We start from the raw sequence: 129,516 nt of genomic DNA, 5'->3' as shown, positions 1-129,516 counted from the left end.
TCAACACTGTTAAGGGTCTGTATGACTTGTAGCTTCTCCTAAAAGGAAGAAGCAACCATTGATTATTAAAAGCCTTGGAACTTCAGGCTACAAAAAGCAATCATTGTTTTGCTTATTAAGATAATGATCAAACAAATGTTACACAAACAAAAAATCATGCACTATCTCTGGGAAGAATGAGAGCTACGAAGAGGTTCTGATTGGGGGAATGGGTACCGGTCATAAGAGACTGAGAAATAGATGCCTGGAGTATTACAAAACAAGTTTCAAAACAGTTTCACTCAAAAAGTGACTGACAGGCACTGTGGAACCAAATGCACTCATTTATTTATCCTCAAGGTATCATTTGTTTTGATAGAACAGGGCAGCTTGGCTATCTAAAAGCTGCAGTGTATTTCACACACCTAAAATGAATGAAAAATCTAAAGTAGAATCCAGTCTATAGGATCCAAAGATGAAAGGTTTAATCCTAAATAAGTTAACACCGACTTTCAAAGTGATTTTAAGTAAACCTTTTCTTACTGCAGAGAAATAGGCAGTATGTACTTATCTTTAGAATCTAATCTATTAAATTGAATTTATCACATGTAAATGGTTGAAATTATCAATCACTTCTGTAGTAACACCCGTTGCCCTATGTATACATATTATTCTCACATCTAAATATTATTTTTAGAAAAGTGATTTAAGATGCACTGCCAATCAAACAAATCAGTTTTTAAGATAGGGAATTATAGGACACAGATACATTCATAGCTTTTAGGGGGAAGTATTTTTTTCCAAACACTGAAAAACATCTGAAGTGATCTTCTTAAAGCTCTTCATATTGGCATTCCCTTTTAGTGAATTTTCAAGAATTCTCAAAGATATTGAGGCAGGTTGGATATCATTGGTATACTGGCTAGTTAGCAATTAAATATCTATCTAAACATATTAACTTAAATGAGTATTAAACTATATTTGTTCTTTAGGGTAAGTGAATTACACCTGTAATATGTTTAATTTTTTATTAAAAAGCTAGGATTTATATACAAACATAATTATTTACCTCAGACATAGGTGTCCCCGAGAAGTCATTCTGAAATAAAGTTTTTAAAGGCGTAGATGGATGCAGATCTTTGATATCTAGAATTGCTGAAACATCATCGAAAACAAACCCACAGAGACAGACTGTTCCAGTAGCAGGCAACAACCACACCAACTATGATAGTCAAAAAAAACTTCTTTGAAATTAATGTCAGCCATCTTTCCTTCAGGCATTGATAAGCAAAACTGGAAAACAAGCAAGATGGGAATGAAATAAACAAAATTTCCTCCAAATAATTGCAATTTTAGTGTCGAATATATTTAGAATAAATAGTGCACATCAATGCTACCGGAGATCAGCTTAAATACCATCTACTTATAAAGAAGCACTCACGCTTAACTCCATAATTTTAAAGGAAGACTTCTTTCTTTCTCATATCTTAACCTTTTTTAGACTTCTGTCTCTAGCTAGGTAGACACTGAAGTCCCCATCTACTGTCATTGGCCAGCTCGCTGAGAGAAGCAGACACAGATTGCATCTTGTGGAAAACCTACACAATGAGCATCAGATTTCCACAACTAATGGAGCTTCTATTTCAAAGTGTATGTGTTTAAAAATTAATCTAAATCAGAGCTTCTGTAGCTTTGTTGAGACTACAGCCTGTAAAAGTATTTGAGTCCTTTCATTCTGGTGTATACTAGCAATTACACAATCTTATCTTATTTATGGGACTTTGTCTTTTGGATATATGAATTTATGACCTGTATGTAAATCATTTTTCTTTGCCCACTGCACTACAGGCTTTCAGCTTAGAATTTAAGAGCCACTGCTTTGGGAAATACTGAGTTAGGGGAATGGTGCAGAGAAGAAAGGGCTCTATAACTGGAAAATACAGAAAATCAGTCAAAGTGAAAAATGATTTAAAAACTATGCGCTTGGCCATTTTCTGAGTAGTGTCACTAGACAACTGAGTATTACATTATCACTGGTGAAAATGCAGGATTACTAGTTCCTAAAAAATGTTTTTTTTTTTTTTAAAAAAAAGGCAAATCTGTTGCTACTTAAAATACCAAATCTGGTGAGTAAGGTACTTAGACAGCAATTGCCTTTTAAAGCGTATGAAGATCTTTTCAGAGGAATCACCTAGAATAGGCCCCATACAACCACAAAAAGCTCCGAAAGAGAAGGGACACCTGAAGGGTGTGATCTCTGCTGGGAACCGTAAACCAATAACTGGTAGCAGTCCCCACTAAGTCGCAAAGGGGGGGGAGAAGGATTCCTTTTTAGAGCTTTAAAAACAACCATTGACACTTTGGTTTTTTATCTGGCTAGAATAATTTTGTACTTTTGATTTTTGAATTGTTAGCAAAATAAATATGAACTATATTTGTAGCACACTGTAGTAATGATGGACATTAATGTACTATTCACAGAGTCAGAAGGTTTGAGATCTTACATTATCTGCAGGAGTTCTGACCATATCAGAAACGGAATGAGAACAAAGTACATACACAGAAAAGGAGAACGGAGAAGTTTCAATTTCTCACTCTCTAGCTACAGAATATTCCTTTACCCTGGTGAATATATGTCACTGTGATTGGTTTAATAAAGGGAGCTGACTGGCCAAAAGCCGAACAGGGTAAGGTTAGGCGAGAAAGCCAAACTGAGAATTCTGGGAAGAAAGGGCAAACTCTGGAGTGAATCTTGCGAGAGAAGCAGGATGGGCATGAGAAAAGGTGCCAAGCCAGTGGCAAAGCACAGGGGAGACAATTTAAATGTAAATGTTAGCTAGTTACAAGCCTGAGCTACTGGCTGAGCATTTATAATTAAGACACCTTGTTGGTTACTTGGGAGCAGCTTGCAGGACCAGAAGCTTCCACCTACATCAGCCAATTGGGACAACACTAACTAAATAGTGTAACTAGTAAACAACAGATAGGGAAAGTAGGAGAACAGAACCCAGTTGTGGCAGTCAAACATCCAATGGAACAATTTCAAGGAGAAGGATGCATTTTAGCTCATGGCTAAATGAATGGACACCTGGTTCACTGCTCTGGCCCTGTGGCATGGGAGAACAGCATGGAAGGAAGGTGTCAGGGAAGTAAGCTGCTAAGCCAAAGGCAGGGAAAGAACAGGGAAGAGAGACACAGAATGGACCGAAGGGGCAAGTCAATCCCTTAAGTGAATGCAGACCCACATCCTCTACCAGGCTCCACCCACCAATTTTTACTACTCACCCCCACTCCAACCCCCCTACCCTCCCACCCCCGCCACCCACTCTGTTGAGACAGGGCTTCTCTGTGTAAGCCAGAGTGCACTCTGAAGTTCTGAACAGATTGCTTGTATTACAGAACTCATGATGCTCCTCTGTAAGCTGTACTTGGGGCGGCAAGTACTCAACCCCACATCCTGGAGACATTTCCTATGTTGGTTAACGATTTTCTATATGAATGAACTATAACATTGTGGAAGTTGCCATTTTGAGTTTAATTTACTAGCTTTAACAAAGTTAGTGGAGTTGTCATGCATACACAGCACTATGATCAACAAAACACATGCTGAATGGTAGGCTGCTGGGATGAAACTGCCCAGGTGAGTAAGATTTTTATAGCTGGTGTAGTACACTCCAGAATGATCACACAATGACACCGGTTTAATGATACACACTTAAGAATACTTTCCCACCATTTAATGACATCTAATTACACTGTCAAAGTTTGGCTTAAATCAGGCATCTCATTTAAGTCCTAATTAAAGATGAATAGATTCAAATTATAAATTTGGTTTTGAATTAAAACTATTTAACCCGGTCTTTCCTTTTATGGGTGCTTTTTTTAATTTTGTCGTCTTCCAATCGCATGTATATAATATTACTCTGACCTCCATCTCCCTTTGTCCTACCCCCTTCCCTACAGATCCAATTCCCACATCATGTCTTTTCTTTAAAGGATAGCAAATAGAGATTTATTCAGGCAAAGGGTGAAGCAAATACTAAGAGCAAGGAAGGCTCCAAGGAAAACTATCCCTACCTGTTAATGTTGTCAATTAAAAAAAAAAAGAGTTCAGTCTTTTTGAGTCTTAAATGACCTTTTATCATAAACAAAGTAAGATTTTAGGTTCTAAAGATTAAAAAAAAACAAAGCAAAACAAAAAAAGATTAAAGAATACAGAGTATAAAGTGTCAGTTTAAGAAAGTGGGATAGATCCATGGCATCTATATAGTTAGGTATGATTATGGCACTTTGCCAGGCGGTGATGGCCTATGCTTGTAATTCCAGCACTCTGGAAGCAGAGACAGGTGGATCTCTGTGAGTTAGAGGCCAGCCTGATCTACAACGCAAGTTTCTAGGACAGCCAGAGCTGTTACACAGAGAAACCCAATCTTGGATGTGTGTTAGGGGGAATATGGCACTTTTAAGCTACAGAAGTTCCATTTAGTAATCATAATGTTCAGTTCTAATGTAAGCACCAAAACTCTGGAACTTAACTCTGAGAACTGTCCTCTCACCCTCCAAGCTTAGGGTCCCTATAAATGAGATATAATCTGTATGTTGATATGGTACTTCATATATTTGTTACACACACACTGAATATGATCTGCACTCCCCTCATGTAGATATGGTAATTCATATTCTTGTTACACACACACTAATTTTAAGGTAGAATAAAGAGACAAGGAGAACAAAAAGCTGCTTACTTGACCTCTATATTCAGACTCTCATGTGGGTGTCTGAGGGTTTTCTGAAGACCAAAACCCCATATAAGGGCAGGGAATGTAGTTCAGTAGTAGAGTGCTTTGTTAGCATATACTATGTTTTGTTTGTGTGCGCATGTCTGTGTAGCTTAAAAGCTCTTATTATGTAACCCAGTCTATTCAACTCTTCTGCTTCAGCTTCTTGTCTGGGATTACCATTATGTCTATCTTTGTTGCTACTTAAAAGAAAAATTATTATTTTTCATCAAGTGAGATCTCTAATAAATTCAGGGTAATTACAAAGGGACTAGAACATGGGTTTTAAAGACTTCCCAGAGGTGTGTGCCAAGAAAGGGAAAAATTAGTCCTAGTATAGGTCCTGAGTGCAGCTGTGGCTTTGTTCAGGTTTTCTGCAGGATAGAGCTGATGAGGAAGTGCTTACATAGTACTCCTTACTAGACAAGATTCATTGTGGCTATTAGCATATATACACATGCATGCAGCAGTAAGCACCTAACTTGTGTGCTTACAAAAAAATTATCAGCATACCTGCATGTAAAATCCAACTGTAATTAAAGGTCACCCATGAGCTATATTTAAATTCAATTCCTTCAACAAAATTACAAAAGTTCTTCTTGGGGTAATAATCTAATGATATATCTGGGGAAAAAGACAACGCTATAGGGCACACCTAATTCCTTCCAGTTGTTTCTTGGGAAATCAACAAAACCATTCAGACCTTCTCTATGGCCTCCTCTATTACCATCTTGAAGTCTACGAAGTGTGTATGCAAAGTGTGTGTTCACACTGAATCATACTTATCCTTCTGGCTACCGTTTGCTGAAGAGAGACAAGTGTCTGCTTGTTATAATACATTCCTTTACCTGAACATGAAGTTCCTTCTGGAAAATAAAAATCCTGAAAAACACCTTCACCATAAAAGGCATTAGTTAATAAATTCTGTATGGTCATGTATTATTTTACAAACTAAAGTAGTAAGTGAGCAATAGAAAGGACACAAATTTAAGTCCACTGGTACAGAAGACAGAGGTAACAATTACAGAGGGCAAGGCTTTCTCACAAAGTGATTTTGCTTAGATAAAACTGTTGATACAAGCCCAGGTTAGACAGAACACAGGTCGAGGCAAGCCCCTCCTGCAACAAGGCTATTTACAAAACTCTCCCACAAAACTAGCTCTGGAAAAATAAAGAAATACTGATGGGAAAAGTATGTTAGCTATTTAAAACTTACTCTGTCAAGCTGCAAGCTTCAGACCTTCAGTAAACGACCTGACTCACAGTTATGTACAATATATAAAGACCTAGATCACAAACTAATTTGTTTCCTGCTATACTCTTAAGTCAAGCACAGTGTATTAGCTCAAAATACTGTTGAGATAAATAGACAATGGAATTTAAGAAAACATACTTCAGTTATGATTGTCACTGAGATCAACAATCTTAGCCTCGTGCCAGTTACTAATTAACTACTTCTATGACCTTATTCTCACTTCTGAAGAGAATAAAATTTATCAATCGACTATGAACCTTTGAAGATATGACAAATATGAACAAGAAAAGAGGGAAACAGGGGCAGAAAGACCAATACAAACAACCCAAAACTAGTAATGGAAAATAAAGTATGTATTAAAAATCAGAGAAAATATCAAGGTGTTGTGATCAAAAACAAATTATTAATATATTAGTTTATGTGCTCAATAAATACTGTTTGCATCTCAATATTTTTGACAAAAAAAAACTGAACATGAAAATACTCCATACTCTTTGGAGTAAACAAAGCTATAAAATTAAAGTGTGCAAAACACAATTCAAATTTAACATTAAAGTTTAAAACAGTAAGACTGCAGTGCAACTATTTCACCTATTTCACAAACACCAGCTTCTACAGTGGCTGAGTGACGTGTCTACATTAAATGAGGAAACTTTTCCAAGTGCCAATCTCTTAGATGGAGAAGGAGGACAAGGTGTGGCACTCATTCTGCTGTGCCTCTATCAAGAATAAGCCAGAAATCGAACAGTATTTGGGGGAAAAGCAGACATGGTAATCAGTCCTACAAATCCGACGTGTTTAATATTTATTCCAAATAACAACCCCCCCAGCTTTTCCTTGTTTTCCTCAACCGCACAGAATTTTTTTTCCCCCCAAAAGTAAAAATGTATTTGTCTACAGTTTTTCTTCTAATTACTCTGTGTGTGCGCCCGTGTAAATGAGACACACTGTTTCAAATAGCCTGGAGCTTCCTAAGTTACCTGCTGGAGTGTAGCAGCTATGAAGTGGGCAAAAGATGCCCGGGTAAGATGGCACACACCCAAGAAGGCGCCTTCACCTACGACTCCACCCCCCCAGTGGTACCCAGCAAAGGACAGCGGAATGCCTGAAGTTGGCGCGGGCCCCCCACTCTCCGCTCCGCAGGGCTCCCGTTCTCCGGCCTTCACTCCCACACTTTTCACAACCGAATACGCTAAATCCTGCAATGCTGCAGGGGGCAGGCGGGCGGGCCGATCACCCCCACCCAGTGAACTCGGGGTGGGTGTGGGGAAGCAAGCGGGGGCAGCTCCACTTCCCCCCAAAGCTCAGGTGAGATCCCAGGGAAGCAGGAAACTTTCTGTTTCCACTTCCTCCCTCGGAAGCCAGTGAGAGGGGAGGGAGGCACCCCCCGGGCAGCAGCGGGAGCCCTGCCCTCCTCTGCAGCCCCCGGCGGCCCCGCCTGCAGCCCCGGCGGCCCCGCCTGCAGCCCCCGGCCGGGTCGTCCCGGGAGCGCTGACCCCGACCTCACCTGAAGGCGGGTCCGCCGGGCGGTGGTTCAGGGACGCCTCCGGGGGACTCCCGCGGAGGAGCACTGTCATAGTGGGCCGCGCCAGCGCCCCGGGGTGGCCGCACCTCCTCCTCCTCCGCCGCCGCCGCCGCTCCTTCCCCAGCCCCGCCGCCGCGGCCGCAGCTGCCCGCACGGCACGCCGGGAACTCGCCGCTCTCCTCTCTCCCCCGCCCCACCAAAACTTCTAGTCCCAGAATGCACAGCCCCACGGCCGAACTGCACTCCGGGATGTAGAGTCCTCCGCCCTGACTCCTCCCCCTCCTGATCCCGTCATCCGCAAGAAGGCCCCGGCGGGCGGGGAAGTGCAGCCGTAAAGCGCTTCCCGTCGTCGTGAAATGTAGTCGCCCGCGGTATCCGGGGACCCTACTTCCGGCCTCGGCTGGGCGGGGCAGCGGCGTCGCCCTAGCAGCGGCCGCCGCTTCGGCGTGGGGCCCGGGAGGCAGAAGCGGGTGGCGGGGAGCGGGAGAGCGCGAGGACATCTCTGGGAAGGGGCGTCCCAGCGACGGCCCGAGCCGGGGCGGTGCTGCCCGCTGACGAGCGGCTGCCGCGGGTGTCAAGGCTCGGGTTAGGTCGGGTTAGGTGGGTGCACTCCCGGCGAGCCTGGAGCCGGCCAGCCTGGAGCAGCTTAGTGGCTTCCATTCCACAGCACAGGTGCCTAATCCCGTGTGTGTGTGTGTGTGTGCGTGTGTGTGTGCGTGTGCGTGTGTGTGTAGTTTGCTGTGTGCGTGCGTGTGTGTGCAGTCTGCTGTGTGTGTGCGTGTGTGTGTGCGTGTGTGTGTGTAGTTTGCTGTGGCGTGCGTGTGTGTGCAGTCTGCCGTGTGTGTGCGTGGGTGTACAGTCAGCTGTGAGTGCGCGTGTGTGTGCAGTCTGCTGTGTGTGTGTGTGTGTGTGTGTGTGTGTGTGGACTCGGGATCTTGGGACTTCGTTTTAGCATAGAAGTAATAATGCAGTGTGTACATTATCGGATAATCTGCTGCCGGGTGGATTAAGTCTCAACGAGGCTTCATTGCCCGAGCAGCTGTTTTGCTGTCCAGGAGCACATAGCTCTTTGCCAGCACAGAGAGTTAGAATGATAATGTAAACACTGTAATGCCATTTTCCTTGAAAATGCTAAAAAAAATAAAATAAAATCCATCTGTCTCGTTATATTATTATAGGAGCTGAAAACCAGTGAAAGAATTCAAGATGCCACCTAGCATAAACTGGAAAGAATTAATCAAAATTGATCCAGATGACCTACCACGCCAAGAAGAGCTGGCAGATAATTTATTGGTTTCCTTATCCAAGGTGCTTTAATAAGTAATTTGTAGCACAGACACAATATAACAAAGTGAAATTGCTTCCCTAATGTCACAAGTGGAAGAGTGCTTGTATTTAAGCACAGGGTGTGAACTAGTCCATTTTGTGTCTCCTTAGGTAGAAGTCAATGAACTAAAAGATGAACATCAGGAAAATGTGATACATCTGTTCAGAATTACTCAGTCACTAATGAAGGTTTGTAGTGCAGGAGATATTTAGCAGTACAGGAAATGTAAGAATGTATCCCTGTGTAAACTAACCTTTATGGAAATGTTTGGCATGCCGGTATCACCCCTTAAAAATGTGTTAAGTGTAGATTTAAAAGCTGGGGTTGTAGTATGCATAGCAAATATAGTTCCTATTCTAAAAGTTCTTAAAGAGTGTATGGGGGGAAGGGTGCCTTTTTAAAACATAACATAGATGTAACCCGACATTCAAGCAAAAAAATGCACATAGAAGCTAATGGTGAAATGGAAAGAGGATTCTAGAGTCTTCATAAATGAATACTGAGGAAGGATATGTACTTTTTACATTAGGATGAATTCATGTAGCAAATATTTTGCATGCTGTAGATATTCCAATATTGGGTTAGTAGATATACTACTATCTGGGGCTTTGAGGCTGAATTTTTGGTTATTAGCAGTTTAGGATCAAATAAAGGTTTTTGAATCATAATTGAAGTTCCAATTATAACAAGGACTTAATAAATAAAATTATGTACCAGAAAAATAACAATTGTAATGGGAAAACAATAATGAAAAATATTTAAAATATTGGATATAAAATTTAAAGGAAAAAATCAGGGGATGATTTTCAAAGTCTTGTTATTCCAGAATTTATAGGTTAAGCATTCAGCAAATATTTACTGAGTGTCTCTGCGTGCGAACTGTTGCACACACGAGAGACTGAAATAGCAAATGAAGTAGAATTTGCATTTTCACTGTTTGTATTATAAGGTAAGCAACACAGATTTTTCTCACTCATCTTCATATTTAGATGAAAGCCCAGGAAGTAGAGCTGGCGTTGGAAGAAGTAGAAAAGGCTGGAGAAGAACAAGCAAAATTTGGTATGTGTCCTAGAAAAAAAAAAAAAAACTGTCCTGATTCTATTATTTATTAATTGGTACAAAATTAATTTCATATGCTATGAAATACATATTCAATTCAGATTTAAAGATGCTGCATCCTCGCACAGTTTCAGGGGCTGACCTGACTGATGTGACAAGAGGGTGAGGAAAAACAGCACAAAGACAAGTTGGGTTGGGGTGGACGAGACTCTCCGATGGAGAATCTGCAGCACCCAGAGGCTGTGTCTTTGTTATATACACTTGAAGAGAGGCAGGGTTGTTGCGTGTAGCCACACGTGAAGTCAGATAAAAAGGGAGGCAGGGTTCTGGTACACAGTTGAACAAGGAGGCAGATTGAGCTAATCTCCATAGGAGTAGACTCTGCTGGGGAGTCATGAGTGTCGGGAAGAAAGCTATGGTGGACGTTTTCTGCGCACTCTCAACAACCACACTCAGGCGTGGGAAGGCTCTGTCATCTCCCATAGTTCTGAGGCTTGGGAGTTCCTGCCCACTGACTCAAGACTTCCACTCACTCAGGTCAAGACATTTCTAGAATGCCTGTTTCCTGGATTTGATATATTGTACTATTTTATTGATGTTCACTTAGAATCTGATTACTGGAAATTTAACCAATTGAAACATTTTTTTTTTTTTTTAAATAGAAAATCAATTAAAGACCAAAGTAATGAAACTGGAAAATGAACTGGAGGTATGTCCTTCTGTATTTCCTTGCGTGTGACTGTTATTACTTGCATCATCTTATATTATTTTCAGATGTTTCTATTACAGGATTGGAAAAGACAGGGAAAATTTTGTGCTCGAGAGTTTGCCCATTGTACACCATGTGTTTTTATAAAAAATGACCAATGAGGTTATTATGCCCACCGCCCAGCTCCCAAGCAAATCACAATTTAGTAATGAATGCCAGGCCTTCACTTGGCTTGTTTCTAGCCGGCTTTTCCTAACTTATTCCATCTAGCTTTTCCGCTGGGCTGTTATCTTTAGTTTTTCTGTGTATCTTACTTCCCTTCCCTAACTAACCCATGGCTGGCTGGGTGGCTGACGCCTGAAGGTCTCCTCTTCTTGTTCTCTCCTTCCTTCTCCTTCATCTCCCCTTTCTTGTTTCTATTTATCCTCTCCACCTGCCAGCCCCGCCTAGCCTTGCTCCTGCCTGGCAGTTGACCGTTCAGCTCTTTATTAGGACCACCGGGTGTTTTAGAGGGAAAGAATCACAGCATCACAGAGTTAAACATGTGCAGCATAAACAGAAGTCACACGCCTGAAAATAATATTCTACCACACACAGAGTCTATCTTGGTTTTCTTATGATGTACTAACTAGTCACAGTTCTTTACATTTGAATGTGTTAAAGTTCAGTTCTTTAGTTGCACTTGGCACAATCCAATTGTACTCTTAGGTTCTGAACTAGGCAGGGATGGACACTACAGAGAGTATTTCTGCTATGCTACAAAGTACCATCGGTTCTAAGTAGTTTGTGGTACCAGGGCAAGGGAAAATAAGAGCACCAAGGTGGTTTCTAAGACTCAGGTGCAGTCTTAATAATTCACAGCCCTTAGTCTCTAAGCCTTTAGTCTGTACCTCTGCCTGCATGACTGTAACAGAGCCTGCAGCCAGTTTTTCATGATTCTTTTGGTGGCTTAGGAAAGCGCAAGGATGTTTGACTTATAATTTTAAAGCCCAAATAAATTCAGGTTTGTTTGTTTTGTATTATATTTTTTATTATGTAAAACTTTCAAATTTAAATGTATTTTTATTTTATTCTTCCCCTCCCCCAAGGCCTTCCAAATCATTTTTACCTTGTAAAAAAGGAGGTTTCTCTTCCACCTTCCAGTTTCCAAGTAAACATTCAGAGGCTTAATATTAGCTATAATTTGTTTGGCCAATCAATGGCTCGGGCATATTACTGAGTAACTCGCACAATTAAATTAACCCATTTTTACTAATCTATGTATCACCACATGGCCATGGGTTACCTGTAATGTTCTGGCATCGAACTCCTTCAGTGGCTACCTGCTCTCTCCCCGACTCTGCCTTCTCTCCATATCTTGTTTTGGCTTCCCGCCTGGCTCTATTCTGCCTGGCCATCGACCAAAACAGCTGTATTCATTAAATGATAAAAGCAACACATACAGAAGGACATCCCACTTCACCACCGCCTCCACCCACCCAACTTTAAGTTCTTTCTAAATGGTGTTTACATGTTTATGATTTTAAATACCCTGACATTGAAGCTCAATAAAAATTTAAAGTCTAGTTCTTGTTTGTTGATTCATTTGAACCTTCATCTAAAAAAAGGAATTGCTTATGTTTGGAAGAATTAATCCTTGGCTTATGACTTTCAGATGGCTCAACAGTCTGCAGGCGGCCGTGATACTCGGTTTTTACGTGATGAGATTCGCCAGCTTGAAAAGCAATTGGAACAAAAAGATAGAGAATTAGAGGATATGGAAAAAGAGTTGGATAAAGAAAAGAAAGTTAATGAGCAAGTAAGACATATTTATCTCAGTGAATCGTAATTGCTTAAGATAATCCTACATGGCTAATCTTTTTATAACTACCTTTGATATCGATTCTTGATTTTATGTTATAGTTGAGAAATAATGTACACTTAGCTAATTGTTGTAGCAGTGTTCATTTTGTCATCACATTTTAAAAATATAATGGAATGGTTCAACTTGGAAAGTAATTCTTTAATTTTGTGGCATGATTTTCTGAGGATATTAGAATAATAACAAAGTTACCTTTGGTCTTGAACTTTGGTGTGCAGCAGTGTATTTCATGTTCTTAAATAAGCAAGTGGTTTTTCTTACTGTCAGTTTCTTTGATGAGCTTTATACAAATTAATGAATTTGATGTGGTAAAATTGGAAACCATGAATGCATGGTCTCTATACTTCTTCAGCTGCTAGGGTATAAATTCCTTTTTTCACCTTTAACCTATGGTAATTACAGTACAACCAAAATTTGCTGTATAGTATGAATTTCTGATTCTAAGATACTCACAATTTATAATAGGAATAACGTAGGAAATTATCATACTTTATGGGTGCATCAGGATGGAAGATTATTTTGAGATATGCTGTGGAGGGCTATTTAAACCATTCTGGGTGTTCAGCATTTGATACATAAACTGAGTCTGGAAGTAGAGCTGAGTATGGCAACAGAAACTAAAATGAATATAGTGTCAGAGAAGAGAGCACTCTGGATAGAAGGCACATCATTTCCTAAGACCAGAAGTAAGAAATATTCAAGAACTGCAATTGCTCATTCGACTGAAATGTACAATAAGATGAGTCTTTGTCATTTGTCAGGTACTTTGTATGTATTGACTCATCATTTCTTATTTGATACTTATCGTATGTGAGATAGGAATCATTTCTGATACATGAAGAAATGAAGGGATACAGAAAGAATAAACAAGTGCCCATGCTCGAGCTATTGAATGATGAGTGAGGATTTGAGTGCCAGTCCCAGTTGAGAATGTGTTGATGACCATCCTCCCATGCCACAGTCTCAGCTCTAATACCTCTGGGAAAGGCCAGGTCCCACGCTCTTCTAAAATGTTAGAAGAGAATGTTTGAACACAGGGTAGGTCAGACCAATGCTTGTGAAGCTTACTCTGCTCTATGGAGAGTGGATTGAAGACGACATTTGTATTAATTCTGACGGGTTCTAATGGTGGCCTCATTGAGGGAATAACTGATGGGATTAAGAGGCAAAGGGTTACTTAAGAGAAAGAGATGTAATTGGATGTGGAGAATGATCAGTGATAGAGAGGAATGGATAGTCTGCCTATTTATTTTTGTTGTTGTTTTGTTTTATTTATTTATTTATTTTTGGTATGGGCATGGATAAATATCATGGTACTGTTTGCGATACAAAGTAGTTTAGGGTCTGAGACTATTATTTCTGTTTTATACACTTGAATTTAAGGTTCTTGCAGACATAGTCAAAGAAGAAATATTTGAATCTCATATTCAAAGTAGACACTGAACAGATGTGAGAATGTATTGGGTTTTAGTACAGATATTAGTGAAGCCAGAACAGTGATTGTAAGATGTATCTCTGGCAAATATTTAATAAAATGATGAAGTAGGTACTCCGAAACTCTGAAAAAAAAGCCTTCAAAAGTGTGGAGTTTGAGAAGCCAAAGGAAAACAATAGAGTAACACTGAATGTTGAGCATTAAATTCCTAACTTTCTAATTCAGATTAGAAAATTAGTCTAGATAGTATTATTAGTCATCATTTAATTGGCATCAAACTTTTAAAATTTGCATCATGCCTTGCATGTTACTATAAGCTTTCTTTAAATATTTTATTTTGGAAAATATATTTTCATAAAAGTTGTTAGAAAAACAATAAATATTTATATTTTCATGTATATGCATGAGTTCAGATTTCTGTCATATCTTTGTATACATCTTCATCTCTCACGCACTCATTTTTCTTTTATTGAGCTATTTGAAACTTAATTTTAGACCTAAAATTTAAGTGTAGACCTCTACACTTAAATATGTGTCCAAAGTGAGTATTGTCTTACACAACCCAATATATAGTCTTGATGCTGAGGAAATGTAATACTGATTCAGTAGTCTTACCTAATCCATAATTAGAGTCCCTGCTAACCGAATGGAATATTTTGTTTCCTACCTGCTGCCCCCTAGCGTCATCATGTGCCTCCTTATGGTTTTCTTTTGCCTCTGGATAGTATTTTAATGGGCAAACTGGTTGCATGCTATTGTGAATGGATCTTTTTGCTTGAGGAAGGCAGAAAACAGAAAAGTAAAAGGCCATCAAAAGAATATTTTATGGAGACTAGGTATTAGAAAGCCATCATATTGGATATATATATATATATATATATATATATATATATATATATTTATATTTTCTGTCCAGAATAAAAAAGAAACTGCCACAAATAAACAGTCTTGGGTGAAGAAAAGATTTGACATTTTCTGCTGTTCTGTTCACTGAATATGGTGTTAAGGACTTCACGTACATCATATTTCTCGTGTCAACAGAGGGATGAAATGAATTTAAGAGATAGCAAATGGCCTGTCAAACTTAAGTAGGATTGATAATCAAAGGCTGTAAACCCAGACCAGTATGATTTCAGATTGCTTCCATTAACAAGTATTCTGCACTGTCATTTTCTAGGTATTTGAGAGTTTCTAAAGAGCAAAGAGTGTTTTTTCTTTGGCATAAAGAAAAAGGAGAATGATCTTAAACATGTAAAAAGAATGGGCTGTATAACTTTAAGATGTTTCTCTTTTTTAGTCTTTCATTTGGTTTTGGTACTTACAGTTTTTATTGCTATCATAATTAATCTTTAAAATTGAGCCATTCTGTGTACCTTTTAAAATCCTTAGTTTAAAATTCTGTCTTATTTGTGTCCTAGTGTGATACGAAGTCCATAGTAGTCCTTAGTAGTTCAATGTTCTCTTCTTTATTAGAAAGGGTTTAGAATTTAAATCAGCAAGCAATTATGGGATGCAGATTGAATTAGTTTGGAGTTTTATCTTATTTTTCTTTTTTACTGTTTTAGTTGGCTCTTCGAAATGAGGAGGCAGAAAACGAAAACAGCAAACTAAGAAGAGAGGTTAGTAGAAAATTTCAGTCTATGTGGTGGGTCAAAAAAGACTTAGACCTGTTTAAAATGTTCACTTAAAATTTGTGTTTTAACCTGAATGTAATCTGTGTAACCGATAATGATACTAGCTGATTTTTAGGATGCCTTTGTCTCAGGGAAGTACAAGGTCAACCAAAATAGGAGGCCGTTAGGTAGTTTATCCCCTTTCTTGGGTCTCTGTGGGTCCGTCTTGTTTTCTGGTACATAGCATGCTTCCTAATCAACTAATTGAACATTTGACTCAATTTCTCTTCTTATGACTCTTTGCCTAGCACTCTCATAATTTTGTTTTTCATGAAATCTTGTAAGTAGTATTGTTATTTTTGTATATGTGCTAAATAATTTTCTGTCTTGTAACAAATATTTTAATTAAAGTGTGACCACATCATTTTACGCATCTCTTCTTCCTCCAACCCCCATCTACCATGCCCTCTTCTTTTAATTGCTTTATCTAAAATTTCCTTTTAACCTAGTCCAAATGTTCTTTCTTTTGACTCATACTTAATATTTTAATTTCTTTGGCTATTTAAAATAATTTATTCTATTGTCCAAAAAGCCCTTTATTCCTGTTTTCATTTTAATTATGTGTTGCCTTTCTCATTTCTGATTCTCCTCTTCCTGTCCTCCTACTGAAGAACAAACGTCTAAAGAAAAAGGTGAGGCTGCAGGGTAGTGACACCTTGGGAACTTAGAGATGTGCTCCGGGGAGCATTAGTTAAAAGAGATTTTTGTCATTGCCAGTAGTATTGTCCTGTGGTTTTCTTTTGCCTCTGGATCGTATTTTAATGGGCAATCGCTGTGTTTGCTCTAACGTCAGAACGAACAGCTTCGTCAGGACATTGTTGACTACCAGAAGCAAATAGACTCACAAAAAGAATCACTTCTGTCAAGGAGAGGAGAAGACAGCGACTACCGATCACAGTTGTCTAAAAAGAACTATGAACTTGTTCAATATCTGGATGAAATTCAGGTAAAATGAGTCAGTCAGTTCAGAGCAATGGTTTTACAAACTTGAGTGTCAGGGTGGTGAAAATCTAGTACCTACTTCTCTTGGTGACTTTTGATAGAGTGCTTCCTGCTGAAATGCTTTGGTGTGTGTGTGCACAGTGCTGTCTGTCCGTCCGTCTGTGTGTGAGTGGGTGCCTTCACATTGTGGAGCTCAGGGGATAGCCTCGGCTATCTGTTCTAGCATCCGCCCCGTTTGGGTAGGGTCTCTTTGTTCACTACCCAGTATTCCAGGCTGTCTCCGTCAGCAAATTCAGGACTCAGTTGTTTTCCCCCTCCCACCTCACAGTAGGAACTCTGGGAATAAAAACAAATAGTATTGCATTTCGCTTTATGTGCATTCCAGTGACTCAAGCTGAGTTTCGCATGTTTACACGCAAGTCTTTTACCCCGGCGCATCTCTGCCTATACTATGTACTTTTAAAGCAGGAGGTAAATTGTGTCTCTGAATTTGCAGTTACTTATTTACTCCTTACATTAGTCTGTATTAGACACCAAGAACAATCCTCTAGACATTTAATCTGACTTAATTGGCTGGTGCCACAGTAATCCCAATAGTCTATGAAGAAACATTTTTTTTTTTTTTTTTTTTTTCTCTAGAGGGCCCTATGGCTCTATTTAATTTATCTTACAATCAATTTCAGTTTCTTATAAAACTGTTTTAAAGTAATAGTATAGTTAACATTTTTAGACTTTCAGTTTCTTGTAAAAACTCTTTTAAAGTAATAGTATATTTAACATTTTTAGACCTTAACAGAAGCTAATGAGAAAATTGAAGTTCAGAACCAAGAAATGAGAAAAAATCTAGAAGAGTCTGTACAGGAAATGGAGAAGATGACTGATGAATATAACAGGATGAAGGCTGTTGTGCATCAGACAGATACTGTTATGGACCAGATAAAAAAGAGAATGAGCATTATCGACTTCAAGTAAGAGTTCCTGTTTGAACCCAGGCTTATTCGCATATGCGTCATATGGAGTCATTGCTGATTATTTGAAACTAGAAATACTTTAATTTTCTAACGTGGGTTTTGTTTTGTTTTGTTTTGTTTTAAATATAGTAACATGTTGTCATCCTGATAATTTTGTCCCAAAGGGTTCTATAGTCCTCTTATGCCCTGTAATTCTTGACATTTAAGGAATGTAGACGATGCCTGCATGAGCTAGAAATAATTGTGGGGAATGAAGACTAGCTGCTAAAGACTTAAAAATCCAGTAGCTGTAACATTTAATTTTATGTCTTAAAACCAGTGAAAATACATTAAAGATCAATACATTGTTTATTATTTATATGGGATAAACTTATTTAAAAAGTTAAAGAATGTTTAAAAAATATGATTCTCTAGTATTGAAATAAGTACTCAACAGTATGCTGAGTATAATTTATCCGAAATGCTGGGATCAGAAATTTTCCTGATTGTGAATTTATGTACATGAGCTATCTTAAGGTTTAAACACTAAATTCATGTGTGCTTCATATGTATACCATGAATACAGCGTTCATATACTTTTCTTCTGACTAAAACGGAGCACATGAAATGTGATATGTATTTTCCAGTTGTACCATAAAGAGTATCCAATTTGGGGGGCATTTCAGATGTGAGTTTTTTCCAGTATTCTACAGCCATTAAATGTCACCTTTAACTATAGGACTATGCCACTAATAAACAGCATGTGAAATATAAGGCATCTGCACGCACATGCTTGCGCATTATAAGTATGCAAGTATGATAACATTGAATTGCACTGATTTGCACATTTCTTGACCTGACCACTACTCTTAGGTACGAGAGCTCACAGATCTTCTGAAAGCAAAAGATGAAGAGGATGACCCAGTCATGATGGCTGTCAGTGCAAAAGTGGAAGAATGGAAGGTGCTTCTCGATCGATAACAACTTTTCCTCGTTTTACTTGAAATCTGATTTTTAAGGACTCAGACCAGAGAATGGCATTTATGTTGCTTTTTAAAAAGCTTATTCTGTGTTCTGGCTAGAAAAGCTTCTATATGAAGTGCTTGGACTCATTTATGTATCAGATAAGTGCTTTAAGGGCAAGATTAATCAGGAAGGGGAATAGGGAAAGGATTTATCAGAATCATTCAGGAAGCCTTTTCAGAGTACCCCCTTGTGTGCCTGATTTCTACTTTCCAGTCACACCTAATCCCAGAGCTCTACCCCTATCAAGAAGCTAGGACTATGATGCTTGCTATTTGTGAGCAATCTGAGATGACTGAATTTGTAACTCTTATTGTAAAAGCTGCCACACTTCCATTGCCTCTGTTTCCAGCCATGCTTACATAAACAGTATTGGCAATTAGGAATTGTTGGTTATCTGGGTAGCTGAGATAATCTATAGTCTAATAAACAAATGCAGTTGCAGTGGGGGTGAAGTTGAATGAATTGCAGAGCGCTCAGTTAATTTGGGAAGCACTAGAAAGTAAATGTCTTAGCTATTCAGTTCTGTTGTAACCCCTCAGCTGCCCTTTGAACACGAACACAGCAACGGCCCGATGATCCTTAAGTGAATAAGCATGGCTGTTTTCCAGAGTTTTTCAACTGTTGAATCTAATTTTCCAACCTTTGGAAAGAAACAGTTGTTTGAATCACATTTAGTCATTTAATTTTTGTGTATGTAATGAATTAGTCCCCTAGTATGACATCTAGGAGGCTTCCAGTTCTTCTTTTGAAAGTATTGTTTTAATGAGAGGTAGGTAGGTAGGTAGGTAGGTAGATAGATAGATAGATAGATAGATAGATAGATAGATAGATAGATAAAAGCAGTTGCTGTAAATGTGATTGTTACTTAAATTGCAACCATGTCTACTTATCTCTGGCTCTCATGATTTTTGATGTGAAGTACTTGTTTTTTAATATTATATAATTAAATTTAGCATATGTTAATGCTTTTTGACCACTCATTATAATTAAATACTCTTAATATTGCTGGGCCAGAGGGTATATGTCTAACTCAGAAGGTTGAGGGTTCTGGATTGAAGACTGGCCTGGACTCCTGAATAATGAGACTTTACCACCATATAAATAGATAAATGAATGAATGTTTATATTGGCTAATATGCTTTACAAAAGGAAAAAAAATTCTCCTCTTATTCCTAGTATCTTCTGGTCTTATACTTTATAAAGCATGTATATTTATTTTTTTAAAGTGTAATGGTGCCCCTGAATGACTTCTATTGAAGTAATATTTCTTGAATAGTTCATAAATCACATACTGAAATATCATCCTCTGTTTATTACATAAAAAGTTGTGTTGAATTTGAGTATTTTGTACCCCCTTTTACTCATTTGAGCCATTTTCTAGCCCCATACACTTTTCTTCTACATACACTTTTAATTGTTGCATGTCTGAAAACTTGTTCTTATTTTGGTTTTGATTTTTAGACTCTTATGAATAATTTTTTGATTTTCATGAACATCTTTATGATGATTTTGTTCCCTGTAACTAAGAACACAAAATACTCTTCTATCCATTCAAGGTATTTTGTCCTTTCTTTTCTGTGACATTTTAATGTTTACTTAATGTACAAAACATTTTGCGGTTATATAACTTTTCTTTTAGAAGTGAGGTCTGAGACCCAGAGAGTTTTCTTTAAGGGTTGAATTGCAAGTTTCAAACTGTATGTATAGTAGTTGTAGTTACTGACATTGTTCTTATTAAATGAATTTTACCCTGGGTTGGGGAGATGACAAAATTAATACAGTTTCTGCTGTGGTGGTCTCAGAACAGAAGTTTGGATCCCTGGTCCCTTGTGGGAACACGCTGGGGAGGCAGAGACAGGCAGATTCATCTGCCAGTGAGTTTCGTTAACCTGCAAGGTCTGAGCTTAGTGGAAGACTCCTTTTCAAGAGAGTGGTACCCCATGTCAACCCCTGATCAGACAGACAGACACATTATACGCCACACCTGAAAAAATTTTAAAAAGAATTTCATTTTTTGTATTGTTTTAAATGTACTAAATGTACTTAAGTTTTCTTGTTTTGTTTATAGTTAATTTTGTCTTCTAAAGATGATGAAATCATTGAATATCAGCAAATGTTACATGATCTGAGAGAGAAACTTAAAAATGTGCAACTTGATGCTGATAAAAGTAACATTATGGCTCTGAAACAGGTAAAACCATCTCAGATTCTCAGTATCAGCAAGTTATGTTAATGTCGAACCTATCCTGTCTGTTGATCACTGTGCCTAATTGGTGGCTTCCATTACTGTGTGTGTGAACAAACTGAAATTTCTCGTACAATCCTGAATAGGGGGTGGTGAAGCTAGAATTAAGTTTAGAGTGAGAGCTATACTTCAGAATAGAATTATTTTGCTTTCTTATATTACTGTATATTATCAGTCAGGAATTACTTACTAAGAATCTACTAAAAACCTACAGATTTTAAAATACCTTACCATGTTCTTACTAGCATTTATTATCATATATTTCATGTCTGTACCGAGTAAAGTAAGTGTGGTTATATTGTTAGTGTGCTACCCAAAGGTTTTGTTTTTAGCAAAACAAACTCATTCAGAAAAACAACCAAAACAAGAAACAACAAAAACAAACAAACAAAATATATCCTTTCCCTCCTCTTATGCATGTTCTTTCCAGTTAAAGTCTAAAGGCAGACTAGAATTTAAGATGTATTTGATGACTGAGGATAATGATGAGGAAGTTGTTTCTAAATGGAGTGCAAAAGGCATGAAAGCTAAATTGGATGAAAATCACAGAGTACACAAACATATGAAGTGGTAAAGATAAGTAAGAGTCAATGGATGATGAGGAAAATATGTAAGAAGTTATAAAAGTCACAAATATTAGGGAGTTCTGAAATACATTTTTCCTTCCTTATAGCATGACAACAGTTGGGTAGAATTATACGTTGGGTGGAATAGATAAGAAACATACTTTTCTGGGCCTGGTGCTACTTACCAAGGTGGCACAGAGGGTAAAGACAGTTGGTGTATTGCCTGACAACCTCAGTTTAGTTCCTGGCATGGATGTCAAGAGAAAAAAGAGAAATGACTCTTAAAAGTTGTCACCTGACCTCCACACTCCTGCCTACGTCCTTACACACGCAAAATAAATAAATGTAATTAAAAAAAATAATTGTTTAAATGAAACATAGTTTGGCCACAAGCAAATATATTTTCTCATTTCTTGAAAAAAAATGTGTGTTCATAACAATGAAGGTTTATTTGATACTTCAAAATATTTCCTAGGGCATCCAGGAACGAGATAGTCAAATTAAGATGCTTACTGAACAAGTAGAACAGTACACGAAAGAAATGGAAAAAAACACTTTTATTATTGAAGATTTGAAAAATGAGCTCAAGAAAGACAAAGGTAATTTAATATTTTATACGTATATGACTTTCATATGTCATTGTATCTCAAAAGTCTGCTTTTATCAAAATAGAATTGTGTTATTCCACTAAAGGATTTTAAAAATAAAATTATGAATATTATGAAAAATATTAATTATAGCACATATTCCTAGTGTTTAAACTCAAAATTCATGCTTTTCTCCCATCTTTCTCGTGAGGAAAATTATTTAGCCATTAAAATTAGATTGCATAAGAAGTTAAAATGGTAATGTAAATTGTCTTTATTTTATATCTTTTATAATTAATGAAGATGCTTTGGTGGATGTGTTACCTGTAGTCAGTTATTTTCAGAAGTAATTTTGTATGTTGACAGTTGAAATAATTCTACAGAAAATCTCTCATCTCATTCTTTGACTGTTATACTGTTTTGCCTATCACATCAAATTATATGAATTTAAACCCTTGAAATAGCAGTATTTCTATAAAACTACATCTTGTAAATATACTGAAGTATGGTACTTCCAATGGATTCACAGTTCATTCACAGGCATACTTATAATTGCTGAAGGTAAAAACAGGGATGATGTATACATTGTAATTAAGGCAGTGAAGCAAAAGTCTCTCTGGACATGATAGAAAAAAGTCTTAAAGGCGGTGAAGGAGTAAGCAGACTGTGTGACTGAAACACTAAGAAACAACGAGTCAATGGTTTGTAAATGTTGGTAGTTGAGAGTGAACAATGAAAAATAGCAGAAAAATAAAAAGTCAAAGATGATCCTAAAGGCCCTGTTATTAAATCTTTAGTTTATTGTAAAGGCTTTGATTTTTATTTTTGGTAAAAGTGATGGGAATGATTTAACCTCACCTAGACTGTGTCTGCAGTAGACTGTAGCTATTGTAAGGCAGGGCACAGGGAGAGGGAAAGGTGTGACCAGGGGATAACATCATAGACTGAGAGGGGCAGGTTTAGAGATGATGAGGTACTGATTTGAGCATGTTAAATTTGAGGTGTTTATTAGGCATCCAGCTGAAGGTGTTAAGTAGATATTTGTATATGGCTTCTAAAGTTCTTAAGCACAGTTTAGGCTGAAGATAAAAGTTTGGCATCCATCTCCATAAAGACTCAGTTTGAAGTTAAGAGAGTAGGTCATTAGGGCAAGAAGTATAGGTTATGGAAAAAAAAAAAATCTCAAAATGAATCTCTGGGAACACTTCTAATTTGGAGGCTAATGAGATGAAATGAAATAACCAACAAAGACTAAAAAAGCAGTGTGTAGAGAGATGGAACACCATAAGATCCCTTCAAGATAAGCACTGAAAAGGATCATGCTTGAATACAAGAAAAACAGAAAAGAAGAGAAAAAAATGTAGGAAATCTTTTCAGGCTATGTATTTATTTATTTGGTAAAAGGATAAGAAAGAAGGTATAGCCTGAGGAGAAAGGAACATTGAAAAAGTTTTTAAGTTTAGAAGAAATAACTAATTTTGTAGATTAATGGAAAGACTTTATTGATGAAGAGGAAGAGAAAGAGGAATTCTAGAGCTTGAGGTTGGCCATTTGTCCAGCTCACAAACCTATTCTGCTGTTAACGGTGGTCAAAAGAATCTTGATTACCATTTAACATCTTTTGTCATAGTAATACAATTTTTACAACCGTTCTTATAATCCACATCGTTCTACTTCGAGCAATTGTGCTCAATTCTACTTTTTACTTGGTCTCATTAATAAAATCCAAACAGTACCTGGGTCCTTGGTTATACAAATATAAATTGGAACATGTAAGAAGCTTTTGTGCTGTACAGCTTCTGCCCCTGTTTGGGAACACCTGATTCGTAGGAAGGAATCCTCAGCTGAGTTCATTTCATGATTTCTGTTTTCGCATGGTAGGTTCTACAGACTTTCATCACCAGACTCATTATATGAAAATTCACTCCAAAGTACAACTTTTAGAAGAGAAAACAAAAGAGGCCGAGAGGACAGCTGAACTGGCCGAGGCCGATGCCAGGGAGAAGGATAAAGAGCTGGTAGAGGCCCTGAAGAGATTAAAAGATTATGAGTCTGTAAGTACTTTTATCTTGTCAGCCCAAGAGCTTGAGATTGCTCTCCACACCAAGGCTGCTCTGTGGCTTGTATTGTGTTCCAAATGGAAAGCATGCTACATCTCCATTGGTTTTAAACTTCAAACTTTAGGACATTTGCTTTATGTCGAGAGAATTGTTTCCAAACATTTTCTTTTTTAAAGTGTATTTTTATTATTCTTTTCTTTTATGTTTGAGATTATAGTTAGATCATTTCTCCTCATTCCTCCCCTCCAAAACCCCTCCACATATCCCTCCTTATTCTCACTGCTTCTTCTTTCATTAATTGTTGTTACACATGCACACACACACACACACACACACACACATGCACATGCACACACACCTGTGTACATATACATAAATATATATGAATGTATAAATTCCTAAATATAACTTGATCAGCCTGTATAATTAATGGTATGTGTGTATTTGGTATTAGATAACCAAGTGTTGTGCTTTTCGCTGGAGAAGACTATTTTTCCTGCTCAGCACTTGTTTAATTGCTGGTAGTTCTTTGTGTAGGGTTGAGGCCTGGTGGACCTCCCTCATCTACTCTGGCATATCTCTTGTCTGTTTGGGCAGGTATGTTGATGAGACTTCATGGCTCAGCTTCTAACATTTATTAGGGTATACTATCTCATAGCAATCCTTAAAATCATGATTATGTCACTCTTAATATTATGCCCTCTTTTCTGCAATGAGCCCTGAGCCTGACTGGCCTTCCCTCCTCTGCATTTTGATTGGCTGTGGTTTTCGGTAATGGTCTCCTTCTGCAAAGAGATTGTTGTTTTGTAAAGTGGTGGTTCTGGGTTCTCCACAGAACACATGATGTTATTAGCACTGAGTAGTTCCCGTTAGGGTTACTGTGCCTTGCTGGTCGTTGTGGCTCATAAGCAGCAGAGCTGGGTAGGTCTGTTAGTTGCTTCCCACTTTTCAAGCTCGCATGGTGCCCTTTGGTATCGTGAAAGCTAGTCCTTAGGGAAGAGGCTAAAAAAATGAGTTCCAGGTAGGGGTCTCTAGCCTGTTCCTGAAATGCATGGTGTCTTCAGTAATTGGGACATAACTTCTACCTCTGGGGGACAACCAAGGGCAATAGCAACAGGCTGTACATTTTGAGAGTCTCTTAGACAACCTTGACCAACAACTCAAAAGAAGGTATCTATCTCCTGTCTGTTGTCAGGGTTTTTGTTAGGTCATCTTTGGCTCTTCGAGAGAGTGCTATCAGCACTGATGAGAAAAACTCATTTAAACATATATGTATATTTATATACAGAATTACATTTGTTGTAGAGTTGTCTGTTTTTGTTTTTAGATAAACAGTTGATAGTATGATTCCGTGTGTGTGTGTGTGTGTGTGTGTGTGTGTGTGTGTGTGTGTGTGTGTGTGTGTTTCCAGACATCCTTATTGGTATTTTGCCCTCCCTCATCCTCCTGTATTTACCTTCCTTCCAGATTTTTTGATGAAGTGCTGTGTTTAGATAAGCAGCTCTGGTGAGGTAGCAGGATTAGATCCCTTGTTACCTGTGTCCCTTGTCCATCTTGGAGGCATGGCACTGACTAGCTTGATGAACTTGGAATGGGATGGCTTTGGTGGCTTCTGTATCAACTGAATACTTGCACTGTTCATGTTTTTAAACTTGATTTGTTATATAATTAATTATATACTCTGATTGGCATGCCTAATTTTATCTTTATGTTATTATCTGTACCTTTATATGTATTTCTATTACTCAGGGTTTCATATGTAATATTCTGAGGCAAATTGCCTAAGTGTGAGATGTTCATATTCTGCCCTCACTACCAGATTTGGTTTATAGAAGCATGGTAAAAGACCTCATTAATGTGTACTATTTTTACTTTCATGTATCAATTATAAAATATCTGCTATATAAAATACAGGTATAGGTAAGTTTACCTATCCACTTAATAGAAAAAGTAAATTCATACATTTGATTTATTTGCTCAAATAAATTAATGCTATTTTTAAGTTAGATGGGGTATTTTTCAGGGTGTGTATGGCTTAGAAGATGCCGTTATTGAAATAAAGAATTGTAAAGCCCAAATTAAAATAAGAGACGGAGAGATTGAAGTATTGACCAAAGAAATCAATAAACTTGAGATGAAGATCAATGATGTTCTTGATGAAAATGAAGCCCTTAGAGAGCGTGCTGGTAAGCTAATTTGTAAGACATTCCTTTCTCCTATACCCTACTTTTCACCTATTCCTTGTTTATCTTTGCCTTCTTGACATTTTTGTAGGAGAAATGGCCCTGTTCACCAAACCAAAGCCCTCACATTCCACACATGTTCCCCCCCTCCCCCCCGCCCCTGTGCTTTGCCTCTAGCCTTTACTTTAGGTTTGTTTGCTTATTTCTCAGTAGTTGAAGGGATATTTACCCAAATAAATATTTCTGTAGAAACACTTAAACAAAAGTGGATTTGGAGGTAGCCTCACTGTGTTGGGATGGTTGACAAGGGACAAGGCTTTCGTTGGTCTGGTATGTCTTCAGTAATAACTGCTTATGGAAAGGGTTAGCGCATATATTACACTGCATACAAGAAGTCAACTGTGGCTTTGCAAATAAGAAACATCTGTGTGAAATGTTAGCTTACGAACTGATTTTATTTCAGATGAGGCCATTTAAAAGTACTTTGTAAATCTTTTAAGGATGCAGAAATAGAATTTAAATTGCTTATATTTTACTTGAGTATTTTAAAAGTCCCATTTAGTCTGTGATGTAATTTTCAAGTAGAACTTGGGAATTTATATACTTTTTAAAATAAGTGGTGAATTAGTTAGTATTGCTGATTTATATTGTAAGTTATAAATAAAGTGCACAATCTAAGTTGCTTTTTTAAAATTAATAAATATGATTTAAGTATGATTTCATTATACTTGCTGAACATCAATTGGTGCTTTCTTAGTGTTAAACTGACATTCTACAAAACATTTGTATAGAAGAAAAATTAATACTTTATATGGATTACTTATTTGTCGTGCATATCTAACTAGAATTTAGGACTGTATTAGATATGCAAGTTAGATTTCCAACTAACTTGACCAGTCAGGTCATAGCTAGGAATCTAGAAGGATGTGTGACTAACTTGTGGCCTATCTAGAGCACTGTCACAGAAGCCATGTTGTCTGTCTTTAGGACTTTAGCTTTTTCTTTTCTCCCAAAGACAGGGTTTCTCTGTGTAACCCTGGCTGTCCTGGAACTTGTGCTGCAGACCAGGCTAGCCTTGAACTCACAGATCTACCTGCTTCTGCCATCTTAGTACTGGATTTAAAGGTGTGTGCCCGCATTGCCCAGCCAGGGGTTTAGCAAGTCTGGTTTACAGTTATTTCATACTGTCACTGGATGTTAGGGGCACATGTCTTTAATCCCAGTTCTTGGGAGGCAGAGGCAGGAGGATCTCCGTGAGTTTGAGGTCAGGCTCGTCTACAGGATGAGTTCCAGGATAGCCATGGCAGTTACACAGAAAAACCCTGCCTTGCAAAAATTTTTTTAAAAAATGGGCGGGGGGAATTATTTTACACTGTCTTGATACCTGATTTTCACGTTAGTAATGGAGGCAAATTAAGAGAGGTTAGCAGAAAAGAATAAACCAATAATGACATCATAAATATTAATAATGACTGCTACCTTCCAAGCACTGCTCTAAGCATTATGTTTAGCCTAATCATATTATACTCTGGGCAGATTAAAATAATAAGTAATGTCATCTCTGTATCTAAGCTATGAATTTAAAGTGGGAATTGAACCAAATTTACCTGTGGACGGGTCCCTTCATTAATGAATTGTAGCACCTTTGCAACCACCCCCATATGTGTTTGTCAGCATTTGCACAACGAGTTAATATTTAACATTCTTTGTGCAAGAAATTTCCCTGTTTCAGATGATGCTGGCTGGCGAATAATCCTAGCTACTTGATGTTCTATGAAGAATTTGTCATTCATTTGCAGGGTTTTAAGTTGTAATTATATTGCTGTCTGTTTCAGGCCTTGAACCAAAGACAATGATTGATTTAAGTGAATTTAGAAGCAGTAAACGCTTAAAACAGCAGCAGTACAGAGCTGAAAACCAGATTCTTCTGAAAGAGGCAAGTGAAGCTCAATTGATGGTTTTCATGTCTGAACCAAGGACAACCACTAATAATTCATACTTTGCAGATCGAAACCCCTGGAGGAAGAACGACTTGATTTGAAAAGAAAAATTCGTCAAATGGCTCAAGAAAGAGGAAAAGAAATGCGGCTTCAGGTATTCCCCATCGTCATCGTGTACCTGTAAAAGCAGCACCATTCAGGACGGACTTACTTGCATCTGGGGTGTTCTTTGTTAAACAGATGATTTTACTCTATTGCGCTCTGTTGCCCTGCATCTGGTCCAAGTAATAGGATAAAATTACTAGGTGTAATTGGTGTGATCTACCCTGAAATAGTTAAATGAAGAAACAACCAAGTTTGGGAATGGTACACCGCACACTTTTGAAAACTTCAGGTCAGGGTACAGTCTGTTGGCTTTTAGACAGCTCCACTTTGTTGTGTTAAGCTTAAAACTAATTTTTATACTACTGCATGTCACTCTTAGAATGGTACTTTGTCTTAAAAGCTGTACATTGGAAGGGTTTATTATTATTATTTACTTAATGTTTTCATTAAACTTAATTTAACATGTATTTGCTTGTTTACCTTACTTTTAGAAACCTTACTTTGTAACAGCCATTGCATTTCATTTTTTTTTAAGACCATATAAACAGTGTTTCTTTGGTGCCTTGGGTTAAAGGAGAGTTATTTTTTGTTCATTTGTTTCTTACTTGTTAATTCCTTCACATTGTAGGATTAACGGTTGAGGACTTGAACCTAACTGAAAACTTTTCTCAGGAAAATAAAATGGGAGAAAGATACCTAAATTTTATGAGCCTCAAAAGTATGAATGAAACACAATCAAAGGTAAACAGTAACGCTTTGACAAAAAGAATAAAGGAAAATGCTAGCAGTACATTTTTTTCCTCACTTAATCTCATTTAGCATCTCTGCTCTTTTAGGTTATTAAATAAATACTAATTCTTGCTTGCTTAAATAACTTGGTGATCTCAAGGTGGATTAATGAGATATTATGTACTTTGAATACAGATTAAGAGTCCAGCTAAAATAGAGCTGCTTCATAGGAAACCATCATTCAGTATTCTGCAATCAGATCAGAATGAGACAGAGGAAAATATGAGTGTACGATCATTATCAAGAACGCTGTCTGGAATTCATCATAGTGTAGAAACTGCAGTGGATCCTGTTTTCTCTCTAACTAGATGGTCCTCATTTATGCAAGTAAAAGATGATGAAACAACTCCAGGAACCATTACAATAAGGGGAGATTTTTAAAGCACCATGTCTACAATCTTTGAAAGATCAAGAATCGTTAGTCAGTACCTTCCGTAAGGGGAGCAATGAAGAAATGAGTGATATGCTATGCTCTCTTTCTGATGAGTGTGTGAAGAAAGTGTCAGGGAGCCATCAAGCTCTAGAGAAAACCAGATTCTTACAGAAAAGCAGTTCATCAGTTCAAGCATCACCAACAGCTTCAGAACTAATGCAGATCTTATCACGTAGGCAAAAGTCTGCAGTATTTTGTCAACAACCGTATGACCACGATATTGATAAAGTAACATCAGCAGATGAACAGGTCCATTCTCAAATAAAGTGTGCTGATAAAAGACAGAGTGAGTCACCCTCACAAACTGAGATGTTGAGAAGTGTGATCGAAGCCAATCTTCCAGATCCTGTGCCTGTAACTGCACAGTCCAAATTATCTCAGATAGATCCCCTTGAAAATCTTACAGAACAGCTACAGAGAGAGATAGTATTCCTTAGATCGCAGGTGAGCTTTCTTCAAACATACTCGTGCAATCTGTCTTATTTTTATGTACTCATTAAAACTTATAACAAATCTGTACTTAAAAAAAAATCTAAAATTGCAATATATTTCAAAAACGTGTTTACTTGCCTAATATATTAAATGTTTCTTTAGCACGAAAACATAGCACAGGATTTATCGATCCAAGAAGAGCAGAGTAGACATGCAGAAATAAAGCTTGACCGTCAGAGAAGCCAGGCAGAACAGGTAGTGTAAAGACAGACCACCGAGTCTGCTGAGCGTCTCTGCCTCCTGCCTGCCGTAGGGAGTAGTAGGCAGATGCTCAGCTGGGTTTTGTTCTCGGGACGTTGTTGTATAACGTCTCTGTCTCTATAACCTCTTTTCTGTTGTGCCAAGCTTGAATGTATAAAGCATTGTTTTAACTTGAAACCTATTTTTTTTACGGTGATATTTTACGAAACATTTTTATTCTCTTTACTCAGAATGAATTTCTTTCAAGAGAACTAATTGAAAAGGAAAGAGATTTAGAAAGAAGCAGGGCAGTGATTGCTAAATTTCAGAGTAAATGTAAGTCACCATCATCTCTTCCTTTTTTATATACCCATTTTCCCTAACTAAAATTTAAACCTATAGGATTATAGTACATTAGTTATTTTTCATCTTTATAGTCAGTAGCTCAGTCCCCGATATATATTTGTGGTTTACATTGCTATTTTTATTGTTACAGAACATTAAGTCCAGTTTTTCATGAAAATTCATCACATATTTCATATGCTTAAGTGAAAATAAAGTTATAAAAATTTAAAGATTTTAGTATGACAGAGCTATGCCGTGTGTGTGTGTGTGTGTGTGTGTGTGTGTGTGTGTGTGTGTGCGCGCGCGCGCATGACTAAAACAGGTGTGTTTAATTCAGCTGTTCTTGTTTCATCTATAGTTGAATTTTTTATTTACATTTTTATTCTCCAATTTTTTTCTATGTGAAATATCTGTCACGTATATAGAAAATGTAAGTTGATCTGTTTATTCACTGTGAAACAAACTATAATTACAGTAAAAGAATTAGTTGAAGAAAATAAGCAACTTGAAGAAGGTATGAAGGAAATTTTGCAAGCTATTAAGGACATGCAGACAGATCCTGATGTGAAAGGAAATGAAACATCTCTCATTATCCCGAGTCTTGAAAGACTGGTTAACGTAAGTTACGCTTGTGTGTTAATGTCTGCCTGCAGCCTGCCCTTCCTGCTTTAGGGTTTCTTTTTTTGATGCTTGATAAAATGTTCCGATAAAAAAAAACAACTTAAGAAATAGGATGAATTACACGTCTCAGGCAGGAAGGTGTAAAGCATGAGGCAGCAGCAACAGCTCATCACACTGCATCCACAGCCTGGCAGAAGTAACACTTCTCCTGTGTAGATGCTGACGTGAGCGAGGATGTAAGGAACCTAAGTTACTTGCCCAGCTAACAAGAAACTGGCTCATATATGAATGCTGATTATCTTTTTACTGTTTCCTAGTTTACTAATTTCTTAATATTTACTCAATGTTATTTATCTTAGTGAAGTAGTCATCATGTATAGTAATGTAAGCCAACCTTAAATTTTATAAATATTTATAAATTTATAAAAATTTATAAAAATTGTTTCATAAATAAAAAATTTAAATAGCATCTTTATTAGCCATGCCAGTGAGTACAGAAAGATGATTAAATTACTTAAAGGCACTTTTTTCTTGTCTATGATTTTACTGTTTTCCATTGTATTTGTAATATCTAATATAAATATACTAGGCGATAGAATCGAAGAATGCAGAAGGAATCTTTGATGCCAGTTTGCATTTGAAAGCCCAAGTTGACCAACTTACGGGAAGGAATGAAGAATTAAGGCAAGAACTCAGGGAATCTCGGAAAGAGGCTATAAATTATTCACAGCAGTTGGTAAAAGCAAACTTAAAGGTGAGAATTTTATTAAATACAAGAAAATATTAAGCCTATGACTGTATGTTCATTGGGAAACTTTAGTTTTTCTTTGTTTGCCTGAGACAGTTTCTTTATATAACAGCTCTGGCTCTGGCTGTCCTGGAACTCGCTCTGTAGACCAGGCTGGCCTTGAACTCACAGAGATAAGCCTGCTTCTGAGATATGCACCATCACCACCTGGCTAGGAAACTTTTTAAAAGACTGCTTTATTAGAAGGAAATGTCCTTTGAGTTATTTCAATGCTAAAATCAGTTTGGAGACGTGAAAAACACTTTCATTTATTCTTTCGTAATTTCTTACATTTTGATCATATCCTACCCTCACACGCTCTGTTTAGATCCTCCCTAGCAACCATACTTTGTCTTCTTTCTCCCTCTTAAACGAAAAAAGAAACAAAACCATGGAGTCTGATCTGTGATAGTCAGCTAGCGACTCCTGAGCACGGAGATTCCGCTGAAGTACACTTGACACACTGTAGCTCTATGAGGAAATGGATTTCTGCCTCCCTGGGCAGTTATTACAAATGGCTTCGTGGCTAGGGGGAGGATTCTGTGAGCACTTCCTTTCCTCTGTGCTGGGATTTTGTCAGGCTCGATCTTGTGCAGGTACAGTGGGTGTTCTCCCAACAGTCTCCCTATGGGCATTTGCCCTGCTGGGGCTGAAGAATGAAATTTCCTCAGAGTGATCCCCAAGCTCCGATCTTGACCATCTATCTGCCCATCTTCCACAAATACCCTGGAACCCGATTTAGGCTGAACAATCCAAAGCCTCCAGTCCTGTGCACATTGTTGTTTTATAGATTCTTTACGAAGTTATGTAGAAAATAAGTTCCTATAAAAGAGAAGAGCCCTAAATCTTGTATAAGGCATTTCTAAGTAAAAAGTAAAGTTCAGTTTAACTAATTCTTGTCAAGTTGTTCCATCCATTTAAAAAGATAGAAAGCATGAAGTATAACTTGATGCTTTGTGGTTTTCCTAAATGTGCATATCTTTCCTGGGTTGTTTCCAGATTGATCATCTTGAGAAAGAAACTCATCTCCTACGTCAGTCTGCAGGGTCCAGTGTAGTTTACAAAGGTGTAGACTTGCCTGACGGAATAGCGCCATCTAGTGCCCACATCATCAATTCCCAGAATGAATATTTAATACATCTTTTGCAGGTACCGGTAATTTATATGTTAATGACAGACATTTTTGATAGTATGCTTCTTAATTTAGTCTATGAATTCCTTTGAGTTCTCAGAATAAACAAGTGTGCTATTAGTAGATTGTGAGTCAGCTGAGGTAATATAACTACAGGAAATTTATTCCATTTACCTACATGTAAAGCATGTTCAAGCGTGTTCATCTGTGTTCCTCATTTGAAATTTATAAGGACATTAAGAATTATAAGCAGATACTATCAAGTAGCATTGTATTGTGTCTATTGTTGGTTATAAAAGTAAGCGGATGGGATGCCAAAGCTTCTCAATGCCATTATTAGAATTAGCTCTTTTTATGCTAATCACAGAAAGCTTGCAAACACACCCGACTCACCTATTCTTTCCAATGCAAATGGTTGATCTACTGCAAACTCGGAAGGGCACTCTATTATATTATTTGCCCGTAATTCCTTTCTGTTTGCTGTCTACATAATAGGATTAAATATAGCCTGATTAAAAATAATTTTTCAAAATTTCACTTGAAGTTTAATATCTATACCTTCACATATGCTATAATTTACATATAAAAAATCTAGTAAAAAATGGATTTCGGATTGTAGGCACCATTGCTTCCCACTGCTGGATTGCCCATTGGTGTGATATTTGAGTTATAATCATCCAATCTTGGTTTTGTATTTGAACATAACTGTACTCTTGCCTTGCTGGGCGCTGGTGGCGCACGCCTTTAATCCCAGCACTCAGGAGGCAGAGGCAAGTGGATCTCTGTGAGTTTGAGGCCAGCCTTGTCTACAGAGCGAGTTCCAGGCTCCAAAGCAATACAAGAGAAACCCTGTCTTGAAAAACCAATAAATAAATAAATAAATAAATAAATAAATAAATAAAACATTACTCTTTATTTGAATTTGTATGCTAACCAAGTCAAGTAAGGGTAACTTGACAACATATCAAAACATTTCTTTAAAATTCATCCTATATCACTACTTTTAAATTGTGGCATTATTAGTGATTTATTTTTGTGCATTAGAGGGACCCCATCAATCAATAATGGCGACATGATTTGCTTTATCTAAGATTTGTGACTTTTTTGTTTTAATGGGGGCCCATCAAGCTGACTCAGTGGGTAAAGGCACTCGGTGCTGGCCCTGATGACCAGTGTTTGTGTTCAGTCACTGGACCCCACAGGGGAAGGAGAGAACAGACTCGCCAAGTTTTCCTCCAGCCTCCACACATGCATCGTGCACTCGCATGCATGCAAATAAATGCTTTCGTTAATTAACTGACTAGTGTAAAACTCAGTTTTCCCATATTTAAAAAGAAGTAGGCTAATTTTAGTCAAGGCACAAAATTGTATACTGGCAAGAGAATATGTGGCTAAGTAATTGGAGTTTTTAACTGCTCTGATTGGTGAACATTTACGCTTGAGGTGACTACTCGATCTGATAGTCCGTGTGCTTGCCGAAGCTACCGTATTTGAAAAGGGTAATTGTGCTTGCTATGTAGGACTTTTTATGGGTACTGCCCTCATTCTTTGTACTTCATATTAAAATGCTGAGAATATGAAGTTTTAGTAATCTTTTTGGAATGTGAATCTGTACCGTTGGATTCAAAATACAGTCTACTGCTATTTAAATTCTAATTTATAAACCAAATTTCAGGAACTAGACAATAAAGAAAAGAAGTTAAAGCATGTAGAAGAGTCTCTTGAAGATTATAACAGAAAGTTTGCAGTAATTCGTCATCAACAAAGTTTATTATATAAGGAATATCTAAGGTATTTATGTTTTGAAAACTTTATAAATGTAGTTGGATATAGTGCTGTTCTGACTGTCACAAAGGGAAGTATTGATCCCCTTCACGTAATTGCTGTCAAAACCATGTTTAAATGTGTTTCTGAACTAGTTTAGTGATCTCAGCCCTCATCATGTCTGGGATTGATAGGGTTAATGAAATTCTGTGATAGTTTTTTTTTTTTTTTTTTTTTTTTTTTTTTTTTTGTAAACCCCAGTAGGGTTGTAATGCAATCTAAGTGAATTTTTTCATGAAAACGTTCAAGTTAGTGCATAGAACAGTTTGGTACACTATAGGTATTTGCTGTTGTTAGCAGTATTCATAATTGTCATCACTATACAAACATGTTCACATGGAACTAACATGCCTCCCCTTATCTCTCTCGTCTCATCAATCCAATCATTTTCTTAATGGAAACTATGCTTCATAATCAAAGGTAATTTTACACATTTATGATAGCAGCTGATTGACAGGAAACCCATAGGTAGTTCGAGGATAAATCAATTTGTATGGCTTTTTGTTACCTACTATTGTTATAAAATAATCCTAGAAGTTCATACATCAGAGATTGAAGAAGAATAACATGATATTCATATTTTGACACATCACAAAATTGTCACGTGTTAATCAAAACCATTTAATGGCAAAAAAAAGTAATGATGCCACTAAAATTGGTGTATGCCAAGCATAAATTAACAGTTGTATGTCTTTCCAATTGGCAATAATGACTTATCTACCTGTAAAAATTATTAATTGGATTTCTTTCAGTCGATAAGTAAATCTATTATTTGTTTATGCCTATAAAATGTTTTTATTTGTGTAAGTCAACCTGTTGTAATGGGCTCATTACTCACTCATTGTCTTGTGGTGAGAACATAATAATCTACCATTCAACAAATGTTCAAGCATAATATATATCCTGGGATCCCAATAGGTACAGTAGATCTCTTGAACCTACTTTTGCTTGAGTCCTTTACATACCTTCTTTTAAAACTAAAAGATTTTTTTTATTTAAAAATTCTTCTCATAAAATGTATTTTGACTTTGTTTCCCCTCTTCCAACTCCTCCAAGACACATTCTTTCTTAACTACCCAAGTTTGTGTCTGTGTTTGTTCTCTTTCTCTCTTTATAAACAACCCCAAAAATGAAGTGGGCACAGGGTTCCTGAATTTGACACCCAGTGGTAAAGAGAAAACCCATTTTTTCCAAAGCCGGTGATTTCCAATATTTGCATTCTAAATATTTGAGCATATCCATTGCTCATATTTGAGAGTTGGGCCAGAATTTTGAGATTTGATTTTTTTCAGAATTTGTTTAGTATATTAATTATATTTATATTCCTAATCCTTTTCTCTTTACAATATTTTTATAAATTCTATATTCTAATTGTGTAGTTACTCAATTGAAGTTATATATACATATGTATATATGCATATATAATAAAATACAAATATATGTTTTAAACAAAACTTAATCCATTGGGTGCTCTGTAAAGGTAGCTTTTATGCTATTTTAGTGCTAAAATGATGTTTCAAAGAATCCTTCTCAAATGAAAATTTAAAGCTTGGAGTTTTCTTTTTTTACTGACACAAAATATTGCAGACTTGACTTATGTGTTTCATGTCTAGATGATAATTGGGGTATTAAGTTGCAAATATTTTAGAGAAATAGGGCAAATAAAAACGGAAATAACCTGATATAATTGTGATACTACCTTTAATTTATTAAAAAAAAATTGAGTTAAAATTTAACTCTTTCACGGTACATGTTAGGTACAGTGTCTTTTTTTCTGAGAAAACTTAAAGCTTATATAATCAAAATCCATCCCTTTTGTGGTTAAAAACTCTGTTTACTTTATTATCCTTTTAATGGTTATTGCATGATGTTATAGTGAAAAGGAGACTTGGAAAACAGAATCTGAGACAATAAAAGAGGAGAAGAGAAAACTTGAGGATCAAGCCCAGCAGGATGCTGTGAAAGTAAAAGAGTATAATGTAAGCACAACTTTAAATGTCACTCTGCCAGGCACAAATGAGGACTGCTAGAGTCACTTAGTAACGCCAGTGGTTTGTTTGTCCAGAATTTGCTCAGTGCTCTTCAGATGGATTCAAATGAAATGAAGAAAATGCTTTCAGAAGCCAGCAGGAAAATCACTGTTTTGCAAGTGAATGAAAAGTCCCTCATAAGGCAGTATACCACCTTAGTGGAAATGGAGAGGCAGCTCAGAAAAGAAAATGGGAAGCACAAGAATGAGTTAATATCAATGGAAGCCGGGTTACTGAAAAAATCGGAAGTTTGCAAAGATTTAAGGTATTTCTGCCCTTTGGGGGTGGAGGGGGGCTCAGGAACCTTTTGGGTCTGAAGACAGTAAGACTCATGCACATCCATCCCCAGGATTTATGGTTAATGCTTATTGACATTTGCTGTATTACTCCATCCATTTTTGTAGGAAGACTTAAATTGCAGACATTTTTCCATAAATATTTTTTAACATACATCTCTACAGTAGAAAGCTGTTGTTTATATAATTTTAATAATATTATTTCCCTAATTTTCCCACTGTGCATGCTATATTAAGTCTTCTTTAGTTGCTGTAGGCTTTGATCATGAGTAATGCACTTACTGGATTTGACAGTTATGTGTCCGAATTTCTGAAGGCAGCAACCTGTTTTGCTTTGATTGATTTGATTTTATCAAGTTTAGCTCTGAGGCCTTGATTTGACTCAACTTAAACAATTTTAGCCAGAATACATCTATGTTATTTTATTCCAAAAGAAAGCATATCTGTTTAGATGTTGTTTGGTGGGGAATTACATCATTTTTAATTGATGTCTACATTTTTAAGTGGTAACTGGTAAGATTTTTACCATGATATAAATAAAGGATCCTTTGCTATTTTTCCCAGTTAACTTTAGCATTTATGATGATTACCTGCTATGGGTTTTCATGTCTGTCTCATATTATTAGTGCTGCTACATTATTTTGAAAGTAGAGAAATTTTTGTCATTGGCCAGGGTACCAAGTTCTCCTGAAGTGTATTTCCCACCGTAAAGACAGTAGGAGTGCTTTGATCTTTCCTTCTCATCACGAATTTGTGTGACTTCAGGAAAATAAATAGAGCTAAGATGTACGGTTCCCTTAGTTCATGGTGATTTTGTCACAGTGTCAAATGTTTAATTGATTTTAATCTTCTAAAATTTAAAATAGGCAAGCATCCAAAGATGACTTCTGAATGATTGCAGTCTATTAATACTTTCTGAAATTAATTGTATTTCATTTACTGTGACAGTTTGTAAAAGAACTCATTTAAATTGATAATTAAAATTTTTCAAATATAATTTCCTATGTGAAAGAATAACATGAGAAATATGTTTTTCAAATGGCTTTAAAATACGTCTGCTTTCAGCGAAATTATCTTTCTTAAAAGATGCTTTACCAGAAAAGAAAAATGCACAAATTTAACTCTGTGTATCTTTTGTTTCAGGAAATGGCTACCTTCAAAATTGCAGCTCTCCAGAAAGTTGTAGATAATAGTGTTTCTTTGTCTGAACTAGAACTAGCCAATAGACAATACAATGAACTAACTACTAAGTACAGGGACATATTACAGAAAGATAACATGCTTGTTCAAAGAACAAGTAACTTAGAACACCTAGAGGTGAGTGTGGATGATCTTTGAACCTTGTTAACTACCCACTGTACACTGAAGGTACCCTGGGGTCCATAGGAATTTTACTGATTTCAAGTGATTAAAGTTGGCTCCTATGTTTTTAATTGTAATGGAGAAATGGTAATAGGTATAATCTAATTGTGGTTTGTCCAGCATATGAATGCATATACCTGTATGTAACTTACTATCTATTTATAATTGCAAATAACTTCAAAGGTGACTTTATCTAGGTCATCCTTTTATGTATCTTTTATGATTTAGCTGAGCCAAACTTTGTTCGTGGAACACGTGTAATTAAAGGGAGAAATGCTCTTCAGCACCCATTCCTTTCTTTTCTTACCCTGATCTCAGAGCCCTAGATTTGGTGTCTTATGATGGGTTTATTTGACTGTGGATGCATTATTAATGACATTTCCTAGACATGAGCTCTCCAAATCCCCGTTCTTTTATGGTTTAGAAATACTGACAATTAGGGTGGCGATGAAGGAGGTGGTTCTGTATGTAGAATCACTTTACCTGCAAGTAATTTGGATCCGTGGGACGCATATATTTTAGTTTCTTTTCTGTTTGTGTAATAAATCACGCAACAAAAGCAAGTTTAGAAAGAAGGGTTTATCTGACTCACAGTTCATGGTAGAGTATCACGGGAGGAAAATCAGCATAGCAGGAGTGTGAGGCAATTGGTCACATGTCTACAGTCAAGGCACAGGTGAATGAATGCTTCCTGTGTCTCAGCTTGCTTTCTCCATTTTATATAGTCATCTCCCCCAGTAAGGGAAGTAATCCTGTCCACAGTCAAGATGGGCTTTCCTACATTAGTTAATACAATACCGATAGCCCCCACAGGGACCATCCCCCGCCCAGCTGATTATAGATTCTGTCAAGTTGATAACTGCAACATTATGGAGGGAAAAAAAGCCTCTATGAACCCATAACACCATCTCTCTTATAGCCAGGAGGGAGATAGAGAGATGAAAATTGTCTTGCCGGGAAGCTGGTGTCCAGGTAGTCTGAAATACACAGCGCAGAGACAGAAACAATAAGAAAATGTCTTGCCTGTTGCAAAGGAAATGGCAGTGACAGACTTCCAGAAATTGTTCTTGGTTCTCTACATGTGTCATCACACGTGTGCCTACACTCACACACATCACACAGAGACTAGAGTGGTGGGAGGTCATAAGCGCCTTTAGACTATTCGTGTACATAGTCCAGATCTTTCATTCTTCTGTCTCCTGCTCCTTCCTTTGATTTCCTTGGTGGTGGTGGTGGTGGTGGTGGTGGTGGTGGTGGTGGTGGTGGTGGTGGTGGTGTGTGTGTGTGTGTGTGTGTGTGTGTGTGTGTGTGTGTGTGTGTGTGTTGGGGTGTATGTGTTTGCATGTAAATGGAATACTGGCTTGATGTTGGAGTTCTCACTTTTTATTTAGTAAAATGGGGCCTGAAGTTTTCCAGTTCTAGCTAGTTTCCCTAGCCTGCTTGCCCTGGGGCTCCTGTCTCTGCCTCCTGAGTGCTGAGACTGTTAGGTGCTGCCGTGCTTGCCAGGCCTTTACACGGATGTTTGGAATCCCAGGTCTAGTCCTCACCCTGCACAGCTGTTACAGCCACAGAGCTGTTTCCCTGGCTCAAGAGAGTTTTAAAATTTTATGTGTATGGGTGTTTTTCTTGAATGTATATCGATGCCTGCAGAGACCAGGAAGCTTATTGGATCCTTTGGAGCTGGAGTTACTGACAATTACAGCCAGTGCTCTTTACAGCCTAGCTCTCTACATTTTTTTGTTTTGTTTTGTTTTTAAATAAGCAATTTCCAGTTTTTGACATTCTCAGAAATTGGGGTATATGTCTGCAGCCTTCTCAGTAGAAACTGAGGTATATGTCTTCAGGCTTCTCAGAAATTGATATGTCTACAGGCTTCTCAGTAGAAGTTAAGTCTTTAGGCTTAATCTCCTTTAAGATCCCTTCCCACAGCATGGAATAGGAAATATTTGGTTAGTTTACAAGCTCTTACTTGCTTAGGGGAAAACACTGAGTAAATTAGATATTGCATTTCATTATGTATTAATACTGTCTAGAAATATTCATGATCCATTTACTTTTTACTGCTTTTGCTGAAAACCAAAGATGCTTATGTTACTATTTAAAGATAATTCTGCCTGTGTAGATGTAGTAATAATTTCCTTTTTCCATTCTCCATGTCCTTGTTCTATTTCTCTAGTATTAACAAAGCTCTCAATGACAAATCTGCAGTTAGCTACCAGTGAGCTGTTTTTTTCCTTATTTCATATTGCTAAAAATCAAACACAGGCAAGAACTGAATCTCTGAACTCCATCTTCAATCTTCAATACTAACTAGTTATCTAAATTTTATTTACTATTACTATTATTATTTGTGTGTGTGTGTGTGTGTGTGTGTGTGTGTGTGTGTGTGTATCTATGTGTGTTTGGTGTTAGTTTGCATGTGTGTTTATATCAAGTAATTTGCTCTAGTCAGTTTATGGTAGGTTCTGGGATAGAACACAGATTGTCAAGCTTGCATAGCAACAACTTTTACTTGCTGAGGATATTGTTTGCCTTCAATGAATAATGTTTAGTTTAATTCTTCTGTTTTCCCAAAGAACTTTTTTTTAACCATTCCTCAAAATTAGTAAATGTATATGAGATGTGGATATACGTAGGCTAGAGTTTCAGGTGCCCTTGAGAACTTGAGTGCAGATCCCAGCATTCATGGTCAGGTATCTCACAGCTGCCTATAACTCAAGCTCCAGGGGCTACTGCTACCTCTGTCCTCGGTAGGCACCTGCACTCACATGTGTACACCACAGAATACGTGTGTGTCTGTACATTTTATTTTTAATTATATATATATATATATATATATATATATATATATATAAAGAAAATAACATTTTCTTTAAAAGTTCATATACCTTGTAATTTAATATCCGTGTTTTAACTTAAATAGTATAATGGATTCATCTCAAAATGCTTGTTAAATGCCCATGCTCCCAAATTGCAGTGTAACAAAGCTGCCTGCAAAATTTAGCGAATAAAATAATCATTTTATTCTTGCCATAGCTTCTGGATATCAGAACTCAAAGTCACCCTGCTACAGATGGTTCTGAGAGACTAAGAACGACAGCTGGGGGAGGGGAGACTGTGATCTAAATGTATTGTATGAAAACATGATTTTTAACAAGAGTCCATTGTGGGGAAGGAAGACTGACTGAACAGGAGGGTAGTGGGACAGAGGTTAATTTCCAAATCCTTTCACTCACATAACTGGCACCTAACAGGGATGGCCTAAGACCGTTGGAAAACACAGGCGCTTGTGTTATGATTCATAACAGTAGCAAAACTGCAGTTATAAAGTAGCAACAAAAATAATGTTATGGTTGGGAGTCACCACAACATGAGGAACTGTATTAAAGGGTCGCAGCATTATGGAGGTCAAGAACACTGCTTTAAAGCAAGACAAGAGTTTAAAGGTTCGGAGAAGGAAAATGGGGCTGAATTGGGAAAAGATTGGGTGTAGGAAGACCTCAGCAACAATAAGCAAAATTAAAAGCCTAGCACTGTAGATTTTGGAATTTAGGGACTGTAAGTCTCAGTGAAGGATTATCAACGGTGAGCTGGCCTATGGGCATGTCTGTGGGGGAATTGTTTTAACTATCTTTATTAATATGGGCATATACTGCTTACTGTGGTGTAACCGCTACCTGTGAGGTGGGTTCTACCTATGCAAGAGCAGAGACATCAAGCTGAGATGAGCAAGCAAGGATGCATGCACTTAACTTGTGTTCTTGACTGGAGGTTGTGACTTCCTGCCTTGCATTCTCCTTAATGATAGAAGGTACCCTGTAATTACATGACTTCAGTAAGCTCACCCCTAATTGTTTTTATGATGGGCCATTTTACCACAGCAAAAAGAAGTTAGCACAGGAGATTCTACCACACTTGCATTCACACGGACCATAAATGGAGAAGCCTGTGAAGTGTGGGATTTGTGCTTATTGCTTTTTACTGTTGACATCTAGCACCTGTTGCAGATGTGTAGGGATGTGCACTTTAGTGCTTGTATGAATGAGGCAAATGAGCAATAATTTGTGAAAGTATTCCTTATTAGTTAAAATGAGCAGGTGTATCTTTAGTGGCAAAGGTTAATACTTTGAAGTCTAGAGCCAGATGTATTATATACACGAGTTTGAATATTATTTGTGTGTGTTATGTGAGAAATTATAATTTCTAAGAAAATATTTTTGGATCTAGTTAATTTCAGTGTGTGATTTTTGATTTGCCTCTTATAATAAAGCTTAAAATTTTAAATTAAAAAAGTAGGTTGTGACTTTTAAGAATTAATACATAAAGTCATCCTCATTGCCATGTAGTTCATCTATAATGTCTATATTTTATTAAGTGTGAAAATGCATCTTTAAAAGAACAAATGGATGTTATAAGTAAAGAACTAGAGATTACAAAGGAAAAACTCCATACCATTGAACAAGCCTGGGAACAAGAAACTAAATTAGGTAAGTCTTAAGACTCAGATAATTTCAAGTGATTAGTGTCTAACAGTGATTCTTTTACTGAAAATTCCTTTTCTATTGTATAATTTGGTATAGCTTGATTTAAAAAGATGAACTGTATCCTGGAGTTTAATATACTGATGATGATTAATATCCTGGGTGCTTGGTTTATAGTTCTCACATGAGATTTTTTTTTCCCTAGTAAAATTATATATTATAAATTTGTGGTTAGACACTAGTTATTTTGAAGTATTTTAACGACAAAACCAAGTGATAATTTTGAAATATGTGTTTTCCTGAGTGCAAAATTTATGTTATAATTTGATACCTGTAAATGAAAAGATCAGCATAAATTATCAAAGAAAATTTGAGAATTTTTATTGCCTACATTTGCAGTAATATATTGTCACATTTTTCTTATGTGTGTTTTATATTTTAATACTTTAAATAATAAATACTTTGTTATATACTATATCAATTTAATAAATTTTCAAAGTATTTCTGCATCTTAATCATTTATCTTATAAAAACTCATATAGTATCCTATTATTTGAATGATTATGAGTAAAGTGTTTTGATGGTATCTTGTTTATACTCTAACAAATAAAGCTTGCCTGATGATCAAATGGCAGAGTTAGCCACTAGCTAAACATTGCACTCAGGAGATCTGTACAGATAGACAGGAAGTGAGATGGCTTGAAGGAGATAGGAATTTAGGCAGATCGAGACAGGAACTCAGTCTCTTCGGTGGGAGGATTTTGTAGAGGTAGTGGCCGGATGCTTCTCTGATCTTTCAGCTTTCATCCCCTATTATCTGACTCTGGGCTTTTTTTATTAAGACCAATTGGAACTTGTGTTACAAAGTATTAGGGGTGTTTTGTTTTGTTTTTGCCATTATTTAGAATGCTACAAAGATTACCTTCATTTATATCTGACTTGCCATATTATTATATATAAAATTATTGTATAAAAATTACAGTTTGATAGTGTTTGATATTACATGTATATAAGGTCCAAAATAATGCTCCTGGTTTGAGATTATACTTGTAAAATCTATGAGTCATATAACTTCAGACTTTACTTTTGAACTTGGTGCTTGGTAACATTAAAAATCAAGTCATTGACCCTACATGTCCAAAGTGGCACTGCTATCTATCCTGTATTGCCCCCATGTAGTTAACATCCTTTCCATAACAGGCGGTTCGATCACCACTTGTTACACCCTCCAACCAATGACAGCTCTGCTCTGCACTGACCTTCACATTGGTGTTTCAGTAATCTCATAGTTGACGTTGGACTTCCTTTTGGCTGCCAGCTCCCACATATTGACATGGATACTTCTGATTAAGTATGGAAGCTTAGCCTTAGCTTAGGCTTGTTCTACTAGCTCTTAAAACTGAATCTGTTTATATTCATCTGTGTTCTGCCATGTGTCTTGTTACCTCTCCTCAGTACCTTACACCCGACTTCCTCCGTGTTGGCTGGCAAACCTCTGGCACCTTAGATTCCTTCTCTCTCTCTCTCTCTGGAAGTCCTACCTAGCCTCTCCTGACTTTCTGTTGGCCATTCAGCTCTTCTTAAACCAATCAGGAGGTGCCTTAACAGAGACACATTTTCACAGTACATAAAAAGATTATCTGACAACATAGAGTTTCTGTTGTCATTTGTTTATTCTAGGAAGATAAATGGGTAGGCATCAGACATGTAGGAATAAATAATGAGAAGAATGCAGACATGTCTTAATACAAAAAGTTCATTCCTTGCTATAGAACTATGCTACTTTTTTTTTAATACCTTTTCTGAATTCTCTTCTGTGTAATGTATTATCACATACAGGAAACGAATCAAACATGGATAAGGCAAGGAAATCAATGACAAATAGTGACATTGTTTCTATTTCAAAAAAAATCACTGTGTTGGAGATGAAGGAATTAAATGAAAGGCAGAGGGCTGAACACTGTCAGAAAATGTATGAACACGTAAGGACTTCATTAAAACACATGGAAGAACGTAATTTTGAATTGGAAACCAAATTCACTGAGGTTTGATATAATTTTTATCATATAACTAGACAGAATTGGTGATAGTAGATATTGGAGTATTAAGAACTTTGTCTCTGAGGTAGCATATGCATAAAGCATTTGTATTTCATGTAATGGATATACAGACAAATGTTTTAAAATCTGAATTGCTTTAGATTAAACCATTTGTTTCTATAAACAAATTCTTTCTTGCCAGTGTCATGGTATTAATTTTAATGAACAGAAGGATGTTGTTTATTAAAAAGCAAATTGTCTTCCAATCCCATCTCTTTGTTTAAAAAATACTCACTGTCTTTTACACTCTAGAACTTGTTTAGGAGCAAGACTATAGTATGCGGTAAAATAGTAAAAACAAAAATCTCTGCTTTCAAAAACATTCCACGTAGAGGGATACTCTCTCAGCCTAGACACATGGGGGAGGGCCTGGGCCCTGCTCTAGATGATGTGACAGACTTTGAAGACTCCTCATGGAATGCCTCACCCTCCCTGGGCAGCAGAAAGGAGATGGGATGGGGTTTGGAGGGGGGGAGGGCGGGAGGAGAGGAGGGTGAGGGAACTGGGACTGACATGTAAAACAAGCTTGTTTCAAGTGTCCTGAGGAATATTTTGTTGTTGCTTTTCCATAGCTTACCAAAATCAACCTGGATGCCCAGAAGGTGGAGCAGATGTTGAGGGATGAGTTAGCTGACAGTGTGAACAAGGCAGTGAGTGATGCTGACAGACAGCGGATTCTAGAGTTAGAGAAGAGTGAAGTGGAGCTCAGAGTCGAAGTGTCTAAGTAAGTGCACACAAACATTTCCAACATTTGATTGTTGTTAAAAGATCAATTATGGACGTATGTAGCTATATCTATACTGGTTTTTGATAAGAGGATTAATGTCAGGGCTGGTGTTTAACCAGGTGATATAATATTGACAATGTCTCCCCTACCCCGAATGTAGGGATGCAACTGTAGAAGACATTAAAGCTGGAACAAAAACCATAGGGCCCACATCTTATTCGTTGCCTAGTTTTACTATCTTTAAAAAAGAAAGGAATTTTGCCTTTTTATAAGGTTGATGTAAACATATAATTAATTCATATTTTGATTTAATTTTCATGTCTTAGAAACTAGCTCTGTGGTAGGTTTTGTGCAAGACATTAGACATTAATTCAGGAACTCTTGCCTACTGACACTGAGGTCAAAGTTTTTTTATTTGGCCATAGGAAATATGCCCAGCCCCTTTAAATCACTAAGTGTCTACTGAGCACTCTCTATTGGAGCACTAAGTGCCTGCTGAGCACTCACTCTCTATTAGAGCACTGTGTCTGCTGAGCACTCACTCTCTATTAGAGCACTAAGCCCACGTTTTCATTGGGCTTCGCTATGGAAATCATAAGGTAAATTAACTAATTACACCTTCCATATGTAACATAACTTTCTAGTATAAAATTCTGTGTGTGAAGCACATAATGGGAAAGTTAAAATGGGAATTTTACATTGAGTTTTAAATGTGCAGTAGCAACAGGTTAGCCTAGCTAGATTGACCAACCATTCCCTAAATATAATAAAAAGTGTCTTAGGACACTAGGAGCAAGTGTTTGCTGACCACCTGCATTTGGAAAACGACATAAGCCATCTTCTCAATTTGACTTAACAGATGGCATATCTTTCAAGTGACAGACTTCCCCGAGTAGGGGATGTTGTTATAGTATAGATCACTTTCTGGTCTCTTACAGAATTAGGTTTCATGAAATAGTTGAAGAGACCCTTGAACTCTTCGAACTTGATGCAAAGAAGAGACGCTATAAACCGATTGCTTTTCTAGAATGATGTCTCAAAATTAGGGCTTTTGGTGTTTGCTGAGTTGTTCCTTAAGTATTTTATCACTCTCTAGACTGAGAGAGATTTCTGATATTGCCAAAAGACAAGTCGATTTTTTGAACTCGCAACAACAGTCCAGGGAAAAGGAAGTGGAGTCCCTCAGAAAGCAGCTGCTGGACTACCAGGTATGCACTGGGCTGCCTTCTCCCTTTGCTCTGCTGTTGGCTAAGCTCACCCCAGACACTGAAGGAAGCACGCAAGGCTAAGCAGAAGTAGTTGCAGCAATAGAAACCTGTTTCTGTTAGAAAACCTCCTCATTTATTTATTTTTGCTTTTTTGAGACAGGGTTTCCTCTGTGCAACTGTCCTGGCTGTCCTGGAACTCGCATTGTAGACCAGGCTGGCTTTGAACTCATAAAGATCTTCCTGTCGCTACCTCCCGAGTGCTGGCATTAAAGGCGTTCTCCACCACCACCAGGCACTCGAAAACCTCTTTTATTTGAAATACAGATTAATTTGGCAGCTGCCAGTCACATTTAATGTACTAAGGAGAAATAACTAATGAGCCTTTAACACAGTAAGGAGGGATAATTATGAATATTTACTGACTGTATTTTCTCTTGTACATACTTGTAACTTTTTACATAATCCCATGTTGTTTTTAGAGAATTAAAAACCAGAATTGTAATGTTAACGTTGTCTGTGAACTAAAAAGCAAAACACTACCATTCCAACTATCATTTAATTCGAATTCTAAGAATGTATCATTCTGGATATATAGTTGGTGGCTATTATGTTAAAGAAAAATTGTTTGTTTAAAAAAAAAAAACTCCTTTGCAACAGTGTTTTAAATTTTTCTTTAGTAAACTTTGAGTTTGAACCCATGATGTATTTATTGAAAAACCTGAACTTAATAAATAAATGTGTATTTTTTTTACTGTTAGGCACAATCTGATGAAAAGGCACTAATTGCCAAGCTGCACCAACATGTTGTCTCTCTTCAAATTAGTGAGGCCACTGCTCTTGGTAAGTTGGAGTCAGTTACATCTAAACTGCAGAAGATGGAGGCCTACAGTTTGCGCCTAGAGCAGAAACTGGACGAAAAAGAGCAGACTCTGTACTATGCCCGCCTGGAAGGCCGAAACAGAGCAAAGCACCTACGCCAAACTATTCAGGCTCTGCGAAGACAGTTCAGTGGCGCCTTACCCTTGGCCCAGCAGGAAAAGTTCTCCAAAACAATGATTCAGCTGCAAAACGACAAACTTAAGATTATGCAAGAAATGAAAAACTCTCAACAAGAGCACAGAAATATGGAAAACAAAACACTGGAGATGGAATTAAAATTAAAAGGCTTAGAAGAGTTGATAAGCACCTTAAAGGACGCTAGGGGGCCCAAAAGGTAAAACTTGATCTGAAACTCATCATTCCTGTGCTACGTAGTAATATCGTTCTTCACACATAGCTGTGTGAGAAATGTTCAATGTGCATTTAAAATACTAGTTGTAATTAGCTTAGATTTAATAAATCGGGAATTTGGACTTTTCCTAAGTAAGAATCTTCAGCAAAAAATACGTTTTTTGTGTGTAATAGCACAGAATAGCAGGAAAGGTCAAATAAATATTAAGTACAATAATTTAAATGACTTAATAGTCATCAGTTGATTTCTATTCTGCACAAATATTTTCTCTTTGAATTATTTGTTTTTTTTTTTGTGTGTGTGTGTTTTTATTTGTCAATCTTCCTTGTATATACTTAGGGTTTTCATAGATGTTTACATTTATTTTTTAAAGATTCATTATTACCATCATTTGGGAAGAATTAAACAGTACCTAATATCTTGACGTTAAATCCTTTTCTCTATGCTAGACTTAGATTTTCTTTTTTTTTTTTTTTTAATTTTTATTTACTGGACAGATTTCTCAAAATGTTATTCTTTGACGGTTTTATGTGCATACCACAATAGATTCTGGTCACACTTATCTTCCCACTTTATTGTACCCTCCTCTTCCTCACCCCCACCACCTCATCCCATCTAATCCTTGTCCCGTGTTTCACGTGGTTTTGTCTTCATTTTGTTGCTGACCGAGCATGCACAGCACCGCTCCTGTGGGCATGAGTGTGAAACTGTACACAGGAACATGATTGTGCCACCAGTATCTACATCGTTGTAGACAAGGGAAAGAATTCTATTTTTCAGAGCAGTACCGATGTATCAATAATAAACAAGTGACACAGCATGAAAAGCTGAAAGGAAATGTTACTGATGTCTGTGTATTTGTAAATAATTTGAAGCAGGCAGTGGTGGCTCACGCCTTATTCCAGCACTCAGGAAGCAGAGGCAGGCGGATCTCTGAGTTTGAGGCCAGGCCTGATCTTCAAGAGCTAGTTCCAGGACAGCTTCCAAAGCCACAGAGAAACCCTGTCTCAAAAAACCAAAAAAATTAATAAATAAAATAATAATTTGAAGACTTATTTTAATATTGTACAGATTTTAGAATAATCTTTGGGAATTCTAAATAACTTTGCCATATATCTTGGCTAGGGGCCAATTTCAGTAAAACCATGATATAGCATTTATGTGTATATGTCATTTAGGTAATCAACTGGCATGTGAAAATAGAAGAACTCCGCCTTCAGGAACTTAAGCTAAATCGAGAACTAGTGAAGGGTAAAGAAGAAATCAAGTACTTGAATAATATCATCTCTGAATATGAGCAAACAATCAGCAGTCTCGAGGAAGAAATTGTTCAGCAGAACAAGGTTTCCTTTTCTGTTTACTCCTGTTCTTGTGTTAAGGCTATAAACATCAGGTCATTACCCTTTAATTGTATTATTATGATGAAATGTAGCTCCCATCATATTAAGAAACAAAATAGCCTGTTTCTTGCTTCTTAAACTCCAGTTGACTCATGTGTAACATAAGTCTTAAACTTAAAAAACAATATGTCAGCAAACGTACTAAGTGAATTTTTATTTTGATAAGTTATTTGACTTCAGGCAAGTTTCTGCTTGTTGTCATTGTTGATGTAGAACGCAGCATGGGGTAGGAAAAGCATGTGCTTGAGAGCCAGATGCCACTCAGAAAACACACACTTGCCATGGAGATTGTTCCCTGTGCTTAGGTCTTCCTTCTGTATCGTAGCTATTCATGCTCACGATTTCACTCCTGATGATCTTCACTCGCATACCTTTTCATGCCTATGCAACTGCAAAGGCTCCTTGGTATTGAATGGTCTATTGTGTCAGCAAGTCCCTACATGGGGAATCCTGCTTTCATTTTTCTAAATAGTGTTGGCCATCCCCTAGTGTCTTACGTAATTGTTATTGCCTGTTCCTTACTTCCTGGGATGTAAGCTCCTTGGGGACAGAGACTAGGTTTTGTTTATTGTTATGCTTGCATTGCCCCAAATAATGCTTGAAAAAAAACATGTTATTAGACGGGTTTGGAATGGATGGATGGATGAGTAGATTCATGACTAGGGTGAAATTCTGACTTCACACCTGCCTGCCTCTGTGGTCTTAGGCAAATTGGCTTGACCTCCTAAGTTTGTATTTCTTCCCATGTAATAAGAGTGATAGTAGTAACAGTAAAAGCTGAGGGTTAAATAAGGAAATGTGTAGATGCCTGTTATATGTTCAGTATTACTGTGCATGTGCCTAACATAAATGTCTTTTTTAGTTTCACGAAGAAAGACAAATGGCTTGGGATCAAAGAGAAGTTGAGCTAGAACGCCAACTAGACATTTTTGACCGTCAGCAAAATGAAATACTCAGTGCAGCGCAAAAGGTATAAAAAACTCACTAATTGTGTTTGCTACTTCCAGAATTAGGTATATTTTTAACTGTAAGGTGTATGCTTTGGGTGAATTGTCAGGAGTTTCTTTATTTAAAGAGAAGTGAATTTTGGCTCATGATTTTTTTCATGCATTTAAAAGATATAATATTGTTTTCTCAGTACTACACTGCTGTTTTTAAAGCATGTTATTTTTCAATAGTTTGAAGAGGCTACAGGATCAATGCCAGACCCCAGCTTGCCTCTTCCAAACCAACTTGAAATTGCTCTACAAAAAATTAAGGAGAATATTCGAACAATTCTTAAAACACAAGCCACTTGCAAGTCACTAGAAGAGGTAATTGGAAGGATTTGTATTTTGATTGGTATATTATTGGGTATGTTTATGGAATTTTCTAAATAATATGTTCAAATGGCAGTAAAGTATAAAATGGTAGATTTGTTCCTAGTTCCTCTCTTTTTCTATTCTTATATACTATTTCTAATAGCTGATAATGAATAGTCCATACAGTTAATTTGAACTTACCATTCATTTGTTTACTGTATTTTGCTTTTGGGAACACTAAACATAAAAGTAAGCATCAAGGGTAAATAAAAATTTTCTGAATTACCTTCCCTTAACTGCTGTTTTCATTATTATTTTTTACTTATTTTCTAGTTTATGTTATATACCCTTTAAGTAGTTTCTTTGTTCATTTTATTTCTGAGTAGGTAAAGTTGTAGCAAAATAAGTTATTTAATCTAGGTACAGAATTTGATTAATAGGTATCAAATCATCTCATTAAATCATTTATAAAATAATATGAACTGATTATTATTTAAATTTTAGTTTATATCCAAACATTAGTAAGTGCACTTAAGAAAATTTTATTGTGTAAAATCCTGCCTATATAATCAGTTTAGGAAAGAACTTAACATTTTTGGTTTATGGGAAGTTATTACTAACTTAATAGTTTTACAATATCTGCTATGATCTTACTGAAGATTAAAAGCTCTTCTCTGCTTTGGTGTGGCCAACAGAAGTGATTCACTTGCATGTTGAGGGAAACCCCAGCCTTGTGCTCGAGTAACTCCTCTGCATTAGTTTGCTATTGCCCTGTCGTTTCTCACATCAAACCAGTGGCTTCATTGCATTTTCCTTGTCCTAGTACTGTCACTCATTTCTAGTTCTCAATCGCAAGGTATAGGTACAGTTAATTAATTATACTTTGTGTTGAACCTAACAGTTTCTAACAAGTGATATCTTATAAGCAAATTAAAATATACATGTGAATAAATATACTGTCACATAAAAATGTAATAAATAGAATTTCATTGATGAGTGACTATTACAGGTATGTGAAGAATAAAGTGAAACTGCTTGCTTGCTTGTAATTCTAACTAAAATTCATGTGAAGCATTTTAAAGGGCAAGCTGTATGGTAATAATTTATTGTGACTTTGCTATAGAAACTAAAAGAAAAAGAATCTGCATTGCGGTCGGCAGAGCAAAACGTCCTGTCAAGAGACAAAGTAATCAATGAACTGAGGCTTCGATTGCCTGCCACAGCGGATCGAGAGAAACTTCTAGCTGAGCTAGACAGAAAAGAGCTGGAACCCAAATCTCACCACACAATGAAAATCGCCCATCAAACCATTGCTAACATGCAGGCCAGGTTAAATCAAAAGGAAGAAGTACTAAAGAAATACCAGCATCTTCTGGAAAAGGCCAGAGAGGTATTTTGTCGTTCTGTTTTTTTTTTTTTTTGTTTGTTTGTTTTGTTTTGTTTTTCTCTTAAAGTGGTAGTTTGTTTTTGCTTTCAGATGATTCTATTTAGGAATTGTTGTTTTCACATGATTGGGTTACAGATGTGTTAGTAGAACTGACAGTTTGTATACATGTATCTCCCTCCTATGGGCTGAGGTAAACAAGATTACTGTTACACTAAATGAAGCTGGATGGTTTAAGGAACTATCAGGTGCATTCATGACTAAAAATTGAAACAAGAAGGTAAATCATGTTGCCAGAGGGGTGATCTGTGGAGACCTAATTTTCTAGAACAGTAGGAGAGAGACTTAGTATTTTAAAATGTTTCCAGAAACAAATTAAGGCTGGTGGATGCCTGTTATTTTAATGTTAAGAATAAATTGTAATGTAAGACTTGGGTAGTCAACATGAGCACATGCTAGCAGACATGTAATAATGACCTAATATACATACATATGCATGAAGAGATTGTATCTTTTTTACTTGGAGGCTTTAGAAGATTAAAGAATAACTGAAATATTTTAGAATATGAATCTACTTCAGTTGTAATTTATAGTACAGCTCCCACTTCTTATGAACAGGAGCAAAGAGAAATTGTTAAGAAGCATGAGGAAGACCTCCAGGCTCTTCATCACAAACTAGAACTACAGGCTGATAGCTCACTCAATAAATTCAAGCAGACAGCCCAGGTAAGGTTCTGAGAACTTTGCTCTATTCTCCATTGAGATTTGAGATAGCTTAATTTAAAATTTACCTCTTCATATCTCACAGTAGAACATAGCCCACCTGAGTGCTGACAAAATAATCTCATGACAACATCTCTGATCATAAAAACATGATCATTTTTCTTAAACTCAAATCTAGTCCTCAGTAATTGTCACTGCTTGTAGAATCATATTTATATCCCTTTACCACGAATTCAAAGCCTCTGTTATGAGTCCACTCTCTGTTTTCAGATTCCATCCATAAATGTATTTGTATTTATTGTTCAACTTTTGGATTAACCTACTTGCCCCCTTTTGGTCATTCTGTCCTTTATGTGTGAAAAGTGGCCCTTCTCTTAACCCGTAAGATAACATGCGGCTCCTCAAGGCTCCCCTCATCACTTCATCATCACAGCCCTCCCTCTGTACTTCCATACTGGCTAAATTTTGGTATACAGAATACAGCCTACGTCCTTTCTTCCCCTACCCTTCTTTTCCTCTTAAAGTCATGGTCTCAGATTACAGCTATTCTCTACTACTAATTCATTCATATTTCGTAGGACTTAATAAAACAGTCTCCTGTCCCAGTGCCTACCAACAAGCATTTCATTCGTCTGGCCGAGATGGAGCAGGCAGTGGCAGAACAAGATGACTCTCTGGCCTCACTTCTGACCACACTGAAGAAAGTATCCAGAGATTTGGAAAGACAAAAAGAAATCACTGAGTTAAAAGTCAGAGAATTTGAAAGTATCAAGTTACGGTAAATCTTAGAAATCATTTATAGCAGAGCAAATGGTAATTAAGCCCTGAAGAAGCCTGTGTGAACACTGTCAAAAGACCATGGTATCTATCGTCCCATTCTGTCCGCCTGCGATCCATTGCTTCCCATTAGGAATAAGGCCCCAGGAAAACTCAGTAACGAGACTGATGTGGGAAAAAGCAGTTTGTAAATAGTCGGCCTTACTCAAAAGCCGACTTTTCTTCTCTAGAATCTTATTTGTAATCACTCCCACTGAGCACTTCATCCTCTGTAAGTGAAAACGGCAGTGTTTACCTTGTCTTCTTCAGAGTGGGTAGATGAAGTCCCTATCATACCATGTTCAAAAGTAACCTGAAAGTGATAAATTCACATGTAAGCTGCTTTTGTTTAAATGCCTAAGGGTATGTGATAAAACAGAGGCTCAAGAAATGTTTGTTAAAGAAAACTACAAAAAAACTACAATGTTAGTGTCCATAACATTCTGTATATTAAATATTGTAATTTAGCTGTGCAGTGGTTGCACATGCCTTTAATCCCAGCACTCGGGAAGCAGGGGTAGGTGGATCTCTGTGAGTTCAAGGCCAGCCTGGTCTACAGAGTGAGTTCCAGGATAATTAGCTAGGGCTGTTACATGGAGAAAACCTGACTCAAAAGACAAACAACAACAAAAACTATTGTAATCATTAATGAGCCAGTTTTTAGAAATAGACCTTTAAACCTAAAATTGGCATAAGGTTGTTCCGTTTCTAATCATAGAACTGGACCTCAGTTTATCTGATGAAAGTGAGAATGTTGGCCCACTAGGATTCTGTTCCTTTTCTGATGGCCTGTTAGAACTTTGACTGTTTACTCTTAGACCCAAGATACCTCTCAAAGCTACCACGTTTGTGAATATATGAGTAGTAGCCACTTGAAAGTTTTTCTCTGGAAAATAATATATTTTGTGTTGCCTTTGTCTCGGTTTGTCTCATTCTATTGAATATACAGGAGGATTTTTTTTGTATATTAATTAATCTCATGCCATGTACTAGATTATAAAGTTGCATTTTTTATGATCTTCTTTCATTTCTCTGTTGAGACATGTCTCAGTCTAACCCAGTCTGGCCTCGAACTCACCGGATAGTGTAAGCTACCCTCAAGTTTGTCATAGTCTTCTGTTTCAGCTGCCTCGGTGCAGAGATCATAGGCATAAACCACCATGTTGTACTGAAATTACTTAGACTTTTGCATCTAATTCCTGAATACAAAAAAAAAAATGTAATTTCTGAAAACCTTGCATGTAGTCTTTTACTATATAAAGTACTTGTAGTCATTGGACTTATACCTTTATAAGTTGCTTTGTTTTTTGTTTTTTGTTTTTCTTTAAATCAAAATAAAATGCCCAGTCTGGCAAATACATGTGCTTGTCTCTCTCAGGCTCCAGGAAAACCATTCAGGGGAGGTAAAGAAAGTAAAGGCAGAAGTGGAGGACTTAAGGCATGCTCTCGTCCACGCACAGAAGGAGTCTCAGAGTTTGAAGTCTGAGCTCCAGGCTCAGAAAGAAGCCAACTCAAGAGCTCCGACGACCACAATGAGGAATCTGGTGGACAGGCTAAAGAGCCAACTGGCCCTGAAAGAGAAGCAGCAAAAGGTGAGTGGCAGACGGCCACTCAAGAGAAAAGACGGCCTAGAGAAGGCCTGGCATCTGCCCAGGACAGGCCAGCTCTGTCTGACACCCGTTGTAAAGGACAGTTCTTTCCCGGCAGGGCTCTGCAGTGGGAGTGCTATTTTAAAATGCAGATGAAGAACCGTTTTTTGTTTTTTGTTTTTTTTTTTTTTTTTTTTTTAATGTATGGTGATTTGTTGAGCATCTGTAAGGAAGGAAATCTTAATTTCATTATTTTCTCATTTCCCATTGGATTTCCATGTAGCTGAAACAGTTTTGAACAATTTAGGGGATTTCGGAGTGATACAGTGGTAAGGGGAAGAAGGGTTTAAGAAGGTGGCCACAATGGTGTTGAGGGCAGATTTAATCCCAGGTAGTAGTTTTGCTGTTTTTTTTTTTTTTTTTTTTTTTTTATCTGATACTTGGTAAATGGTTTAGAAGATGCTACATTTTCCCACCTTAGTTCATGGATTTCATGGCAAATATTTTAAATGATGTCCTATAACATTACTCATCTGCCTACATTCAGTAAATTTCACATGAATGGATGCACAAAGTGAGTATTTTTCTAAGTGAAGGACTCATTGCTAATATATAACCTTGGGAATTTTCAAACATAACATGCTTTGTTTTATAATATGAATTGCTTGGTATAATGCTTAGTTCTGAAAATAACTGTCAGGGTTTTGAACTATTTGTGAAAAATTGAGTAAAATTACAAAGGAAATTCATTGTGAATTATATTTAATTAAATTCTTTTTGTTAAACACTTTCATTTCTTTGTTGAGATATGTCTTACTCTCACCAGGCTGGCCTAGAACTCACTAGATACAAGCTGTCCTCAAGCTCGCCATTATCATCTGTCTTAGCCACCTTGGTGCTGATGCGATCATAGGCATGGGCTACAGTGCCATACTTAAAACCACTTAGCATTTTGCATCTAATAGAAAAGTAATAGAAAGTAGTGCTGCCTATTTTGTATTTTATTTTGCTCATATACAATGTTAAATAAAAATGCTTGTGTATTGTAATTTTTAGGCACTTAGTCGAGCTCTGTTGGAACTCCGGGCAGAAATGACAGCAGCGGCTGAAGAACGTATTATTGCGGTAACTTCTCAAAGAGAGGCAAATCTCAATGTCCAACAAGTTATTGATCGACATACCAGAGAGCTAAAGGTGAGCATCAACATGGGGTTAATGTGGCCAGATGTGTGATCAGTTCAGAGAATGCTTTTTAATTGTTCTCTAATTAGACAAATAATGCACACAGTTTTAAACAGTACGTATATTTATGTTACTCATATGTTGACTATCATCTTGAGGATTCTGAAAGACAGGCCACTATGAGTTATGCTTACTAATAGAAATCATCTCATAAGCATTTTACTTAGAAAATTTAAAGCATTTTTAGTATACCTTAAGTATTCCCAGGAATCAGATCCAACATAGGCAAACACTCCATGACTGAGCTAAACTTCTAGCCCTCAGAACTCTTTTAAGGCTGCTTTGTTGGGATGATTTCAGATCTCACAAATACACCAGGTGTATATAACTTCTTCCATAACTGCCATTCCCCAACCAGTATGGCACAGTATAAGACATTTTCTCTGTAGAGCTGCCTGGCTCTGAAGCCTTTTCTTCCAAATAAATTTTTTTTCTTCCTTTTTCTGCCAAATTAATTTTAACAACATACTTCATTGTTTTCTTATCTGGTCATTATGCTTAGTGATTTAAACTTTTTCCTAAATATATATTTCATAAAAATTCTCAATATCTCTTTTTCCCTGAAAATTTTCTTTACAGAAAATTTCATATATATTGTGACAAAATGAAAAATCTAATATTTCTTTTAGTTTTATTTACTTTTCATTTTTTTCATATATGCCTTTTACTGCCAATAAATACTTCGGGAAGTAGATTTTTCAAAATTTTTAAAAATAGCTTATACTTTTCAATCTTGTGGTCATAGTTAATAGTTAAAAAAGTCTATTACTAAATAAATGTATTAAAAGAAGAGTCCTTTACTGGAATAGTTGTAATATTTTTCTATTCATATGAAATGCTGTTTCTGAATGTTTCATTTTTTCAAATCTTTCTCCAAGATATATTTTTCTTTTAAACACATTATAATAATACTAATTAATATTACTAATAATTTATTCAATAAAACACTCATGCCAGGTAGTGGTGGCCCACATAAACAAGGGGATCTCTGTGAGTTCGAGGCCAGCCTGGTCCACAGAGAGAGTTCCAGAACAAAAAATCCAACAAAACAAAGAAACAAACCCACTTACTTAGTTGAATAAGCCATTACAGAGCCAATAATAACGTTTCTACCGCTGTCTTTGCTCAGGGCACCTAAGAACTCCTGTTTGTAGTCATGGCTGTTCTCAGGCTGAACCCATGTTTTCTCATCACAAAGTGCTTGAAGTCAGAGGTGTATGTTATGCTAATCTTATGTTTTAGGATCTTTAAAGCATTGCTGTATATTTGGAAGTCACTGGGTTTTTATTATTTTACCGATAACGAAATATTTTTTAAAAAATAAGTTTTGTCTTGGCTACTTGTTGAAAATGATTGCTTGATGCTTGAATTTTTTTTTTTTTTTTTTTTTTTTTTGTTAGTAAGTTGTTTTATTTGACATGAAGGGGAAATTATCTGCAGTTTCTAGTTTTCCCTTCTGTGCTATATTTAAAAATTTATATTGGAATTACATTTCTAATGTTTATTAATAGTATAACTTCAGTTTCCTCTTGCTTTCTCATTAATACTCGAAGATTTGTGAATAACACCTTTATCTCTTATTAGTCACAAATTGAAGATTTAAATGAAAATCTTTTAAAATTGAAAGAAGCTCTTAAAACAAGTAAAAACAAAGAAAATTCTCTAGCTGATGACTTAAATGATTTAAATAATCAACTGCAAAAAAAGCAAAAAGCTTATAATAAAATCCTTAGAGAGAAAGATGGGATTGATCAAGAAAATGAAGAACTGAGAAGACAGATTAAAAGACTGTCCAGTGGACTACAGGTAATATTGCATTTAATTCAGATAATATGTTTGATCTGTATATACAAGGCATGATTCTTACTCATTTATTGTGTGTGCTAAAACTGCCTTTCAGTTTCTTATTTCATGAGATGTCTACTCTTTTTATTAATTTTTTTTCATTTTACATATTAACCCCAGTTCCTGCTCCCTCCCCTTCTCCTGCTCACTCCCCTTCCCATCTCCCATCTTCTCTTCACACTGGGTAAGGCCTTCCTTGGGGAGTCAACAAAGTCTGGTGTACCAAGTTGAAGCAGGACCAAGCCCCCCCTCCCCCTATCAAGTCTGAGCAAGGTATCCCATCATAGGGATTGGGCTCCAAAAAGCCAGTTTATACACCTGGAATTGATCCTGGTCCCACTGTGAGTCAATCCCCCAACAAAGTCCAAGTCACATAACTGTCACCCACATTCAGAACCCACATTCGGCAGGCTCCCCAGCTGTCAGTCCAAAGTCTGTGAGCTCCCACGAGCTTGGGTCAGCTGTCTCTGTGGTTTTCCCCATCATGCTCTTGACCTCCCTTGTTCATATGATCCCTCCTCCCTCTCTTTAACTGAACTCCAGGATCTCTCAGCCTAGTGACTGGCTGTTGGTCACTGCATCTTCCATCAGGTACTGGATGTAGGTTCTATGATGACAATTAGAGTAGTCACTGTTTGATTAAAGGGGAAGGTCCATTCGGATACCCTCTCCACTATTGTTAGGAGTCTTAACAGAAGTCATTCTTGTAGATTCCTGAGAATTTTTCTAGCACCAGATTTCTCCCCTAACACCATAATGGCTCCCTCTGTCAAGATATCTGTCATTGTTCTCTCTCTTCATCCCTTCCCCCAACTCATTCTTCATGATCTCTCGTTTCCCCCTTCCTCCACCCCCTTCCAGTTTACCTAGTAGATCTTAACTATTTTCTCTTCCTGGGGCCCTCCATGTGTGTCCCCCTTAGGGTCCTCCTTTTTGCCTCGCTTCTCTGGGGGCTGTGGATTGTAGCCTGGTTATCCTTTGCTTTACGCCTAATATCCACTTATGAGTGGGTACATAGCATGTTTGTCTTTCTGTCTGGGTTACCTCACTATGTTTGTTTGTTTTGTTTTTCTAGTTTCATCCATTTGCCTGCAAATTTCAAAGTGTCATTGTTTGTTTGTTTCTTTTTGGTTTTTCAAAATAGGGTTTCCCTATGCAGACCTGGCTGTTTGAAATTCACTTTGTAGACCAGGCTGTCCTTGAACTTGAAGATCCATCCACCTGCCTCTGCCTCTTATGTTCTGGGATTAAAGGCGTGTGTCGCCACCTCCCAACTCTTTGATTAGTTCCTTGAGTGACCTCTGCTATAGTTCTTGTCTACAGTGGTAGCTTCCTTATTATACTGATAATCAGAATCATGTAGAAAACATGATTAATATTAGGCTCCCCAAAATTTCTATAATTGAAATAGTTACTATGCCCTTTGATGTGTATTTGTCATGTAACATATCTTAATGTTTTCAGAACAAACCTCTGCTAGATAATAAGCAAAGTTTAATTGATGAACTTCAAAAGAAAGTTAAAAAACTTGAAAGCCAACTGGAAAGAAAGGTGGACGACATAGACATAAAACCTGTGAAGGAAAAGGTATGTGAAATGTCCTCATTAATAGTTTTAAACTAAATGAAACATGTTGATAGAGAATTTCCTCTAATAGTCTAAGGGCTTCAGGCACATTGTTTATGGCCCTAAATAAAGTCGACATGTCTAAGGCCGGTTTCTGACCTGTAGGCAGTTCACTCCACTTGAGGACACACCCGCAGTGCACCTTGGTGGCATTTCCCAATATTAGATATTATCTATCTCTTCACACACTTTGTAACCCATGAGTTTACCATTCCTCCCCATCCTCTCATCTCCTTGCTCAGTCCCGATGAAGGGTTCCATTTATGCTGCAGAATTATTTATGTACCTCATACTTCATTCTCCCACATAGTATTTATATTTCTGGAGGTCAGAGTATTGTTTGATCAGGGAAGATTTTGTAGTTTTAAAAGGATACATATTAGCTGATTTAAATAAATAAGGCTATAAACTAATTTGGAGGAAGCATATTGAAGGGTCTCTAGTATTGGATACTAGTCTATAGTATTGGAGGAGATTGTTTGAATTTGACTTCAAACCACAACTCCCGGCCTTTTTAGACAAGACATCCCATTTATAGTAAACATAATGTTTCATAATATTTCCTGTAGTATTCTAAATTAAATTTAAAGTCAATGTAAGCCTCTATAATTTTAATGTTGTAAATGTACTAAATGTAATTAGTAGAAGTATAAAAATAATTTATGAAAGAATGAACACGATAATACATTATTCATATGTCAACATGTATATGATCTACACTAGAAAAATAAGGTAACCATGTATTTGTACCTTATGCAATATCAATGTGAATTTTGAGCTCCAAATATACTCTGATGTATACCTTGTAAAATGTGTTCTAATGGCAGTGCATATTGCTGCTTGTAATTTGATTTCCAACATGATAAGTAGTTGTTGCTAGTATTGTCAGTAAAATAATATCTAGCCTTTATTTTTAAAAGGCAATTGTATTCTTAATAAATTCAATGCATAGGGAGAACATAAAAATACTTGGTGTTAATATGGTGAAATGGAATTAAATTCTTAGTTCATACAGTTGTGAGAACAGCTTTAACTATATAAGCATCCAGCAGGACTTGTTCAGAACACGGGACTATTGTGTATCACACAACTTTGTTTTGTACCTTTTATTGTAATACTAGCGACGTAACACTACCATCACTGTTACCAGATAGTGTGCTCCTGTAAGACCCGATATCCATCTTTTCCATTACTTAATAGCAATTATCACAAGTTAACTTACTCAGTATATTTATATCATTTGCTTGTGTATATTGGCACCACTCAAGTTTGTTCACAAATAAAAAGTGTCAGATTTGCAAGCGTCTACTCTTTTTTCTGGTTTACACATGCTTTCTGCTCTCCGTTTCTAGAGGAGAGGCAACACTAAATAAATACAGGTGGGATGGTAACATACTGTTCATATAGACCAGAGTGAGTTACAGTATTGGGAAGTTGTCATGCTATAACAGGACTGCAGTGGTCAGTCACACAGAATTATTTTTTAGAAGCTTAAGTAAATCATGTATCTTTCACTTAATTTCTGAAGGATATTGGCATTAGTCAGAATCTTCTCTGAGACTTATCTGTTGAGGAATGCATAAAGCCTACTTAAATTGAAGGTCTTTTTTCCTAATAGTGTGCCATACCTAAAGATTCTAGAACTTATTTAACAGAATGAACTATTTAGTATTATCTTGGAAGTATAGCTTAAAATGTGGATCGGTATTTGAAATGAGATTACAAATATTGCTGATAGTTTTAGAATCCCTCTGTTACTGTTTACAGAGTGCTAGAGAAGAATTAATTAGGTGGGAAGAAGGGAAAAAGTGGCAAACCAAAGTAGAGGGAATGCGGAGCAAATTAAAAGAGAAAGAAGCGGAAGTCCACAGTCTGACGAAGCAACTGAATACTTTAAAGGAGCTTTTTGCCAAGTGAGTTAAATTTCATTATAAAACTAATACTATGTAAAGTTTTATCCTGAAATCATGTAGTTTATTTTACTTGATATGTGAAAAATTTGCTAGTTTATTTATGGTTCATATTGTATTGTGTTTGAAACATGGCATGATGTAACTTTAATTATGAATGGAATATCCGTGACTCTCAAATAAATTCGTACCAAGTACACTTACTGTATATGGGCATGACAACGACTGAACTGAGATTTAACAAACCAAACAGGAATTGTAAAAGATAGGTTTTTATCATTCCTTTTTAAACCCTACAGAGCTGATAAAGAGAAACTTACATTGCAGAAGAAACTGAAAACAACCGGCATGACTGTGGATCAGGTGTTAGGGGTGCGAGCTTTGGAGTCAGAGAAAGAGTTGGAAGAGTTAAAAAAGCGGAATCTGGACTTAGAAAATGACATACTATACATGAGGTAATCTGCTGCGTGGAATTAGTGTCTGAGTTGATAGAGAATGGCTGATTTGTCCACCTGGAAATAGATGTTGCTTAACCTATGGATTTTATTGGTTGTCTTTTTCATGCATATGCAGCTCATGAGTGAGCCTAGGTCATAAGGGACTCCTTGTCATTCCTACCTGGAACTTCCCATGCCAATTTTGTGATGCTTCCATCGTATCTCAACGTGGTTATTTGGATAGGACTGGGCTTTAGTTCACTTTGATGTTGAGTCCTTTAGCCACTGAACATGTGTACCTAAGCGGGCAAGAGGCAGGCAGAAAGAAGAAGTAAAGGGAATTATGCCATCCTCCAAAGTCGAGCAGTCTGAACATCTGAATTGTATTAATCAAATGCATATATTAAAGAGAGGATGGATGCGATATAGATAAATTCTTAGTAAAGATATAGAGATAAGAGTGGATTTTATTGTCTTTCCATTAAGTGTTTATTTGTTAAATGGAGAGAAATCCTAGACAATAAGGTTTCATAGATTTGTTTGTGCCAAAGTAAGGTGGGTCTTGTAGACAGGCAGTTAAGTTTTGGACTTGCTATCACAACATTTACTGAAAACAGTAGAACCTTGGGTCCTGAAGCTGTTTGGGAATGAAATAGATGGTATGCAATTACTATGTAATGTTTTTAAAAGAGTGGGCATTTTAGCTATTCTACATAGTTCTATAAATAAATAAAGGCACTTTAAAGGTGTTAATGTGTTCCTATCAGGATACACTTTCGCTGATGGTATAAAGAAGTCTTTGGTGGATCCCTCATAGGAAAGAATTATTTTTAATATAAATTATGCCCTAATTTATTTGTCAACTTTGGAAATTTAAAATTTTTAAGTTATAGTGTTGATCACATATATATTTTTTCTTTTCTGTATTACAATATAATACATTTGAGAACAAGTACGGTTTGTATAATAGTCTGATTGCTGTTCATAGGACCCACCAAGCTCTTCCAAGAGATTCTGTTGTGGAAGACTTACATTTACAAAATAGATACCTTCAAGAGAAACTTCGTACTTTAGAAAAACAACTTTCAAAGGATGCCTATTCCCAGTCTTTGGTAAATATACATCTTTCCTTTTTTCCCCTCAGTGTTAAAGGCATAAAGGATAATACAATTTTTCCATTATCTGGACAAAAACATTACATCCTCCTAATTGATATTGACACAGCACTTATATTAAATCCTATCTGATATGGCGGTGGCTAACTTTAAATACTTAACACTTTGTCTAAACCTTCATTGCAAAGATTCCTAGCACTTCCAGCTCAAGTTAGGGATGCTGCTGTGCATCATATTTTGCTACATCCTTGTTTCCTCTCTGATGTGGTTCATCTGGTTTCCATCATTGGTGTTAATGTTCACAGATATAGAAACAATGTTTTTCATAAAAATTCAACAGCAAAAAAATACCAGCAAAACTAAGATATGAACAGACAAAATGCCACATAAAACTACTCTCAGAACCAAAACAGAAACAACAAATGTCACTGATTTACAACACTGGCTATCTACAAATACTCTGCGGTATTATAGAAATGTTATAGATCCCACAGAATTAAGTATGAAACAATACCAAATAGTAAGTCAAAAAAAATTATCTCAGCTTTATGGATTTCTTTAACTTGATATATGAAAATACATCAGTTCCTAAAAGTAAGAAAATTAATAATTTTGTGAAAATGAAAATATGAAACATAAAAAGGAGAACAAGAATAGGGCGAGTAAGGATGGGAAAATAAAAGGACATGTAGACAAAAATGTCAGTCATGTAACATTGGTCCAGGTGGACCTACAGAGGATGACGATACTGCCACCATGCTGATCAGTACACAATCTACCAGAGATAGACAAACTTCAGGAAGAGAAAATGGTTTAGAAACAGAATCAAAGATTTCCATGTTTAATGGAGACCTTAAAATCATCCAAAGTGCGAACATTGTCAGCTTTGTGAATGACACGAATTGTTTTGTCGTTGACCAATGGTAGGAGAGCCTGAATACATGCTTATGCCCATCACCAAAGACGCTATCTTTTTTCTTGCCATTGCATTTATGCATATATATCCTGTGAATAAAAAAATTGGAACAGTGCTGCCTTCCTGCCAATGTTCTGTTAACTGTCTCATGAGATTCCTAGGTCTATCCAGAATGCTTTTGCCTCCTTTTTTATTTTTTAATATTTGGTCTGAGAAAATGTATGTTTATTTCAAATAAATATGTATCAGAAGTACAGAATAATGTTAATAATTTGAAGTATATTATAAAGGAAGGTATAAAGGTATTATTTTAAGCAAAATACCTGGGAGCTACTGTCTTGAAGTATATTATAAAGGAAGGTATAAAGGTATTATTTTAAGCAAAATACCTGGATGCTACTGTCTTCATAGCCCATTGTGTGGAGTAATGGTGAGAAACAGCCCAAAACACGATGATGACCTCCACGCATTTCACACTTCGCACACAACAGTCCTCAAATGTAGATGAGAGTCTAATTTTCTAGCCTACTTAGGATCATTTTCGAGATTCTTCTTTCAAAAATCATAAAATTTAGTAAAAAATAAGCATAACAACCCAGGATATCTTCATATGGGGAAAAAAATTAAATTCGGTGTTTAGTGTATTTCAGAAGACAAAACTGATAACTTTATTTCAAGAAATGAATGAGTATCTTCTGGAGAAAGAAATTGCAGTGGTTATAGACATATGCATTTTTAAGCCATACTTGACTTTGCTTTCTGTTTTAATTTTTAAAAATCACCTTTTCTGGAGGCTTTGTAAACCATCTTACTTGGTTTTGGTTGTATGTAAAATATGCTATTTTCCCCCCAACATTCCTTTTTAAAAATTCATTTTTGGCAATGTTTCCTGGCGTATGTCTCTGTGGCTTTTGTTAAATGTTGAATATACTCTAAATTTCATTTTCCAGACTTCAGAAATAGAGTCAGATGATCATTGTCAAAAAGAAGGAGAACTTCAAAGGGAAAACTTGAAGCTGTCATCTGAAAATATTGAGCTGAAATTTCAACTTGAACAAGCAAATAAAGATTTGCCAAGACTAAAGGTAAATTTAATTTCATTATGATGCCTAAGTTCACCACACACTTAAATTTACTTATGTCATTTTCTGATATGAATATTCAGATATTATTCAGAATATTCAGATATAAGATATCTTTGTGATGTTATGTTATATACATTTCCTCATTTAAGAGGCATTTGAGTCCCTACTTATAGCAGACATGCATTTAGTTAGCAGTCATTAAAAATGCAAGCATCAATAAAACGTCTTCTGATGAGGAAGATGCCAATCAACAAACAAACAAATTAGTGTGTAAAGAGCTGATGTGAGGGATCACTAAGGGAAATAGGGATCATGATTAGTAGAGAGGGGTTAGATAACGAGAGAGCTTGCATAGCAGGGCTGGTGGAGAAGTGAGGAACTGGGTCATACAGACACTAAGAATTCTACACGATAGAAGTTGTACTGATAATACGGAGCCCAGACAAATTGTGTATAAATGTTTGTTTTCATTTAATTGGACTGTTATATAAAATTAAATAAAATTAAAAAAAAAAAGAGAATTAACTGGAAAAAAAAGAAAAAAAAAAGAAGCCCAGACAATAGAAGTGTCAAGTTCATGTGATCCAAGGTAAGAAATATAAGAAATTTCTTATATCTCATTAATAATTGTAATAACTTAAATGTAATTGTTTCTTAGAAGTGTTACTTCTAAATTAGTGCTAATGTTAATCTCTGGTTTCCTACATTTTCCCCTATTATGGTGATAGCTTTTTTCTTGGCTAGCAAACTGACTTATTTTCTAATCAAGAACATTAGCATTCTGTCATTCCCAATAGCAGTGATGCTATTACACTTCATGCTTCTCGTTCTGATTTATACTCTGAGAAGAGCAGTGGGGTGGCCTCAGTCCTTTTCCTGGGGAAGTATCTGTGTGTGTGCATTATGGGACAACAACTCAGAGTTTTTAAATGATTATATGCTGTCTAGTATTTAATTTATTGAACATGTACTCACATCACAGTCCCTCAAGGGAGATCAGGGCAGGAACCTGGAAGCAGCAGCTGAGGCCAAGGAGGAGAGCTGCTTCCTGCTTGCTCCTTAGAGCTTTCTCAGCCTGCTTTCTTGTAACCCTCCAGGACCACCTGCCAAGACTGACATCACCCACAGTGAGCTGGAGTCTTCCACACCCATCTTTAATCAAGAAAACACACCACAGGCCTGTAGCCTTCCTGGTGGCATTTTCTCAGTTGGGGTTCCTTCCGCTCACGTGACTCCAGCTTGTGACCAGCTGGCAAAAACTAGCCAGTACATGTCTTACATCAAAAGTTCTTTTGAGGCACAACTGTTGAGTTTGGTCCTATAGTTGAGGTTTTTTTTTTTTTTTTTTTTTTTTTTTTTTTAATTCAGATAATTTTCTTCCTCTTTTTTTCAAGGGCTATTGTATTGTCATGACAAATTGCTGTTGTTTTCTTTTATCTTTTAGAATCAAGTAAGAGATTTGAAGGAAATGTGTGAATTTCTTAAGAAAGGAAAAATGGAAGTTGAACGGAAACTTGGTCAGGTCAGAGGGGTAAGTTTCCGTTTTTAGGAAGCCAGAGCCAAGGGTTTAAGCTGCTGTTGCTCTTGTAGAGTGGTAAACACTGAAGCACTCGTGATACAAAAGTTCATTTGGGTAATAATATTAGGACACACATGATGCATTCTGTGTGAATACTGAGAATATTAATTGACAGTCAACATTTGTTTTAAAGTGAACATGTGTAATCTTGTATGTACAATAAATATGTATGTAATTTTGTCATCTTTAAGGAGTATAAAAATTATAAAGAAAGAATATTTGACATTTTAAAAGTATATATTAAAGTTTTATATAAATGTTTTAGGATTTTTCTTTGCATATCATGAATGCCAACTAAAATTTTAGTACTTTTATTAATTCTTAGAAAATTTGGTACAATTTATTTGGATCATATTAACCTCCAACTCCTTTCCTTTACCTTCTCCCAGCCCACCCCTCTTTTCTCTGACCCTCCAACTTTGTATCCTTCTTTTTTTAAGTTAATAACCCACAGACTCCAATTTATGCTGTCCATATACTTCTAGGTGTGTGGTCATCCAATAAAGCATGGTCAACCTACCCAGAGCCATACCTTTAATGCAAAACAGACTCTCCCTTTGTAGAACTCATCAGTTATTTATAGCTCCTAAGTTTAGGGGTGCAGGTTTACTAACCTCTTCCCTACCCATGCTAGAATGTCAGTTGCCTTTATCTGCTGGTTTTGCATAGGCAACCACAGCTGTTGTGAGTTCATGACTGTAGCAGGCCTGTCCTGCCTAGAACCCAGTTCAGCGTATCCATTTACTCAGCTGTTGAAAATTAACTAAATAGTGAAATACCTTTGTCAATGTCTTCATTAGGTCATTTATTAACAAATTAAATTTTTATGTTAACAGAAATTGAATTTCTGTTAATATATGACCTATTAGAGAAAATCACCACTATAATGATTACTTATGAGCTACTTAAACTCATCATTTCACTTTTGTCATTTTATTCTGTGAAAAGACACTTTTTATGTGCCAGGTTAGTGGTTCTCATCCTTCCTGATGCTGTGACCCTTTAATACAGTTCCTCATGCTGTGGTGACCACAACTATAAAATTATTTTTGTTGCTGCTTCATGATTGCAATTTTGCAACTTTTATTTATTGTAATGTAAATATCTATGTTTTGTGATGGTCATTGGAAGCCCTGGTCAAAGTTCAACCCCCAAAAGTTATGACCCATAGGTTGAGAACCACCGTACTAGGAAGAACGCTAGCCAAAAGCTATTTACTTACTTGGATCACACATCAGATAGCATGCTTAAGCTGTTACTAACTATATGATTTAAGAAGTGGGATTTAAGTGATTGAAGGAAGATTTAAATATATTTAAGCCCTGGTTTTCTTTTATATGGAGTGAGTTTATAATTCCTATATCACTTATTTTAGAAAGCACTGAATTAGCACAATCTTTAGAATCAGAGATAAGTTGTTTTTATTCTTTGCTCTTTGGGGGCCTGCCAGTCATCTCCCAAATAAATACATGGAGATTTATTATTAATTATGAATGCCTGGCCTTAGCTTGACTTGTTTCTACCCATCTTTTCTTAAATTATCCTGTCTACTTTTTGCCTCTGGGCTTTTATATTTTTCTAATTTTGTATATCTTTTCTTTCCTTACTCTGTGGCTGGCTGTGTTGCTGGATGGCTGGGCCCTGTCATTCTACTCTCTCTTCTCCATCCTCTTCATGTATTTCTCCTTCTACTTATTCTCTGCCTGCCAGCCTTGCCTATTTCTCTCTTCTGTCTAGCTATTGACCACTCAGCTCTTAATTGGACCAATAAAGTGTTTTAGACAGGCAAAGTAACACAGCTTCACAGAGATTTTCTAGGTAAACTGGGGGTAGGAGGGTGGTAAACTCGATGAGAACATGAGGAAACAGGAAGGTTTTAGTTGGGGGAGGAATAGGGTTGGAGAGCAAGGAAAGAGATATCTCAATAGAGGGAGTCATTGTGGAGTTAGGAGAAACCTGATTCTAGGGAAATTCCCAGGAATCCATAGGATGACCCCAGCTACAACCCCTAGCATTAGTGGAGAGGATTCCTGAGCTGGCTTTCCCCTGTAATCAGATTGGTGACTACAGTAACTGTCATCATAGAACCTTCATCAAGTAACTGATAGAAGCAAAGGCAGAGATCCATAGCCAAGCACCGGGCTGAGCTAGCTACAGGAGTCCAGTCAAGGAGGGGAAGAGAAGGAATATATGAGCAAGGGGTGTCAAGATCACGACAGGGGAAACTCATACAGACAGTTGACCTGAACTGGGAGCTCATGGATTCTAGACCAACAGCTGGAGAGTTTGCAGGGGACCAAACCAGGCCTTGTGTATGTGGAGAACAGTTTTGTAGCCTGGTCTGTGTGTGGGACCCCTGGCAGTGGGACCAGCATCTACCCCCTAGTGCATGAACTGGCTTTTTGAAGGCCATTCCATATGGTGGGATGCCTTGCTCAGCCCTGATTTGGGGGTGGGGGAGCTTGGTTCTGCCTCAACTGAATGTGACAGGTTGTTGACTCCCCATGGGAGGCCTTATCCTTTCTAAAGAGTAAATGGGGGTGGGTGGGGGAAGGACAGGGGGAGAAGAGGGAGGGGAGGGAGGGGAAACTATGGTTGGTATGTAAAATGAATAAAAAAATAAAATAAGAAAAATGTAACATGAAAGGATGTAACACATCTTTGCATCATTAAACAAATATTTATAGCATTAAACAAATATTCTACAATTAAAGATATAACACAAATTTAACTAATATTCCACAACACATTAATAGATCTTTTTGACATTAGTATATTATAGTCTATAAGATACAAAGTTTGAAAAATTTGTATATTCTCTTATAGTCCGGTAGAAGTGGAAAGACAATCCCAGAGCTAGAAAAAACTATTGGGTTAATGAAGAAAGTAGTTGAAAAAGTCCAAAGAGAAAATGAACAATTGAAAAAAGTATCAGGAATACTCACTAGTGAGAAAATGGCAAATATTGAAGAAGAAAATGAAAAATTAAAGGTAATTTTTATTTGATTTTATATGAATGTTTTACTATTTTAGTTTACATTGTTTTTTAAGGGAAATGTTAAATATACAGTACACCAAATGTCATTAATGAATGCAGTTGTATTTTGAAGTCAGAACAGATTTATCGGCAAGAAATCTAAAGCTAGCTAGAGTAGCCCCCTTTAGTCTTCTTTACTATTTCTGGACCAATTGTTCTTTTCTGGTGGTAGAGTAATTATGTGTATTCATTTAGATTTGTAAAGAGGGGGACTCTGTGCGGTTCCTTGTATTTCCTTTACATCTTAACCTCATTTTAATGTACAGGCAAGGCTGGATAGGAACATTGTTATAGGCAAGTTCATTTGTGAAAAGGCTTTAATTGTAATCACATCAAGTACAATATCTAAAACTACTTACCTTGAATTAAGTTTTAGGAGTTTAAGTAACAATCTTTATTTTTTACACTTAAAAGAATTAAAATATAATTGCTTCTTGTTTCCCTACCCATTTCCTTCCCCGTCACTTCCCATTCTCCCTCCATTACTTTTCTCAAATTCATGGCCTCTTTTTTCTTATTGTTACATATAATGTGAATAAATCATAAATAAACTTGCAAAGTCCATTTAATGTTGCTTGTATGATTTCATCTAAATATTCATTTTATTGATTTTTGTTTCATTATATGTTGCTTTATCAATTACCAGACTGAATTAGAAAAGCTTAAAGCTCACTTTGGACGTCAGTTGAGTATACAATATGAATCCAAGAACAGAGGCACAGAGAGAATTATTGCTGAAAATGAACGGCTTCGGAAAGAACTTAAGAAAGTAAGACACTAATGATAGGTTACATTTATTTTCATTAAGTGACATACCTTGGCAAAATTAAAATTGATAGGTCCGTGATGCAATGTCTGTTCATAGTGCATCTTAAGAATTATAGAACTGCTACATTTATATGACAATTTAGAGCTAAGGTGGTTGTCAGGAAGAAACTGCTCAGTCTAGTTTCTGTTCCTAGTTCTGTTACTTATTGTTCCCAGCTGAATAATGTCTCTTTGTTCCTCATATATGGAGTTGGGAGTAGTAAATATACCTATATTTTAGCTGGGCATGGCATACGGCATTGAATGCCTATTTATTCCCATACTTAGGCAGTACAAGAAAGAGAGTCCAGCCTGGACTACATTGGGAACTCAGCTCAAAAGAAACATACACATAACACAGATGTCACAGGGCTGTTGAGAAGTTTAAATGAGTGTATATATGTGTGTGTGTGTGTGTGTGTGTGTGTGTGTGTGTGTGTGTGTGTGTTTGTGTGTGTGTGTGTATCTTAGAGCAATGTCCAACTTATAGAGCAAAGAACATAACTGTTTTATTAAGAATCCTTTCCATTTAAATGCTTTTTATCTTTTTTATTTTAAAATAATCTTTTCTCATTTTATGTACCAATCCAAGTTCCCGTTCCTTCCCTTCCTCCTGCTCTTCCCCCTTCCCCCCACCCCAATCTACTCCTCAAACAGGGTAAGGCTTCCCATGGGGAGTCACTTTGAGGCAGGACCAAGGCCCTCCCTCCTAGATCTAGGTTGAGCAAGGTATCCCTACAAAGAAAATGGGCTCCAAAAAGCCAGCAAGCAGTATATCTAGGTTGAGCAAGGTATCCCTACAAAGAAAATGGGCTCCAAAAAGCCAGCAAGCAGTAGGAATAAATCCTGGTCCCACTGCCAGTGGCCCAGGGACTGCCCAAGCTACACAACCATCACAAATATATCCCTTACTCCTGACAAATGGGTATTATTTTCAACAGACATTATCTAGTGAATGAGTTGGGATTATAATCCTAAAGACTTTTAAAACAGTAACTCATTGTATTGTAAAGCCAGAGCCGTGCCATCTTGAATCTTCATGTTCATTAGTGGAAATAACCTGTCACTTACACACTGTTTGTGTTAATAGCCAGGACTCTTTAAGTCAATAGAGTCAAAACAAGCATCTTTTAAGGTGTAGCAAGGTTAACTATCTCATTGTTCTGAACATTTTCCTGAGAAACAAATGACAAATTTAAAGTATCTACTAGATTCCTTAGGTAATATGTACTTGTAAATACATTTCACTGCCTTCATTTACTTGATCTTTTGTATTAAGTACTATGACTATATTGCTATTTTACAGGAATAAGAACATTTTTACAGCCCTAAAACAATATAGCTGCAGCTAATTTTATATTTCCCAGCTTATAGTGACAAATTTAAATACCCAATATCTATGAGAACAGTTCTGTTTCTTTATAATGTACTAATAAGCCTTCACTGATAGGAAATGGAAGCTTCAGAGAATCTGAGGATAGCTAAGAACAACTTAGAGCTGGTCAATGACAAGATGGCGCTTCAACTAGAAGAGACTGCAAAGAAATTGCAGTTTGCAGAAAGTAGAGGGCCACAGCTGGAAGGTGCAGACAGCGAGAGCTGGAAGTCAATTGTGGTTACAAGGTAGGATCAGAGAGTTTCAAACTTGTTCGAAGTGTAATCAACTGTAACTCTAGCATCATTGGCTTAAAAAAATATGCTCAATAACCCAGTTATTTCCTGATGAACAGTTTGGTTGTTTATCCGTGCCTCTTCATTCTGTCTTAGAATGACCAAAACTGTTTCTTCCTTAAGTGTTTAGCTAGCTTTATTGGCAGGCTACAGAACAAAGCACAGCTGAAATGGGGCTAATTTCCTGGAGCTAGGTGTGCATCATGAAGCTGCTGTCAGCCATGGCGTAGGGATGCTGCCCAGCCTTCTCCTGGACAATGCGTTTCTGCAGCTGTAGCTTCAGCTTCTTGATTTTGTTCATTTATTTCTACCACAAATATTACTACACACCTGGGCTGTTTTATCCCAATCTGTGCTGCTCTGGATCTGGAATGAGCTGCATTGCTTTAAGTTAGTTGTGTAATGGTCAATTTTCTTTACAGAGAGCTCAACAGATGAACATAGCAGTATTGTTAGTGTCTTACTGGCCTCCACTTTCTTGTCATTTTGTCCCTTCCTGGGAACACTTCTATCAGGATACTGAATGTATGCCTATGGTACTAACTGTTCTGAAAGCCAACTCTATTTTACCGTATCTGCCCAGTTACTTGCATTTATACATTCCCTGTGATGTTCTCAGAGGCCACATGTGCCCTATCTGTAATGACTTGACAGGAAACATGACACACATCGTCACTCCAACTAAAAAGAGAGCTGAAGCAATGTGAGATATCTTGTTCTCTAGGGGGCCTTATATTGCATGTACTTCTGTCAGCCAATTTTAAGGAAAACAGAAAAGGCTAAGTAGGGCATATTGGAGAGCACTCAGATAGATGGCTGTAATCCTGGAGAAGAGTGCTTTTTCCTACCCTAGACTACTAAAGTAGTCAGAGTTCAGAGTTCCCTTACAGTTCTCACTTTCCTGTCTGCAGACTGGGAACAAGAGCTCTGTGTGAATGTGAACACCCAAAAGTGTGATGGTGTGAAGGGGAGAAAAGCCCCATTGTCTTGGACCCTGTGGCCTTGGGCCAGTAGCTGTCAGTTGACTTTTAAGAGCCACTATTTTCTTATGTTGTCACATATGCTGAGTTGCTCTGAGATTTACTTCTTCCACTAATAGTCACTCAGCATCTGGTCCTGTCACATTGTGTACGTCAGGTTATTTCTAAAAAGCCCAACTCACTTAGGTGCCTTACAGAAACAGCCTCTGTAAGGAAAGTCCGGCTTTTCACGGTGACATTTCATAAATTATATCCCTTCTGTGGCTCAAGATGTTTTTAACTGTGGAGATAATAGACCCTACCCTTATTTCTCTATGGCGCTATGAGGTAACAAAAATGCTTGCTTTATTGGCATAACAAATGATTTACAGTGTTAAGACAGTTGTGGGTTGATGGCACTATTTAACCATAATTGAAGGTGATTTTACATGTAAAACATTTGTGAGTTCCTATTCTGAGAACTGCATGTAGGGAAATCTTCAGTAAACCTAAGTCCAACTTGTTTTTGAAATGCTGTTTATCCAAGCTGAGCTCAAATTCTATCTTGGTCTTCCAAGGGCTGAGTGTTCCAGTACTGAATGATGCTAGGAGGAACCGGGGACTTGTACGGGCTATTTAGATGGGGCAGTCTGATCAAGAAGGTCTTTATTCTTGGGTGGTTTTCATAGTCATTCACTGTTCTATTGCTGTGAAAAGATGCCATGACCAAGACACTTCTTATAAAACAGCATTTTACTGGGGGCTCACTTACAGTTTCAGAGGTTTAGTAGTCTATTATAATCATGGCAGGAGCATGATGGCACACAGGCAGCCATGTGTAGGGCCAGAGCAGTGTATGCTGCCATATGCTGCATTATATGCTGATCTGTAGGCAGCAGGCAGAGCAAACACTGGGCCTGGTGAGGGGCTTTTGATACCTCAAAGTCCATCCCCAGTAACATACTTCCTCCAACAAGGCCATGGCTCCTAATCCTTTCTTAGTTCTACTCTCTGGTGACTAAGCATTCAAATATATAAACTTACTTGGGGGGGGGGGGCGTGGAAGGTCATTTTCATTCAGACCACCATAGTAATGGCTTTTGAACAGAGAAGGCTTTTGAACAGAGAAATGGATGAAGGAGGAATGAACTTCAGTTACCATTGACCTTTGATATGTCTTTCGTAGTTAGGATCTGCCAAGTAAGCGTACCCTTCTAATCTGTTCGTAAGGTCTGTCCAAAATTACTTGACAGGACTTAGGTAATCATAACTGCCCTTCCTTGTGTTGTCCTTGTCAGATAATTTTTCTGAACCAGTACCATCCTTTGTTAATTTATCTATAAGACATGATACATTATTTTCCTCTGGAAAAGTTTGAATACCATAAGCACTATCTTCCTCTAAGTATATGCCTGTAAAACTACTGGGATCAATTTTTTAAAGATTTTGCTACTGGATCTCTTTAAGGCTGTTTGTCATTTCCCTACTCGTTATAAATATGTGTAGATTTATCCATCCCAGTGTGCAGTGTCCCTCACTCCTGATTTTTTCCTCCATCCCACAGTGTGCAGAGTTTCCCTCACTCCTGCTTTCTTCCTCCATCCCACAGTGTGCAGAGTCCCTCACTCCTGCTTTCTTCCTCCATCCCACAGTGTGCAGAGTTTCCCTCACTCCTGCTTTCTTCCTCCATCCCACAGTGTGCAGTGTCCCTCACTCCTGCTTTTGAACAACTTGTTCTTGCTGTAGTGCCCCTTGGGAATGTTCTACCTTAACACCTCCAGGGGTAAGGGAGGGGACTGGATATGGGGTAATATATGATAGTCTAATGAATTAGATACTTTCCTATGCCTGAAATAAGGTATCAACCTAAGAGTTTTACAGTTGCCAAAGTCAATTTCCACCTCAGATCTTAAACTCTTTACGATCATTTTAATTTTCTATTTTAATTAGCACATGTTAATTGGGATGCTTATTCATCAACACCACTTTTTTTTTTTACTGCTAAATATGCAGCCAAAGGTTTGACTAGAGTAGTATAATGTAGTCTTGAATATTTTATTGTGACTTAGGCTGAATGATGAATTAGTGAAATTACATATTAATGCCCATAGTAATTTTTCTTTATATTTTTAGAATGTATGAGACCAAGATAAAAGAGTTTGAAAGTGATATTGCCAAAAAGAATCAAAGCATTATTGACCTTAAACAGCTTGTTCGAGAAGCAACACAGAGAGAACAAAAAGCTAAGAAACACACAGAAGATCTTGAACAACAGGCATGTACATGTAATAGTCTCTAAATGATAAAACAATGTAACTTTTCTCAAGACAATCCCTGAATTGCCGAAGGTGAATCCCTGACCTCCTGACTAGTGTCTCTCCTAGGAGACTCAGCTCGTGAACAGTACTTAACTCATCCACATATGTAAACCACAAAGTGGATCGTCACAACTTGATTCTCTTACTCTTCACATCCAGTGCTCAGTGTGGAAGCCACTGCTTATAGCTTAGTTACTGTAGTCATTTCCTAACTGGTCCCTGGGCTTCCCCTTGCATCATTTCACCTGTTCTATACTACTGGTCTGTTCTCTACAGCTGTTAAATAATCCTGTAACACACAGAGCAGATTATAGTAGTGTTATTCTGAGACTCTTGTAGTAGTTCCCCATCACCCTGGAATGAAACTTGCTAACAGTTCTTTTTATAGCCTGTATCTATGAACAAGGTCTGACACTTTGCATCTTCTACCAGGTGTCCCAACATTAACCCTTTCAAGCTTTTGAACAACTGAAACTCATTTAGGCTTCAGGTCTTTATACCCACTTGGTGTCTAGAACACTCGTCACTATTCCCAATATTTCTATAACCGACTCCTGAACTTCTATCTGTGCTTAAATGGAGGCCTTCAGAGACAAGACCAGCAGTCTGTTACCCTGTTCTCCCTAGATTCTGTCCGTGGACAGCCCATGCTCCCCATCCTGCCCTGTCACATCCCATCTCATATGACAGTATTGTTTTTTTACTCTTTTTTGGGGGGCCCACCACCCAAATAAATCACACGTGGAGACTTATTCTTAGTTATGAATGCCCGGCCTTAGCTTGGCTGGTTTCTTGCCAGCTTTACTTAAATTATTCCATGTAACTTTTGCCTCTGGGCTTTTCCCTTTTCTTACTTCTGTGTGTCTTACTTCATGCTGGCTGGGTGGCTGACCCCTGATGTTCTCCTCTCCTTGTTCTCATATTCCTCCTCTTCCTTATTTCTCCTTGAATTTATCCTTTCTGCCTGCCAGCCCTGCCTGTCCTTGCTCCTCCCTCGCTATCAGCTATTCAGCTCTTTATTAGGACCCCCAGGTGTTTTAGACAGGCACAGTAATACAGCTTCGCACAGTTAAACAAACACAGCATAAACAAAAGCCACACACCTGAAGCTAGTATTCCTCCCTCAGTAAAAGTCAAAGGCCTCTCTCTGTAAGAGATCCCAGCTATTCTGTATGCTGTGTCCTCACTACCTTGGGCAGCAGTGTGCTGCTCAAGCGTTGATGGCCTGACTGCATAGACCGGAACACAGAACTGTGGCTTCATGCTTCCAAAGACCCAAATGTTATACTTTATTAAAAGTTAGTCTTTTTATAATCTCTTACTTCCGTGCCAAACTTCTATCTTCTAACTAATGGTTCTTTGTGCTCAAAGATTGAGATCCTCAAAACCCTTCCTGAAGGTGTGGAGACAGATCAAGGGCTTATCCAGGAACTCCAGCTCCTTAGGTATGGGTTAATGTGTTTAGTTAACTACTTAAGTATTTTTAACATGTTTTCTCTTTTCCTTTTGTGTGTGAGTGCATGTGCATGTGTACACATATACATGCTCGGGGTGGGATTTGGTATGTGCAAGCCATCTGTGAAGGAAGGTCAGTGGACAACTTGCAAGAGTTGGTTCTTTCCTTCCAAGAACTGAAATCAGGCCATAATCCTCACCATGCACCCTTACCCACAACCAAATTTGCCACACTTAAAGACTAGAGCTTTTCAAAGTTGATTATTATTCCATGCTTCTAATATAGTCTGGACACAGGAAAGAGGGGGAGCTCAAATCTAATATTTCCAGAATGTAACTTAAATTTTTCTAGCAGCATGGAATTAAACTGTGGTATTGCAGAAGCAAATCCTAATGAAAGAGAAACAAGTAATTCTATGCTTCTAGGAGTTTCTGCAGCCTCCTCTCATTGTAAGAGAAGCACTCTTGAAAATAACATTATGACTAAGATTAGGAAAAACTGAGAATTTGTGTTTTTGGGAATGAATCCATGAACCCTACCTAGAGAGTAAATGTTTACCTTGATGACCCTGCTGCCATCTCTCCCAGAATTAGCTGTGCCCTTGGCAAAAGACTATGTTTTGAGTACTGTATATGGCTTTATAGGAAATGCCCACATAACTTACAGACTGAACCCACTGTTTATTTTTCTAACATGCTATCATTGTGTTGTAGATTAGCCAACAGTAAGCTGGATAAAGAAAAGGCAGAACTAATCCATCAGGTAGAAGTTAACAAGGACCAAACTGGGGTTGAAAGCAGCGCACCTGGTAATGTATTTTGTCAAACGTGTTGGCTATCCCAAGTTTCTGATTTAGGGCTTGTCTTTTGTGTTTCTATAGTATCAAATCCCTGATAAGAGTATTTAGAGCTGTTCGCTCTCAGGCTGTGAAAATATTCCCATTTAACACCTTGATTGCTTGATTGCTTATACTAAGTTTTTCTCTTTGTGATCCATCTAGATGTTAGTCTTAATCATAGTATATTACCAGGCACTGGATGCTGTCGTCTGCTTCCACTTTCCAAGTGTAGCTCTTTCATTCCCTATGAATGCTTTCTTCTGAATGTTACTAATTGTTGTCATTATTCTAAAACTACCATACTATTTTTCCTATTGCAAATAAAAAGGTTCCTTTTATTCTTTTCAACCCCATTCCGATATTAGCAGTCATTTCCCTGTATAACACAGTTACTTACAAAACGTGTATTTGTGTGTACAAATAAGAGTACAGTTGATCATTTTTTGCAGATCTGTATTTGCAAATGTAACTGTTCACCACCATATGCTTACAATGTCCCAAATCAACTCAATGCTTTTGCCAACAGGCACAATGACAAATTTAAAGTCCCCCATCATCCCATCCCGGAGCCAACAAGGTAGTGCTTGGCCTTCTTGTTCCAGTTTTCCTACAGAGGTGATCTAGGATGGAGTACTAGGTACCACTGTAGCCTGATAATGGGGTTTCAATTGTAACCCTGACACTTTCAGTGGGACCGCCTCAGAAAAGTGGCTGAACACTCCCTGAGCATTTTCTTTTGAAACTCAATAAAATGTAACAGATCAGGGTGAATTGTTTGTAGGATCTAAGAGGAGAACTTGAGTATGTATGTTTATGCATGCATTTGCATTTCTCCTAGGAACTGTGGTTTGATATTCGCTAATTGTACCAAGTTCACAGGATAAAACTTTAACAATAGACCTTAATGTATATCGAGTTTTGTGCATTTTTTCCCTGAATTCACACTATACATTTCTAGCTTCTCTTACTGCTTTTATCTTAGTACAGAGATCTTTTAATACCTGTACATCATTATATTTTTTAATATGCTATTGAATGGATAGTGAGCAGTTTACCCCAGGATGGAATTTTAGTATAGTTCCAAAGCTTCTGGCATAATTACCCTGTATCTGCTAACCTGATCATGTCATTATCTGATAGTTTGATAGAAGTATCATGTTCTGCCATACAGGATTATACCAATTTATATCTGAATAATTCTAAACTATTTCATAGAGCTACTGTAGAGTCCTGATGCTACTTTGTATTAATGTGTGTATGATTTGTACAGGGCACTATGCTAAGGACATTACAACATTTTTTATTTTATTCTTATAATGTATTGTTTTTTCATTTTATTTTTTTTTAATAATAATAACCTATCCTCAAGATCACAACAAGTAGGAAGTGGCAATGGATGGTAAAACATGAATTCTATGCAAGTTTAGAACGCCTTGCCGTGCCAGGATCTTAACCACTGCGCTGCTGTGCTCTCTGATAACTAAAAATGGCATCTGTCCAGCTGGAATAGATGTGTGACTACTAGGGGACATCTTGGTGTCCTCGTAACACACAGTAGCAAAGACCTGTTAATTCTGCTGGCATTAGGCAAGTTCTCTAACTTGTCTACACCCAAGCCCTTATATTGTTTATGTCTTAAGAGAAGGGAGGAAAGCTACCAGCCACATTTCAGAGAGTACCTGCTTCAAAATTAACCTGTTTGGACATTCCTAAATCAACATTTAAAGATGGGGACATTTAAAAACCTTTGGAAGACGTTGACCATATTTTCTGGCTTCACTGGTTCACTGCCAGTCTGTATATAATGTAAAGGGACTCACTGACCATAAACTAACAGATACGTGCATACTCATGCTACTGGGACACAACTCACAGGTAGGTTAAAGGGTCAGCCTATAGGGTCAACATATATAGGATCTCGATTTATGTGTATGTGACATGAAAATAGAAGGGGACTTGCCTTCTAAGATGTAATTGGTTTTTTTTGTTTTGTTTTGTTCTGGTTTTTTTATGATTTGAGATCTCCATTATGCTTGCCCTTTGTCTTTGAGTTATAGGGGACCACCCCAGAGCACTACAATACACTTCTTGTCCTTACCATGAAACTTTGTTTTCATTTTATCCTCAAACGTTAACATTAAAACAAATGCTTTACCTTTCAATGATTGCATAGTGTAACATGGCATTTTGTATTTTAACCCTTGTGCTGCATTCCATGTGTGCCACACACCTTGCCTTGGAAGTTTACACAGTGCAAAAAGACCCACATGGAAATAGTCAAAGCTATTTGAGGTAGAAGGCATAAATGGCCCGCTTAGTTCTTTACCTGTATGTTTTGTACCCAACAAATTTTGCTGGTATTAGGATTTCTCTCTCAAAAATGGGAATTTCTCTCCTATAAAGGAATAACCTACTTTTCCAATACCTAGCAGCTACCCCTCTGTTTGCTTGCTGTGGAACGACCTCACTTACTAGTGGTAGCATGCAGATATCCCTGAGAAGTGTTCCCACCTTCCAGTGCCAGATGATCAGACTGTAGGCTTCATAAATACCCTGTTTATCCCGAAATAAACCCTCTATCTTTAACTCATTCACAGTAAAGAAAAATGTGAGTCTAATTTTCATGTCTATTTTTGGCAGATTCTGATCAACTAAAGGAAAAGGTAAATGACCTGGAGGCAGAACTCAGAAAGTCAGACCTAGACAAGGAACAGTTGAAGGTAATTCCTACTTATATCTGACTTCAGCATGGTCAGGGCTTTGTGTAAACAGCTGTGGGAAACAATGATTATGAATGTGCTGAATTCATGGATTTGATTCACACTTAATAGTACTAGGTATATAATTTGACTCATGACAACTTTTTATTAAATAGTAGTTAGCAATAACAAAAAAATCAGACAAATAGAAAGGATTAGCGAATATTTTTAAATTATAACAAATATACCTCTCAATAGTTTTTTCTCTTTTTTTTAATATTTTCTTAATTTGTGGGTCATGTTGGCAACAGTATTTTCTCAGTGCCTTTTGAAATTATGTTCAGGGATCTTTCCCTTAGAACACTTCTGTGCTCTACTTAAAGCAAGAAGCACAAGAGTGTGTACAGGAGCCCTGGCTCACCCCTGGGTTGTGTAAACACCATTGGCACTCACACCCCTCACCGGGTGCTTAACTTTTACACGCCCCAGGGTTTTCGTGATCACAAATACTATTATAAAAGTAAAAACAACCTTAAAGAAAATACTGACAACTCTTAAGACCTCAATGCAGTGAAGGGCAGAGTCCCTTTTGCTCACCTAACATCATATCTGACGCAGTTCAGAGAAAGACTCGATCTCATTATAATGTAAGCATGCATAATTTATTCATATGGTACAATGGAACCTTAGTTAAATATTTTTCTTTATATTTTACTGTTCAGGTTATGTGGGTTTTCATGTCTGTAATCAAATCTTCTAAAATTCCTGTACGTGACTTTTAGGAGGAAATTAAAAAGCTGAAGAAAGAACTGGAAAATTTTGATCCTTCATTTTTTGAAGAAATTGAAGACCTGAAGTATAATTATAAGGAAGAAGTGAAAAAAAATATTCTATTAGAAGAGAAGTTAAAAAAACTTTCTGAACAATTTGGATTTGAATTATCTAGCCCTGTTGCTGCTTCTGAAGAGCTGGAAGATGGAGAAAGTCCTAATAATTTCCCTATTTATTAAAGACCCATTTAACTGTAGTTTAAAATTATTTTGCAAGTTAAAAAACTTTCAGCTACCTGGAAATCAAGCAGTCTCTGAACTACAGAATTCACATGTCAAAATACTGTATTTTTGCTTAAAAATAAAAAATCATATTTAGTTTTAACTTGGTAGAAAAGTATATTTTTGAAGATGTGAATACTTTATGACTATACAGTACACAATGAGCTATGATAGATATTACTATTTTCATGTCTTAAATTTTCTAAAAGCATAAAGGTAAGCTTATAACAATTTACCATTTAAAATTGAAGTTTCAGGTGTAATTATAATTATTTTTGTGTTAAGATATTCAAATCCTGTGATTTTGATACAGATACATAAATACTTAGAAGTTAGTTGTAACATATTTCACCAAATAGCTAGCAAAATTAAATAGAATCTTTAGTTATTTTCACCTCTGTAAACATAGTAGACTCTTCAATATTAGAAAACTGCCATTTTATACATCAAGCACTATATCTTTAAGCCTGTCAAATTTCTGTTTATCTATTTTCAAGAACTGATTAAACAAACACTCATTATCAAAAGCACAGTCATATTTGCTGAGGTTCATGTTAACGACAACTGGTTTGGAATTCATGTAAGTATCTGGGAGTGGCCAGCATAGACCAAGATGATGGCGATGGACCTGTAAGGAGGAAAGAGTGGCATTAGCTTTAGTGTGCAAACATGAGTTTCCCTGAAGGCAGAGAATTTGTTAACTCTGTTAGTACCTGAAAAATGCCAGGCCCATAATCAAGGGCTTCTCCAAATTTGATGACTATGTAGTCTGTTGGTGAATACAGGAAAGAAAGGAAAAGGTGAGCCAGACTCTAGTGTTAGAGTTACCAAAGGGTGTAGAATGGCATAGAATGGTGGGGTGGGCGGGACCACAGTTGGCTGCCACACAGCTGTGAGGCTGTTTCCTCCACATGAAAACATCCCCTCTAGAGAGAGGCTCTGGACTCAGGAAGTAAGCAAACCTTGCCAAGTCTCAGGACAGTCCTGAAGCTATTAAGACCCCCCAAGACTCTCTGCGAGGGTACAGGAGCACTGACAATTGGAGAGAAGGCTCTCCTTCCACCAGAGAAGCTGCCAACTCTCTGCAAGATGGGCAGGGAGTCCCCAGGGTGCTGCTTTGTGAGCCTTAACTCAAGCTGAGGAGGGCTTCTTCCTGACCCTGCTGCCTCTGGGTCCTCCATGCTCACTAAGTCCCACTTGGATGGAACCCTTTCTTTCTCTGTCCTCAGCATGTTATCTGTGCCAAGTGAAAGTTTTTCATATCTCCCCAGGACTATACAGTCACACGACAGACACAGACAATCCCGTTTTCATGGATGGTAAGGAAAAGCTGTGACGGGAGTTAAGAAGGGGCCATACCATGCAAAGGCAGCCCTATACAGGAAGTAATAATGCCATCCATTCGGGAAGAATGAGCACAATGGGAGTAGAAATGAAAGAAGGATGTTTTAGGGAGGACAATCTAGTAGCAAGTCAAGCAAGACTCTTGACCTAAATTACAATTAACACCTAGCTGAGTGTAAAAAACACAGATTGCACAGATTAGACTTTTCATGAAGTCATGGGAAGAGGGCTGAAAAACAATGAATCCAGGTTTCTCATTGCAGTAAATAATGTGAGCTGGGAGTGGTAAGAACAGAATCAGTTTTGAACATTATGAATTTCGTAGACCAGTGAGAAATCAGAGAAGTTCAGGGGGAAGGTCACAAAGTATAAGCTGCTACCTGGCACTATCACTCAACAAGCTCTGTACCTAGTAAGTTAGTATAGGAGTGCTGACTTAAAGTAGGCACAGACTGCCTCAGACAACAGAGTGCCACATGAATGCCCGGGAGGGGATGTGTTATCATGCCAGTGCCAAGCCCAATACCACCATCTGTATATAGTGCTGTCTGACACTTCCCTTAAACTCAATTCCGTGTTAGCCTATAAGAACTATAGGGGATTACACTACCTGCATGCCAGAACTAATAAAGTCTATACAGAAAGTGTGAGTATCACATCTTTAGGAACAAAACCCAACATAAGCTGTTTCTGTCCTTACCTTAATTAAGCAGCCATCACCACAATGCCATACGATTCCTTCAATTTTACCCTCTCTGCAGTCTTCAAACCAGGACAGCAAGTCGTTGTGTTTCAGTGGAGGCAGATTTCTTACTTGGAATGCTCCATGAGGTATCAGAAAGTGCAATGGATATTTCTTGCTTCCTATCCCTAAATGGTAAAATTTGCCATTAACCATTTTCAGTCATATTCTTTTCAGAAAATGTACCTCCCCAAATGTATAAGTATCTAAGCATTTAGGAGTAATGTTAACAAAAAGTTTATTTGATTTTCTGTAGAGAATAATCCAAAGTGCATTACATCCTGTTCTTACTCCACTGGGAGTTGGCACACTCTGACTGTGGACCGACAGATACCTATTGTAAGGAGTTTCAATGGGATGCAGCCTTATCCATTCATATAAGTACTATGATAGCCCATCTCAAAGGTACAATTGAAAGGTTAACAAAGCTTAAGCTTGAAAATATTTATTTTAAAATATTCGTTACCAAACATTTTTACAGAAAAAAAATTGCTAGCATGTGCTATATCATCAGCTATATTCTGCTATTATTCAGTGTTTCCCTAACATCAGCTTTGATCATGCATATAAGCTGAACAACCATCAATCAACCTACTTCAATTTGTATGTGTATGTATGTTCACATCTATGTTGTGTGCATGTTTGTGCAACTACATAGTGGAAACAGGAGGTCAACATTGAGTACATTGTTCAATTGTTTCCCACCTTATATTTTGAAAAAGGGTGTGTCTCACTGTACCTGAAGCTCAGTGATTAGGCTACACTGTCTGTCCTGCAAGGCCCAGATAGCCTCTTATCTATGCCTCTCTGGCTCTGGGACTGGCATGCACCACTACTGCCCAGCTTTCAACATGGGCATTGGGGACCTGAACTTTATAGACCTCCCTACACCTTCAATCTGCTTTTGATCTCTCTAGAAATACTGGTGCTGTAGAGTCCTTATGATTCTCCTTTCGATTCTGTACCCCAGAAAGCCACTGACTTACTCAGTTCATTGTGGTATACATTCTTTACACAGTACATGCTGCCAACTCTTACTTGTACCTGTGTTTATTGATGCTATAGTAATAATGACCTAACTCACCTAAAACTTATAAAGCTATGAAGAGCTACATCTCAGTAATTGCTTTTCATGCACAGTTGTTAGAGCTGGCAAGGGAAGTTATAGGATGAAGCCAGCCTTTCGCATTAATAAATCAAAATGATTACCCATACATAAATCTTCTCTTGAACATCAGAGCTGCAAAAAAGGATGTGTTCCTAGGAAACAGATGCAAATGCATGAGTCGCTGCTTCTGTATGTTTCTCAAGTTGACCACAGGACGTTCTCTTTGTAAAACATCTTCACTTACTGTATGGATTTCCATTGATATTCGTTCCTATCAGCTCCAGGGTTTGCTCTAAAAGCTCCGACAGAGGCACGGCACTAATTTCCAAAAGTCCAGGCTCATCAGGATCGTGCCTTAGTACCAGGGCAATTCCAAACTCATAATTCACGACGGAGGAATGCCAACAATACTGCCTGCTGTTCTTTTCCACTGGTACCCAACCTGTTATTTCAATAAATGTTACTTCTGTCACACTGTTCTATTAAAAGACACAGACTTTGTCATAGATATTCCTATCTTTTACATTCCCTCTCATACAGACACTTAAAATCAGTGGGAAAGTTAAGAATCTCACTATTTTTCTTAACAGTCATAAAGGATTCATTTGCTTATTCAGTTGGGGTATTACCATGAATTAAACATATTCTTCAAAAAAAAAATTATCTTGGTTCAGGAGCAACTTAGCAATATACTGAGATAGCATTAAAACTTTTGTTTCTTAGTATTTTTTTTTAAACTGCCTACCCTCCCTCCTGCCATTTTTTTTTTTTTTTTCATTTAATAAAGCAAGTCATGTCGCATCTTTCCAGTTTCAAAGATGACAAATACGTGCAACAGGCACTCCACAGTTTACATCGTCGTTCTAATCATGCTGAACAATATCAGTTCCTTATTTGTTTTTACTTTTATTGCCAGAATAAGCTCCCTCAATAAGGAAAACTTGCTGCAAATGAGAAACACACAAGCCACTCTGACCAAACCTGAAAGGCCATTCCTTCCTATGTCTTGGATATAAACTGCTAAGAGTTTTCAATAATCTTAATTCAGAAATTTTATACTATAAATAAAATAAAAAGCTAGATTAAAACAGATTACTGATTGGACCTTTTTTTGTTTGTTTCTTATACTAAGCACAAAATGATGATGCGTTACCAGGGATGTGTCCGTTTTCATCAGGTACTGGCTTCCCATTCTGCTGTTCTATTGCCTTTGCTGGTACCCAGCACTCTGGGACAGGCTTGAAATCTTCCTCCGTGTTCCAAAGAAATGCTACAAAGAGTCAGTTCGTCTTTATGCTGTTACTTTAAGACATCAGATAGAGAACAGATGCGAAGTAGAAGTAGGAAATACAACATTGCTGTTGGATGGGAAAGGCACTCAGTTATCACTGGCACCTGCTACATCCCAGTTTAGGGTACCAACACTGTAAAACTGTCAACTCTCAGTACACTGCCACGTATGCACATTACAGGCTAAAGCAGCCAACATTCTCTGAGGGCTTATAAGTTTTTAATGTTTTTATTTTTGGGGGTGTTTCTAGAGAGGGTTTCTCTGTGTAATATTCTTTGCTATCCTGGAACTCACTCTGTAGACCAGGCTGGCCTCAAACTCTGAGATCCACCTGCCTCTGCCTCCTGAATGAGACTGTAAGTTTTCATGTATATATACATATACATATACATATGTTACATATACAAGTATAATATATATATAACAGTTATTAATGTAATAATAACTTTTTGATATTTATACTATAGCTTAGAAAATTATTTTCTTCATACAAACCAAATGAAAATGTATCTCTTATTACAATACTGTTTAATCAGAATAGATTGGTTCTAGAATGAAGTTACAGGACGACTGGGGAAATGTTTTTCATATTTTTGTGTGCATGTGCACAAGCATGCTGTGTGTGTGTGTGTATTATTTTCCCCAAGATTGATATATATATATATATATATAAAATCACAGCAATAAACCACAAATTTCAACTCTTTAAAACTGAAAAGTCTGAGGAAAAATCCACTCACCTTTTGAGCTTTCTTTTGAATGTAGAAATTTTTTAAATCTTTTGTCGGCTTGCTTGTTAGGTTTTCTGTCTAGTCGAGCCCAAAGGTATGGCTGACCTAAAAACATAATAAAAGGGGAAAATAAAATTCACCTTGCAAGACATTTGGGGGGGGGGAATCAATAAACAGTGGTCTGCTCTGTAAGAAAGCACCTAAAAGACAAATGGAACTCACAGTGCTCAGCACTGAGCTATCATCCCAGTGTGTGAGGATGTAAACTGTTAAATGAAGAGGGTGAGAAAATGCATGGTCCTTTTTATCAGAGAGTAGTCCTTTCCCAAATCCTCCAAGTGGGATCACAACCAGGGAGACTGTTCACACATCCCTTGAACCACACTGCACAGTGGGTTTAATTCCGGCACATAAGGAATGGAGCTGACCTGTCTGGCATGGCCTAGTCATTAGATCCACTGTTGATGAGGGCCACTTGTAACCCTGGGTGTGAGTGGTCTTGGGGCACTGTGCCAATATTCTGTATTGATAAAAGTGTGACTTCTGACTCAACTCTGATTGCTTTGAGACTCCTGCTTAGCTTGCTGTTGCCACTGCTTACTTGGCAGGAAGATTCCTACAGGACGAGCAAAAGCAGGAAGTTCCGCAACCAAGACTCCATCTGGAGTCCCTAATTCTGAGGTATTACCTGAACACTTCAGTGGTCCCTACCCTGAGGAAATTCATCCTGCTGTAACTATAAGCAGGACAAGGTACAGATCTCCCCTGGCGTCTCCTACCTATTGCTCTGTGAGAGTCTCACTTCTGAAATCCTTATTTTGTTAGTATGTATCCCTTTGTCATCGTTGGTCCTGTGAGCAATCTTGTGCAGCAAAGCTCCAACCCTCTAATTGCTCCCATCATGCACATCACACATAATGACTATCAGTTTTTACTATAAAGTCTGGTAAATCATACTCAAATATATAAATCAGAGGCTCAAAAATTGTCAATTATAATACCATTATATACTAGGTATCCCTAGTGATTTTTTTTTTTTTTTTGGTTTTTCAAGACAGGGTTTCTCTATGGTAGCCCTGGCTGTCCTGGCCCTGGCACTCACTCTGTAGCCCAGGCTGGACTCGAACTCACAGAGATCCACCAGGCTCTGCCTCCCGAGATAGCCTGGCTGCTATCCATACTTTTAACTAAATTAAAATTATACTGTTTCTGATTGTGGACTTTTTGTTCTTTATACTGGTAAACATACAACATAGATTCCTCTCTCACCCATTAAGATGGATATTGAACAAAAGTAATATTCCAAGTGGGGATATGGAAAACCTGGAACATCTAGAAGCTAAAACTTCTGTGTGATCATATGTATAATGGGTACTCAAATTTTCTCAATCAGAATTAACATATGATCCAGTAATCCCACGTACAGGTTCAAAACCCCCACAGAACTGGAGGCTAATTTAGCACTATTAATTGCATTATCTACGGTAACTGTAAAGGTCAGAACAACCAAAATGCCCATAAGTGAACAGATGAACAAAATGTGCTATGTGCAATATTGAGCAACTTAAAACAATTGTGTGCAATCAGATGTAATACAGCATGGTAAAACACTGAACTAAAAGCAAACCAGCCACAATGAGACAGTTATATGACTTACCTATAGTCAGAAAGCAGAATGGACTAAGAGGCCTGTGGGATGGGCTCTGTGGGGGTGGACGGGTGGGGGGTGGTTCCCAACAAGCAGTTTTAGTTCTAGAAGGTGACACTCTGGATAAGAATGGTGGTGACGCCTCCACCATGTGAATGCCCTGAATGCCACTTCACACACCATTTTTTAAAGTACAATCATGATGGCAAGTTTTACCTTTTCACCGTTGAAAGATTTTAAAGTGCATTTCAGGACATTGCTAGCTCATGTCCCTATTTTTGTTACTGGAACTGAAAGTCCCTTTTTCAGTGTACCTTTTCCCCCTTAATACCATCAATGCGAACTTCTCTTATAAGCATCTGCAGCTGATGGGAGACCTGGCCAGTGGTAATGAAAGCACAAGCTCCAGGATGCTGTAATGAGGATGAGTTTCAGGGCTGAACCACCCCAGGTTCTGGTACTGTCCGGCCATTCATTAACTGAATGGTCTTAAGACAAATTACTGAACCTGATCGAGACTCAGTTTCCTCATCAGTGATGTGGAAAGGCTTATGAAAATGAGAACATGCCAGACCTGCTTCTAGCCTTTCGCTGGAATCCCAGTGAATGTTAGTCACATGTCTTTCTTTCCCCAAGGGAAGTAAATAGAACCACTGTGATTTTTTTTTTTTTTTTTTTTTTTTTAACTTGACTGCTACAGTTAGGTCTTTAAGAGTTCACAGGTGTCCAGGATTTATACACTAATTAAGATAATACTTTTAGTAAACATGATAGTTGTAGTTTACCTTTGTAGTTAGTAACATAACAACACGTTCCATCCACTTTTTCTGTTGCAATTGCATTGTATACATCTGCATCTAATGCCTTTTCGCTTAGAGTTGCAGTTGCCAAAACTTTGAATGGCTTAAAAGAAAGAGAGAAAAAAAAAACTGGTATAAGATACATAGCCTCAGTCAGGTGGTGTAATCCCAGCACTTGGGAGGCAGAGGCAGGAGGATCTCTGTGAGTTTGAAACAGCCTGGTCTACAAAGTGTAGAGAAACGCTGTCCCAACCCCCCCCCCCAAAAAAATAATAACCTCTGCCTTCACGCACAGGCTCAGCTGCACCGTGCCTAATTTCTTTAGTTCCAAACAGCTGTCTCCACTCGCTCTGCCCAAGCTGGCCTTGAACCCAGGACCCTCTTTTGACGTAGCCTCTACTTCCAAGGTAGCTGTCCTACCACAACAGCTCTCCCACTCGCTGTAAGGCGATCACAGAAAATTTGATTTTCCATGCAGACTGTTATTTACGTGTTCTCATCCACCACAATGAAACCAGGGGCCGTGCTCTGTGCCGTGTTGCATCCTCAGCACAGGCCCAATTTGCACAATCCTAAAGTGTGTGACTACACACTAACCACGGTAGGCACTGTCCCTGACACTGGGAAGGCGGAGAGGCACCCACCTTTATTTAGTGAAACTTACACTTTGGAGGGCTATGACAAATAAAATGCTAACTGTATTACACTAATGAGTACTAAGGAGGGAAACAAGGCGGAATGGCATGGAGAAGGTACTCTGAGGAGGCAATGTCTGAGCAGATTTGACATGTGAGGGAAGGCCCACCGTCAGGACATTCTGTGTCTAAAGAAGGCAAGTCAGCCCCTGTGTTTGGAACGGAGTACCGGTAAAACTAGATCACAGATCACATGCTTACTTCACTCCAGAGTGTCCCTGCTGGTTCAGCACATGGCTTCACCAACCACAATTCTCCTTGCTCTTCAATGAGATCTTTACAAACTTTCTTTTTCAAATCACACTTGCTTCTTAGTCATAGGGAGAGTCTAGTGATGCCCTCTGTCTCGGGCCACATTTTCAGAAAACAAGAAGATGAGGATGGCTCCTAGCTTTACTCTTTAAAGGGCTCTCTTGCAAAGCTGAAATCCACATGCCTGCTTTAGATGTCCTCTAAAAGTCTCTGCGGCTCCCCGCTCAGCTATGCTTGTGAATCTTCTTTATAAAATGCATTTTCCTAGCATGTAGGCCAGCTTTCAAAGACCAAGGCCCACTGCCCTTGCCTCCTGGCTGAAACTTCCAGTAACTACTATGTAAGCCTAACCCAGGCGATCAAGAGTGGCCCGCCATCTCTCCTAAGACAGAAACACCCAGCTCTCTTCCCGGCAGAATTCATACTCAACATCTGAGGTCTATTTTGGTTTCTATGTCTACTCCTCCCAAGTTCCACTGTTTAAAAACGACCAATTACCACTTGCCTACTGTTTCCCTACCGGTTTGCTGGCTTTGCCCTCCGTCCTTACCAACAATGAGCTGTTTTCAAGTTTCATTTGATTTTGCTACTATCAGGAAGAAAAGGAAGCATCGGGGATGGAGGAAAGACTGCTTTTGAGATTCTTACACCTTCTTAGCTATAATTTTGATTCCTGCGAAAGATTACTACTTTATAGTCTAAATCTGAACATTCACTTTACAAAAGAATAAAAGAACACAAAACAAAGGGGCAATGGTAAGTCAGGCAAAATTAGGTACTAGGAAACTATACTCATTTCATTACTGATTTACTACTTTTGTGTGAGGTACATGCATGTATGTGTATGTGAACACGTACGTGTGTGTGTGTGTGTGTGTGTGTGTGTGTGTCTGAGTGAACACATGCCCGGACACGTGCATGTGAAAGCCAGAGAAAACTGGGTGTCAGACTCTCTCACTGAGCTTAGATTCAGGCAGGTAAGCTCTAGGGCTCTCTTGCATCCCCCTCTACAACTCTGAGATTACACACATGAGGGTGCTGGGTATCTGAGCTCAGGTCCTCAGGCCTGTGTAGCAGCCATCTCCCAGGTCTATGACTGATTTGTCATCCATATGTGTATGACACTGGTACCAAGAGGTATCATTCTAAGGCAAATACTAGCCTAACAGCAGAGGCGCGCGCGCGCGTGTGTGTGTGTGTGTGTGTGTGTGTGTGTGCATTTTTAAATTTATAAAATTTCGAGGAGGATTACTAAGCCCATGGAGTTGTTCCTGAGTGTGAGGTGTTCCCTCCACAGGGAGGGAACATTCTCTACTACCATTTGCTATGTACTCCCTTCACCTGTGACCAAACATTCCACTAGTGCAGAAGCAAGAACATTTGTGTATTCAAACAGGCCATGAGGATGGATAGGGTGGGGTGCCACTTCCGGACAGGCTTGACTAAGCCTGTCAAGTTCTATTAAGATCTACTGAAAAACACTGAAGGTGATTCAGGCAGAGTGGAAAGCCTGAGAAAAAGTTTAATGCACAGGGGTGTGTTGATATGATGATGAAAGACGTTGCTAGAACAAGAACTCCATATTGAGATTTTAAAACAGACTGAGCCTAATTAAAAAGAGATTTTGGGTAATTATTTGGACACTGTACTGTAAACACTACTGCAAGATATATTTTTTGTTTTGTTTTGCTTTTGCTAGTACATAGTGCTTTTAAAATTATGCTCCACTCCCAATACTCAAAGCTGAGAAACACAAAATGAACCATCAAGGTGGAAAATGTGTTGCAGTACTTGGATTTGCCATGATTTTCATTCTAAATAGACAACAATACAGACACTGAGTACAAATCTTAGGGCTTCACTAGAAAATATAGGGATACTCAGTCTGGGTAGCAGATACAACCTATTATGTAGTATTGCAATGGGAAGCAAGATGAAAAAGATCGGATGTTAAAAGGTAAGAAAACATCAAGTTGATGGAAAACTGGCACGAAGACTCGGAGTCCCCTGAATCAAAATTCGACAAATATCAATTCAGGTGCCAGTTCCTAGCAACAGGGACAAAAAAACAACAGGGCATCTTGTGTTAAAGGTCATTTAATCTAAAAGGCAAGAAAAGGGGCCCCCAAAGCGGAAAACAGAGGCACTAAAAGACTGCGAGTAATGAAGCACAAAAATGAAAGAGGTAATTGTGTGTGTGTGTGGGGGGGGGGATGCAAACTGGAGGCTTGAGGGAGGAAGACTGTTGACTGCTGAGGTCGAGAGGGAACAACACAAATTTTGTATGGAAATGCCACAGGGAAAACTTACTGTGTACTCTAATTTAAAAAAACAAAACCAGTATAGCGTTGAGGGTGCACCCTTTAATCCCAGCACTCGGGAGGCAGAGGCAGGTGGATCTCTGTGAGTTCGAGGCCAGCGTGGGACAAGAGCTAGTTCCAGGACAGGCTCCAAAGCTACACAGAGAAGCCCTGTCACGAAAAGATACAAACAAACAAAAGAAACAACAACAACAAAAAGTGGTAATGTTTAAAAAAGTGGAACTGAATTCAAATGCACACACTGACTCTGTCTGTGTTGAGGGGTTAAGAACTTTTTGCTCCACATCGAAGAACCACACGCATGCAAACTATATTAATTCACCTATGTTCCCGCAAGGCTCGGTATGTGTAAAGTGCATAACAAGATGGCTAGAAACCCTTGGGACCGGAACTCAGAGTTAGAATTAAGCAAGAAATCACACATGAGGTCTGACTTTAGGCTGTCAACACTGTCATGAGGTCCTAGGACCGGACAGGTAAGCCAAGCCTTCTCATCAGACTGACTCCAAGTACCGTGCTACCTCACTGCTCAGGCGCTGTCGTGGGAGGAAAGCCCTGAATTGCTGCATCTCCAAACCTGCCTGAGCAAGTGTGCATCACCTGCTCTGGGAGGGGGAACTTTTTACATACATACATACATACATACATACATACATACATACATACATACATAAAGGAATCCTTCCCATACAGCTAAGGAGGTGGAAGAAGCTAGAGCTCGGGGCGCACGGCACAAGCGAACTTCCCCCCAGACCTCCCGGAGGAACCTGCAGGACTCCCGGGCCGCAGCGCAGCGCTGGCCGAGCCCTCGCCCCGCAGCCCACGCCGCCGGCCGGGTACCTGATGCTCCCGCTTGGCCGAGGGCTCGGCTTTCACCTCCGTCACAAACACACACGGCATCTTCCGCTGCACGGAGCCCAGGCGGCTCATGGTGCCCACGTCCAGCGAGTGAGGAAAGCCTCAAACCCAGACAGACAGAGGCCAGAGCGCTCGCTGCCTGCAGCACCGTGATGCAAACGCCGCCTCCAAGGCCCACCCCGACGAGGGGCGGGGACATACTTCCGGAAACGAGCGCCTACTCGCGGCGCATCCTGGGAGTTGTAGTGCGGCTGTGAGGCTACATACAGAGCCGGCGTGTCTGCCCTGTATGAATCCCCTATGTTTTTTGATGACCAATTTAAGAAAGGAAAAAAAAAAAAAAAAAGGTCCGCTACCCCGATGTTGTGTTTCTTGGCCACAACTTTGTAACGATAATTTTTCTTTCTTTCTTTTTTTTTTCTTTTTCATTTTTGGAAGTTAACATCCAGTTGTAAGTGATGAATCACTTTGGGAAGCAATTTAGCACTTTTCTCTCTCTTGAAACTCACTTGTTCCCCCCCCCTTTTTTTTTAAGAAATTAAATAGATTATAAACCCGTAGAAGTTTTGAATGAACTTCCAGACATTTCCTAATGTGCAGACAGAAATCCTAGTTTTCCAGGAAGAGCAATAGAAAAACTCTACAATGAACACAACTTTTAACTTCTGTTTGAATTAACCATCATAAGGTGTATAATTTGGTTCTTGGTGTCCTTTCCAAGGAGTGTAATTTAGACAAATCCAAAACCATGGAAATATCAACAAACAGCACTGTTGGATTTCCTGGGAATCCAACAAAGGACTTGAGTTGTAGTCAATCAACTACAGAGCTGAATACTTAAGCTTGCTTTACTTACTGTCCAAAATGACATTGCATAGTAAATAATAAAACTGATGCTTATATAAGGAATAAGTAACCCTGTGTTATAGTAGTAGATCTGTCTCACTGAAGCCTAAGACTATACAGGAGAATTTTGACCTTACCATCTTAGGTAATTGGAAAAGCCAACTTTTATTTCCATAATTGTTTTTATCACTCCAATTCATATTTCTATAACTGCTTTATCAGCATGTATCCAACTGTCCAGCGTTTTACTTAAGCTTATGGAAAAAAATTAAATAACCCTTTCTCTCGGAAGTTTCTAGATATCAAGGGACTCTCAAAGAATAAAGTATTCCTGCATTCACAATGGAGGAAGAGAGTGAGGAAGAAGTTTGCCATTTCACAATCTTTCTTTTCTTGATTGATATATATATATATATATATATATATATATATATATATATATCATAGGCAAGCACACCCAATTTTATACAAAACAAAAGAAACTAGGGGATTGGGGTGGAGAGAGACTACCCACATCATCTCATGGTTCTGGCTCTGTGGTGTTGAAATCAGAAATTTCTTAGCCTTTTAAAGTCAAGTTTAATAACTTCTTTGAGTCTTCAGATGAATCCTAAGCAACAGCTTGTCTCTTGGGTCTCAGACAATCAAATGACCTTTCCAACTCTTAACTGTCACTTCCCAAACTGCCACAGAATATTCTAGATCCAACATTCTGCCATTTCTTAGAAAAGATGATCTTCCAAAACATTCTACTTGCTTTAAGCCTCTCTCTGGAAGGACCAACAGCAATATTTCGGTTCCTTCAATGCCTAGAGCAAGGCTTACCTACAGAAACAGAAGAAGCCTTACCAGGAGAACGTCCAACGGGACCAGTTTACAGGTGTAAACTGTGTCCTTACTCTGAAGGATGGCAGCCATTGGCTTCCCCTAGTTCAGATACCGGCCAGGTAGTGGGACCCCTGGCCACTGACCTTGAAGTGATACGACAGGATAATCAGAAGATTTTTCTTTGATGTGTTAGTAACCAGGAACATGCCAAAAAGAAACTCCACCTGTCTGTCTTGGCCTGCACAAGCTAGGGTTTCTGGGTCTGTTCTTGAAGACAAATTTCCTATTGCTTTTTATTATAGGGAGAATCATAGGTTTCTGTAAAAGACTAAAATGAAATCCACAACAGGAAGGAAATGAGGTGAAAGTGAAAAGTAAAACTAAGGGATAAGAAGAGAAAAGAACTATGAAAGGGAATTGGAGGGTTCTGAGCATCCCAAAGACTAACAAGACACCCACTGTGTGTTACACAATGAAAGGGATTTTTGTTTTGTTTTGTTAATCCCTTTATGATTTTGAGCTGATTTTGCTATGTGAGCCACTCAGCAGCTGTGGAGGTATAAGCAGTTTTCAGTCCTTTGTGTGAAATCACTTAATTCAGCTTTGATAGTGTTCTATACAGCATTTTATAGCTCCTAATGAAACTTCATACTCAGTCCTGAACTCATCTGGGGGGAGATGAATGCTTGAAGACACTTTAGAGGTGTGTCTCCAACTTGCCAAAAGGCAAGGCTTATGTTTATCAATAATTTGCCAAATCTTTATCTATTCTTTTACCTATAACATTGCCTCATTACTTTTATTTTAGAGTAAAAAGCAAACTAACCTTTGCCAAATTTAGTTTATTACTCTAGACCACTGGATTCAAAAAGTTCATGGCAATTTTCCCTGTTGCACTTAAAGTGGAATTCCATGTTTGTCTTGTCTGAGATTTCAGTTAAAGGTTTGTAATAATTTAAAAACATACTTTGATCCAGTGTGCTCAGTCATCTCCAGCCAACTTCTCAGTGACCGATGATGCGTTCTCTTCATTTCTGCTAGCTTCTGATTCTGCTAGAAAGGATGCTTGGATGGAGGTTTTAAAAACTGATGATTGAAATGTCTTCCTCTGGGAATCAGAGAGCTGCACTTGGTTTTCAAAAAGTTCTACAAGTTTTCAAGCATGCTGGGACCCCCTTGCTATCAGATGAAGCTTATACTCCTCTTATGATGGATGAAAATGGAATAAAATCACTGGATAAATAGGTACTGCTTATTTTCCTGTACATTTATTGCTGTTACAATCCGGTGATGATTTTTCCTAAGTTGATATATATAGAGCACCAGGCATATATTTAAATAATTGTATCTATTTTCCTGGAATATAGATAGCATATTTATGTTAGTTTCATTTCCAAACCACATATAGAAATAGCTACTTCCCCATGAAATACTTACCAATTTTAATTTTGAAAATATGAATTTGTGGTTTTTCTTTAACCATAGCACTGAAAGGTAAAATACAGTGTTAAATTTACAGATAATCTTTTTTCATTCTTTTTATATATATATATATATGAAAATATTCCCTTAGGTTGAGTAGCCTACAGTTGCATATGAGGTCATTTATGATGAGCAAACAATGGATTGTGTAACAATGGGGAAAATTCTGGAAGTCTGAGTTTGTGTGATTACTAGTAACCACTTTCAACATTTCTGCAAAGCTAGAGAAGGTATCTTCTAATTTCAATTTATTTAAGAATTATCTATTGTGTAATATACTGTCAACAGGAGGTCAGTTTTAAAGGAATACTACTGATAGCCTGAAAGACTGTGGAAAAGAACAATTTTCCCCCTTACACACTGATAGTTCTTATATTTGCGTTCCTGCAATTTATACATATTTATTAAAAAAAAACAATCATTGGATTAGCAGCGAGAGAGTGAAAATGGCAGAAGTTGGGAATGACTGCTATTTCTTTGTTAATTCCACATGCATGAAGGTAAATATTGTACAACTTACAGTACACATGCTTAAGCTTTTTAGTAGAATGAAGGAAGAAGCAGCAATAAAAACGATACCTTGATTCTGAAGTAAAAGCCTGTGTATTTTTGATATCCTGAATTTATGTGAGGAAATCTGGGTTAATTTGAAGTTATTATATATTGAAAAATATATATGAAATTATGTATATGAAAAACATAGCATAGCATATTATTTTGGTGAATTATTAAACATTTGAATTCAGATTACTATCAATGTTGTGGTATATGTTTCCTTATTTGAAACTCATTAAAACAGTGATTGCATTTTTCCTGCCAGAAGTCTGAATAACAGCAAATATTTAAATACCATGTAAAGGGAAATAGAATGTAGCATAAACAAATCATCCACAGTTAAAATGTTAAGTGGAAAAATTGAATTGGGATTAATTGGTATTAAAAATGAATAAATGTAGAAACTCATTTGCTGCTCATGCCCCAAATGAACCTAAAATGGTAGATGTCCTGTCTGGTCAATCACCTTTTAGCTCTGCTAGAAACCTGGACTCAAATTCTTTGGCCACGAGAATTCAACCCACTTTTCTTGTGTTACCTTTCAAAGAGTTCTTGGATGACGGACTTTTTGTTCCAGATTATCAGATTTTTGTCTCTTCCATTTTACCCACAAGTGATTGATGAATAGAACCTTGTAAGGAGATGATTAGACAGAATTTAGAAATCACTATACCTTACATCATATCATTTCTCAGATATGCTATGAGAGGTTTTCTTATGAGTGAAAACAAAGAAAATGAGAGTTCATTGTGAACACTGTGGTGGTAAAGCTGTGGTGTTTAATACCAGTGTGCCTGAATGAAAACTCATTATCCTGGTCTTTGAAAGTCCAAACTCAGTCTCTGAAAGGAAAAGAAAGTGAATGGAGAAATAGAAAGAAGATGTAGACTGTATGTCAAAGAGAAAGGAATACAGCGGAATGTTGTCGTCGCCATTTCCCCTGTCTATGAAAAAATGCCCTATAGTTTTGCCAACTGTGAATATGTGCATAAAAGAATATTAATATAGTGTTCAAAAGTAAAGCAATAGCAGGTCATTGACATAACCACATCTACTTTGGTTGCTATATAAAATACCTGTGTAAATATATTTAGTCAACTGTTTCTCTTTGTAGATCAAAGACATAAAACATGTATGTTGTGTGTGATGTGGAAATCCCTTCAGATTTCCTAATATCACATGGTTGAGGGGCCACTTAACTTTCTCGACATCAACACAGTTTGCAGCATCCCCACAGACTGCTACTCTTAGTGGTTGGTAGTGGTTGGTAGAACCTGTCTTCACATTCAGGACGTGGCAAGTGCCTTGGAGATACTTGCCAAGCTTTCTTCAGAAAGAGAAATAAAGTCTCCCTGTCGCTATATTGTAATCAAGGGAGTGTCTTCTCACAGCTTTCCTCTGGTGGATTCTGTGGGCTCCCTTGATTCAAAGGGCAGGATTTTGAGAGTAACTTGTGGTGAGTGGTATTGCTTGATCATGACCTTTTTTTTTTTAATATCACTTTCTCACTAAAAAGAGACCGAGATGTGACAGTTTAGTCGACCATTACAAGCCTGTATTGACAGCGTATGTTTTCATGCTTCAATTTTGACAGACTCCTTTGTTTTAATTGGTTAACATTTTGTTATCAAACAGTAACATTAATATAGTGTGTCTTCTGCTCTGTCGATCTCTTAGGGTTCCCAGTGCCGATTCCGACACTGTGAAGGAGCCCTTGGCAGTGACACTGTGTGCTCATTATGGCGAGAGAGAAAATGTTTAGATCCACTTTGCAGATTTAGACACATGGAAATGCAGGTAAAAGTGACCATTTTCACTAAAAGAACCTTCCTTCCTTCCTTCCTCGTTGCATTAAACTTTTATAACCAAATAGGGAAGAAACCGTTCTTCCCCCAAAACTTGTGTTTCTCACTTTGCTCAAACTGAACTGGTAGAAAAATAAAAGAACATTTTATCTCTTAAACAGAAAAGTGCTTAGAGGTGGCAAAATGTAGGGAACAGATGATTCTCTGTCAGCAGTTTAAGCTATTCTTGTCACATTGCATGTGTTCTAACAGCCTGCGTGTATTGTGAGTACCTAAACGTCCTATTTCCCCCCCCCACTTCCTTTTTGTAGCAAAACTGCAGCATTTCATGCTTCTGGGAAACCCAACCTCTTGGTTGTGTGAAGATCAGTTGTATCTTTTACCACAGCAAACCCCGAAATATCAATGGATTATTTTTGCCACCAAGTAGCAGTGAGTATATCTGTAATAATTGCATGTCCAGTATCATCATCTGGGGCTTGGTGTCGAAGCTTAGGGAGGCACAATTGCATACAACGAGGTGAAAAGTGCAGCAATCTCATAGGCGCAGAGAGCAAAGGCATGCTCTGGGGTACATGTCACTCTTCTGTCACAGCAACTGTTTGCAGTGACAAGAAAATGACCCTTTGTGGTGAGACTTGACATAGATTCTTCCCAGAACACGGAGGACCTAGTACTTAAGGGAACCCTGTTTGAAAAATTGCAGGTTTTAAGGTCTCCCGAATGCTGTAGCAACCTTATTCTGCTACAGTCACCATTTGTGTCTGGTGGAATAATGCTAGTCATGAGCAGAATGTGATATTAGTCCTTTAGGAATTAAAATATTAGTTCCATATAATCCCAGTAAGTGGGTAGCTAAAACTTCAGCCCTTTTTATTACGTACTTTGACCTCATAAAGCACATCTCATACGCAATGCTTTTATTACTGTTTCTCTTCCTCAGTAGACTGAAATGGAGACTGGGAAACATAATTCCTTTGCCAATGCTTTGTAATATCTAGACCATAAAGAAAATAATTATGGTAAACTGGTTGCTTAGACAAATGGGTGGGGTGTGAAGAGTTGAAAACTTACAGGGATAAAAGTACTATAGCTATATAACAGATTAACTTGGCTTTGTTAGTTTACAACAATATGGTTTTTATCCAGTGAAAAACAATCCCATGACATTATTTTTTTTTTATCTGGCAGCTTAATCCCAGGGATTTCGCTAGCTCTTTTAAGACCAGCGGGAAACAAAGACTGCTTCCTCTCAGAGCAGAGCTGCATGGGATGCCTGTGTAAATGACAATCGTTCGTCTTCCCACTGTTGAAATAAGCTCTGGGCTAGGTGCTATAGTGCTATTGGGTGGGTTGTAACTTATGTAACTCGAGCTATTAGAAGAAGTGGACACATCTCTTTCCCCCTTTCATATAATTCCTTAGCAGTTTGCAAACCTCAATACCGCCTTCATTCTGTGTCCGGTATGACTTGCCCTTGCCTCATGAATAACATCCAAGAATGTTGTTGATCCTTTTCTTCTGTCTCCTCTCTTGTAATATCATCCACTCTTTGTTTCTATTTTTAATGTTTTTTTTATCACATGTCAATTATGCATAACCATGGGTTTGTTTATATTGTCACACTTGTACATAATGGTTCTTGATCATAGTCACACCTCTTCACGATTCCGTCACCCCTCGCCACCTTTGTCCCCTGTCCTTTTCCTCACTGATAATTCTTTTAGGTTTATTTTATGTTTATTTGTGCCCTGCCCATGTCTTTGTGAATGTATATACATGTGTGTGTTCAAGTGCACTCACCTGAGTACACATGGAGCCCTGGAGAGAATGTCAGAAACCATAGAATTGGAGTTATAGGCCATCACAGAACTCTAGCTTGTCACATGGGTGCTAGGATTTGAACTCCAGTCCTCATGGCTGTATGGACATGATCTTAGCCTCTGAGCTGTCTTTCCCGCCTCAACTTTGTGGTTTCAATGATTCATACATCATTGACTCTGTTTATATACCATTCCAAACTGAGTCCTCTCCCCCCCAACCCCCGCCAACACACACCATTAGATGTCTGAACTCAGCTTCTTTATCTCTTGACTTATATGACTAATGAACATTTCACACTTTACATGTTTAAGATCGGCATCATTATTTTATTAATATTCTCTTCTTCACCATCCATTGCTTTCTGACTCATTTTGATTGCAGGCCCAGCCTTGCAGTTGCTTAAGTCATCTGACTTGTCCCCCAAATTTTTGCCATATCCCACATCTAGCCCATACAGAGACATAATTCCACCATCCAGCTATATCAGAGTCAGACTTCATCATCATCTGTGTAATCTCCACATGGATCAAGCCACCATTATTGCCTCATAACTGTATTGTTACACCAGCTCCTGGCTGCTTTCTCTATGTCTATTCAAAGGACAGTACCTGCAGTCTTATGATCAAGCAGGTTTTAATCCTCTACTCAAAATCCTCCAGTGCCTTTTCATCTAATTCAGAGAGGTCAGAGTCCTAACGAGAGCTTGAATTCGGAAAGTCATTTGATCAAGTGCTCTGCTAGCTCCCCTCCAAACTCAGATACTTCCCATTCTGCTCCAACTGTTCCCCCTGTTTGCCTTTCCTGGAGCATGTTAGTTTACGGGGCTTTGCAGGAAGTGCCCTTTCATTAATATCTTTGTGGAGAGCTACTTTATTTCTTCAAAACTTTGCTTAAATGTTGCCTATGATGAGGTGGAGGCTTGGCGCCATAATCAAAATGTAGGCTGCTGTCCCACCTCCACAATATACATTGCCAATTCTCCTCGCCCTCTCTACTTCATGTTTGCCACCCCCATTCATTTGTCAGATGCAGTATAATTTGTTTGCTCTGTGCACTGCTTATTGTCTAATGCTTCCTTGTAGAATAAAAACTCCATGAAACCAAAAATCTTCTACTTCATTTACCAATACCACACACTTAACAGAGGAGCATTGTATTACCTCTTACAATTCTACCCTGGGAAATCTTAGATATTAGTTAATCATGTTAAGCTGGAAATTCATTTATATTAAGTTTTCCTAGAGGGAAATCTCCAGAGATCCACAAGGATGACCCCCCAACTAAGAACCTAAGCAATAGTGGAAAGGCTATACCTTAAATGCCCTTCCCAGATAATGAGACCAATGACTACTTTAAATGTCATCTTAGAGCCTTCACCCAGTAGTTGATGGAAGCAGATGCAAAGATTCACAGCTAAGCACTGAGCCAAACCCCTGGAATCCAGTTGTAGAGGGATAAGCAAAGGGGTCAAGACCATGCTAGGGAAACCCACAGAGACAGCTCACAGACCCCAGCCTGACAGCTGGGGAGCCAGCATAGGACCAAACCAGGCTCCCTGATCATGACCTGGCAGTGGAACCAGTATTTATCCCTGGTGCATGAATGGGCTTTGGGAGCCCGTTCCTATGGAGCAATGCTTTCTCAGCCTAGATACACAGAGGTGGAGGGGTGGGGGGTAGGGGGGACTAGAACCTGCCCCAAATGATGAAATGATGTGACAGACTTTGATGATCCCCCAAGGTAGGCCTCATCCTCCCTGGGGAGTGGATGGGGGATTGGTGGAGGGGATAGGAGGGAGAGGGAACTGGGATTGGTATGTAAAATGAGATTGTTTTCAACTTAAATGAAAATTAATTTAAAAAAGGAAAAACAAAAGGGAAATTTGGGGCTTCTGTAATCCAAGAGATTAAGGACAGACAGGGCTGATCTCAGGTGCAGGCTTTCCTTCACTATTTCTTGGCTCCGAACTGTCTTTCCACAAACTACTGTTGCTTCAGAAACACCAAAGATCACTCACTACAGTTTACACGGGGTTGGAATCTCAGCTTGACTGACACACTTGTCAACGTAACCTTGGGCAACTCTCTGTGGCAGGGTCATCTCATCTGTAGGATGCAGCAATGGTGTCTGTGCCATGCGGTTGTTTCCAAACCTCAGCAGCTTCATACCTATTACTCAACATTGCTACCATCATAGTTACCATTGGAAGTCAATGCTAGGGAAAGCCTGATTTCCTGTGAATGAACTTTTAAAGGCAGTTCTAGAAAAGACTCGGAAGGAGTGAAGAACTGTAGGAGGAGACTTTAGAAACCACCTAAGTGGTCAAGATCGCGATGCTGAAAGAGACATGTGAGGTAAAGGGCATTCTGATACGATCCGGGACTCAAACAGGAAACATTGCAAAGACCCCAGCTGAACTGTAGGCATGCTCTAAGACAAAGGAAGGCAGATGATAAATTAGAATAGCCTGCAGAAGAAACAACTACATGCTCAAGGTACTTTAGGCTTCCTCTTGACTGTTTATTGTGGCGTACGAAAGGGGGGAAACCAATTAAAAATGGAATTTAAAACAAAAGCGAAAGCAGAAGGCGTAAGATTGCGAAGTTTTCAGACTGGCAAAGTTATGGAAGGAGGATGGAGACATTACCAGAAAGTGACTTACTGTTGTCAAAAGTTCAGAAACGGAGGAAGCAGACATGTTCACAATTACTATCGGTGATCACCACGCTCCCTCATGCATTCGAATTCAGTTCATTCTAGCCATGGAGTCTGCCAATTTTAAAGTTAGCTGACTAGCAAACTTAATTCCTTCTCCAGGATAGAGCTGATGAAGCCTTTGTTCTTTTGGACATGTATACAATTGCATTGCAGGCACTGCCTTATAGTGTTTCTCTTTGTAGTTGTTAAATGTGTTAGGCTGAGGATGGATCTTAGTAGAACAGTGCTTGCTATTCCTGCTCCCCCTAATTACCTATAACCCTAGCATTTGGGAGGAAGTGGAAGGAAAATGATTCGAGGTTTAAGGTGATCCTCAGCTGCATATACGTGAGCTTCAGGCCAACCCAGGCAGGACTGCATGTCTCAAAACTGAAACAAACTAGTAAAGTCACTCTCCTCTTACAGATCTCTTTCGTAGCTAAAAGTAACACTTGTGATCAGTTTGCACTTACAACTTCTCGGTTTCCACTAGGGGTATATCTCAATCAACCTGTCCTAAGCTGAAACTTGAGTACTCCCAACCCACCAGAGCACCTTCCTGTAGTTCCAAGTACACTGTAGACAGAGTCCTTTTTGCTTTTCCATTGTGTTGGTGACACAGATCTGTGCTCACAGGCACTGCCCGGTATCAAAGGGATTGTCCTGAGAATATTCTCATCCTGAGAGGAGATTAAAATCCAGAGCACCAAGTGTAGTTTCTGCTCAATGCCTGTCAGTTCACAGCACTGTAAATTTGAGCCACCCTAAGCCAAAGACCAAATGCATAGTGACATACCACACAAAATGTGTGAACTCATCATCCGGTTCATCACAATGACAGAGTATATAGCAAATGGCATTTTCCCCTTAGTTGCTGACAGAATGTTGCTATTAATTAAATTGGTCTAATCTTTCTAAAGATAAGGGAAACATTTTAATATACAATTAATTAAGAAGATGATGGTTTAAGGGGACAGGGCTCTATCACAGTCGGTAAAGTGCCTGCTAACATACAGAAAGGCCTGGCTTTAAACCCCAGCTCCTCTAAACCACAGGTGGTGTTACCCAACTGTATCCCCAGTTTTGGGGGAAGTAGAAGCAGGATAATCAAAGCCAGCCTGGCCACAGATGAATGTGAGTTTGAGGCCAAGATTGGATACAAAAGGCCTTGTTCCTCTTTTTTCTTTTTAAGAAGATGATATTTTAAAAACTGCATTTATTTTGTTAGTATAATTTTGCCTGAACTTATGTTCCTGGTGCCTGCAGAGGCCATAAGTGGGTGTTGGATCCCTTTAGGGCTGGAGTTCCAGGCAAGAACTGGCATGTGAGTGCTAGGAATTAAACCTGGGTTTTCTGCAAGTGCAGTCGGTGTTCTCAGTTGCTGAGCTCCCTCCAGCTCCTTCTTCTTTTCTTATTAATTATTTTCTTTTAAATATAATATTTTGTTGTTTAAGACATTTATATAGTATATTTTGATAATATTCACCACCCACTTCCCCTAACAGCTCTTAGATCCACTCCTCACCTCCCATCTTTCCAGTCACAGTTTTTGGTTGTTGTTTTGTTTTTGTTTTTGTTTTTTGTTTTGTTAGGTTTTAAACAACCCATCGCGATCATATATATATATATATACTCATGGATCAGTGGCAATCCACTGGAGTGTGATCAACCTACCAAGGGCCACACTGATAAGGAAAAATCATGTTTCCATCTTCAGAAATCATTAACTGTCAAGCTCTTCAGTTAGGGAAGGGCCCTTGGAACCCCTACCCCTCCGTTCTGGGATGTTCACTGGCTTGATTTTGAGCAGATCTTGTTCAGATAACCATAGCTACCATGATCTGATGAGTCCAACAGTTTTATCACATCCAGAGGACATGAGACCATTTCTGTTTTTTTTTTTTTTTTTTTTTTTAGAAGTTAAAAAAAAAAAAAAAAGTAACAGCAAATGATTGGTCACCAAATATATGAGTAACAGCGGTTGAAAAAGACAAAAACATTGTGTTTTCTCTGCAGATACCACCTACAGAAAGAAAGTCAGGAAGGAAATCCACCCCCAAACCAGAGTCAGGAACCTTTGAAACCCATGGAGAATGTATCGCGACCCATTCATAATCCATTAGTTTTAAAAACTAACTTCGAAGAAGAGGAGGAGGAGGAGGAAGAGGAAGAGGAACAAAATGGTTAGTACCCCCCCTTTTTTTTGGATTATAGTACACATGTAAAACCCCACAGTATTTTCTACATGCTTAACAACTATTATTAGTGGCTTAGGCTGCAATATCAGATCTTGTTGAGAAAATAATAATATTATTAAAGAAATGAATTATATTTTCTAATTTATTCTCTTTCTACACATGCTTATGCTTCTTTGGACTAAGACATTTTGTCATATGGTGGCTGGGATGCATATGTCATGTTCAAGTGCATGTACTTACAGACGTACAGATAGCCTCATAACAGAACACTGTTGTGACACTGATATTCATGCATCTATCTCCCATGACATTTACTCATTTGAAGTTTAAGGACCCAGGGAACAGCTTGTAATTGATAAAGTACTATCTGCCATCTACATCATGCATGATATTCTGTAGAGAGATATGGACAGAGTTAGGACCTGTGTGTTCTGCATCATGATCCTTCCCTTTCTTTACGCATCCTCACAGCACAGTGGGGCCGTTCAGATCAACTTCAGATGAACACCGGAAAAAGGAAATTTCCTTTGTCTCTACCCAGCATCTTTCTGTGGGTACTGACTGCCATAGCTTCTGTGCTTAGGAAAGTACAGAGCTCTTCACTGTTTTTTTTTTTTGGCCAGGTATCATCTCTTCCTCTCTCGTGCCCACATGCTCTACCATACATTATCTCAAGTCTGTGCTTTCAGCTTCTCATTTTAGAATACAGAGCACAGAATGTATAATTTCTCTTTGATGATTCTTTCAAATACTAAACATGTAGGCATTTGGAAATAGAAGTTTGTACATTTTTTTTTATTTCAAAGGTTAGATGAATGGTTCATCCATGAAAACAATATTTGGGGTTTTTCTTTCTGATTTATAAATTTTCAGATTATTTGGATTTGGGACAATTTAATTTTAAAAACGTATATCCTATAGATGCTTCTAGTGTATGGACAAAGACCCCTGAAGAAATTGAAGAGAAAAGAGCAATAAAGGAGATGTGTTACAAATCTGGTAAGAAAGGAAACATTTGTGAACTTTCTGTTGACTGATATGTTCCCACATGCTGACCATTCTCTTCTTGCGGAAGTTTAGGTGAATACTATAGATTCCATGCTTCTCCAGACGTGTCGTCATCAAAAAGCGTAGCTCCCACAGTGGAAAAGGAGTTAGAAAAGCCTTTGGAAAATGGCAGTGAATTGCAAGAAGGTAAGAAATGAGATGCTAATAATCAGGGTCACATGTAAGTGGTACTTCATGTGTAGACCCCGATTTATTTTGTACAGTGCCCACCAGGGCAGGATTAAATGATAAATCATGCATCTGTTTGGAGAGTGAGGAAGGAAGCTTTTTACTGGTGACCCAAATTTCCCACGAAAGGCTGCTGTTAAGAGGCACAGGCGACTCTCACTCCACACGGGGATTCTGTAAATAATTTGCCTCCCTGTGTCTGCAGTACACCTCTCTGTGTAACGGGACTCACTGTTGTGTTTTGGATGGAAAGGGTAACAACCCAGATCACGATGGACAAAAGTGAGGTGGCAAAAATGAAGTCAGCAGCAGAGTAGCAGTCTGCCGAGTGAATGTCTTTTTGCGTGTCAAGCGATTTTAAGGCAGTTTTGATGGGCAAATCCTGGGCTCTTTCTTTCACGATACATTCCCTTTAAGCAGGTCTGAGTTTTGCTTCTGGTCAGCATCTTGTCCTTGAAGACAAGACAAAGAGCATCATATTGCGTTAGAAAAGCAGGACCTTGAGGTACAGTTCACAAGCATTTAAAGTTTATTTCAGAGTGAGCTTGTGCACATACAAAAGCAGTAGAAAGAGAATTTAATCGCTCCGGATCCTCTAGAGGACAGGAAGGAGGGAGGGCACACAGAAGGGCTAGCAGAGAGAAAGGAGAACAGAGGAAAGAAACTAGGAAGGCGGAGGATGATTGGACAGATACAGAACATTTCCCTCTGCATGTGGCAAGCTGCGAAATGGCTGGCAGAAGGTGGCAGCAATAGTCCATCAGAAGGTGGAGCCTGTACTAACCAGATGCCAGAAACCTAAAAACAAGCCTAAACACAACACAAAGTTACCCGTCAAATTTAAAAACGGAAGTTTATAGGACAAACCATGCATATACATTTGCAGGCAGATAAATAACGCCTTGTGGTGCTTTCAAAAGTTAAGTACTGAATTCCCTGTTCGCTTAGATCAGTGGTTCTCAACCTTTCTAATGTTGCGAACCTCTAATACAGTTCTTCATGTTGTGGTGACCCCCCCCCCCTTCAGCCAGAAGATTACTTTTGTTGTTGCTTTGTAACTGTAATTTTGCTACTGTTATGAATTGTTTTGCAAATATCTGTGTTTTCTCATGGTATTAGGTGACCCCTGTGAAAGGTTTGTTTGACCCCAAAGGAGTAGTGACCCAGGTTGAGAACTGCTGACTTAGTCAGTCAGTCAATGCAAATATTTTACTACTTCTGGGCTTTTACTTACTATCAGAGTAAATATGAACACTGCCATTACTATTTTCTGAACTGTGGCAAATGAAGATATGATGCTTTTCACTTTTACCTAACCATAGCACAAATATTAAGACGAGGTGATTTCCTGTGGAAAAAGTGTTATTGTTTATGTCCCCCAACCCCCACCCACCTGCCAGACTTCATCAGGTATGGTCACTGATATCCACCAAGTGAATTCATTCTTTCTTGTATGCTATCCAATCCAGAAGCCCACACTGCTTTAGGCCCTGATGCCAACAGTTTATTTTCCAAGTAGATTATTTGGATATATACAATGAAAACTCAGAGAATAATTTAAGTATCAAATATCAGTAATAATGGCTTTAATACTGTTTGCTAAACTAATCATGAAGTGGCAGAAACAAAAGAAATATTTTGAATTCGTTACAATATAACACCAAATAAACTGAAGATATTGCCCTCGCGCAATAGTGTAAGATTGTTTAAACCTCATATTGCCATTTAGTTATCAACCCAAATAGGATGATAAATTTCTGCTTTTTTCGTCATTTAAAAATGTGCTTATATATAGTTCACCAGATCACCATGCAAATCCTGTATATAGTAATGTTTAAGCTACTTAACCATCACTGTGAGTTCTATCACAATGTTAATTATAACATAAAGTTTGCTGGAGTGACTTTTTATTTCTCCATTGTAGGGGATGGTCTTACAGTTCCAACAAAGTTTAGCCTCTTGGAAAGGCCTGGTGAGGCAAAGACATCATTGGATAGGAAACCAAGGACTGACATTGCTGTCTTTGAAAATGGAGGTAAGTTAGATGGTTCCCAATGTGTTACTCCCAGAGCTAAGTTTTTGTCATTGATGTTTTTCTATTTCCTGTCTGATGCAAGGTTTGGAGATACATCACAAAATAAGATGTCATGAAAGGCTGGCATCTTGTGGGAACCTATCTTTGTGGGCCTTTGGTCAGAATCAGCTGACTTGCCTGGTCCGTACCAGGCAGGAAGAGTGTGGAAAAGGCAGATAAAGACGCAAAGAAGACAGAAACACAGGATAGAGTCAGAAGGGCAATCCAGCGAATAATGAATGCCCCAAGTTTAATTTTCAACATTCTTAAGTATCCCAAAAGAGGAACTTGGCAGAAGACTTCTGTTATCTTGTATAAGGAGCAAACAGACTTACTTCTCTCAATCCTCCAGGCATTTGGTAGCCACACCCGAGGGTCAAGAGCAAACACACCTGAGCCCAAGTCTGTTGTTATTTAGATAAGACATCCTCTACCAGGGCTGAAACAGTAGCTAAACCTTGGGCCTGTAGGTCTTTTGACTTATTAAGGACAGTTTTGAACTCTCTGACCTTGAGGCAAGAAGAAGGGAGCCATTTTATGGGCATCTATACCAAATGCCTTAAGAGAATTTACACTCCACATACAGGGCTGCACATTCCAGTTTCCATCTCATTATGAGAAATCTGGTGTGGTTGTGCGCATGCTCAACTTCAGATACGATTCAGATAATAAGCTCATGCAATAATATGCTAACATAGATCCAAAGTGCAGGGAAGGAGGTTAATAAAAACTTGGAGAAAGTTAAGGCAGCTATATTTGAGTATATGTACATAAAATATACTCCGAGACACACACTATCATTGTTCATCATAGCTTAAATATTTTAAGACTACTGCGTCTTAGCATATGGGAAAAATGTATCCTCTGTTAGAAATACTAATTTCTTGAGACGATGTAGACACCTTTCTGTGATGCAGAGAAAATACTGACAGGAAGAGTGTATGTCCAAGACCAAAGGAGACTGAGAAGAGCCAGCATACACCATCAAAGCTGGAGCATGTTGGAAATGCTCTCCACTAGCCTCATTTCCACCCGCTTTTAGCCTTCTCTCCACCTTCCCTGCCCCCGTATGCTAACTTCAATCTTTCCTCTTCTCTTCCCCCTTCCCTCTTCTTTTCCTCCTCCTCCTCTTTCCTTCACTGCATGTGCAGTAGACCCGCAGCATCACTGGTTACTTTGAAGCAACAGGTTCCAGCTCTCGTGAGAGAAAGACTTTTATACTTTGGCAAAATATTACTAAGCCACTTGGTGTTTTGGTTAGGAAGAAGTTATTTTCAGTCATTGATACCCTAACCCTTTTAAGTAAAAATCATTGGCTTCCTTCATATGTATCTCTGGCTTGCTTGAGACTTAGGAAATGTGAGAATGACCTTGTGCTTTCATTGTTCTATTAATACTGTGAATAATTAGCTGCTTAAGGATGCTAAGCCTCTCAGTCTCCTGGGAGACTGGCTTCCTGACACAGTGATGCTTGGCGATCGTCCAGTTATTGTAATGACCTTTGCTCCGTTACAAACATCCCTGGGGTGTGTGCATGTACTAAATTGCTCATTTGAGTCTTTTAAATAGTTGATAGAACATCTTGAGAGGAAAATGGTAAATTTTACAGTTGTAGCTACTGAGTCCATATTTGATTTAAGCATATGAAGCATTGTTTTTGATTTCATCATTTTAAATGTCTTCTTGAACTTTAAATTTAGTGAAGCATTCTACTCTGACGTATATAGCTTGGGAAAGAAATTCACACTATGTAGCTATATATTTTTCATGAACTCATCAGCTACCTGTTTTGTCAAGTTCTATTATATCCCAATATCATTTATATCAGCTTTTTATTAGCAATCACTAAGGCAAAGGTAATTGTCACCTCCCTACTTTGATCTCTGCCCCCACAGTTTAGTTTTACATTTTTTAAATTGCTATTTAAAAAAGTTTGGGCTCCTTCAGTTTGAGTATTTTAGTTTAGCATTTAAGTTGAATTGTAATAGACATAATCTACATTGTTGAATGTTGCAGTAACTCTTAGTTAGACATTGCTGTGATTGTCTTTTTTTTTTTTTTTTTTTTTTTTTTGTGTTTTTTTCAAGACAGGGTTTCTCTGTGTAGCTTTGGAGGCTGTCCTGGAACTCTCTCTGTAGACCAGGCTGGCCTCAAACTCACAGAGATCCGCCTGCCTCTGCCTCCTCAGTGCTGGGATTAAAGGCATGTGCCACCGACACCTGGCTTGGCTTGCTGTGATTTTCATCCATATACATCCATATACATATACATCCATGTACATATAAGGAGATAGTGCATATGTGCATTTACATGTACCTATTCAAAAACATATTCTATATATGGATGCATTTGTTTCTGAACACACACACACACACACACACACACACACACAGCCTCTGTTAGGTTTCGGATCCCTTGCAGCTTCCCCTGCATTAGAGAAATAGCATGATGTTGCTTTGTCCCCCTGAAAGCACCATCCTGTGCCTTATCCCTGCATGGAAACACAAGAATGCTGAGCCTGTCACCTCGCTCGACCTCAGTAAGCAATGCATGCAGCTGAGAATTCAAATTTCTCACCACTCTGTGTGGTGTTTGTGAAAAGCACCAGAAGTGCAGAAAACAGACTTGGTTCCCAGCCTGTGGCTATCCCTCCCTTAAATTTAGATCTTCTGTTGGATAGCTGGCAATACCTCACTACCATTTTAATTCCCATTTCCCCAGTTGTCAATGGCATTGAACACATTTTCGTGAGCTTATTGTCTACCTTGACTTCTCTTTGGTCAAGCTGTTCTATCTCAATACCACTTAGAGTTTGCTTTTTATTATGAGTTGCTCTTTGACCTTTCAAAGAATTCCCCACCTAAAATTCTGAATCTATTTTTTTTTTTTGTTGTAATAGGCATGCTGTTATTTTTTTCTACCTTGCTGTTTTATAGTACTTAGATAATTTTCAGTTTCCTCTGGTTTTGGTAAATGTGTGTGTTTTCTAGTACCCCTTCTTAGTTTTAATTAGATGCTGGACATTGCAAATAAAATACTGCAAAATGTCTGGCTGAAGTTGTTTTCCCATCCAGAAGCAGCTTCTCCGTGGGTGGCAAGTGCACCAGCTGTATGTACCATGTGGTTTTGATGTTTTATTGAAAGGGACACCATTGTCCTTTCTTTCAAGTTACAGTGGTCATTCCAAAGACAAGGCCATCACTCCTAAGAGCTCATTGGAGTAGTCATTAAGACCTCTCCACCCTGGGAAGGTGACACTGCAGATTGTGCCTCGCAGGCATGCTGAGATTTCTGACTAGGCTACTTTTTTTCAGTGCTGCTTTTTTTATTCTTTGAGGGTCCCATGCCTGCATACGATGTCTCCGTAAAATCTGCCCTGATTGGCTCCCTCCCAGTTCCTTTCTGTTTCCCCTCTTAGCTTCATGTGACATTTGTGAAAACTCAGAGTGCACTTGGTCTCCTTCTGTGTGCATGGGCGTAGGGCCGTTTCTTTTGAATATAGGTGGCCTCTCTAGGATCACCTCTCTGAAGAAAAACTCACTCCCTATACCTCAGCATCTTTCACTTTCCAATAGCTCTTCCTCTAGGGGTGCCCCTCTGTCATCCATGCTGGGATTTTGGTTGGCCTGATCTTAATGCTGGTCTTGGGCATGAGTCATAGGTTCTGTGTGTGTGTGTGTGATGGTGCTGCCTTGTCAGAGAAATACTGTTTTGCTGCAGATATCCACTACCTCTGCCTTCTTCCTGCTTTTACATGATCACTGAGCATTGGATTGAAGGAGTGTGATACAGATGTTACCTTCTGAGTTGAGCACTCTGTCATCTCTTAGTTTTCCCACACCAGCTACTTGTGAGTCTCTGTATTAATCTCCATTTACTAAAACATACACACACACACACACACACACACACACACACACACACACACAAATACACACACAGAGAGAAGCAAGATGGGAACTGTAGACAGGACAATATATGAATGTGTGCATAAACACATCTCTCTCTCTCTCACACACACACACACACACACACTTATTTATTTGAAATTTATTTTTATTTCATGTGTACATTTGTTTGTGTGAGGGTGTCAGATCTTGGAGTTATAGACAGTTGAGAGCTGCCATGTGGATGCTGGGAATTGAACCCAGGCCCTCTGGAAGAGCAGCCGAGCAGCCAGTGCTCTTACCCACTGAGCCAGCCTGAAAAATGTTTTTTTTTTTGTTTTGTTTTGTTTTATTTCTTTTGTTTTTTTTTTTTTTTTTTTTTTGCTTTTGCTCAATAGAATAAATTGCATGGTGAATGAACTATGAATCTTATTTGTAGTATTTAAAGCTAATATGTGTATTTACCTTGAAAAGAAGACCTTTAAGGAAAACATAACTGCTTTCCATATATCTGGAGATTTCAAATGAAGGGTAAGTTACATTCACTATAACTATCTCTAAAGATTGCTATGTTGGAGGGAAATTAATTTTGTTGAATGTGTGAATTCTCTTGCAATTACCTATATGTAAGCTTACATACTGGTCATTCAAATAACATAGCTAATACACATGCACTAACCTAAGCAGCTGTGATAGAACATGCATCGACAGCGATGTGTGAATAGCATAACCTGAGACATGTGTAAACAAAAGCCAAAAGGGACATTGTGAATATCATTCCTGTACTGAAAGTTAGTCACGTGTCTCTTGTCACTATTGCCACCCTTGACGGAACGTTCTATTCTAGGAGGTGACTGCTATGTTCCACAGAGGATCGTATTTCTTGGAGTTGATGAAAGTGAGGCATTAGCTAAAGTGAAAGAAATCACCTCAAAATGTTCAAATGCCAAAGGTAATGAACCACGTTATAAAACTGACCCATCTGTACTTTGGGTAGATAAATTAAATGGACATCTCAGTTGTTATGGAAACCAAACGTAATCAAAAAGGTGCTGAATAGGACACCAGAGGCCCAAGGCTCTAAACTGACTGTGCACTTAATTGTTTTCAGTTTTATAGTCGTTTCCTAGTGTGGGAAGTTCATCGGTTGGACAGTGACAATCCAAGGAGTCATCTTTCACATGTAAAATTATTGGGCCCCTTAAATGGCAATGCCAAGACCTTCCAATGTTTTATTTTTTAGCAACTTAAAACAGAATGACTGAATCTGCTTAGAAGCATTATTCACGAACATTTTGAAGAGATTCATTCTTGTGTTGCCAACAACAACCTGTGAATATTCCAGACAGATGTCTGTCTGCTCAAAAGTCTTGTGTTACTCTGCCAGTCTGCAGCTGGGCATGCTGCGGTGGACAGACAGACGAGTAGGAAAAGACATCTGTGTCAACTTACTTAGTGGAAAATTATATGTAAATCTGTCTCATATTCAGAGTTAACTTTTCCCCTAATCCATCAAATTCTTGGGGCGGGGTGGGGGGAACTCCAGTATATTAATTTGGGGGGCACTAGCTAGCTATACGTGAGTGCCTAAATTGAATTGTAATTAATAAAGTTCTAAATTCAGCTTTTCAACTGCACTAGCCCCCACTCCAAGTAGTAAATAGACACAGGTGGCTACTGGCTATTAGGTGAAGTGCAACATTCTTATAATTGTGGAGATATTATTGGAGAATCCCTCTGCTGAGCACAGAGCAAATGAACATGTGTTCCTGTCGAAAGTGTCTTGAGCACCTAAATGGGCTTATTCCCGGTAGAATATACAGTTCACTTAAAAATTTCAAGGAGATGTCAAAACACAGAAGTCCCACTTGTGCATTGCAATGATAGCTACGGTTTTAGAGTTTTTAAAGTTTTATCTGTACTTGAGGGATAGTGTGGCAATTAGACAATTTTAACCATTCATTCTAGAAAATGACATACATACACAGTAGGTGTGCCCATCTGAACTGTTTCTTTTACTAATACTGACATTTTTAACGTTTTCTTTCTTTGTTTTTTAAAATCTTGTGTGTATGGGCATTTTTGCCGCCATACATGTCTTCGAACTACTAGCATGCAGGGCTCACTGAAGTCAGAAGAGGGCATCGGAACCCTGGTGCTGGAGTTTAGAGACAGTTTCGAACTGTCGTATGGGTGTTGAGACCTCTGGTAGTAGAGCATCAGGTGCTCTTAACTGCTGAGCATGTCTCCAGTGCCCTAATACTGACATTTTCCTTTCTTAATTTGCTTTAGAAGAAAGCAAGGACAGTCTACATCCAAAGCGCCCCTAACTACTCGCCTAGTCCCGACAACGCATGTATTAAATGCTACCGAGAACATCAGCATCAAGTGCCGGGAAAGCCCCTCTTCCAGTAAGACAGTACTTCCATTGCTTTCAGATCTGGCATTTGGTTGTCATATTATTATGGGTGTAATTTTCCTATTTCCAATAAAGTCTGAAAAAGGAAAGGAAGAAGGGGGTGGTGGTTTTAAAAGTCTGGCATTTGAAGTAGTGAGTGAACAATATCTGCCTTCTAAATCCAGAGTACAGATTGTGATATAGGCCCTGGCAAATTATATCCACCAGTTTAAGGTACATATTAAAATAATAGCAAGCTGTCTGTGCAGAAGGTCATTGGCACAGCACGTTAGTTTTTGCTCACCGTGGAATGTATCTGCAGCTTTGCAATTGTTGCGGATCATTTTCCTCTTGTGTGGCTTCTCTGGGTGTTGGTGCTCAGAGCTGCTGCTCTGTTGGGATCTGCCTCGTTCCTGCCCTCCTTCCCGCTGTTTCATTTGCTGAACTCATGTTGATATTCTTGGCTCTGAAGCACTGAAGGAGACCCACAATAACTTCCCCCAGGAAACTCATGTTAATAGTACTAGTTATAACTTTGGATGTTGGAATCTGAGGTGTGGGAGTTTGGGAGTGAGGTATGGGGGTGAGGTGAAGATTCTGAGGGCTTAACACTTAAGTTTGGGAGCTAAGGCAAACACAGACTCGTTAGCCTACTGACGAGCTAAGTAGGGTGTACACTGATACGCCTTTTCCGTGTAGCCATTTGGAAATATCAAAATGCCTCTACAAAACTGGCTTAAGAATCTCTGAAAACTATTCCTTAGAAAGTTTTGAAAGCTGAGAATGCATGCAGACTTTTTAGCATGAGTATATCCACATAACATGTAAGACGTGTACGACTGGACGCTTACACTTTGTTGCCGTCAGCCTCGCCCCTACCAAACTATCTGTGTATTCAAGCGGTAACACTTTAAGATGGGTGACATTCAACAAAAGTGCTTTGTGCATTAACCTAACTCATTAAGAAATAGTAGTTCGGGCTTATAAAGTACAAAAAGATTTATTTTGGAGATCACAATTACGACCTTGAAATAGCATTATGTTTGGATTTATAACTATGATTGGAGTGCACTTTTATGTTAAGGAGCCCACGCATTCCTTTGGAGAACAATAAAAAACATCTTTTAAAAGAAAGCAACTTATTGAAGGTTTTTCTTTTTTTCTCATTAATGCATTTCCAAGAGGGAATATTTTTTTGACACTTAAAAAACCAGTCACTCTTTGTTCTAAAAGCTAGTTGTAGAGTGGCACATTTTTGCTTGACATGAGAATGCACAGATGGGTAATTATTATCTCAGTCATTTTCAGATAAAAGCATCTCTTAAAACTGTAAAAATTTGTATCTTCTCCAAGTGAATGATGTCCAGCCAGTGAGGAAGCCTCATTTTAAAGGTGTGAAGAAAAGAAAATGGATTTATGATGGACCAAAGAACTTTCCCTGGCTCTGGAATGCGGAGAGGTAGAATATCCAAGTGTTTGGTGTTTCTACTTATGGTTTTCATAGAGATGAAATATTAAATATTTCCCACTCCAAGGAAAAATTATTACCATATAACTTGAAGTCTACGTTGAAGGTTAACCTAGCTTTTCTCTCGAATGCCATCCTTTAGCTTAGGTTTTCTTCTCTTTTGCTACCCCGTGCTTTATGTGAGAGACTGGCTTGTTTCACCCCTCATCTCTACCTGTTTGATTTACAGCAGGACACACCCCAAATCCCAAACATAAAATGAGTTACCATCACCATAATAAGAACCGAAATGCTGAGAACGACTCCTATATGCATGTCCAAAGAGATTCAGTAAGGACTGTCACACTGAACACCCCTCCCCGAAGCAGGCCCACAAGTGGGTCCTACAACAAAGCTGATGTCAACAAGGAACCCAAACTTAACCTCTGTCCAGGTGAGGTTCTTTATTCATGTGGTTCGTTCTTGACTGCGCTTAGCCCTAGTGTGGCATTTCCCCCATGGAAAGCTGATCTCCACTGGCACCATTGTAACATCTTCAATACTGAGAAGTCATGCACATGATTTAAAGGATATGGGAAGAATACTCGCTCTGGGTGCAGATGAGGTGACACCATACCTCCTCAGAGATCTGCCTCCATGCATTGCACTTCGTTCGCCCTGGGTAGTTTTATTTCTCTAGGGAGGATCATTTTTATGTAGTTGACATTTTCTTGTTCCACTAAGTGCACTGTTCAATTATGGCTGTCAGATTACCGCCCCCTGTCTATTCTTGAGGACGTCATGATTACTTTCTGAAAGGGTTGGTTTGAGGGTTAACTGCAATATTTCTGACAATCTCTCGTCTCTCCCACCATGCCCTTCTAAATAGTTTCATCATGGAAGGGGAAAAAGGCATGGTGTATGTCAGGAAGTACACGGCCACAGGGGAGAATTTCTTTTTCTTGCTGCTTTAGCTGAATTTTGCTCTTTTGAAGTTGGGTTTCAGTTTTCTTGACTGAACAGAATGCCGTTCTGTTCTCTGTAATTCACGGTGTGGCTGTGTTTTCACAGTGCAGTTTGTGAGTTCCAGCTGTCGAGAACTTCTGGAAATGTAGGCAAAGATTCTGTCTGTCTTTAACAACTTAAGTAGATGTTTCATTTTAATTGTTTTAGGATACAGTGGTGTATGGATGTGTGTAACATGAGTATACACCTAGAAGAAACTTGTTTTAATTGTATCGTCATACTATTATGCTACTTTTTTTCTGTAATACTGTGGTAGCAATGAAAAAAAATGCATACTAGCACAATGTATTGCTAAGGTCTAGATCTGTGTGGACTGAATGTGCCAGCAACTATACTGGACACTGCTGTGCCTCATTCATGCAATGTCAACACACAGAAATGACACAACAAAGAAAATTCTTGATAGCGTTATGACTCAAACTCTGGGAACTATAGATGTGAGGTAATAATCCTGAGAATGCAAATCTAACAGTGTTAGGGAGTAGACAGAAGCATGTCTTTATAGACTCTCTCTCTCTCTCTGTGTGTGTGTGTACCTGCTCCAGCTTCCTGGGGCCTCAAGTTCACAATTTCTGTGGTCACTGTTTTCACAGAGGGAATTTCCTGGAAGTAAATGCAACTTGTCATTAAAATAAAGTTTAAAAATATTTACCAAGTAGCTTATGTATTGTACAAAACATTGATTTTCTGTTCCTTTTTTAAGATTCTATAATGTAATTAAATCATCTCTCCCTTCCCTTTTGCCCCTCCAAGCCCCACCCCCCAAAGTCCTTCTTTGCTCTTTTTCAAATTCATGGCCTCTCCAAACATTCGTATGACAGCTCGTTCAGTTGCAGAAGAAAGGCCGTGAAATACTGTACCCAGATGCAGTTCTGCCTTCTACATTAGCCTCATGGGATAGAGCCTAAGTTAAGGAAATGGAGAGCAAACTGAGAGATCTAAAACTATGTGTGCTGATCACTTAAGCGGCCTTAATAAACCTACTTAGTTTTCAAATGGTAGAGGAAATGTGGAGGATAATTTTTACTGCTGATAGATATTGATGGCTTTGAAATGCTCTTGGAATACAGTTGTTGAATTCAGCCATGCTTGCTAGTAGTTGTCTTCTTCTTTTTTTTTTTTTTTATTTTTTCTCAGATAAACATATGTCCACATCATATAATGGTTCAGCCTGGCGTAGAAGAATTCCTTTTTCAAAAACATATTCAAAAACTGAAAAGATATATCCAGGTAGGTGCCCATGGGTGACTTGTAATGTGTCACATAGTCCTGGAAATAACTTACAAGTTCTTAGGTCAAGAAACAGATTTTAAACCATTTAAAATAAAAAGTTTCAAGACCACTTCATTGCATGTAAACCCTCTAGTACAGTGGCAAGTTAATATTGCCTTGTTTCATGGGTTCAGCTTTACTTCTTTATGTGTTATCTGAAAAGCTTTTGATACTGTTTATTTTCGGGGTCTTTTATTTATCAGGTTACACTGTTTTTTTTCCCCTTTCCATCAGAGAGAGTATAATACTTGCGTATGTTAAACTACTCTTTGTTATAATACAATGCAGATATATAAGAGCATATTTAGCATGAATAAGATACTCTCTTTGCTGTATTTACCATAGACAGATGTAGGCTGGTATTGGCTATCAGTCCATGAATTTGATCACCAAAGTGGTTATCAAGAGACTGTATTCTTCCCCTTGCGATACACTGAGCTCACTAAGGGACCAAGAATGTTTCAAATCTCAGGTTAGACATTTGTAGAGGTTCTGACCATGGGGCGGCTTTTGCTAAATAGGATGATGTCTTTGTTTGTTAGGAATTACAGTGAATAGAAATTATTCCTCAGAAGTGGGTCTTTCAGAAGAAATAATTAAGATAGGGAATTTGTAAATGAATATCTTAATAATTTTAAAATATGATATATCTTAATAATTTTAAAATGTTCTGGCTCCATAAGCTCTTATACCAAGGCCTTCCATAAGGTTCATATGAAGAGTATATATTTTCCTTTCTCCAAAGTAAACAGCTTATGTAACACTTTTTAAAATCTCATTTGATGCCAACTGTAAGTTGGTACCCAAGATTGGTATACATTTACATCCTGCGACAGCTCCCATTTCCCCTCATCTTGCAAACCAAACTATGCTGCAGAGATTATTTAACTGACTGTATTTTCTCTTAACTTTGGCTGGACTGTTGCATGTGATGAAACACAATTTAAAGGGAAGAGAGGAGAGAGAAGACAAAAGTGAGGGTACCATGAAAATCCTTGAAGGAGCTAGGCATTTCTAAGTTACAGCCTTTCTGGTTATGGTTTTCCTCTGGGAGGGATGTGTTTGGAATGTTAAGGATATGTGCTTTGCTCTAATACTGTCAGAGTGGTTAATTTTGTACATCAGTGGTCCCCCAAACCAAATAGTTAGGCAACAGCAGTAGAAATATTTGTGGGATGTAAATTACTACAGAATGCGAGTACACACCATCTGTGTGTAGCACACAATTTTCCCATCTGCTCTTCAGGAGCAGAGCAGCAGGGTCTCGGGGTCATGATATTAAGGGAAAGGCAGGTACAGTCTCACAGGAGAGGCTGAAGAAGCTTCTAGAGAAGTCTACATGTCAAGGTTACACAGGCAGGCATCACACAGTCCTGTGGGGCTTCACTGGGAGACAGCCCTTGCTAGAGAGAGAGGGAGGCCAGGGAGTGAATTGGTTTCGAGGGCAGGGATGAACTTCAGGGAGACATGCTTGTTGTTGAGCTCTACTGGGGTAAGACTGGTACCTAGCTGTAATCTCAACAGATGAAAGAGACATATGTAGATCACAGCCTAGCATCCAGGGAAGCAAACCCTTGTTCCTGAGAGCATAATCTGAGGAGCAGCTGCAGTGTCATCCCCTGGAGCTCATTAGAATTATGGGATCTCTTACATTACACCTGCTGGGGCAGGAACTCATCTTAGCAACAGGGGCCAGGTGATAAGAGTGCATGTTAAAGATTGTGAAACCCTAGGCAGGTTAACTGGCTTAAGACCCAGCTACATCAGCTGTGTCAAAATTATGTGTTCTGTCTTTGGCAGCTACCATTTTTTTTTTTTTTTTTGACCCATCCCAGAAATTAGAAACAGCAGCACAGAGATTAGGGGAGGAACAATGCTCCAAGAAAAACCTCTAAATGGGACTGATTTATGAAAGGGAAGTGACTAAGAAATTACTACTGAACTTCTGTACAAAGGTCTATTCACTCAGGAAGAACAGGGACTTAGATGTAAGATCTATGTATCGCGGTAAATAAGGATCAGGATAAACAAATAGGCCGAATAGATGTTTATTCAGGGAGAAATAACTTACAACCTAGACAGATGAACACCAGGAAATTCAACCCGATCCTCTCCTGTCCAAGTCACGCCAGCAAGAGAGCGCCTTTCCTGGCCCCCTCCGACCTCCTTTCACCTCCACCGGTCACTCCGCCCATGGCTCCACCCCCCAATGGGCGTGGTCAGTGCCACAGAACTATCTCACTACATCTAAGGCCTGTAAAGGCCTGTAAAGTACTTTGTAAAATGAGTAGTATTTTACATAGTGCAAATTTGTTTTTGGTTGAGAAACTGGTAACTTCCAAGTTCCACTTGTTGCTGTCATCCTCAGAAGGAAAAGAGAAAGATCACCCTCTGCTTCTTCCCACACATATTCTTGCTAGGGCGTAGAACAGCCTTTGTGACATTTCCCGGTGTGCAGATGGATCGCTTCTGGGAAGAAATAGGAAGCACCACTTGCCCATTCCTCTGAGGCTCAGCAGCCAAGACCAAGGGAATGTAAACGGACCCAGGAGTCTTTTGGGAAAATGTTGCTGGATGCTATGGTTGCAGTGGAGGAGGAGAGGAAAGGGTTGGCTGCCTAGGGGGATCTGGGATCAAAGCTAAAGGTGGTTGGCGGTATCCTCATTGCCAGCCTTCCTTTGTGGACACATGTCCATCCTGATAGGCACATACCCAGAGGGAAAATCAAAGCACCTGTCTCCATATCATAGAATGTCCATTCCATTCATTCTGGGTGTCCCCTAAATGCAGACTCATATGCTGTATTAATTCCATCTCTCCTTCCATCTAAAATGCAATGCTTCAAAAGAAATCTAGTAAGCTTTAATGGCATTTAAAAACAATAGAACACTAAGCTCGGTTTTGTTCTTGCCTTTAGATTTCATGGTAATTAACAAAAGAAATATGAATTGATGATGCCCCAAATCGAAATGCAATGAAAACAAAATATTTTGTGTGTTTTGTTTATTATCAGAGCCGAGAAGAAATGGGAGTAAGTAAACCTGGAGGTTGAGAGAAGAGAAAGATGAGGAAAGAGAAAAGTGCCAGCCATCACCTGATTTACAATCAAAAATGAAAATTCAAAGAATGAGACATTCAAGTACTCCATAGTGTATAGTGGATAGCCAACGATGATAAGATGCAATTCTGAAAATAAGATGCAGGAAGAACATTGTGCTCTTTCAAAACTGATAAAATGCAAATTGCAAACAGCTGCCTGTTTATTTATGTATGTCTGGGATTCATTCAATACATTGCCACAAACATTTAATAAAATTTCAAAGTTTGACAATTAAAATCATTCTTTAATCTTAAACAAGTTAGATTATTGCACAGAGTGAGGGGTAGAACTGTGCTTTGATCTCTGCTGTTTCTGATAGTCTTTGTGGAAAACAATTCTCATTTTCTTTCTTTTACTACATTTTAGGCAAAGCTCTCAGCAATAACTCATACAGCAAACACAAATTCAACAAAGCCATAGTCTCACAGTTGGTGATGAATACCTTGGAGGAATTTTAATATAAATACTCTTTGATGTATTGGAGAGAGACAAAGTTAGTTTATCATGCAGGGAAGTTGCTGAACAGTATCTTTTAATTGGCGACTACAAAATCTGTCTGCTGAGGGGTGCTGCACTCAGAACTCAAAAGTGAACATTTTCCTGTCACAAAAACAAAAATTGCATGGTCATAATGAAGCTGTAGTTCACAGAGTATCACTAAAGTTTCAAAGCTTCAGTAACTCCAGAAATATAGACCCAACCGAGACACCAGGCAAGGGGTGTCTCAAGCCTTCAATCATACACTTGGTTGGCAGAGGCAGGCAGATCTCTGAGTTCGAGACCTATCTGGTGTGCAAAGTGAGTTCCATGTCAGTCAGGGCCACACAGTGAGACCCTGTCTCAAAAACAAAAAACCAACCAAGTGAGACCTCACCCGGAAGCTGTTTAATTACATTTCCATTTTAAGACTGTGTATTTTGAATAGCAATTTTTTACATTAAGGTTTGAAATTTTACTCAAAATATTGCATTTTCAGCATGACTGAAACAAAAATGTGTTTAGTTTTCAATCTTAAAGAAAAATTAAGTCAACGTAAAGCTTTTAGTTTTTTAAATGAAGCACTCTAGCCTTTACACTTCTGTACTAAGATGTCTTACGTTTTCCCAAGTTTTCTGATTATGAGCTGCCTCTTACTAGTTAGAGCAAAAGCATCTTTCTTCAAAGTACTTTACTTGAGACATCATTTTACCTGACCAAGTTCCCGTTTGTGGAGTGATGAAGTCCAGGTCTTGGCCCTTCATGCTCTCACTTTCAATAACAGTGGGTTTATTCGATTTGTTTTCCCGAGTAGAGCATGGAGGAATGGAAACTATGCAGAGGTGCATATAGATGAGACACACTTGAGAAGTGTGTTAGGAAAAACAGCTCAGCTGAAAGCTGCTTAGGTGAAAGCTGATGAGGGACCATCATATACTCAAACTAAACTAACAGATCCATTTGGTTATAATCAATACATAATGACTAAATATATGCTTACTGATATATGGATATATATCAGTATATCCATATGGATATATGGATATATAAACTTATTTTCTAAATAACTAAGTCAAAGATTATTATGTTTGGTAATAGATGTTAAAATTCTGCTTACCGAATTAGTGGAATGTAGCTCTCAACAAACCCGGAAAAGAGGACTCTCTTTAAGCTGATGACCGGTCTCTAAAACTGCAGCGAACATATTCATTGTCAATAAGGAGGACTTCTCCAAGCTGAAGATAAAAACAGAATTTGCTATCAGTTTACTATTGTGCTAAAATTCTTAACGAACAGAGTAAAATGGGAAAAAAATTCATTAGCAACTGAAATTAAGGGGAGATTTTTATTGTCCTTAGGTGATACTTCCTATCTAGAAGTGCCAAACTATTTAAAAATTATCAGGCTTATCAAGAGAGGTTAACAAATTTTGTATATTAGAGTTATATAAAAAAAGTAATTTGCCTTTTTTTTTGGTTTTGTTGTCTATTTTTGAGATTGTAATTTAATTATGCTATTTCTCTCCCCTTTCCTCCCTCCAAACACTCTCATAACCCCTAACCCCCCATTCTTCAAATGCATTACTTGTTATGGGTCACACATGTGTATTATACATATATATATCTCTAAGTAGAAGGTGTTCAGTCCATATAATGTTACTTGTGTATGGCTTCAGTGCTGACCATTTGGTACTGCATAACCAATTGGTGTACTCTCCTGGGGAAATCCAACCTTCCTGCTCCCTAGCTTTTCTCAGTTGCTTGCAGCCCTCTTGTGTAGTTCAAGGATTGAGGTCTTGTGGGCTTCTCCCCATCCAGTTTGGCATGTCCGTTTGTGCCATCCTTTTGTTTGGGTGGTCATGTTGTTGAGACTTGTGGGTTCAGCATTGTTATAAACTGGCACATATTTTTAAAACAATACTGGTGAAAATTAATAGATTTGTTTAGTCAACAAAGATTTAAGGAGCAAAACTAACAAATAATTGCGGAGCAATGTCATTCAGCTACTAAGACAGATGAATTAGTCATTTGTGGCATCATGGATATAGCTTTAGGACACCACGTATCATGAATAAACCAGGTACTGACCATAGGTACCATGTTTTATCATTCCTGTTTTGCGTAAGTAAAAAAACTGATCTCAATTCATGATAGCAACTATTAGAAGTTGGCAATGGGGTGGGGTTGGGTGTGTGTGTGTGAAGACATTTTGGATCAAAGGCACCAAAATCCAGATAGAAGGAACACGTTCCAGTGTCCCGAGGTAGAGAATGACAGCTAGGGTTCACAATTACGTAGTCTGTGGGGTATAAGCTGCTTGGAAGCTTCCAATGTAAAGTTATGACTGTGAGCTTGCTAGTTAATTTGTCTGGTAAAGATTCTTGCCTCCAGGCCTGGTGACTTAAATTCTTACTCAGGGGGCCCAAATGTTTGAGGAAGAGAATTGACTGTGTCAAGTCCTTCGTGATTTGACCAGTGGACAGTGAAAGTTCACACTCCAGTTCATTAATAATTACAGATGCAAATTATACATCTATGATTCTAACTATCGGTCCCCTGACTCATTCAGTACCATACCCATCAAAATCCTCTGGTTTTTCTCAGGAAGCCTCAACCTTCTAAAGCAAATATGAGAATCCAGAGTGTCCAGAAAGATAATTAGAAGCAAAGATGTTTAAGATTTAGGTTGGCTTCGAAGGGCAATAATGATCTTCAGACTACCTACAGTTAAGTTTTAATTTCTTACTGCATAGTGTAGGCACTGCTTCAGTACCTACCATTTTGTTGACTTGAATCAACATTAAAGCAAAATATACAAAATATCTTCCATGAACTTCCATGCCTGTAAGGTGGTACACGGCAGGCGAAGCCTTGCGGATAGTGCAGAAAGGAGTGATTGTGTATTAAATGTGAGGAGATTTGTTACCCTATTTGTGGAGAATGAAGACAATGGATTCTTGAACAATAACAACAACAAATGGGTTTTCAGATAAACCAAGTACTTAATGTAACAAACAAAACTAAAATTTATAAATGGATGTGTAACTGAGCCAGAACATGTTTATAGACTGAACCCTTGAACAAAATTTTGATAAACTCAAGTTTACATTTATGTTTGCCAATATTTGAGTAGAAGGAAAATAAAACATGTCTCACTTCTTTTTTAGTTTATTCTTTTGCCTGAATTCTCTTGTGTTCACTCAAGGGGCTCAACTAATTTGTTTTCAGCTCTAGTATTTGGATGTATTGATGCTATCGTTAAGGAAGGCTCACTACACAAGATCTTTCCTTTGAAAATAATATTTTGCCACCAGCTGTGATTTAACCTGGAAATACAAGTCCTAGGTCTACAGTTTCTTTAGATTTGTAATTATTTTGTCACAAGTCTGTGTCTCTACTGCCCATAAAAAAAAAAAAAAAAAAAAAAAAAAAAAAAAAGGAAAACAGCATTTGGTTTGCTCCTGGCACAAAGGCAAATGGCGAATTGATGCCATTTGTGAGGCGATTAAAACAGACCATCCCAGGAAGGCAGGAAGAACTCTCTGTTCCAGTCCCATCTGCTTGGAGCTGCTTTTGCTTGTGTGTGTGTGTGTGTGTGTGCGCACGCGCGCAGATACCTGAGCCCTTTTCAGAAATGATGCTGAAGAGTTTTCTCTCCCCAGGAAAAACATGGCCGTACAGCAAGTTATAGGAGCTTAGTGGGCTGGTTTGGAAATTGCCAATAAAGGTAGTAAATTCATACAGCATGCAGCCAGGCTGACTTGAGGGCTCCTGGATTTGACCTTGAAGGTAATACTTCATCTTTCTAAACATCAATTTTCTCATTATCAATAATAATTTTCTGACAGGAATGTGCTGGCATTAGAAATGACAATAGAAAATATCATGAGTTGTGCCTGGTGGTTTTTGGTAAATAGTAAGGAACCCTTAATGAAAAATATCTCCACTTGCTTCCTGGAGTTATAGCTAGATCTATGAGATGGAACTGAACAACAACAACAAAAAACCCTAATTTAAAAATATTAAATTTGTTTAAATACTCCAAATATAAGTAAAATAGTTAATAGAATACAAATAACTAGATATGGAGGAAACATAGAGTAAATCTAGCGTTTTATGGTAATTTTGGCTACTGAAAATGCAAAACTTTACCTGTTATACTTCTCCATTGTGCCTATGTCCTTGAATATTTTAATTTTAAGTATAACAGTCCTATTATTTTCACATGTAAATTTTATGTTAGATATAAAGGATAAAATTTTTAAAAGGCCAAATATAGATCATGATGGTTGATCCTTTTGATATAATCTAGGAGTTTCTTAATGGCTTGGGCAGCTATTCCTTTCTTCTGAGATGGCCTTTGCTGCCCCACAACTCAACTTCAGCTACACAAGTCCCTACGAATCGTCCTTTTTAGCTTTATGGGACATCTCGATATTTAATAAATAGTATATTTAATAAATAGTATATTTAATAAATAGTATATCCCACTCCAACCCCTCTGAACAAAGGGTGATACATGTTTCTACCAACATATTTGAAAAGTGCCTTGATTTATTGCCTCTTTGTTCTATTACTATAAAAAGCAAGCGTAACACAAACCTTCATGACACTGCTTCCAATTTGGAATATGCATTGTGGGTAATCTAAATCTAAATCCAAATCCAGGGCCATGATCACTCGTATTTAGCTCCAGTTCTGTCCAGTGATTTTGGTAAGTGACACCTTCAATGAAAAATATCTGATCAATGTCAACTCTCACTGACTAATATTAGATCAGTATGGTGATGCTCTTTCAGACTTACTCGGATATTTAACTTGCATGATGTTAAACATCAATTAAATGTGGGAACTAGGGATTTATTCTAGAGCGTGGGTTAGAAGGAGCCTTAAGGTTTTAGGCAACAGATGGTTAATTCCACACTCATTCTCCCGCTGTCTATGAGCCCCCCTCTGTCCCCCTGCAAACTGCAAATGTGCATTTTGCTTTCTTGATTTTGTATACAGAAACAAATCTATTCCTATTACTTTAGTACAATTTTTCTAAAGCATAATAAGAGAAAATAATTCAATGAGGTATACTTCTAGAAGTTAAACAATAAAACATTTGCTGCAGAATTCCAAATGCATTTTCATTTTTCTTTTTAAAATTCTGATTTAATAATTTATACTCCATAGGCTTGCAGCCCCAGAGAATTCTAGCTCTGGGATGTAACTCTGCATATAGCCAAGTAAATGGTTTCCTGCGATTTTCCATGGGGAAATAATTTCAGATTTTCTTCCTTTTGATACCAGAAAATTCTCCCTCTGTTGCATACTTCGGCTAATATATTTAAAGGTTATAAAATGGCTTAACACCATGCTGAGTAATTCGCACCAGGAACAAAATGGTTTTATCCAAGATGTCTATTTTAAATTAACTCAAAAATATTTATTGGTAGGTAGTCTAATTATATTTATTCATTATGGAAGAAGCTAATTCTATTTAAATAAGGGTACATTTTGAAATCATCTTCAAGCTAACACTACACCATGTACTTGCCAACTTAGTAGCTTTGTAAAATATATTAATGTGCTATATTAATGCACCATGCAGATATATAATATGCTAATATGAGAGTGTTTATTTCCTTCCAGAAGAGCTTAAGATTCCAGATTTTTGTTATTTGCCATACTTCACTAGTTTCTAGTGAACGCTAACTTATTTCTAGCAAAAACCATCCTTGTGTGTAGTACTGTTGGTTCCTGTGATGGAGGCAGTCCCAACATGACAGATTGTAAAGCAAATAAAGTGAAATCAATGATTCCAAAGTCAGGAAGACTTGCCCACACTGGTTCTTCTGGTGCTGGTAAGAGCCTGCTCCAGCTTTTTGTTTATTTGGGGTGAGTTGTGTTAGTCATACAATTTTAAAAAGTGAAATTAATTCATTTTGGAGCGATGATTATGAACCAGTTTTTATTCAACATGTTAGAGGGTCTCTCTCCAACATTTTATTGATGTTATTTATCACCATTTTTACACCAAAATAACAGCTTTATAAAGGGAAGACTATTTTGATTTTTAGTTCTTACTGATTCTTGTTGAATCAAATGGAAAATCAAAGAATGGAAATGTAGCTCAGTGGCATGAATACTTGTCTAGTCTGTGTGATGCTGTTACATTCAAGCTTAGAGATGGTAAAATAAGGGGCTAAGAAAGAAACCAGAGAAACATCACCTTTACAACAGCCACAGACAACATAAAATATCTTGGGTAAATCTAGCCAAACAGGCAAAAGACTTATATGACAAGAACGCTGGAGTCTTTTAAAGAAAGAAATTAAAGAAGATACCAGAAAATGGAATGATCTCCCGTGCTCATGGATAGATAGGATCAACACAGTAAAAATGGCAATCTTGCCAAACGCAATCTACAGATTCAATGCAATACCTATCAAAATTCCAACACAATTCTTCACAGATCTTGAAAACAATACTCAACTTTATATGGGAAAACAAAAGGTCCAGCATAGCCAAAACAACCTGTAC

At 38.0% G+C, this 129,516-nt stretch overlaps 2 protein-coding genes, 1 long non-coding RNA gene and 1 pseudogene across 3 annotated transcripts; 3 read left to right on the top strand and 1 right to left on the bottom strand.

The window, feature by feature from the left end:
* The first annotated feature begins 8,724 nt into the window (after positions 1-8,724).
* On the top strand, positions 8,725-82,351 carry LOC127215314 (centrosomal protein of 290 kDa-like). Its single transcript, XM_051175685.1, is given in 59 exon segments — positions 8,725-8,845; positions 8,975-9,052; positions 9,854-9,923; positions 10,586-10,632; positions 12,287-12,430; positions 15,494-15,547; positions 16,395-16,547; positions 17,330-17,477; positions 17,480-17,511; positions 18,367-18,456; positions 20,588-20,710; positions 21,806-21,929; positions 23,799-23,971; positions 26,001-26,163; positions 27,996-28,103; positions 28,175-28,234; positions 28,237-28,254; positions 28,834-28,946; positions 29,130-29,363; positions 29,365-29,871; positions 30,022-30,114; positions 30,351-30,435; positions 30,920-31,062; positions 31,655-31,819; positions 32,852-33,001; positions 34,660-34,775; positions 36,685-36,787; positions 36,874-37,063; positions 37,066-37,103; positions 38,278-38,451; positions 42,872-42,983; positions 44,817-45,022; positions 45,649-45,800; positions 46,900-47,011; positions 47,770-48,224; positions 48,980-49,034; positions 49,421-49,585; positions 50,505-50,612; positions 50,821-50,955; positions 52,067-52,333; positions 52,946-53,053; positions 53,629-53,828; positions 55,245-55,458; positions 56,512-56,649; positions 58,282-58,503; positions 60,007-60,129; positions 61,936-62,081; positions 62,378-62,533; positions 63,504-63,627; positions 65,497-65,631; positions 67,076-67,162; positions 70,037-70,201; positions 70,894-71,016; positions 72,505-72,677; positions 75,818-75,959; positions 77,374-77,447; positions 78,172-78,266; positions 80,937-81,016; positions 81,778-82,351. Coding segments are annotated over 59 exon segments (8,298 nt in total). The 5' UTR covers positions 8,725-8,743; the 3' UTR covers positions 82,006-82,351.
* Positions 82,352-82,481: 130 nt separating this feature from the next.
* On the bottom strand, positions 82,482-93,933 carry LOC127215315 (uncharacterized protein C12orf29 homolog). Its single transcript, XM_051175686.1, has 7 exons — positions 93,820-93,933; positions 89,697-89,814; positions 87,273-87,368; positions 86,395-86,511; positions 85,486-85,683; positions 84,092-84,261; positions 82,482-82,675 (listed from the first exon to the last, which is right to left on the bottom strand). The coding sequence occupies exons 1-7, from the start codon at positions 93,907-93,909 to the stop codon at positions 82,487-82,489; spliced, it is 978 nt and encodes a 325-aa protein (XP_051031643.1). The 5' UTR covers positions 93,910-93,933; the 3' UTR covers positions 82,482-82,486.
* Positions 93,934-97,156: 3,223 nt separating this feature from the next.
* Positions 97,157-99,780, top strand: LOC127215317 (uncharacterized). The gene is made up of 3 exons (XR_007833940.1): positions 97,157-97,223; positions 99,226-99,345; positions 99,665-99,780. It is a non-coding gene; the product is annotated as an uncharacterized LOC127215317 (long non-coding RNA).
* A 3,730-nt stretch (positions 99,781-103,510) lies between these two features.
* Positions 103,511-122,781, top strand: LOC127215316 (uncharacterized protein C12orf50 homolog; annotated as a pseudogene).
* Positions 122,782-129,516: the final 6,735 nt, after the last annotated feature.

The sequence above is a fragment of the Phodopus roborovskii genome, unplaced genomic scaffold (genome assembly GCF_943737965.1).
Source record: "Phodopus roborovskii unplaced genomic scaffold, PHOROB, whole genome shotgun sequence".
Classification (NCBI taxonomy): domain Eukaryota; kingdom Metazoa; phylum Chordata; class Mammalia; order Rodentia; family Cricetidae; genus Phodopus; species Phodopus roborovskii.
This window is presented reverse-complemented; position numbering and strand designations above follow the sequence as displayed.

Excerpts from the sequence above, each read along its gene's own strand:
- LOC127215315 (XM_051175686.1), bottom strand. The coding sequence starts at position 93,909 with ATGAGCCGCCTGGGCTCCGTGCAGCGGAAGATGCCGTGTGTGTTTGTG. Across the intron at positions 87,369-89,696 it reads TTATGTTACTAACTACAAAG|GTCAGCCATACCTTTGGGCT; the intron begins GTAAACTACAAC and ends TTATGTTTTTAG. Across the intron at positions 86,512-87,272 it reads TTCAAAAGAAAGCTCAAAAG|CATTTCTTTGGAACACGGAG; the intron begins GTGAGTGGATTT and ends GACTCTTTGTAG.